This window comes from Ostrinia nubilalis, chromosome 16 (assembly GCF_963855985.1).
Source record: "Ostrinia nubilalis chromosome 16, ilOstNubi1.1, whole genome shotgun sequence".
NCBI lineage: Eukaryota > Metazoa > Arthropoda > Insecta > Lepidoptera > Crambidae > Ostrinia > Ostrinia nubilalis.
This window is the reverse complement of record NC_087103.1, coordinates 13,387,358-13,488,424: the sequence shown is the minus strand read 5'-3', so window position 1 is coordinate 13,488,424 and position 101,067 is coordinate 13,387,358. Positions and strand designations below refer to the sequence as shown.

At 37.9% G+C, this 101,067-nt stretch overlaps 5 protein-coding genes, 1 long non-coding RNA gene and 1 other non-coding gene across 7 annotated transcripts in view; 2 read left to right on the top strand and 5 right to left on the bottom strand.

The window, feature by feature from the left end:
- The first annotated feature begins 18,730 nt into the window (after window positions 1-18,730).
- LOC135079177 (coatomer subunit epsilon) lies at window positions 18,731-25,618 on the top strand. The gene is made up of 7 exons (XM_063973766.1): window positions 18,731-18,861; window positions 19,063-19,254; window positions 19,340-19,431; window positions 22,783-22,948; window positions 23,462-23,573; window positions 24,191-24,306; window positions 25,413-25,618. The coding sequence occupies exons 1-7, from the start codon at window positions 18,760-18,762 to the stop codon at window positions 25,539-25,541; spliced, it is 909 nt and encodes a 302-aa protein (XP_063829836.1). The 5' UTR covers window positions 18,731-18,759; the 3' UTR covers window positions 25,542-25,618.
- Window positions 25,619-26,030: 412 nt separating this feature from the next.
- Window positions 26,031-26,608, bottom strand: LOC135079452 (uncharacterized). The gene is made up of 2 exons (XR_010258802.1): window positions 26,515-26,608; window positions 26,031-26,177 (listed from the first exon to the last, which is right to left on the bottom strand). It is a non-coding gene; the product is annotated as an uncharacterized LOC135079452 (long non-coding RNA).
- Window positions 26,609-29,651: 3,043 nt separating this feature from the next.
- On the bottom strand, window positions 29,652-39,912 carry LOC135079564 (collagen and calcium-binding EGF domain-containing protein 1-like). Its single transcript, XM_063974215.1, has 9 exons — window positions 39,761-39,912; window positions 36,642-36,770; window positions 33,818-33,966; window positions 32,591-32,736; window positions 31,672-31,825; window positions 31,120-31,199; window positions 30,504-30,673; window positions 30,012-30,160; window positions 29,652-29,662 (listed from the first exon to the last, which is right to left on the bottom strand). Exons 1-9 carry the CDS (start codon window positions 39,910-39,912, stop codon window positions 29,652-29,654), a joined length of 1,140 nt encoding a protein of 379 aa, XP_063830285.1.
- A 4,567-nt stretch (window positions 39,913-44,479) lies between these two features.
- On the top strand, window positions 44,480-76,974 carry LOC135079176 (neuroendocrine convertase 1-like). Its single transcript, XM_063973765.1, has 14 exons — window positions 44,480-44,798; window positions 62,997-63,098; window positions 64,579-64,767; window positions 65,250-65,396; window positions 70,760-70,861; window positions 70,948-71,065; window positions 72,660-72,778; window positions 73,003-73,082; window positions 73,340-73,472; window positions 74,177-74,277; window positions 74,689-74,781; window positions 74,893-75,015; window positions 75,882-76,042; window positions 76,303-76,974. Exons 1-14 carry the CDS (start codon window positions 44,577-44,579, stop codon window positions 76,746-76,748), a joined length of 2,136 nt encoding a protein of 711 aa, XP_063829835.1. The 5' UTR covers window positions 44,480-44,576; the 3' UTR covers window positions 76,749-76,974.
- LOC135079587 (U5 spliceosomal RNA) lies at window positions 55,980-56,097 on the bottom strand. Its single transcript, XR_010258828.1, has one exon. It is a non-coding gene; the product is annotated as a U5 spliceosomal RNA (small nuclear RNA).
- Window positions 76,975-77,955: 981 nt separating the features above from the next.
- On the bottom strand, window positions 77,956-92,883 carry LOC135079442 (clavesin-1-like). The gene is made up of 6 exons (XM_063974106.1): window positions 92,604-92,883; window positions 85,586-85,728; window positions 82,779-82,873; window positions 82,137-82,278; window positions 79,564-79,757; window positions 77,956-79,036 (listed from the first exon to the last, which is right to left on the bottom strand). The coding sequence occupies exons 1-6, from the start codon at window positions 92,618-92,620 to the stop codon at window positions 78,740-78,742; spliced, it is 888 nt and encodes a 295-aa protein (XP_063830176.1). The 5' UTR covers window positions 92,621-92,883; the 3' UTR covers window positions 77,956-78,739.
- Window positions 92,884-96,192: 3,309 nt separating this feature from the next.
- The window catches only part of LOC135079450 (clavesin-1-like), a 24,479-nt gene continuing 19,604 nt past the window's right edge, over window positions 96,193-101,067 (bottom strand). The window contains exons 3-7 of the mRNA XM_063974114.1: window positions 100,529-100,623; window positions 99,864-100,008; window positions 98,974-99,167; window positions 97,946-98,097; window positions 96,193-97,080 (exon numbers count right to left, since the gene is read on the bottom strand). Of these exons, the coding sequence (XP_063830184.1) occupies window positions 96,936-97,080; window positions 97,946-98,097; window positions 98,974-99,167; window positions 99,864-100,008; window positions 100,529-100,623 (731 nt within the window). The 3' untranslated portion in view covers window positions 96,193-96,935. The remainder of the gene's footprint in view (window positions 97,081-97,945; window positions 98,098-98,973; window positions 99,168-99,863; window positions 100,009-100,528; window positions 100,624-101,067) is intronic.

Here is a 101,067-nt window from a genome sequence, read left to right as displayed (position 1 = left end):
AATATAATAAAATATAATAAGCATGGAATGGAGGCATACCTATAATTGATATATTACAGATTTTAAATTATAGGTACAGTCGCGGAATGAAAAGGTTCGTCACCTTAGTGTCGGTTTTCGCTTGCACTAGGTACTGTAAGAGTCAAACCTGCCAACATAACAGTGCAAGAAAACAATGCTGCTAACATTTAAATAAATATGACGTTGGCTAACGAATAAGGTTTTGCTTGTTTATTTTTCTATCCCATCAGTGCAATGCAATGATGACATTAACCAATTGACAATAGTTTTTTTTATTCAATAGAAATAATAATGGCAGGTTGAACCAACAAGAAGGTTTTAGTTTATCAATCATAATAATCTTCTTGACAAGATAAATCGTCAAACAACTTTGATCTGAATAATTTTGAACTTTACTGACGAACAGTTAAGGATTATTTTTTCTAACTCGAGATTATTCTGTAAATTTCTGTAACATAGTTTCAAAAGGTAATTGGCTCCGTGCACGATTACAGCGCCAACTAGCGTCCACAACTTTGTGGGTTCTGTCACATTGACATTTAGGTCGTATATTTGTGAAAAAATATCGAAATGAAAAAATAACAAATATTTTCAACGAATAAATTGTTGTGATACCACGATTTGGGTGGAAAAAAGGTTTTGAAATCATTTTGGTCATTCAAATCAAATGAGGTAAGTCCAAAAAGTGTGTTTAATTTTGATTGTGTCAGGGTTTGTTTACTTCATTTATAGTTGTAGTTTTACAGTAAAACAAAAAGAAAAAGCTACTTTAACGGTTTCATTATATAACAGTAAATATATTTAAATGTTTCTGTATCGCTAGTAATAAATTAAATATCGTTTTCAGATCGAAATGAGTATCGTTTTGAAGACCGGGTTTGTGAGAGTTACAATATCAAATTCCAACCACAAACCGTATTTAAAGGAAAGTTGTTGGTATTGGCTGGACAAGTCCGAGATGTAGAAGAATTAAGAACAAAACAAGGGCAGAGTTCAATAATTCACGCTCTCATCATAAGGCAAACATCTGTGCACAACAACTACTGTGACTCATTTTTGTACTACCACGTTGTATAGTTTAGTTATTTCCAAATTGTAAACGGCTATTAAAACAGCCCTATCGAAATACAGTCCACTCTTTTATTTAAGTTCCCAGTAGGACCCTTTTCATGCGATTAATTAATGATATTAAAATGTATTATGTAGAACATTGAGTTATAATGTACTACGTACTAGAGAAGACATGTCAACTAGACTGTTTCTGGCACGCAAATAGGTCCATGGACCGAAATTCAATTAGTATGTGCTCAGCGGTTGCTGTGACAACACGCTTGAGTGCAGTTTTGTTTTTTGAAATATGCCATCCTATAGACGAAAATACTGTTCAAATAACTCCAGATACATATTAAGTAAAAATCAAGGAATGACTTTTTACCATTAAGTTGTACATTTATGCACTTTAAAACACTAATTTAATTTTAATTTGTTATTACAAGGCGTCACCGCGGCGGCAGCCATTTTACGAAAATTTCAAAGAATAAAAATCGCAGACTTGACACTGACGCATAAATTAGTATACGAAAGGAAGGTTAAATACAGCAATAAAAAGATTTTTTTAAAGATTATAAGCACTTTGTATTGCACAAATTACTAATAGTCCCGTCCAGCCCCTTGTGTTAAGCTAAATAAGCTTGGGTTACGGGTCGGGTGGGCTCACACAATAGTCGTGTGGCATCATGGATCAAACTTGTTTGAATCTCACTGCTATTGTTCGTATGCGACTGGTTAGTTAGTAAATCACCCTAATTATTGACACCTAGCTCACGAGATAGGCTAAAATTATAATAACTGTACAGTGTACAGTGTGTCTGGTCACCAGTGTCCGACCCGTTAGGGCGCAGTAATATGATCAATTTAATCGACAAATCCAGTATTAAAAAATTACAGCTATTTTAATTTTTTTAGTTTCTGAATGCGGATGGATTCATTTATTTACCAAATCTACCGATGTACAGGACCTATGAGTATAAAAGTGATTCGTTCGACAGCTGAAAAAGTAAGCAATACGTTGTCATCAAAAGCTTCCATTTAAATTTCTTAGAAACACTTGGTAAAAAAAATTATGCTTCTTTTTAGATTTTTCAATGTTACAAAAAACTAGAAAGTTTTACATTTTTAGATGCACTAAGTCATTACCTAAAAACTGATATACCTTGGCTTTAAATCAACTAGTCTAGGTGCTAGCTACACAGGAGATGCAGCGGTGAAAAGGAGAGGTGGGAATAGTCCCGTAACTTCTACCTCACAGCTATTATACGTGTACTCAACCACTGAGATAGTTAACAATAGAGACAATAAAATAACTGAAAGTTTCTGACTTTCAGTTATTTTATTGGTTCTGGAGTGAAGGCGTGGGTCATCCCTAGCTTTGTTCCTACCATGACGAGTGGGAATTTTTCTAAAATCTCAAGATGGACTGACTGAAGATAGCAGGAAGACGCTGGGTGCAGGCCACTATCAACTGGGCGATGTGGAAATCATTAGAGGAGGCCTTTGTTCAGCAGTGGACGTCCAGTAGCTAAAATGATGATGACGATGTTTCCTTACAGTATCCAATTCAATAGGCAGAAACTAAACGTAAACGAAGTGTCGCCTCTGTAATGGTATCATTATCTATAACTCATAATATTTCGTGCGCTGTTGGATGACAGTTTTAAACTAGAGATGGGTAATTTTTTTATCGAATTAGAAAATACCAGTTAACGATTCTCAAGGCGATTATCGATTACATTAGATTTTAATCGGGGTAAAAAATAATTAATGGCTTAAGCATCAGTATGAAGCCCATACGCACTTGTAGCACAAGTAACACGATTAGCCTCAGTCCCCTCAGTTGTGAATTCGGAATCGCCAGTTGTAACTTTAAAATCGCATCACAGAGTGAAGTAACTAACACCAAAAAACGGCAGAGCGAAGTGATTTCGAATGTTTCAACTGCTACGTTTTGTCACTTGTCTAGGAGGGCTAATTTTAGTCTAAGGGAGGGGAGCTTAGATTACATTACAGGAAACGCACAATATAATAAAAGAAAATAATGTAAGTAGCTGAACCTTTTTGCTATTGAACACCATGAAAATTTAACACAATTTAGCCGATTTGTTTATTTTCACAATCGTTTCACAATGTCTATGACGAGGCGACCGCAGGAACGTCACTATTCGTGCAATCCTATCAATGAAGTACGACATTTTCTGGTGCAGATTTTATCGCCATAAATTATGAAACTTGATAGTCATGGATTTGACTGACAGCTGTCCGTCAAATTCCCGCCCCGCACCCCGCACTGTACATATTTTGTTCGCGATGTCTGTTCTATACGTAGTAATATTACTTCAATGATGTAGAATCGCTTTGCCATTGACAGATACATCTGATGACAGAGCTTACATTATTTCTACTTTTGACCACCATGAGCGCTGCGATAGATTATGTCCCCCCCACCTAGTACTTCGCACCCAGCGAATATGTGCTCGCGATTCGTTGAAGGAATCAATTTGACAACTGACGAACCTTTTCATTCCGTGACTGTACTTACGAATTAAAAACCGTTTTGGTTTAATTGCTGGCTGCGAATGCGACTTCTTTCTCTTTAGGACTTCAGTATTCACGATTATATTACATATCTACTTGAAAACCAAGATCAATTAAGCAAGACCTGTCATTTGTATGAGACTACGTCGAGTAGAGGGTTCAAGCTACATCTCATCGTATACATACGTTGAACGAAGGACTCATTCCTAAATCTATGGCATCTTATTCCGGTGTCATAGGTGCGCTTTTGCAATGAAAACATACTCATCTAAGTAGGGTACTAATGACTGTACATTCTTATAGGATATCGTATTCAATCAATCAAGTTAGGCAACGTTTAAGTAACACAAATAAATCTTTACCCAACTTTTCGTGGGAATTACTTTTTGTTGACTGTTTATTTCTTCAAAATTATTAACTGTTTAAAGCTTCTCTAAAAGGTAGTCTAGATATTATCATCTTTTAAATTCGAAACACTCAATTAAACAATTAAATATTTATTTATTGAAATTCGTTTTTGCATTTTTTTACTTTACAATTGGCGGATTTAATGCCTAGAGAATTCTTTCCCAAAACAATAGTGAGCGAACATCTTTGGTTTTTTTGCCCAATATTAATTTACTAACATAACTTACTAACTTAATTATCAATATCGGATATCCAGACCGGAAGTGAGGTCATACATAAATACCTAACGCGGCAACTAAAGACAAAATATTTCTCAGTATTATAAATAGGTATTGATAACACGCACTGATAGCAGCGGCGACCTTTCAACTATAAGTAAAATTCTAACTAATCAACAAAAATTAAATTCGTAATCTAATTTAATTATAAAAGAATACAACTTTGACGCTTGCGTAACATTTCATTCAGTATCCCCCCCAATCTGGCATCCCACAAAACGTAGGTATAATTAATTGCGTAATACCATATTTAATTGATATACTTTGCATTCGCTGCCTCATCATCATTCGCTGCCTTCTCTTTTACTTAATTTCATAAACGGTTATCTCACTAGGTAGTCTGGAATAAATCGCTTCATAGCGATAAGTCTGCTTAAATTGTGCCGTTTCTTTTGTGTATTTCTTTCTTTTGTAATTTGTTTGGTATGTGTAAAAGAGCTAAAAAGCTTTCTTGCAAAATCAATAAATTGGAATTTGAATGTATTTTATTTTAAACCATTTACTACTATGAGATTTTATGTAGACATCTAGTAAGTATGTAATGTAGTAAACCTTCTAAAAGATATTATCTCCAAAATAAGAGTTAGTTATCACTGTTAATGTCAACTGTTAATAATGCGTCCAAAGTTCAGAGTTACTATTTTTTTTCATTTTAGTAACCTAACTTTTAGCCTTTGTCCAGCAGTAGACGTCATTTGGCTGAAACGAACGAACGAACGAACGAACCTAACTTTTACATACTAGTGTCAAGCTTTCCGTGCCATCCTTTTACAATTGCTAATCCAGCTGCAGACGAGTAAAAACGCGTCATTAAAAATAACCAGCAAAAATGCACCATCGAACCTACCCCATTGTTATAGGGGTGGAATAGGTATCCCGGGCGGGGTGACTGACCGGAGCGGTCCGGATATCCAGCTAGACGGAGAATAGCCTACCGGGTACCCGGTGATCCGGGTGCTTATAGTGGCCGCTGCGCTTGTGAGCTGCGTTTTTTACGCAGAATTTTAGGAGCTTTTATTGGGTAGTTGATATCTAATTTCAAAGCACATAATCACTGAAACGTACACTTGGTTCTAAAAACCAATCAAATATTTTGCAATGAACTGAAAAATTCAAATTTTAATTGCTTTGAAATCAAAACATAGAAAATTAAGCTTACGACTACAACTTAATCTTAAATCTTAGGTACCTATTCCTATTGTTAGTAAGCTTTATGTAAGTCGCAATTTACAGTCCAACAGTGTGTTATTAACCCAAAAACCTTACACCAAGAAATTATTATGACTTTAATTATATATACAGTGTGAGTCACGTTAAAGTGTACATATGAAAATAGATGAAACTAGACTTATTTTTATCGACAAAAAAGTGGTCAAAAATTTTTTTAGATTTTTTTTTAATTTTTTTGAGAATTTTTTTTCTTCCAATTACTTATTGTAAAGAAAACGTAATAACTTTTAAACTAAGCGGTATATCCTGATAAAATAAAAACAGTAATAATGCTAAATAACAGGCGATATTAAAAAAATACATACAATACACAAAAAATGCCAACAAGTAATAAAAAACGATACTTTTTGAAAAAAATCTGCTTAAAAATTAGTGTTTTTTTGGTTATTTGATAAATTTCTCCAAAAAATGCCCCTATAACAGGTGGTTTTTATTATTGTGTATTATTCTCTATCGTATTACCTTTGTAAAACCAAAAATTGCATGTCTCTATCCCTATCACAACATTTGCTATGATAGTTTGAACAAAGGCCTACCACAACATTATTCTCCTCTACAGGTAGGGACAATTTTAATTTTAACTAAAATGCTTATTTTACTTCGAAATCTTTTGTTTTTACTTGAAATCTAACTTGTCTTTATCAAAATTACAAATCTAGAGCCATTTTCAGTTTCGTTGTTAACGAAGCGTTGAATGGCGCGCCCGGAGAGGCTTAGTTCAAACGATCATAGCAAATGTTGTGATAGGGATAGAGACATGCAATTTTTGGTTTTACAAAGGTAATACAATAGAAAATAATACAAAACAATAAAAACCACCTGTTAAAGGAGCATTTTTCGGAGAAATTTATCAAATAACCAAAAAAACACGAATTTTTAAGCAGATTTTTTTCAAAAAGTATCATTTTTTATTATTTGTTGGCATTTTTTGTGTATTGTATGTATTTTTTTAGTATCGCCTGTTATTTAGCATTATTACTGTTTTTATTTTATCAGGATATACCGCTTAGTTTAAAAGTTATTACGTTTTCTTTACAATAAGTAATTGGAAGAAAAAAAATTCTATAAAAAATTAAAAAAAAATCTCAAAAATTTTTTGACCACTTTTTTGTCGATAAAAATAAGTCTAGTTTCATCTATTTTCATATGTACACTTTAACGTGACTCACACTGTATTTATGTCACACTCTTCTTCTAATTACTTTTATTAAAGTACATATTTGTATGTTAAGATATTATTAAGGGCAAAATTTTCCTGAAAAACGTAAGCTGCGCTATGCTTTTTTTTTAATTCACAACGAGGAATCTCTTGGCCTGTATCTCGCCTGATGGTAGATGACGAGCAGGCCGAAGGTGGAAGCGACTTCACCCGGAATCCTCAACCACGGAGGAACTGGCTATCTTACCTCTAACTGCCCGAACACAACAATGCTGTTAACATCTATCTATTACTCGTAGTATCTAAGCGTAGCTTTTTAGGCCTCTGTTTCAGAATGTTATGTTTTGAGTCTTTTATGAAACTTCGCATCCAAAACTTCAGTTAACTACCTTTATGTCATAACTTTTATAATAAGACCTTCAACTCGTATTACGTTATTCGCCTTCAACTTTTGTATTTAACCCTTAAAAAGACATAATTAGGGAAGAACATTTGCTTGAATATGTAAATTTATCTTTATTATTTTTTTCTATATGTTAATATGCCTTCGTTTCGTTTTTTACCAGTCGTTTCATCAGGTAGGAGCACAGGATTACATCTGGCTGAGATCTGATTGCTTGTTTTTTCTTAAAACCCTTAGTCAAGGTACTTATTTGTATAGCGCAAGTACGTCTGCCTCGTCTTTTTGGGTGAATAAGTGAATGAAAGATGCATTCGGTACTTTTCTTTTGTACTTTAGCCCAATGTCGGCGTAGGAAAGCCACATATTTTGAAATTATAGGACACGTTCTAGTGAAAATAAAATTATCTTCATCCAAGAATGGAATTCTATGTTTATACTCGTACATTTGTTCCAGTTGATGAGTATATTTTTATTTGATTTATGTAGAGTGTAGACCAATCCTCTGTTACGATTCCAAATTGCCTTTCCTTGCCATTTTTTAGATTAAATAAATCGAATAAAAATCAATGTCATGAATAAAGATTCATCAGTTTTTCAGGATTGCTGAAAACATAATTGAAAGTTGGGATTAAATGTAGAACTAAATAAATCACATTATTTGCGTCAGGTTTGACTAAATCGAGAATTGATTGAGGGGATTGATTCTGAGGTTAAGTACCACTATCCTAAAATAGTTTTTCCTTTTGAATAAAGTCATCTAATTAAGTAAACTCTAATCGAAATTTACAATCAAAGCAAAAACGCCACTGCACTTCGTAGGCATGGTATTTATTTTTAGCTTCATTTAGCCTTTCCTTTGATGTTGATTATCTATTCTTAACTGGTTTAGGTTTCAGACGCAAGTTTCTATATTTAGCTTAATATCTTATCTTCAAGTATTTCGCAGTAATCCAATTAAATCGGCCGTTTGGTGTAGTGGTTCAGAACGGACTACTATGCCGAGAGGTCCCGGGTTCGATTCCCGGCCGGGCAGAAATTGAAATGATGAATTTTAATTTCTGTGACGGGTCTGGGTGTAAATATGTATAATATGTATGTATTTAATAAAAAAAAAAAAAAAAAAGTATATAAGTAGTATATCCGTTAAGCTAGCACCCATAACACAAGCATTGAGTTGCTTACTTTGGGGCTAGCTGGCGCTGTGTGAAATTGTCCAAAGATTTATTTAATTTATTTATTTAAAAATCATATTTTCGTACATCTGCCATTACACTTCTCAGTCGGTTAAGAAATTCACACGAGCATGGGAATTCTGCTCCCTTTCTTAGCCACCCTACCGGGACGTCTTGCGTCGACAATGGGAGCAGGTACCGATTTTTTCGTGCACATCTGCCCGCGCGCAGATGCGTGCTCTATTGTCGATCCAGTTCGAGCCAGTTCAGCCGCCATCTTGAAGCGGATGCGGTTCGATTTTTGAATCTCGCGAATTTCCGGCGGCGCGCATCTCAGCGCTTCCTGCGTTGTACAATAGGTGTCTAGTTCCGATTTTTTTATTGTCATATTTAAGTAGGTTTAAGGATATGCTTTGTGGGCGGATATCGGAGCGTTTTATTTTCTTCACACTTAAAATAATTATGGGTCTTATTGCAGCATAATTTAAGCTTTGAGAGTGCGAATATCGGGAGAAGTGTATCCCGGCTTACATACTTATCTTATTGGACGTAAAAAATCTTTAAAATGGTCTATGAAATTAGATTATTATAACGCTGATCTTTCCTACAATACATATGAACCTGAATTTTATTCTAATTCTCCACACAAGTGAAATATGTATGTAGTGTAAAAAATTAAATCCAGGTTAAATAAATAATATCTTACAAACAGTGCACACGAGCAGATGGCCAAAACCGTATCAAAAATTCTATTATTCTATGAATGTACCGAAAAGTGTGTTTTCTTTAAGATTCTGATTCACCGGCGAATTCATCACCTCGACACCATTGTCGAAGTCCATTCAGAGCTTTGCTTTGATGCAGCTTCGAAGAATGGAGCTTAATAAAAGCTTTGACAACTGCACAAAAATGCAACGGCGCAGTGTCACCCGGCCACCCCATAAGAAATAAATCAATTTTAAAGAGGAACTACGAGTTTTTGATATGCTATTGTTTATTGATGTTGATAAATAGGCATCAATAGTCCAGTTTTGTATTAAATTAATTAAGGTAAATGTTGCTGAAATGATATAATAAAAGGGAAGGTATATAAAAAATTTAGGATAGGACAGTCTGGTAAGAAAAATAACAAATTACAAAGTTTGAGGAACCAAACTCAGTTTAAATAAAATGCTTTTAGGTAGAACCTTAAAAAAGATAAAAAAAATATACTTATTCTATATTTTATTTTTCTCTTATGGTTATTTTAATTTCATTAAATCCGTTTTTAGATTCATCCTTTGAAGGTCGAAAAACTGTCTGAAATGAAACTGGCACTTACGCAACTAATTAAAAATAAATAAATACACAACTCATCTCTTTTCTTTAAAAAAAAAATAAAACGTTCCATCACCAATTTCAAACGAGAACAAAATCCAAAAATAGAACTACTGTTCTAAATTCCCATGGCATCAAGGGAAAATCAATTTTTAATAACAGCCAGTATTTCCTGAAGGGTTGCGCGGGGGTCAGGCCCCGGCCCAGCTGGGGTCAGCGACCTTTGGGCTAATTTCTTGTCCACACACTTCGAAGGAATTACTGATAAGAGTTCCGTAGAATACGTAGTTATGTAACTTTTTGAATAATATTTGGAATTCTAGTCCGTAATGGAACACAATTAAGCCTGTTGTGTAGTTGGTTCGATTCCCGCGTAGGGCAACTATTTGATAGTGTTTTATGAATGAATAAAATGGTTTATTTTTGAATCTACTATTAGGTAGATATCTTTATCATCGTAATTTTTTTAAAAAAATGGTTTTTAAAATAAATTGGAACTACGATAGCTGATGTAAGCTTTGCTTTGCTGAAGAGATAAAAGTAACTTCATCATGTAACCTTTCTAAATACTTTCTAAATACTGGCTCGATATGTCACAGTCTTAAGTTAGTTAATGAATGCACTTTTAAGGCTGGGTTGCACCATCTTAGTTTAACTTTAACAAACGTCAAAAATCTGTCAAACTCCATACAAAAAGCACCGGTTATCGTTATAGTTACCGTTAAAGTTAGGTGGCGCAACTCAGCCTTATTACCTACTTTTAAAACACTCTTCCACTTGGTTACTTTACATTGAAGGTAACGGCCGGAGTCAAATCTTTAACGAATGTTTTTTTAAGGTAGGTTTTTTAAAGCTATTGCAGATGCGTTCTGAGAAAGTCTGACTTTTACGAAAGTTGTTTCATTGTCTAGAATCCGGATCAACGTTCCTAAAATACTAAGGGTGTTTTCGCATACCCATTATTCAACGTCAATCCAACCCAGGTCGAAGACCTTAATCAAATCGGTTCCCATAGCATTCAAAGTGCAGTAAATTCGCGAGCTTTCCCATGCAGTATTAAAGGAATTAAAGCAGGCCCTTTGCACAGCCCTTTCTTACGCATGCATCTGCCGCTCATACAATGGCGTCTTGAGTTCGACCGTTTTTCGAGTTCACTTTGAAATGCATTTCAATTGAGGTGACGTGATTTATACAGCACAATGGGTCACTGGATAGCCAGTAGATTAAATTGTAACGAGTGACAAATAAACAATCTACGTTCTGTGAATGTGTAAGTTTCAATTTGATTAGCATTGTTTTGTAGGAATTACAAATTCATTCTTTGCTGACCGTATAGGCCAGGGTTCGGTGCCTGGGTTGAGAACTCGTTATAATGAACACGATAGTACAAGAAGCTTTAGGCGATTATCCTGATACAAATCAAACGAACAATGCGTTAATCGCAAATGTCTTAACGTTAAATAGGTAAATTACAAACGAAATATGGGATCTTAAAATCTATAAACTATGGTCTGTTGCTGTTAGTTGATAAATAGCTACTACGTCAATGTAGTTACGTCACTACTACGCTAGCTCCGGTCGCGGGTTTGAAACCTGGAGATTCGCGGGTTCGAATTCATTACGTAAGTATTTAATGTATATTTATTCGTTATCAATATCATTAAGTATCTAGGTTTTACTACGTAATTAGTTAGCCGAAACATTTCACGGTATAATCACAGAATAATAATAAGTACTACGTACAGAAGTTTTTCTTCGCGAAGGTATTCAAAAAAATGTATGCTCAATGTCATCAACAATTATGGTGTAATTTAGCTTGTCTTAAGAGTCGAGCACCGTTTTGTTGACATACGTCAGTGATCGGTACTGTCTTGATGCCATAGGGCTGACTGCTACAAGAAGCTACTGTGTCGCCATCTAGCGCACCACACTTGCATTCACTGCTCTTCGCGGCAACGCGCAGCTACATGCGGCCGCCAGTTATATAGTGTAAGAGCTAGCACCTAAATATTTTATAACACACATAACTGTGACAATTTATTTCACGTGGGCGAAGCCAAAAAGCTAGTAAGAAATAAAAATTCAATTCAGTAGGTATTTCAAACCAAATTTTATTACATAAACAAACATTATACTAATTTCATTATGGGCCCTTAGTATGTGAAAACTGCAATTGCCGATATTTCGCACTGTTTTCAATATTATGTATTACAGAACGTATGTGTGATGGGATGATATTTTCGAAAACACGATTAGAAAAAATTTTTCTCGAAAAAAAAAACATTTACCTTTTATAAAAGTTTAATATGACCGTGTTTTACAATAAAATTCCTATAAAATCACAAAGGTATCATGTTTGCCTCTTTGATTTCCTGGCTGTTTTAGATTTCAAAAACCTAAATATATTAATTTATTAACTTTCTGATAAAAATGTGAATGGCTCTTACCATGTCCCCCCCTTAAATCAAAATGTCTTTATTTGGTCTATATGCCCATCATCACTACGTAATAATTATAAAAAAAAGTCGCTTTCCTGTCTGTCTGTCCCTATGTATGCTTAGATCTTTAAAACTATGCAACAGATTTTGATACGGTATTTAGGGTTCCGTAGCCAAATGGCAAAAACGGAACCCTTATAGATTCGTCATATAGTCTGTCTGTCCGTCCGTATGAAACAGCCATTTTTTTCCGAAACTATAAGAAAAATACTGATGAAACTTGGTATGTAGATGTATTCTGTGAACAGCATTAAGATTTTCACACAAATTAATATAGAAAAAAGCAATACATTTTGGTTTTCATTAAACCCATACGTGTGGGGTATCTATGGATAGGTCTTTAAAAATGATATTAAGGTTTCTAAAACATCATTTTATATGTATGTACATACATTGTACATCATGAAACTTCCAACGAAAATTGGTTTGAACGAGATCTTGTAAGCAGATTTTTTAAAATATTTTTGAAAAAAATTTAAAGTTGCTACTTATTTCCTCATGTACGCGTAGAGGTATTAAATTGAAATTCATATTAAATACTCAGGTCTATAGTACCTTTAAGCTGTAACAAAATCAAAGTTATATACCAACTGGCTTGTACGGAACCCTAGCGAGTCCGACTCGCACTTGGCCGGTTTTTTTAAAATAGAGTGATTCAAGAGGAAGGTATAATAAATAATACATTGTACATTGTGGAGCAGTGGCGGGTCACTAGTACTATGATAAATCTAACTTCATAAATTGATTCTTATAAAATCTCAAAAAATGCTCATAAGGAGCCTTTAAAATGTCTCATTATTTTTTTGCCCTATCAGTGCTTTGTGAGACAAACATATTTTGGCAAGTGCTGAGAAGAAACGAAATACTCAGTCACGACTACGCTTCTTTGTCACTTTGTTTACCCAAAATTATGCAAGCATCTATAATAAAAACTAGCGGCCGCCCGCGACTTCGTACGCGTGAATCCCGTTTTTCCCGCTAATTCCCGTTCCCGTGGGAATTCCGGAAATTCCTTTCTTAGTGCACCTCTACGGTACCTAAGCTACGTCCCTTCCAAATTTCAAGTGCCTACGTTTAGCCGTTTAGGCTGTGCGTTGATCTGTCAGTCAGTCAGTCAGTTTCTCCTTTTATATATTTAGATTATAGATGCCTAATTTTTAGATATTTTTTTATTTCTTTTTTAGAATCTTTAAAACATCTGTTATTGAATTTTATTGTTGCGTATATGCGTAGCCTGGTAAACAATTTTAACAAATATTGTACCGGAAAACAAGAGCACGGAGTTTGTGGAGGTAAGGTTTTAAATAAATTATATATTTGTCTTCCTGGATTAAATTGAAGGAATTTTTCAAAGTTATGTGTAAAACTTGCTTCTAAACTCCGTATATATTCTATAAATTCTCTGGGAGGCATTTTCAAACTGGCTATTAGACTTGCACACGTCCGTCCGTTTTTTGTAGGATTAATATAATTAAGTAACATTTATTTTTTGCATTCGGCTCTTGGTCTAACCCATACGAAACACGAACAACTAATGAACTAACAATGAACAAAGTTGATAAATTAGTAATAATATGTAAATAATGAATTTGTTTTACGAGCTGTCCCGGCGTACTTCGTACCGCAAATTAATATAAAGTTGTTTAAGTGATTTATAAAATCGCAATATTAATTTTTGAAAGTAGGGTCATTGTGCTGGTTTTCTAACTTCGGTTTTCGTCCATTTCACTGAGCTGCCATAAACACATGCGTAAAATTTGAATACAAAGTATTGTGTTCACACAAGGCAGTAGCCATCCCGCGCTAGTTTTGTTGCAATCTATAATGCCTAAGCAACAGTTCTACCTAAATGAAAATGTAATTTAAAAAGTAGTGTGTTCCAAAAAAGTAAATGCGCGGCCATACACCGGTCACCGGTACATTGCAGAAATCATCGCGCTAGAAAAAAAACGTGCTGACAGGAAAAGTTTTTGGCACGTATGTCTAATTGATAGCATTATAAACACAATTTTAAGTGTTTATTAAACTTCTTCATACAAAAATAAATCTTAGATGACTAAGGGTCATTTTTTTAAAGCATAGCTCAGGTCATATAGCAGGCAAATCAACTCGGAAAGGAATCAACAACGTATCGCCTTTTGTGACATGGAGGTAATAGTGGAGAGGAAATATAGATCTATACAAAAATTCGACAAATTAATGACAAACAGCTGTTTATCTCTTTCTAACTTACCCCTGGTGATGTATAAAAAAAAGAAATAGAAAATGTTTGGTCAGTACTCATTCTGGCAACATTTTCATGTGACGTCACTAACTACCTGACTTGTGCCGAGTAGGTGCCTACATACAAGATTTAAGAAAACAACATATTTATAGGCAATCAGCTGACAACTACACGCACACACACACACACAAATACCTGTCAGCTGATTGCCTATATTGCGGCCATGTTGTTTTCTTAAATCGTGTATGTATTTATAATGCGTGTAAGTGTGTGCGTAATGTACCTACCGAGTACGTTTATTTTAAAGTTACGCCAAGTCCATGAGACATTGATATACGTCAGTGTTTTGCGAGCTGTCATTGCCCTTCGCGCGCTGTCATCGGCGAGGCAAGGCGTTTACGTTACGGTGCGGATTGTGTGTGCGTTGCAGTATGGACTTTAGTTGACTGCCTTTATGAGCACTCGAACGACATAAAATAATATGATACATTTATGTAAGGGTATTTTAAGATCACAAAGTTGGCAACTCCGATAGTTGGACGAAAACCAGCGCAAAGACCCTATCCTGTTTGACACCTATAATAATTGACAATAGCTGGCTCGGCGAACTTCGGCAAACTAATGTGTGACGTGAAGTGCCAAATCGCGGAAAATGTCGGAAGAAATATACATGAATTTGCATGAATTATCATGAATAATAATAACCACTTTTCAGTGTCTTCAGGCAACTTAAAAAAAGTACATTGTGTGTTTTTATTATTATTTAGGCAGTTAAATACTGCACAGTATTTTTTACACAGTATTTTTTTATTTTTTTCCATAATACAAGAGTACGCGTGCGTGTGTCAATGCTCGCTCGTATCTCGTATGTGACGCCTTGTCGAATCGCCTCCTGTAGGTGGGCTATCGTGCGTGTTTTGTTTTCGATGTGAACTCGCGGAGATGAACAGGCCTGGTATAATTTGTTTGTTTATTTGATGAGCAATATTTCACCGCTATGTACCTACCACAAAGCTCTAAAAAGCTGGAATTTCAAACATGAAAAATAAGGATAACAACTTGACACGTCATTGTAATGCGAAAAGCTCGAGTTTCCAGGTACGACCATAAATAATGGCGTAAAAGACTTGCAAAACAGTAGAGTTACTCAAGCTTCCAAAGCTTTTTCAAGCTTTGTTGTAAAATATCGATTTACTCACGTGTGACTAAGTACGGGACTATTAAAACCTCTTGTCCTCACCGCTGCAAGTCCTGTGTAGCCAGGATATATAGCTTGACCGCCAATAAAAACCCAACCAGGGAAGGTCAAGTTTGTCCCGGGGGAAAGCCACGTGTATGTATAGCGGATAACCAGAATTACATAGACCTAAACGTAACGTACATATTTTATTGCACACTAAAAAGGTGTACAAATGCGGACATAGTGCCAAAAAGCATCATCTGCTATCCAACCATTGGTCATCGTGTGTTTTAGTCAAATAACGTCCATCCGTAGACGTAGCGTGGGCAGGCCTCCTACTAGGTGGACCGACGATCGGTACGACGGTAAAGGTAATTACCGTCCATCGTAAGTAATACATTTATTGCAAGAGCCTGGATGCGGGCAGCGCAGGACCGTTCATTGTGGAAAACCTTGGGGGAGGCCTTTGTCCAGCAGTGGACGTCATTTGGCTGAAACGAACGTCCATCCACAGCTGGACAAATGGATTTCCACAACTGGTTTATACAGAAAAAAAAGTAAGTCAGTAGTAGTTTCAGTAAAGCTACTGTGTAACTCTATCTTAGGTAGTTGGTCTCTTGTTATACTGCAGATTACATTTTTGTTGGTATTTCCGCTGTAAGTCCCACAGTATTTGGAGTCATTGATAATAAATTAATCACTCGACAAGGTTTCATACCGCAATATAAATAAATAATAAGAAGGAATGCGTAACTTTGTAATAAAATGTGCCCTTGACCAGTTTTGAATCACTGGAATTAGGATAATTACTGTTTAGGTGATTTATTAAAATAATCGAATTTTAAAAAGAATTATAGCTTTTTATAATGACTACATTTTTATGCCGGTCCCTCCATTTGTGGTTTGACCGACCTAGTACTAATTATTTTAGTTACAGACGTACAACTCTCAACGCATTATAAATTGCTAGTTTTTTGCATAATACGATAATAAGTCTAGCATGATGTGACTAGATTAAAACTCTCGCCTTTTGGCATTTTGTCTCCGAAGAACCTCCTTTTGTTGAAGTCGGTAAAAAATTCGTTTAAATGACAGAATCACACCTATTTTAACTGCATGAAGTGAACTGAAGTGTAAAGCTTTATTATGTTTATTTATTTATTTATCTTTAATAAAGAAAAAACAGCCTTATTTGAATACATGTAGCTTAAAACTACCATTACTGTCGTCTTTATTTCGGCTGCAATCTGCAACCCTTATGCAATAAGCTTTCCATCTTGGCTTTTTCTCGCCCTTTCCCTTGGGTATCATCATGTCTTTTTTGCTCTATCTATTTGTCTTTTGTACAGTCAACATACATCAGACTGCACATTTTTGTTGCAAAATGCGTGTACTTACTGACTACAACAATGGTCAATGCGGGCAAAATCAGATCGCGCTGCAGGTTTGTTTCTTACACCTACTGCATTGCTAATTTGTCTCTGGGTTTTATTCCCAGCATACTTTTTCTGCATTGCCCGTGGACATTCAATTACTTATTGATTTTTAAAAGCTCCCATTTACTTGCTAGCTATAGCATTCCTGAAAAATTTACTAGTTTAGGATTCAATTCGACGGTTCTAACAGTAGTCAATATAAATGTAATAAATTAATTTCATTTATGTATTCACGAGGTTTGTATTTATTATATTACGTGTTATTATTTAAGATACCACTGAGTGCAGAAATGGAAAAAAAATCCGTAAAAATAACACGGAAAAATTAATTGCCAATTCCCATTTATGGGCAAAGGGCAAGTCTATCTGTCTTAACACTCAGCGCAATATTTCACCTAGGTCCTTTAGTCCTTTATTACCTTATCGACATAAATCCGAAAAAACACAACAATGAATACAATATAAACAACATTTTTAAGGAACACAAAAGAAAATTGCAGAAAAAAATCTGCATTGTTGTGTTATCATCATTCCTCGTTCATGTACAATCGCAGTAACACCTTTTTGGCTATTTTTTTAAGTAAAATGGTGATAGATTTTACAGCTTTTTCAATACGGTGTTTATTGTTTTTCGGATTTTTTTAGTGTTTAACTGTTTTAATAAAGTAATTAGGTAACAGACCCCATAATGTGTCTATAAAGTTTTAGAGGAATTCAGTTACAAAGCTCGAAGAACTGACCGGCCATTCAAACTACACTCAATGAAGTGTGATTTTGTCGCATCACTAGTAGGTAGATCAACTGACATAGACTAAAAAAATCGTCAATATATCAGTTGGCCATATTTGTTTACATCTATGGAAATTTCTAAAAAATCAGACTGTATGACAAAACACAATAACCGCCTCTGTGGTTCAGTGGTAAGACCACTGCCCCAGACCCAGGGGTCCCGGGTTCTAAAAATTATGTAGAATCACCACGTGTGTTCCGAGCCACGAGGTTTAATTTCGTGTTGATACAGGTACCTAGGTACTTAGGCTTATTTTTATCGTCCCATCCATCCGTGCATTTATACAAAATACTTTGCTTAACTTGGGTACTTACAGCACAAAGAAATACCTTTTGTTATTACTGCAGGAGTAAACATCTACCTGAATCTTAAAGCCAGCTTCAAAGGATGCTCCGCGAACTTATTTCCTTTCAATTCACAATTTCTTTTGTGTTGCACTGTTCGGCATAAAATTACGTTATTGTCGCAATGAAGGGAAATAGGTATCATATTCTCTGTACAGATAGGTATCAACACAAAAACTGGGATTTTTATAAAAACTCATGGATGATAATAACCACCGTTTGGATAGGTATGTTATTTACTTATGTGTTCCTATACTTAGTAGGCATGGGGGTATTAGTTATCATCTGTAAGTAAGTAATCAGAGATAAGAACTTACCTATTCTCCAAAAAGTATGACTGCCGAGGAACCTTCTGTACTGTGACTCTACTGTGAGTAAGCCAATAACAAGGGTTGCACTGCCATCTAGTTAAGCAAAAGTCAAGCCTGAGTTTTCTTACAATAGACCGTGGTTGCAACGAGAGTCAGTCTTCGTTGTGTCATACAGATAATAGTCACTAGATGGCGCTATCTGGCTTTATTATCTAAATTGATCATTATGAATTTAATTAATTTATTATGAGGTAGTTAATGATGGTTTACGGTTACCATGATGTCAATTTTGCTATAATAATTATTACTTGTACTTATAATATTGTGGTGAATAAATTGTCTGTTCTCAATTTATAAAGTGGCAACACCATCAAAAACTGTCAAACAATCTGTCAAAATGGCACGTCAGCAACAAGATGTTGATGAACTTTTCGATGTTAAAAATGCGTTTTACGTTGGAAATTACCAGCAAGCTATCAACGAGGCACTCAGTATTAATGTAAGTAACCTTTCTGCTATTAAATTTTGGCTTTCATTTGTTTCTTTATTGCGTATTTGCAGTTTGTTGTGGACAGTGATTCATGCTTCGTTTCGGTTCATGTTTTCTGCTATTTAGTCTCATTTGTACTACTTTTAGACACTAATTAGCCCAAATTTACGTTTTAAACAACATATTTTACATACTTTCAACCTTTTCCAGGGCTCCACACCTCTGATAGCACTGCAGAAAGATGCGTTCCTATACCGCTCTTATATCGCCCAAGGCAACCACAGAATCGTGCTGCAAGAGCTTAAGTCTGCTGACCCTATGCTTCAGCCTTTGAAGAGCTTGGTGGATTATTTGTCTCCTGGAGCCAACAAGCCCGTTATTGTAGCTGATATTGATGCTAGAGTAAGTTGATGACTGATGCAATCTTACTGAAATTCTTATTGGAATTCTAAGCGTTAAATAATGACTTACTTTTGTAATTTTCCAGGTGGCTAAAGGCACAGAACTTGCTAATGAGATATTTTTGCTGGTAGCGGCTACAATTTACTACCATGAGGAGAACTATGAAGCTGCATTGAAGTATGTTATTAGTTTTACAAATCTATTTTATAATCTGTGTTTTAGTATTTATTGCCTCAGATTTGCCTAAGATTTTATTTATTTATTTATTTACAACGATGTAATTTAGATATTAAGCTACTAGGCTTTTTGATTACCAGATTTGATAAAACATGGATTGCACACACCTACACATTCTGTTATAAATCATATTTCATTAATAACAAATGGAATTCACTGCCTGCTGCTGTCTTTCCCGAAGACTATAATCCGGGCCTTTTCATGGTGAGAGTGAATAGGCACTTACAGGGCAGATATGTCGCACCCTTAATAATGACTGGGCACAACTCCAAAATTCAGTTTTTTGGGAAAAGCCAAAAAACCAATCGGCGGATCGCGGTTTTTTACATAATTGGCTCTAAAATCTTTATTTTATCAGCTACAACTTTCAAATTAAGCATACTTCATCACTGGTATCTGTTATATAATTTGACATAAGACATTTTTGAAAATATTGATTATGAGTATTTAAAAAAATTGTTTAAAAAAATATTTCAAAGTTAGGCCTTTATTTTACTATTTCTGTTGTTGTGATTTTGGGTATTACTTGTACTTGTGCCCATCTAATCCTTAGGCTGAATTGTTTTATATGGCATATTCCCTAATATTGCTCTCTAATATTAAAAATAAGTGTATTATTCAATTTTTATATTGATTTACGCCCAATAACATTGGGGACAGTTATTGTGTGGTATAGTAGCTTATAGCCAATTCAGTATAAGAGTAGGGTGCTGAATACTAGAAAATTATTAGATATGTCGAATTAGATTAAAATAAAGACTATTAGCTATTTCTCTGAGAAAACCGTCATGAAAATACTAATTTTATGCATTCAAAATATTTGTACTTAGATAGATAGGGACTCTTACCCTATAAAAAATATGCTTCTCATCAAATAAAGAAAAAACCTACAAAAACTTTTTTTGTAAGGTTTTCTGTTATGGATTTGTTCAGGATAATCACTTATTAAAGTCCAACAGCCAGTACCTTGGTATCTTTTTTCCACTATCCTGCTGTCCTGGTGGAAGGAACCGTTCTCCTTGTCCCTTACTATAATCACCCACATTATGTGGGAATCAGTTCAAATGGCTATTGTAAAAAATACAATTTAATACTCAAATTGGCGTGTGTAATTTTTGAAGGATTTTAGCAACCAATTTTGAACACAAGAATATCCATTCTGGTGTTCTAACATTCCCCAAAAAATATTTTACTACTAAAGCACCTTAGCCATGCTTCAGATTCAATTTGTGTTATATGGTTTACAAATACAGTGTTTTATAAGAGCACGGATTTGCAGTCCATCGAAGATAGCTGCTTTTAATTTTTCCGTACTCATCATCATTTTGCTTTTGATCATTTTAGTGATTAGAAAGTAGAGATGGGTTATACTAGGTAAATTTGATACTAGGTGCACCTATTCCAAGTATTTATTAATACTCGATCCAAATACCTGTTCCACCTAGTACGTAGTAATTTAGCATACTTGACGCGACTAGTGCGGACTAATCCAAGTAATATGGCTTTAAAATACAATTTTCTTTGAAAAGATACAACCGTAGTAAGTATGAATAATGCAATTTGAAATTGAATAATATTTAATATAATTCCTCCCTTCATACTTCAACAGGCTTTGGACTGTCAACTTAAAAGTTGGCGTATTTAAAAGATATCAATTTCATAAAAATATTTACATACTTTTTTCTTATTTACATGAATATGGTTTGACTACGTTTGTGTGCGTTTGCTTCGTCGCGCTCAAATTTGTTTGGTCAGACAGAGACGGAGTGAATCTCTACGTTCGCACATAAGCTTAGCGAGAAATACTAGGTGCGCGTAATACACGACTACGGATTACGCAATAATAACCTCTATTACTTTCAGGGTAGGGTCGGAAATCGTGTAATTTATAAAATACTAGGTGGATCAAGTATTTTTTAAAATGGAATAGGTGCCGCCTAGTACTGTAAAATACCTAGTGTGTGGATCTGTTCTAGTAAATACGTCTCATCTCTATTAGAAAGCTCAATACATATCTTTGGCCCTCTAAATAGAAGCCCTTTACGTCCTGCTTGACTTCAGTATTGCAAAGAGTCTAGGTACACAAGGTTTACGACGATATCGGACACCCAATATTTATTATTTTGTACAATTTTTATCCCAAAGTATGCTTGGTTTGTTATCACAAACTCCGTGATCTTTTTTCTTTGCTTTTGTGTACAATATTTGCCACATTAATAAAAACTGTTAGTGGTGTTAACACAAGATTTCATAAAAGAAAAAGCACTTTAGAACTTAAATTTAGACAAACTGAAAATTTCAAGGTCTAATAGCTGATCAGTAAAATTGTAGTAACTTAATACGTGAAAAGATAATTTTAAAATAAATTCGATGTATCCTCAGTCCTCAGAATCTGAGTGATTAATTAGCATCAATTTATGTGACCGTAATAAATTAATGAATAATATAATTGAAAATTATAACACTATCATATTAAAGTAATTCACCTTTTGGCTGACTAGTGCGTTTATTGATAAAATAAACAAAGAAAAAAGCCAATCAGAGCCCCGAGTGAACGTTAATTCTAAATTTAAGCCTTAACACGTAGGTATGTCTCTTATTTTATTAATCATTAGTTTATTTGTCGGGAAGTATTTCATAACCACAACTTTATTTCTTAGCATAGCGATAAAACATTATATAGGCTCCTAATCAACCAATAGGTATGAAAATTAATACCAAGAAGCAAATTACTTTTATAGGAGAGTTGTAAATTTAACTACAAACACCCATCCATGGTCCGCCTAACTAAAGTTAAAGTTATATTTTATAATTTTCTATGATTAACGGGACTTTATCAATGTAATAAAAAAGAAAATGTAACATATTATTAGAAATATATGAAATTAATTAGTCTTAGCTCACTAACACTTACTTAAAAGTTTGTCACACAAAGGTACAACTCCAAATTGGACCACTGTCGCGCGGGCCGGATTCGACAAATATCGGCATGTCTCTGATTCAGCCCTTCTAGCGGGAAGATAGACGAAAGTATGGAAGGGGCACAAAATGTAGAACTCTTTTATCTGATCATTGTTTTCGATTTCTGTGAAAGCCATCTCGTAGAACTGACGAAAATGTGCCTCTCTAGTACAAAAAGTAAAAAACCAAAAATTTTGAGTTGTGCCCCTATATTATTAAGGGTGCGATGTGCCATCCTAGACTGCATCCCACTTAACATCAGGTGCGATTGTGGTCAAATACCTGCCTTGTTATGCATAAAAAATAAAAACTTGTAATTTTTCGTTACAGGATACTACATGGAGCTGAATCACTGGAGCTTCGAGCATTCACCCTACAATGCCTGCTAGCTATGAACCGGCCTGACTTGGCGAAGAAACAGCTCAAGTTGCTACAGGATATTGAAGACGATGGCACTTTGACACAGCTCGCTCAGGCTTGGCTTAATTTGGCTCAGGTTAGTAAGGAGAAGGCAAAGAGTAAGATAGTTTGCTTGATAAATGTGGAAGATGGTTTTTTTAATAATTTTTTTTAGTTGTTTATTTAAAATTTAGTTTGAGAAGTGACTATTGCTAAGAAATTTTAATAAGATGATTTTTGTTGCACTCCTAATGCCTTACTGGCTGACTTCTAGCAGTGAAATGACAAATGATATTCCTGAGAAATATGTTCATATTTTTTATGGTTTTCAATTTATGTTGTCACTATTCATATGTTTTCCCTAAAGCAAGTCTTTGCTTAACTGTCTTCATAAACTCTTATTACTAGCTGTCCTAGTCCACAAACCACTTAGGTACTTGATACTTATTTAAAAGTGGAGAGAGAATAATAGTCTTGATCCATTTGTCAGATTCTGTAATTATTCCATTTTTGAGACCAGATAGTTGTTGTAACTTCCTTTAGTTTGTTTGTTGTTCCTTTGTTGTAGGTACTTGTTCTTATTTTTGGTTACAAGTGACATGTTTTGCAGGGCGGTCCAGGAGTGCAAGACGCTCACTACAGCGTGATGGAACTGGCCGAGCGCTTGGGAGCGTTGGGTGCGGGACCGGCCGCTGTTGGCGCCGCCGCCGCTGCTTCTAGAGGTAATGTTACGGATAATGAACTAGAAGATTTTTAATTTTCATGTCCCATTGAAACACCTACTGGTGACTACGGATTTTTCTTAAATTTGGATAGCAAAGACAAGCTGTAATATCACTTTTCCATTTTGGTCATATTTTACGGGCAATTTTGTTTTCAGGGCAAAGATTTTGAGCCGCATTTAAGCGGTACAAAACGTTAAAATGATGTTTTAATACATTTGCTTTAGAAAGAAGAATATTTATTTTTATTTCATCCTCACAAAATAATATAACATCTAAAACCAATCAACTTCGAATCGTATTAGAACGATCGTGTCGCTACATAGTAAGTGCCGCGCAGCGTCGTGCCGCTCAAAAGCAGTCTGACCTTTAGCCTAGGCGCTGACCATTGACTTTTAGTTGGCCGATAGTTGAGTCGCGCTGTTAATCAGTATGGAGATGCATGAAAGTGCGCAGTGCGCACATTACTCTGATTTGTTATCGGCCGATTCTTCATACAATTTGAAATCGGGCCCAACTATCGGCCAACTAAAAGTCAGTGGTCTGCGCCTAGGCGTAGAGAACTTGTGCCTAGTAAGGTAATGATGTCATCCAACAAACCATGGTTGCTATTGCAGGCATGTGGGAAGAAGCTGAACAGCTGGTGGTAGAAGCACAAGCGCGCGCGCCGCAGCAGCCCGACTTGTTGCTGGCGCAGGCCGTGGCCGCCGCGCACGCTGGGAAGCCTGCTGAGGTATGTGTGCTTTATGTAGTTGTAATAGAGACTATATTGGTATACATTGTCTGGTGTACAGTCGAAGGTTGAAGAATTTGAGCCGCGAAGTTTATAATGTAGACAGTTTTATTCTTAATTCTTAAAAACCTCATCCTTTAGCAGTCCACTGCTGAACAGGCCAGTACACGTATTTTTGGAGATGCCGCCGGGTAGTACTACTATCGATAATTTTGATACTATCGATATTATCCTAAGCGAAGTTCAACTAACAACAAAAATCATCTCTAATAATTTTACAAGCTTGGATGGGCCATGTCACTTCACCTAGCTGGACGGCGTCCTGCACTACACTTACCAAGTCCCAGGCTTTCTTGAAACTTCGACCAAACCATATCGCGTCGGCGATGGCGATTACTGTGCGTTCATAGATCTCCGCGACCAATGACAGGACGCGTTGATGTGAACTCATCGCTACAAAAGACAATGCCGGAAATTGGCGTCTTTTTTTTTTCGCGCGGCCATCGACCAAACCTTGTTTTTTTATTACAAAATAGTGTAATAAACCAAACTTACTATGACATATTATATACCTCTAAACTCAGTCTGAACTGAGTTACGAGCAGTAGAAGTTTAATGATTTTACATTTTAACTAGATTTGCTTTTCGCGCAAGTTTTGTAAGATATTGCAACAAAATAGTGACATTGTATGTGTAAACAAACAATACCATCCATTAAAGGCTCCAGACATAAGTCTGGAGCAGAATCAGCGCAATAAAAAATAGCGCAATATTTTGTTGCAATATCTTACAAAACTTGCGCGCAAAACGCAAATCTAGTATCATCAAACTTCTAACGCTCGTAACTCAGTTCAGACTGAGTTTAGAGGTATACATGTCATAGTAAGTTTGGTTTATTACACTATTTTGTAATCAAAAAACAAAGTTTGGTCGATGGCCGCGCGAAAAAAAAAGACGCCACCTTCCATACAAAATCTGGCATTGCCATTTATACACGGCGTCTGGTCGCCATCGCGCACGCAGGCTGCACGCGTTGGTTTGGCCGAACCTTAACAACTTCGTTTACTTTAGACTTAAGAATCTAAGATTTTCCTCTAAAATTTCAGGTCTCCAGCCGCTACCTAGCACAGCTCCTCGACAGTCACCCAGACCACCCATTCACAAAGGAATACAACGCCAAGAGCAACGAGTTCAAGCGGCTCGCCGCCCAGTATCAGCCCTCTGTAGCAAGTTGAACCTTGACGCAAGGCAAGAGAGTTTATTATTCTGTATCACTTATATCATGAGTTAAAGTTTTATGTACTATGGTAAATGGTATTTTATTTAGGATCCTTATCAAAGTTGACCTTACCTTGGACTGTATAATTTAATGGGACAGAGAGCATGTTATATTTTGTAGTCCTCTATCGTTTTGGCCAGGACGTAGAACTCGCGTAGCTTCTCTTCCCGTGGTTATAATGTCCTACAATTATTTTATATCACCAGTTGGCGCCACTTTAGGATGTCACTGTCACTTGCTAGTGGTGAAGACAGTGGCGCCAACTGGTGAGCGCTGAAGCGGTAGGACTCGCATTTGCACTCAGCAAGATGGCGTCACTGTAGGATGTCTGTCACTACTTGCTAGTGGTGAAGACAGTGTTGCCAACTGTTAAGTATACACCATAGCCCTCATTGACTACCTTTAATGACTGTTGGTGTAATAGTGTTTAAATGAAAAACAACATTGTCTGTGTGGTTTATTGTCAGTAGAAGTTGTAGTCCTCCGAGTCGTCAGTCCCTTGCTCCTCGGGCTCGTCGTCCGCGTCGCCGGGCCTCGTGGTATTTGCCAAGATATAGAATTCGCGAAGCTTCTCGTCCATTGCGGTCATGTCCTGGAATCATTTGATATCGTCAGTTGGCGCCTCTGTAATGTCACTGTCACTTGCTAGTAGTGCCAACTGGTGAGCGCTGAAGCGGTAGAAGTACGCATTTGCACTCACCACGATGGGCGTATAGCTTCTGGCCTAGAGGGAGGTGCAAATCGAGCTTTTAGGTCAGATAGTTTGATTTAGTTCCTTCAAAGCGACTTCCGGCAGCTGCCCAATGAAGAGAATTGCATGTTTTCCCAACATTGGTGTCTTATCACACAAGTTTAAGATAAAAAATATTAAAAAACTGACGTCAATTGCTAGATAAACAATACATAAAATTATACAACAATTATATCACCTGTGTCAGTCCTAGTGGCAGTTCCGGTGGTTCAGTCTCTCCCTTCACAAGGGACCAGTCGGTGGTGCCGTCAGTGCGGAAGAGGTCACCCGTTTGACCTGCAAAATCAAAAAGATGACAATTTGTAGTAATAGTCCAGTAGAATTAGCTTTTAAATCGGAAATAATTCCTACAAAAGATTTTATTGTTTTAATGGCTTCATTGGTTGCCCATTAAGACTCTCCTAAGTTTTCGACTTCGACGGAGTTGTGCTTAAGTGGCGGGGGCCCCCGAAAGAGGCATTTTTTCGGTTTTCCGGTTATACCGCGTAAAGGACTTACCCTATCAAAAAGTGGTCTTCATGACGGTTGAAGGGCACTTAATCCTGCATTGAATAAGACCAAATTCATATGTTTTGGACAAACCGTTCTCGCGCTAAAGTTCGGCAAAGTAGAAAATATACGTATAATTAATGACCCTCTCCACGTCCAATGGTTTGTTACCCACAGGCTTCCAAGTCTTGAAAAGGGCCACCTCAACCAGTGTAACCCTATCAAGGCTTACGAGCTTGATGCGCCTATCCTTGTTCGTCCCAGCCGTTCCTTAACTGCGGTTGCTGCACCTCTTCCTGGCACTCACCTGAACGACTCTGTGTTACCTACTGTGGCTGCCCCTCTTCCTTGTATCCTCCTGCATGACTACGTTGCCTAGCCGTATGCCTGGTCTAAGGTTCGACACCAAAAATCAACAACAACAAGTTCATATTAAAACGCTGAAGAGTTTTTTGTTTGTTTGTTTGAACGCGCTAATCTTAAGAATTACTAGTTTGATTGAAATCATTATTTTTGTGTTGAATAGCTCATACATTGAGGAAGGCTATAGGATATATACAATCACTCTACGACTAATAGAGGCGAAGCAGTAAAGAAAAATGTTGCAAGCACGGAAAATAGTATTTAAACTATTTTCACGCATACAAAGTTGATTTTGTGGCGTCGAACCTTGGACCAGGCATATAGCTAAGCAATGCAATCGTACAGGAGGGTACAAGGAAGAGAGGCAGCCACATTAGGTAACACAGAGTCGTTCAGGAGAGTGTCAGGAAGAGGTGCAGCAACCGCAGTTAAGGAACGGCTGGGACGAACAAGGATAAGCGAATCAAACTCGTGAGCCTTGTTAGGGTTACACTGGTTAAGGCGACCCTTTACAAGGCTTGGAAGCATGTGGGTAACAAGGGGTGCGTGACAGTTTATATAAGTTTATATGATATAAATTCATTTCAATAACGTTCATATTGTATAATAAACGTATGTTATAATAACACTTGATATAATTTTTTAACATATAATGTTTACTTCATATAATAAATCATTTCTAATAATGTCATTTCATATACCAATCATAACGCATAAAGACAATTGGTATAAACCTTACTTAATCTAAGACTCATTTGATGTAATTTTGTTTAATATAAATAATATTTCATATAACCATTACATAAAATAAATATTATTTGTTATAACGACTATTTGGTATACTCTTTAATTGATATAATTTCTGATAGATATAACTTTTAGTGTTCTTCTTTAGCTTGACTTATAAATGACTTTAGTGACAAAAACGAATCGCCGTGAAACCGACTCCACGTAGTCTTGTCGGCCCTACCCCTAGAGTGTAATTTAGAAGCGCGTAGGCACGGAGGGGCGAGGCGGCCCGCGGGCTGAGGAGCAGGTGGCTGGAAGCGAGGCGCCGCGGCTGAGGCTGGCCGGCGAAGCCGGCCAGCAAGCCGAAGACTCGGTGTCGAGCGAAAGCCATCTGCGACGATTAGCACGCGAGGGACCGCCAGAGCCCCGCAGTGCCGGAGCCGTGACAGAAGTCTCAAGTTTTTAGTCAAATTTGCATGCTGCATGCCTGCATGCCTGCTTGCTTGCTTGCTTGTTTGCTTGCTTGCTTGCTTGCTTGCTTGCCTGCTTGCTTGCTTGCTTGCCTGCTTGCTTGCCTGCTTGCTTGCCTGCTTGCTTGCCTGCTTGCTAGCTTGCTTGCTAGCTTGCTTGCTAGCTTGCTTGCTAGCTTGCTTGCCTGCTTGCTTGCCAGGTTGCTTGCTTGCTCGCTTGCTTGCTTGCTCGTTTGCTAGCTTGCTTGCTTGTTGGCTTGCTTGCTTGCTGCATGCAATACTTATTATAACAATTGAACTTTATATAAAATTAATGTTATATGATTTAAGTTTTATAGGAAAAGAATTTTATCTCATTTGATTGTTCGACATTTTATTTTTATATGATTTGAATGTTATTTGTTTTAAATAGTATACGTTGTAAGTTTTATAGAAAATATTCATTATATCAAACCATTTTATATCAGTTGTAAGTTATTTGTCTAAAAATTATTCGTTTTAAAATTATATTATTCGTTTATTATAGTAAATGATTATTATATTAAATGATTTTATATAATTTGATGTTATATCCTCTAAGTATTATATGATATGTAGTTATATCATACATTACACACCCGGTAACAAGCCATTGGACGTGGAGAGGGTCATTAATTATACGTATATTTTCTACTTTGCCGAACTTTAGCGCGAGAACGGTTTGTCCAAAACATATGAATTTGGTCTTATTCAATGCAGGATTAAGTGCCCTTTAACCGTCATGAAGACCACTTTTCGATAGGGTAAGTCCTTTACGCGGTATAACCGGAAGACCGAAAAAACGCCGCTTTCGGGGGCCCCCACCACTTAAGCACAACTCCGTCGAAGTCGAAAACTTAGGAGAGTCTTAATGGGCAACCAATGAAGCCATTAAAGCAAAAAAATCTTTTGTAGGAATTATTTCCGATTTAATCAATTTTTGTGTTTAATTCTACTGGCCTATAAGTCTATGTCAAGCTAGCTAGCACATCGACGGCGAGTTAGTATGTCTACGTCAATCGAGCTAGTATGTCTACGTCAATCGAGCTAGTATGTCTACGTCAAATAAACTAATACGTGAAGCGAGCTACTTGACTCGTGACGTAACTTCACATGCACACGCAGCATTTCATACTAGAAGTATAGGCGCGTGTAATATAACGTCACGCTCAGCTAATTCCATAGAAATCTTGAAGCCTATAGGAAGCTACTGGTCAGTCTGGATAACATTATTGGGGGAGGTAGTTCAGAAGTGTGCTGCGGACGAATGTCAAAGTACAATAACTCGCGACTCCGTTTCATTGAGCTCCGGTGAACACCGCCGGGTTTTAGTGGATAGGCCCCCCTCCCCCCGCCTTCGGCCTTTAGTAAGTAGAATCTGGCCGCCAGAGTCCTACATAACCCACTGGTCGTCCTCATAGGCCAGTGAATATGCACAAAGAACTTCCCGACGGAAAAAAGGCGCATATAAAATGATATCACGCTCAGCTAAGTCCATACAAATCTTAAGGCTGTCTACTGGCCAATCTCAAAATCATTGGGGTAGGCAGTTCAGCAGTGGAGGACGGACGTCCTGTGGTTGAAATAATGATAAAGTGAAAAGTACCTTGCGGTGTGATGACCACGGTCGCTACCTCCTTGACGAGTGGCGGCGCTGTGTAGGCCTCCAGGTCTTGTTCAGTACTTTTCTCGCGCTCCAAGCGTTCCTGCTTGCGCTGGTGCCGCCAAGCTTTCTGCAGGTTGAAGCGTTCTGGCCTGGAATGATATACAATGTCATGACCATGAGGCTATTTCATATGAACACAAGATGTGAAACTTCAGATCGTGGAAACGATCATCAAAAGCCTCTGCAGGGCTACGATGTGCACCATGATATAATCGACACAGACATTTTTTCTCCAACTGATGCCTCGATAAAATATGTTATCATGGCGTAAATCCTAGTTCGCCTAGTTTAGTATGAATTGCTACCTATAGAAGGTCAATTCCTTAACTCTTTCTATAACTAGTAATCAGGATAAAATTACACAGAAACGGCATTAGACGTTACAGTACATATTTTCAAATCTGAAGTACTTTGTAGATAAATCATACTTACTGTTCTCCATCCTTGTAAACCTTCGCCTCTAAGTTCCTAATGTCATGCCGTACATCAGCTAGCAGTAGCAGCATCAGATCCAGGGAACCTTGAGGGCCCCGAGCCCCTCGTGGGCCCCGGGGCCCGGCGTCGCCTTTGGGGCCCTCCATGCCTGGCGCTCCAGCGGGACCCTGAAACGGTTACACATATTCTTGATTTAGTACATAAAACGAGCCGTATTGACAGCAATAAATGGTTTTTTCCATTGACTAAATGTTAGGTTTCTTTTCTTCTGGTACTTATCAGTACCAGTCGGGACCTGTGTTATTCCGTAATATAGCTTACCCTAAGAAAAAAAGTACTATCCCACATGATTCTTCGGGATAACATCATAAGGTGACTTAGTTTCTTCCGCCACTTCTCAGCACCAGCCCATATGTTGTCCCGAAGTGGTGGTAGGGCAAGCTATATTTGGGACATGTATAAGTGCCATTTGCCAGTACAATTTAAAGTTGAATTTTAATCACTATAGGTACATTGGATATCTATTCATTTTGTAACAAGTTTCCTTTTTCTTCATATAAAAAATCAATGGTATTGGAATACGTTTTCGTCTTTCTTATTCATATTTACCAACCCTCGGACCTCTTTCACATCGGCAGTATCCTCCTTCAAGCGGCGCAGTGGCGTCCAGCACTCTGTACGTCATTGTACCCTCTGCAAATCTATCGCCGTCTGAAAAGTGCATTTCACATTCATCTTCATTTCAGCTACAGGACGTCCACAGCCGAACACAGACCTCCCCCCCAATTTCATATCTAATATTCAGTAATGATAAAAAATATGCTGTATATACCAGTTATTTTACGAACCGCGAGCTAAAATACAAACAACACCATCTGTTGGTGGCGTTTGTAACTGTTTGCTCGTTCAACAAGAAAGAGCAATGTTACAAGAGTATGGTTTTCATAGTATCAGATGATTAGCATGTTATCAAATGATTAGCCACTCTTGCAGCAAAATTTTGGGCTGACACTGTATAGGTTTGTTGCCGACACGACCAGAAGAAGGTTTTCCAGTGTCATCATTCTGAAAATTAGTAGGTGCCTATTACTAGAACTCGTTTTTTCTCGTAGAGTGCAAATCCTTTTTAATGATGAAATATGCATCGTGCAGCTGAATTACCCACCTTCCTTCAACATAGGGTGTTCCATAATCTTCTTCAAGGCCTCCTCGGTTGTGCGGAGCTGGTCGCTTAGCTGCTTCACCCTCCTGGAGAGCCAGGATACCGTGTCACAAGGGGCGTAGCACCTGGATGAGGCCCGGATCAGTGGCAGTGGTTCCTGAGAAAGTGGAAGCAAAAGAAGTTACAACAAATGATGAGTAGAAATAGTTTTGCTGCCAAATTGTGATGAACAATCCAGATGGAGTGCTCTGCTGCTAGAAGTTAATGGAAAAGGATATGATATGTCCTACACGTGGTGAGTTTCAAAGAAAATAAAATAAAACTATTATTTTTTCAGGACTTTTTTTCAGAATTGTTGTCTTCTCATCTCAGAATATAGGGATCAATTCTGCTAGTGTCGACCACTGGTCGAAAGACGTAGTGTAGACAGGCCTCCCACTAGGTGCACCGAAGATCTTGTGAAGGTCGCGGGAAGTACCAGGATGCGGCTAGCGCAGGACCGGTAGTTGTGGAAATCCTTGGGGGGAGGCCTTTATCTAGCTTTGGACGTCATTCTGAGGCTAGTTGAAGGCTTGCCCACGTCTTCCGGGCCGTTTTCTGCCCCAACGTCCATCACCTTTACGAACCACTGTCTAAGGCATCAGTGTAAGAGTAGACCTCAGATCATAGAAGGGAATAGATATGAAACGAGGGCGTGGTGCGTGACTCCGCTATATGCCCAGAAACGAACATCGCCCGCAAAGCCAGTAGGCCTAAGATGCGCACCGTGATAGGCGGTTATCACGCCATTTTATCGATTTTGCCCATACAAATTGACGTCGATAAAAGTTATCACGGCGTGCATCTTAGGCCTACTGGTTAGTCGCGATTCAGTCGTACTGAGGACATGTTGTCCCTTCTATGGTCTGAGGGGTAGACTCACTGGTATAACGATAGGCACGGGCCGCTCGCAGGCGCGTCCGTCCCGCGCGAGCGTGAGCGGAACGGCGCACGCGCAGTGATGGCCGCCGATGTCGTTAACGCAGCGCTGCTCGCAGCCGCCGTTGTCTGTGGCGCACTCGTCTACGTCTGTGCAATGTTGTTTTTTTCAATATTGCAAGCTTTTATAAAGACTGGTCATTAAAAAAAAGAAACATTGAGTTAAGTCCAAAACTCCAAACATGTCAGAATGTGGGGTGTTAGGTTTCGGTCCTTGGTAGTAGCTGATGTTTTATCAAAACTGAAAACTATTGCATATTTATTCACTTAAAACAGCAGGCAATTGCCTAGACTTGTACCCACAAGAAAGCTGTAGCTTTGCCTGCCTGATAAAAATGTTTCAAAGTCCCCTATATTGTATTTGATTCCATTTTGTTCAGTGACAATAGTATTATGAGTAATCAATACCGAAAATCGTGAATGTAAAACTAAATCTACCCCCTACTAGGAGTTAGTTAATAAACCAACAGATTTGATTTATCTGGAGCTAATTCCAAGGATCGTAGCTTTAGATAAACATTTCAAGCTCAGCTTAAAGCTGTTTATTTTAGGCGAATGCACGAATCGCGGAAGTTTACATAAGGGCGTGCTTAGTGTAGACATGTTGTTTGAAAACATTTCTGGCTACCAAGTAAATTAAAGTAAGTCTTTGAACTTAAGTTCATTTCTTTAGATCAGTAGCAATAAAAATAAAAGACTAGTATGATTGCTAACTCTTCTGTTCAATTGTTTGAGTTAAAACAACTGAGGTCACACATAATCCTGACACTGTGAGCCGCAAAACGCGTCTGTCGCTGCCTAAACACGTCTTTTGTATCATCATCATTTCAGCCATAGGACGTCCACTGCTAAACATAGGCCTCCCCCAATGCTTTCCATGTTGCCCGGTTGGTAGCGGTCTTTTGTATGGGGGTCTCGAAAGACGACGGCTAGCTAATAAACAGCGCAAGATTTCATTAATATCCCTATTAAATCCTCCGCTTTCCTTTGATACCTTTTGGACACGGTGCGACGTCCACCCACAAGGTGGACCCACGACCTGATAAAAGCAGGAATGCAGGCCGCTACCAACCGTGCGATGTGGAAGTCATTGGGGGAGGCCTATGTTCAGCAGTGGACGTCCTGTGGCTGAAATGATGGACACGGTGCCTGAAAAAGACCAGTAACATACCAACGCAGTAAGGCTGCTGCTTCTTCAAGTAGTTGGCCTCGTGGAATTGGAAGCCTTTGTGGCAGGAGCACCAGAGCCGCTCGCCGCGCACCTCGCACGCCTGCTCGCACAGGCGGAGACTGCATGGGTCCATCGAGTTCGGGATGCATCTGAAATATGGCAACACCACCATGATCAGCCCTGCTCGCATAGGCGCTGGCTGCAAGGATCCATCGAATTGGGGATGCATCTGAAATATGGCAACACCAACATAATCAGCCTTGCTTGCACAGGCGGAGGCTGCAATGATCCATCGAGTTGGGGATGCATCTGGAATATAGCAACACCTTCATCATCATAATCAGCCCTGCTCGCATAGACGGAGGCTGCATGGATCCATCGAATTGGGGATGCATCTGTAATATGGCAACACCAGCACCACCATAATCAGCCCTGTTCGCACAGGCGGAGACTGCATGGATCCATCGAGTTGGGGATACCTCTGAAATATGGTAACACCATCATCATCGTAATCAGCCCTACTCGCACAGGCGAAGGCTGCATGGATCCATCGAGTTGGGATGCATCTGGAATATGGCAACACCATAAACAGCCCTGCTTACACAAATGGAGGCTGCAAGAATCCATCATCCATCGACTTGGGGACAGGTACATCTGGGATATACGGCAACACCGTCATCATCATCGTAATCAACCTCGCACAGTTGCTCAAGCTTCAATCAACGGACTTGGGGATCAGAGGAAATTGGAAAAGACAATGCCGGAAATTGGCGTCTTTTTTTTTTCGCGCGGCCATCGACCATACCATGTTTTTTGGATACAAAATAGTAAAATAAACCAAACTTACTATGACATGTAGGTATACCTCTAAACTCAGTCTGAACTGAGTTACGAGCGTTAGAAGTTTGATGATTTACATACTAGATTTGCTTTTTGCGCGCAAGTTTTGTAAGAAATTGCAACAAAATAGTGACATTGTATGTATAAACAAACAATACCATCCATTAAAGGCTCCAGACATCAGTGTGGAGTAGAATCAGCGCAATAAAAAAATAGCAAATACAAATACAAATACAAAATCATTTATTGTGAATCATAGGTAAAATGGTGACATGTTACATTAGGTAGTAGGGGAGAGGGGGGCAGCTTTGGACAGGGGCAGCTTAGAACAAATGAATTTAAAAATCACTGGTTTAGGCTACAATGGTATAAATCATAATTTATATTGCCAGCACTGATGCGCATAGCCGTCACATCTCATTTTTAATATCTAACTGTAGGTTAACCGGCAAAAGTGGTTTTTTGTTTTTGACTGCCAATTTCGCACTTTTTTATTTTGGTTCTAAGGATTTTGTGGACGTAGTTTTATAAAATAGTGAGTGGTTTGTTTACTATATGGAAGTTTAAATAGTTTCAATGAAGATTTGATAAGAAATTGCGATATAAAAGTATGTTCCGTTATTAAATTTATGTTTTTTTCTGGAAATATACCCATGGGGCAGCTTTGAACGAAATGGTTGGGGCACCTTTGAACTTTATAAATTTTCTTTTTTAAGTAGTATTATGAAACCTTAAGTTTTCTAATACTTCGTAGAAGGTTTTTACATAAAAAATAAGCAGATTGCTTTACTGTGACAGATAAAATTTCAAGCTGGGTGAAGTCCGGGCAAAAGCTAGTTTTAGTAGTTGATTGATATTTTTTAAATTATGCAGTTTTGTCTTTGATGTGTCATTAAATAGAAAGTTTATTAGTATTTAGTTAATTGATATATCTTATATTTACTTTTTTTTAATAATATCCCTAAGTTTTGTGTTACTTTGTACAGAGTGATGTAATATAAAATAAACATGTTAAATTGATCCCAAATGACACTGATCATTTAAAATTTTGTTTATTAATTATTTTAAAAATACACATTCATAAATATTCAGTTTTATTTCATTGAAAAAAATACTAATTCAAAACTGCCCCAGGCGTGTTCAAGGCTGCCCCGACTACGGGGCAGTTTTGAACGTTTACAGGTCTGTGCAAAAATCTAAATATCTTAATAAGCGTTCATGAATAATTAAGAAGAACATCATTATTTTGTTGTGTGATAACCATGACCTCTAACTAGGAAGAAAAAAATAATGAAATCGTTCAAATTTGGAAGATATTTAATAAAGTATGAAAATTGTTCAAAGCTGCCCCCCTCTCCCCTATCACTATGTTTGGTCAATGGCCGCGCGAAAAAAAAAAGACGCCACCTTCCATACAAAATCTGGCATTGCCATTTGGCCTACACTCCCGAGTTCCCACGCTGGCGGGTTCGGGAGAGGTAATACCAGGTGGGTGTCACTCTGGAAAATTGGAATTTCCCGTTTTCAGGAGGTGTATGACTAGGTATAAGTTGTCGCTCGACTCGTGAGATTGGTGACCCTACTTTCCATATATTTATTCTGTGACCCCGCCGTATCTTAAGAAGCCGATCTAGGTACGCGATAGAAAGATACGGCACGTTGTAACTTGTAGGTGAATCACATCGTTACGCCTTTTGTTCATTATTGTAGTCTATTATTTAGCAATTATATCAAAATTGCTGAGGCAGATGTGAACATTGGATTTTGATTCAAATCCAAAGACAAATAAGCTGAATTCATTCAAAGGAATCGCTAAATACGCAGCATACAGCCATCTTCGGCTGAATTATAGGCGTCTATAAAAGTATTATCGCCTTATTCAAAGGAGCATTTTAATTCACGTGTATTAAGTAGAGTCTGTTCCACTACGATTAGATAGGAGACACACAAATGATAAATGTCTGGAACTATTAACCACACTTACCTCCCAGAAACATATCTGTGTGTGTCACAGCACCGTAGTCTGATGCAGGGGACTTCGGCCCCGTTCAGTTGACAGGTGTCCCTCGTGCGCAGGACCTGGTCTGTAGGGCACACGGTCCGGTAGTCCAGCCTGCAATGTAATAAGCATGTTATAGATAGGGCTCTAAGGCTTATAGTTGCATATTCAAATGTTCGCTTTTGTCCGTAACTTCGCCCGCTGTTAGTTACAGAAAGTATTGCTGTGAAGTTCTGACAAAATATGCGAATATCGGAATTCCTTAACCCGTCTGATTAGTGGTGAATGCAGGCCAAATCCTCCATTTGCCTAATAAATTAGAAAAGTCGTTCTCCTGCAGTGGAGAATAATCAAATACCCGACGATGCTGATAATAATTTAATAGACATTGAGGTGTCACTTTCACATTTATTATAGGTATGTAATATGTATTTGTAACCTACCACTTCATGTTTTTATTGTCCAATTACTTTAAGGTATCAATATTGATTGTTAGCGTACCTATGAGTACGTACTTACTACCTTTCGTTCGTTCGTTCGTTTCAGCCAAATGACGTCCACTGCTGGACAAAGGCCTCTTCCAAGGTTTCCCACAATGCACGGTCCTGCGCTGCCCGCATCCAGGCTCTTCCCGCGACCTTTACCAGATCGTCGGTCCACCTAGTAGGAGGCCTGCCCACGCTACGTCTTCCAGCCAGTGGTCGCCACTCGAGAACTTTTCTGCCCCAACTACTACCTTTATTGACATAGGAATCTAGGAAATTTCCACGAGTTATTTGAGCATGTCTTCTCATTTTCTATATTTACGATACCTCGTAAATTAAAATAAATTATAGTCGTCTCTTTTAATTAGCTAGGCGTAATTAAGTTTACGCAATCTTATACTCCGCAAACTTCAGGGAACTTTTATGTTATCAGACGCCACATCGTACTATATTTTGATAAGTGACATCAGACCTACTTAATTATAACATGTAGTAGGTAGCATATTATCATGGTTTCAAAATAAAGAAGTGACATCAATGAGGTTCAAGATCATCAATTTAGGTTCTGCACGCCTATACTTGGCCTGCTTGGCCATTTAGTTAGTAAAACTAGCGGCCGCCCGCGACTTTGTACGCGTGGACCCCGTTTTACCTCCTTAGGGGTTAAATTTTGCAAATCTCGCCGTAAAAACCATCCTTGGACTTCAACGAACATTAAAAAAAAAAGAATGGTAGGTAAATTGGTCCAGGCGTTGCTGAGTTATGCGCTTACCAACACATTTTGGAATTGAATCTCCGAGAATAAGCATCGTCGTACAAGCTTAATTTTTCAGGGAGGGCCTGGCTCCTGACATATCACGATTCCCCATTGCTTGGTATCATAGCCCAAAATCCTTGGCGGGCACCAGACCATTCTGGGGTAACTTAACCCCGGCGATGACTTAGAAATTCGCTCTATCCTACTCCATCATCGCTTACTCATACAGAGCTTCGCTTGACTGATATATTTTCTAAGATAGTTTTTCCAACTTGTGCTTTCAGCAGAAAGAACAACGATTACATTATGAACACTGGAGCATATCTTGAAAGAGATCGACTGTCCGCGTGCGATATTTCACACAAGCACCCGCGATTGTACGGTATGAATGCATTTTGTTCTCGGTAATCGAGCTGTCATTGACCTTTGCACTTATTTTTGTGTCGTTCGATAAAGTTGATAGGAAGTTCTTGTTTGGTTGTAGAAATCGTAATTTAATGAATGAGCCTGACCCTGTGCCTCAAAGGCTAAAAAGCCGAAGCAATTTCGTAAAAAGTGTGTCCCCTCTCCTTCATGACGATCGGTCAAAAGAGAGATGCAGGTTATGGCGCGAGAGAGCTGATCTCCCCTGTCCTTTTGTCCCTATGTCTGAGAGTCCTCCACCTGGACATGAGCTCCCCTGGCTTACCTGGAAGTCTTTAAATGCACTTCGGACGCAGGTTGGCCGTAGTAAGGACAATTTGGTCAGGTGGGGATTCTTGGACAACACGGAGTGCAGGTGCGGTTTTGTTCCCCAGCCGATGAAGCACCTGATGTCGTACCCTGAGTGCCCAAGCAACTGCACTAAGGAGGATTTGATGAGTGCTGCTGACTACTTATTCTTTAAATCGAAAAGCTTTATCTAGAGCCAGCAAGAACAAGTCAACACTACGAAGGAAACATTTATTATTATTGATATTGTTTATTTTACCGTACCCTTGTAAATATAGTAAACGTCTTGGATTAATTAAGATGCACATTAATTTTGTAATAATTTAGTGTAATTTTACTGCTTGGCATATGCACGGGACAGGATACAGCTTTCTGGACCAAAATATCCGCGTTGCTAAGCTTTTGATGTATTTGATTAGCTACAGGCAAGATTGCTCATCTTACTATAGAGATGATCAAATTAAAATTAATGTTGAATTAAAATTGCTATCGATTTGTCTTTCATTCATCCTACATCAGTCATCTATAGAACTTGAATTTACAAAAACGCATAACGAATTCCTGTTCAACGTTCAACTGCTTTAAAAAAGTTGTGGGATCTTAGGAAGAAACCGATTGATAGTGATTCATCGTCCTTGGCCACATTTCTACGAAGTCAGAGTTGAGTGATAGCCGATAAACTAACATTTGATCGCCACTATACCAACTATACTGACCTATATAGTAACATATCGTTTACTATGGAAATAGCATATCGTTTGCTATGAAAACAGCAGCGATAGATAGTGAACTAAGTTTTTTATTTTCAAATTATCGATCGAGTTTAATTCATTAACCAAGATCCCGTTTGAAATGTAATAACATTTGCATTATTTATGACTCAAACAAAAGCCTGTGTTTTCATCATGCGGGACTCAAAGGAGCGATGTAGGACGTAAATGGTACTGTATAACTTCTAATCTTCCTTAAAGTTTTTCCAAATTCTTCCTATTTGGTATTGACTAATACTAAAATGTATCTTCCACCATTATTGCAAATAATTACGATACCCACAGTAATTATCCCATGGAATATGCACACTTTTATTGATCTTCAACATAAAAAAAATATCACGAACATAAAATATTAAAAAACACTGCACACCCACTCACACATCAATCGCCTCTTCGTACGAAGTCGTAGCCACGTCCTCGGGGTGGTACCCTGGGGCGGCTAGTGTGCCTAGGGCGGCGTGCCCTAGGGCGGCGTGCGCTAGGACGGCGCCCACCAACAGGCAGGCCACGGGGCCGGGCGGCGCACGCATCGCGACTGAGCGCTGCGCCCGCGCAACTGTGCTTTGACAGCGTATTGTAATACAGGATGTGTTCCTTTACCAATACAACAGAGTTCATGTTCATATTGTTCATGCCTGCATAGTTTAAATTTGAGATTTTTATTACTTTAGAAAAAGATGGCTGTTGCACGTTAAATAAACACCACAAATGTGTTGTTTTATGGCGATTCTTTCAGCAAAGGTTTACTTTTGAAAGTCAAATTACTTATTAATCTTTACGTTCCAGTATCTCAAATCAAAATGCCGTTCTTTGCATGAGATTAATTTGAAATAGAATACTCGTAGTACCCCTCGTGGGTAACTACTAACTTCAATCTCACATAGTGGAAAGACTATGAAATTCACCGATTCAGCAGATTTATTTAACGCGATTTAAAAACACCATGGAGTGAGAAAAGAGAGGTGAGAAGAAATTTCGATTCCTATGAATTTCGAATAGGCAAAGAAGTCAAAGTAAATAATTGCATTAAAGGTTCCTTCAAGAAATCACAAAGTAAACCATAACGAAATTTTCGAATCCATAGCGAAAACTGCTGCCAAAAACTTGGTATCCTCTTGAAGGCAAGGCAGTACTTCTCCAAGAAACAACCACCATATCATCCTAGACTCACTTAACACCAGGTGCAATTGCGATTAAATACCTGCCTTGTCTTACACAAAAAAACCACAGTGTTTAAACGAAACATAATTATTCGGACACCCTGTATATCGTCGAACGAATCCGCTGCCCAGCTGCATCGTAATCAGTGCGTAATGCAGCTAGTATTAATTAAGTAGCCAGTGCAAGTGCACAAACGCATCTGATTCAACAGGCGTACTGGTGGTGCCTCGTTAATATTTATTAGTAAGGAATGCCTTTGTCTGTTAGTGTAGGTTTATTGTGTAGATAAATAGATAACGGCCATTTAAAAGCTCTGGGTCATAGGAGACTTTATTTTATTACAAACCAGCAGATTGTCTTGTGGAAAAAGGGAAATAATTACGTACTTAATGTGTTTGATCCATAACAAAATTTTTTGTTTGTGCATTATTTGCAGGAAGATCTTAGACTTTTACATACAAATTAAGTACGTTTATGTAAGTTGTTTCTTCCGCCACTTCTTCTTAGCACCAGCCCATATGTTGTCCCGAAGTGGTGGTAGGGTAAGCTATATTTGGGACGTGTATTATATGCGCCCTGGAAAAGGCCTAAGTCCTAGATAAAAACTTTGACTTTGAAAATCTTCGTATCATCTTACTTTAACAGACGTCAAAAATCTGTCAAACTCATACGAAAAGCACCGGTTATCGTTATAGTTACGGTTAAAGTTAGGTGGTGCAACTCAGCCTAAGTCGCAATCGCTATCCTTATCAACAAGGGATATTTATGCTTTTGTTTATAACGGAAGTAAAAGGCTGTGATAACAATGATAAGTTTACATATTAGGAAAAGATACAGATATAATATAACACAATATAACAAATAATATAATACAGGTATAACGTCATGTGCCTTTTTAAATATGATTGAAAAAGAGACTGATAAAGGTGACTGAGTTTCTTCCACCACTTCTTTTCAGCACCAGCCTATATGTTGTCCCGAAGTGGTGGTAGGGCAAGCTATTTGGGACGTGTAGGCTTAAGAAAGTACCTAAGTAGGTACTGAATAAAATATCATTGTATTTGTATTTAATATCCCTTTTTGTGGTTTGGTTTAGTACGAGTACTTCATACATTACTCACACACACGATATTCCCAGTAGACTTGTGGATTCTTATGAATGTTACTCATACTTCAGTAGTGCAGAAAATAGATATCGATGGAGTGTAAATTACCAATGCTAAAATAAAAATAGCCTTCGTCCAGTATTGCGTAGGGTAGTCGATAATTTTGGACTTCAGGGACGATTCGTTTAATGCACGAGGTGTCCAACTTTTCATAATGTACAGAGACTTCTTTTATACTTCGGTTTATACTTATTTCTTTTAACCACAACCAAACTCTTGGCCATCTTCTCACCTGATGAATAATTATCAGGCCGAAGGTGGAAATGAGCTTCACCTTGAATCTTCAACCACAGAGGAACTACCTAAATTACCTCTAAGATTTACCTCTAAGGTACCAGTAAATAATTTTAACTAATATCTTTAAACCCCGTTTCCACTTGCTCCTACTCTGTTCTCCTACTGGTAGGAGTACGAGGACCAATATTATGTCCTTATGCTCCTATCGGAACCTTATATGAAGATAAGTAACATTTCTTTGGACTTCTTTGTTCAGAGCTGATACTTGACCGTTCATTAGTAGGAGCACGAGGATATACATATCCTTATGGTCCTACTGGAAGGAGCATAAGGACATATTGGTCCTCGTGCTCCTACGAGTAGGTGAACAGAGTAGGAGCAAGTGGAAACGGGGTCTTTAAATGCGTCTTGATGGGCTTCAAGAATATTACAAGTAGAGTAAAACAAAGAGCAGTAGAGGTTTAGAAAATGTCAGAGTTTAGTTATTTTTAGAAGTGTTTTCAATGATTGCTCGTTCTTCCCCAATCCCTAATTTATGAGTGTTGTGAATGCGTTTTTTTTAATTGCTAATATTATTTTCTTTTTCCTTTTTTTATCAAACTTCATTAATCGTGTGGCCCCCGCCCGCTATAACGTCTGTTTACGACTGCGCCCGCGCCGGCACACTAACACACTCTTGTGCAATGGCGCCTAAAAATAATGGCGGAAGCGCTTGTAGTTTTTACGAGTATGTAGTTGCAGTTTAGAGGTGGTGGCTGTCAGAACTGTCAAATAGATTATCTGGTAATTTAAGTACACTGTCCATTATGTTTTCCCTGAGGTAGCATAGCAATCTAGCTTTATTGGGACATACTAGAGCCCTGAAAAGGATTTACGATTATGTACTATTATATTATGTAGACTTTAAGTTTATGACGATTTGGCCAGAAGAAGCTTTTCTCCTGCACTTCATGATCAAATTATTGAATTAGTCTCTCGATCCAGACAGAAGAAATACTGGATTCTAGGTCTTTTCCTTGTTTCAGTTCAACCATTTATATTATTGAGTTACAGTATTGCTTGACTTTACCGATTTCGATCGTGTAAATGGTAAAATTGAGCAGAACGTCAGGCTGAGTATTTTTTCTATTACAAGATCCTAGTGTTTACCTTTATGCTATTGTCCGTATTTACCAATTTAACAAAAAAGTGTTAAAATCAGAGAAAATTTATGAGTTTAATTAAACAGAAAGTGAAGTAGGCCGCAGTGTTGCAAGTTCATTGATTAATAATATTAATATACTCCACTTTATCATATTACAGTTTCCGTTAGATAATGAAAATATTTCTCCTCGAATTTGAACCATGTCCCCTTGATAAAAGATTCGATTTCGAATACGGCTCTAGTTCAGAAAGTTTTGTACTGGATGACGTCAAAGCTCGCAATAATTCGTATGCGATAATTATTCTTTGAAATCAAAGTACATAAAATAATACAAGAGAGAAAGCAAAGTTCTATATTTCTCTTTAGCTTATTAGAGAGGATCTTCCTCAAATTCAATTTTAAATTTATTTATTTGTTAAAACCTCCTGCAGTTGCGACTGACCTGAAGATGACGATGATTACAGGACAGAACTTATGACTGACGAGGTATTTATTGGGCTCTGTTCAGATTATGCGCATATAACTCAAAGACTTTACATAACTACCCTACTGCGTCACAAAATACCAAAACTGTGCCTTGTTTCAAAGTAACTAACCAATCGATATCTAACAAGGTAAAATAAATACCTAATTTATTCATCGGTTTGAACCAAGCTCGAAACAGCTCCAAAAATAAAATGTTTCTCACATTTACACCAATGGAAGTCTCTACAAAGGCACAAAAACTTAATATTAAGGTAGGTATTACTTTCCGTTTATTCTTTTCAAATTAGTACGAGCAGTGATCGACTGAGTGAACATGAAAAACAGATTTTATTTTTCAAATAAGCATGGGTCGTTGACCTATTCTACTGTCGCATCAATTATAATAGTCGAGAGAGTAACTAAATTAGTTTTTTGTTAATTTTATTATTATACTTTTACAAATGCAACATTTTGCTCAAAGTGTCACCGAAATATCAAAAGTTTACATGTAGGTATATGAATGTACATAAATATTTGCGTGTAAGAGCCACACTCGTCAAATAAATGTTCTACGGATCAAATTCTGAAAATTCTGTCTCTCATATGAATAAAGCTCTTCTTTTCCCCACTGGGTATTATTCCAGAATCATAATGTAATTAAAATTCGCCGAAGTCAAAGTTTTTGCAGTTTACCTACTTTAACGTAAACCAGACAGGTGACATGATTACTAACGCTATTTAAATATTCCATTATTTAATGTTTTTACATTTGCGAAGGTCGAATTTAATTTGAAAATAACTCGAATTGCTTACGCTAATTTAGGTACAGAGCCGTTTAAGTCCAATGTAACTGAAAATTAATCTTGTTCCGATAGAAAATTGGAAATGAATGAAAATGGCGCGCGAACGTAGCGGCATCTTCAGTTGGGTGACACGCCGGCTGTGAAAAACACGTCCCCTAGACTGGAGGAAAGTCTAGATGAAAAGTTAGACCGAAAACAATTCAGATTTTTTTACAAACATGTTGTTTTACCTAATTTGTCTAGTTAATTTAAATGCCGCGCTAACATTTTCTTCATACGAATCTAACGCTTGGGTACCAGGAGAGCATAAGTACCACGGAGTGCACGATGGGATGGAACACACCAAGCAGTTCGTCAACGAGTGGACGGTGGTCGTGGATGGGGACGAGGATGTGGCTCAGCTGGTTGCTTTGGAACTAGGATACATTTATGGTGGCCGGGTAAGTAATTTTCTTTTGCACCTAATTAATATGAATAGGGGATGCAGGGGATTGAGCGTTGGGGTTGCTGCAGGACCTAGATTCTAGTATTATTTTTAGTCCTTTAGAAGCAGTTGTTGATCTTTGCTTTGTTCCAAATGATTATTTATGGAATCAGACTTTGATAGATTACCTATTTTTTGCTAGGTACTAAACTCCCAAAAAGTATAATAATTAATTTATAAATGTCCAAATAATATCCTCCTGAGACCCCCGGTGTCACTCGTGACACTTGAGTATATATTTTTTTTACAGCGCCATTTATTGGTATTTATGAAAATTAATAAAAGTGTGTGAAACGTTGGAATATGTCACATATCCAAAAAATTGCTATGCCTCGCACGAAAGGGTTTTTGATTTTGTAAACATTAATTGAAATTTTGAATTCGCACGACCGCCGACATGACACATTCCAAGAAAAGAAAATATTATTCAAAACAAGTTTTTTGGTATTGTTTTGTGTTTTCTGTGTGCTACGGTAATATATCTCTCAGATTTTGCGATAAAGCTATTAAAATGTTTCTATTGTAATAAGTATTTACGTCAATTAATTCGAGTGTCACTGGTGACACTTTGGGCACTCGTGACTTGAAATATGGTCCTTTTTAGGATTGTCTGATGGTAACGTCAAGTCAATGTTATGCAACTATGATGAGACAGATGATGAAAAAATTGATGCTCCATCCTCAGATCAGACCCTGGATATCATCCAAGACCAGAGTACTTGTCAATACCAATCAAATGAGTCAAAACTCGACAGAGTTACATCGTTTAGTCACAGAGTTTCTATGGCTACCTTCCGTCTCCATCATCAGATCAGCTCCATGACCTCATTATATTGAAGTTTCATCTGAGTTACATGTGTATGCAAAATTTCAGCTCAATCGGTTGGCAGGAAGTAGCTCTAATTCAGCTTCCAAGATTTTACTCAAACATACATTCACATTTATTGCAAGTTAAATTAAAGTTTGTAATAACAAGTTCAATAAAAGCTGTTAAAAAGTAAATCTTATATGATTCTAAACAATTGCAGATCAATTTGAAACTAAAAACACCTATTTTACCATACCTGAAGTATTTAAAATATTAATTAATTCAAGCCCGTTTTAATGTCTTTGAAACCCGTAGTGTCACTGGTGACACCCCCCATTTTGGCGTATGTAGGGGGGCTAGATTTTTTTTCGCATTTTTTGTTAGTTGTACATATGAAACTTAGCCTGCCTTCCAAAATTCAAGACAATCCGACAATTTTTAGGGGTCTGGGTCTCAGGAGGATATTTAAACCCGCATAGTGAAAAGACATTTGATAGATAAATAAAGTTTTTAGTTATTTCAAATAACAGATTCCGGTACATTCTTTATAATAAAGGTTCATAATTAAATTTAAGAATGTATAAGTATTGTTAGTAGGTAGGTACTTAACTATTTATAGCCTTAGGGATTTACATAAACCAGTCAAGAATTTTTCAAGATCTCAACACAACAAACTGAAGCGCGACCGCTACAGCCTATTGCTAAGTATGAATGACCTGATTGACCTTTTATTATTAACTGATAATTATGTAAATTCCCCTCAAATACAAGTCTGTATATTTTGATTCAACTTAAGATGACTATTAGCATATTTACTGAAGCATTCGGCATTTTCAGCCGAGTCATTATCATTCATTGAAGACTACGTGTTGTAAAAAGAATAATTAACATAGTATTTTGCATACACACATGAGTGTTGGTCAAAGACATGTAAATTCATTACCTAACAACAAATTGTGTTTTTACAACATTTTAAATCCTCTACCTACACAGTTCACTAATATACTTTCAATAGACCATGTTCAAATATTCATACGAGAGTAATAAATAAATTAAAATGTGTATTAAATACTTTGTATCGATTGTCTCTAATAAAACTTTAGTTATTTACGAGTATTGTTAGGGTTATAGTCGTATTAATACCTACTGGAAAATAGAGAAAAGAGCTTTTTAAAAGCCTGCTTGGAAAATAAATGAATGTTTGTCAAAAATTGTATTTCGGCTGAAAATTACAACACTATTCTGTCCATTAAGGGAACTTCCATTATTGTCTCTTAATACAGGTGGGCTTTGGCACAGTCTCTTAAAATATCCTCATTAAATATTTCCTTTCGTCTGTGAAGACTTCTTAACTTACAAAATACATATTAAATGGTTTTGACAGGCTAGTAACAGAGCCCAAATTGGTTGTCTCTTTCGTCCTTAGGGACGTTATACTTAGTCAACAAAAAACTTTGACTCAGAGTGTCTGCACTTCTTGCGCTGTTTCTTATCTGCTGAAGGAATGGTAAAGGGTCAAAGTTTCAGAAGTGTTGGGTTATGTAAAAAGTGCTCTTTGAAATCCAACTTACTGATTAACTATCAGTTACACAAAAGTCATGATTTTTTGTAAACCACAAAAGCCTCTCGATAGAAGAGTGACTGGAAAAAACAGTGTTTGGTCATGGTCCACCTGCTTAGTTCACCTGGGTGGACCATGGGCACTTATTCTTGCCGGTTTTTTTTAGAAATACAGGCTGTGTAGGTATGTTGTACTATCTACTAACATTATCATAGATATATCATAGTTAGGCGATAAGGCTCAATAATAAATCATGGAGTGCCCAAAAACCTAAATTAAGTTCAGGTGTAGGAATGCGTGCTTCAGATAACGGCAAATCAAAGCTCTGACGCCGCCGGGCACCTCGAGTGGACTGATAAAAATACAGGGCCGGACTTTACACAGTCTACTTGTGTCTCCCACTTACCATGGGGCACACAGGCACACTAAAAGCATCGTGGCCACCCTCACCGTGGGCCACGGCATATGAAGAGTGGGGTACTATTGCGATGGGCATCGCTGTTGCGACAGGGTGGGACTGCTAGTTCACTTTTGATGATGTTCATCGTAATAAATGTTTCTTTCTGTCTTTCTAAGTAGAAATTACATGTAGTAGAGATTAAATGGGGGCCTTTCAGGGCATTTATAGGAATTATGAATGAATGATTTTATTTAAGGACAGAAATTAGAGAGGCTTGTCGAAATTTAAATCTATGGTGAAGTTTGATTCAAGTTTTCGGTTTAATTAATAAATAACAGCTTTACAACCACTGGAAAACGTTAGACGTCTCTATCTGGTTGGCTATTTTCTGTTTATTTCAATGCACCTGCGCTGGTCTATTAGTACTTTAATTCAATTGATTCCAAATGTTATGTATTGTAATTTGACGAACGAACATCAATTAATATTTCTTTTAAATCACAACTCCAGACCCAAAGTCCCTCTGCCCTTGATCCGGCTCTGTCGAAACAAATGCGTATTGCCCATATTGTGACTGCATATTGACTTATCATCCTAATCTATCTGTCTGATTTCACATTCCCGCATAAAAAGCTGTTTGTAGAGTTCTGCGATTCATTTGCACTATCTAAATTAAATAAAACTAGTTTGTAGTGCATTGTACGTCAACTTTTGATTAATAAAATAAATAATATGCAATTTTTTTTTTTGTAAAACCGCAAAAATGCACGATTAGGCACATAAAGCTATAAATTGCTGCTTAATCGTCATATTCAAACTTATGATGTACTTATGTGTGCAACTGTGCATAATGCCGTCATCGGTAAAACGAGATCTTTTAGGTAATTTATGGATGGACTAAAAATATGAATCGATCCATGTAGACCATTGGTTCCCAAAGTGGGGGGCGCGCCCCCCCAGGGTAGGCGCAAAGACCTATAGAGGGGGGCGCGGGCCATCTGTGTACTTAAGTATAAAAGCGACCGCTGAGATAATGCATTTCAGACTGCTCGTTACGACCAATAAATAATCGGAACTTTTTGTATGGTCGAAAGGGGGCGCGTCTCAAATAAGTTTGGGAACCAATGATGTATTGTAGATAATGTAGACCCTTACATACTTACATCGTCATCATCATTGTCGTCAGGTCATTTGGTATACACTGCAGAAGAACGACCTTGTCTAATATACCAGAGGCAATAGGAAGGATTTTGCCTGCACTTACCACGCTGGCCAGACTAGATGGGAATGGGAAGGCTACTTTGGTTTTTTCCATAACGATATAGAGAGATGCCAACTAATGCGCTGAGTTCGAAACTCAGTATCGCATTAGAAAAACACACACAAAGTAATCAAAATATGTGTTCATTATCCACTGCGGTATCAGTACTCAACGTTCGAATAATCTTTAGTACTACCACAGAATAAGTAATAGTACAGGGTACTACGCAAGCAATGTGAACTGTTTACATTATGACGTCTGCAGCAATGTGTTCTGTTTTTGGGCATATTGCTGCGAAACCGTTCCCGCCCCCTTGTCACATCTCCCTTTAGTTTCTGTGACCTATGGTTTTTGCTTTGGTACCTATTTCGTTGTAGTTTGCTCACATGCCAATATCTTGAATATATTTAAACCATAGTAACGATGAGTGTACATCCACAAAATAAGTCAAAACAATAATAACTACAATACAAAGTATTTCCAGTTAAAAAGCAAGTGAGTGATTCAGTCGGTAATGGTGACAAATGAGTTGGATTAGTGTTCAGTCCGAATCCATTTGTCACAGTTTACGCTGTCAATCAGGGACTTAGCATGGTGTGGGATGTGACATTAGAAAACAAGGTTTCAGTAATTAGAACTTTATTATTGAGAAATCACGTAACTGGAAAGCGCAGCGTAGGACGTCCACCCACAAGGTGGACCGACGACCTCATAAAGGTAGCAGGAAGGCGCTGGATGCAGGCCGCTACCAACCGGCCATTATGGAAATAATTGAGGGAGGCCTATGTTCAGCAGTGGACGCGTATGGCTGAAATGATGATGATGATGATTAGAATTGTTAAGAGTAGTAAATCAAAATCTGTGTAGCACAGTAGGTAGAGTCAGGAAAGCTAAATATCACGGGTTCCAGCACACTTGAGGTAGAAGTTTTATTAAAGTGATATATCTTGTTTAATTTCTACCTTTCGCCCTCAGTATCAGGTAATAATCAATTTAATCAAATAACGTCCCATAGTATATTCGTGAATGGTTATATTCATATCCTTGTCATCTTCATAAACTTTTGCTTTTAATGAGAACCTGAAAATCTTAAAATTCAAGAGAGATTTCTGAGAAAGATTCTGGTAGAGAAAGCTCGAAGGTTTTGAGTCCGTCAATTTCACTATAGTTTTGTATGTTTACATTCCTTTTAGTTTACATCTGAGTGAAGCAGCGAGTATCTAATATCACTGAAAAAGGAAAATCATTTTCAGCCCAAAAGTCTTTACCGAAAAAAAAGTTGCATTAAAGTTTATTCGTCTTCATTAAATTGGATGAGCAGGAAGACCTTGGATGACTTAACACGTTGAGTGCGAAACCAGGTCTATAGACCTTGTGTACGTCTCGCTTACCGTGCGGCTAAGAAAATTATAGTCTTCCTTGTCGTGCGAAAGGCATAACTTCAATTGGGTCCGGTGTAGGAAAGTGATGAATATACAGTGTGAGTCACGTTAAAGTGTACATATGAAAATAGATGAAACTAGACCTATTTTTATCGACAAAAAAGAGGTCAAAAATTTTTTGAGATTTTTTTTTAATTTTTTATAGAATTTTTTTTCTTCCAATTACTTATTGTAAAGAAAACGTAATAACTTTTAAACTAAGCGGTATATCCTGATAAAATAAAAACAGTAATAATGCTAAATAACAGGCGATACTAAAAAAATACATAAAATACACAAAAAGGCCAACAATTAATAAAAAAATGATACTTTTTGAAAAAAATCTGCTTTTAAATTCGTGTTTTTTTGGTTATTTGATAAATTTCTCCAAAAAATGCCCCTATTACCTGTGGTTTTTATTACTTTTTATTATTCTCTATCGTATTACCTTCGTAAAACCAAAAATTGCATGTCTCTATCCCTATCACAACGTTTACAATGATCGTTTGAACTATGCCTCTCCGGGCGCGCCATTCAACGCTTCGTTAATAACGAAACTGAAAATGGCTCTAGATTTGTAATTTTAATAAAGACAAGTTAGATTTCAAATAAAAACAAAAGATTTCGAAGTAAAATAAGCATTTTAGTTAAAATTAAAATTGTCTCTACCTGTAGCGGAGAATAATGTTGTGGCAGGCCTTTGTTCAAACGATCATAGCAAATGTTGTGATAGGGATAGAGACATGCGATTTTTGGTTTTACAAAGATAATACGGTAGAGAATAATACAAAGTAATAAAAACCACCTGTTATAGGGGCATTTTTTGGAGAAATTTATCAAATAACCAAAAAAACACGAATTTAAAAGCAGATTTTTTTCAAAAAGTATATTTTTTTATTATTTGTTGGCATTTTTTGTGTATTTTATGTATTTTTTTAGTATCGCCTGTTATTTAGCATTATTACTGTTTTTATTTTATCAGGATATACCGCTTAGTTTAAAAGTTATTACGTTTTCTTTACAATAAGTAATTGGAAGAAAAAAAATTCTATAAAAAAATAAAAAAAAATCTCAAAAAATTTTTGACCTCTTTTTTGTCGATAAAAATAGGTCTAGTTTCATGTATTTTCATATGTACACTTTAACGTGACTCACACTGTATATCTATGATGTATTCTTAATATAAAATCCCATGATGTACCTACCTTAATACCAGGTTTTTAGACCTGGTACCGCACGGAAGTAATAAAATGTCTTCACAATGCGAAACCAGGTCGAAGCACCTTGTACCCTGCGCACCTGGTACCGCACCCCACGCTAGCTTCGTGCAGCCAGTGTTGCGTCGCATTCGTAAAAAACGCACATGTCGACATGGCGTCAAGAGAAATAAACAAAATCAAAACTGCAAATTGATTATAATTTAATTTGCTACACGATTTATTGCTAATTTAAATAGTTTTTCGTGACAAACATTTGAAGTTGTAACTAAATGTTATTAAATTATATGTTTTCTGTAAATATAGCTAATTTAAGTATTTATGCACGTATGTCTTATTTGTAAAATATTTAGACTAAATTATTAAAACATCTTTGTTTGTAACTTTTTTAAATTTTTATTAAAACTTAATTAAAACTATCGATATTTGTATTTCACATCCCTAGAATACCCACCAGACTTCCCTACTTCAGTGCGGCACAGGGTGCATAAGCCTTGTATTTTGAATATAGCTATAATTTTTATACTAAACAAGTTATTCACGAACGCCTTCAGGTGTATGTCAATAAATGCATTATTATTAATATTCAAAGAAAAAAAACACAATATCTATTAACATGAAGCCAAAAATAAAATTAATATATCTTAAATATTACAAGGTCTTTAAGCCTTGTGCCGCCACAATGTAAGTTTTAATACCAGGTTTACTGACCTTGTACCGAAGGAATGGAAAGTATTAGAAAGTTACTGCCGCAGCAAAGGTGTTAATTATTCAAAGAAAAAAAGAACAGAATGATTGTTCTTAGAACCAGGAAAGTGCTTATTTATATTGGACATGTGTTTCTTAATTAGTTTTTTAATGGTCATATGCAAGTGTTAAAATAGACACTAATGACATACGAAGATCATTGGACATTGTATATGACTTCAGTTCCGCTGTTTTCAAAGATTTAGGAAAAAATCATGTAAAGATGTCTGATTCATAAAAATTTGCATTTTGTATTCATTCACGAAGGATCTACATTGGTATGAAACGATGAGACATATCTATTGTATTTTCAAGGTTTGTTTGACATTTGGCGATTAGTTTTAAGTATTGTATGACTAGCTGTGCCTGCAAATTTTAGGCGTGCTAATCGTTTTCCAATCAGTCGTCTAGCTAGCCGAAACCTCTCATAAACAGACAAGTCCGTCAGAGGACTACAGACTTTTCAAAAATTGGGATAACTATCTCAATGGTTTTCCCTCGGTCCTAAAATTATCTCAGTCATAAGTAGAGCAACTGTTTTGAAACGTAAACAGACAGAGAGAGTGTATTTTATCCTGGATGTTACTACACTGGTAGTGAAGATATTTTTACCAATAATTATACCTGTAGAACCTAATATAGGTTCAAAAAATGCTAACTGAATTTCAGGACTTTCAAGTCCTAAGATACGAGTAACATACAAATAAAACATTTACTGATACGACTTTTGGTAGAGCCCACAGTGGAAAAATAATAGATCACTTGAGTAGTTCTACGAGTGATAACTACAAGCTAGTGGTTTGTTGTTCTTTATTTCCCACTTGCAGAGTGCAGTGGGTAGGCATCTTGCTCCTAATTCGTGTAGACAGCTGTTGGGTGCCTACTCTAATATAACAAGACATAATTCTTAGGAATCTAGGAGATTGTTTCTAAAAATATCCTGTGGATTCTTTTGTACTTTATTGTAAAAAAAAAATGAACTGTGCAGTTTTATCCCTTATGTAGTATAAAAAGTTTTAAGATTCAAATCCGCAATATCTCCAGTTACTTAGTTAATCTGAGACACACAAATACATTTTGTTTCTGTTTGTACCCAAAGGTTGCCAGATTCGTGGTGCAAAAAAGATAATATGAAAGAAACAGGAAAAAAAACAAAAACATTCTATGAATAGGTATAGCTTCAGTACTTACAAGAAAATAGTTTATGCCGTTTTCGAAAAGACAATATTTAAGTAGAGAAGGTATAGAATTTAGGTAGAAGAATAAAGTAGGTACATGGTGATTTAATTTTCAAGGCAAGAGTGAATAAGCACTTACAGGGCAGATATGTAGGTATACAATACCATCCTAGACAGCATCTCACATAACAACCGGTGCGATTGCGTTCAAATACGTGTACCTGCCTTGTTGTTCTGCATAAAAAAGGTACCTTTTGTATGAAAATCGGCCAGTTTTTTTTAATATTTCCACATTTACAACTCCATTTGTATTAGTAGACGTCCCAGCTTGGCCGGGTAACACCGATGGTGTGGGCGGTGTAAAAATATACAGATGAGATGCAAATTGCCCAGATTGATCGACGGGAGGATGTATCGAATCTTTATGAGTATTAGTACTTATTATTATTCTGTGGTATTATTGCTGTCTGTCTGTATCTCTCAGTACAACAAGCAACAATAAGCAAACATAATAAAGAAAATAAAATAAATGTATTATCAAAATAAATGTGAAAAGAATACATATTTTTCAGACTGTTCTAACCATCCCATCCCAATCCCAACTAATATTATAAATGCGAAAGTAACTCTGTCTGTCTGTCTGTCTGTCTGTCTGTCTGTCTGTCTGTCTGTCTGTCTGTCTGTTACGCTTTCCCGCTTAAACCTCGCAACCGATTTTGATGAAATTTGGCATAGAGATAGTTTGAGTCCCGGGAAAGAACATAGGATAGTTTTTATCCCGGTTTTTGAAACAGGGACGCGCGCGATAAAGTTTTTCTGTGACAGACAAAATTCCACGCGGGCGAAGCCGCGGGCGGAAAGCTAGTAGTATAATAATGAGTTTGTTCTAACTGTGCCTTGAGCATGAATGACTCTCAAAAACGTATACCTTTTTACAACCGCAGCGTTTTTCATACAAAATAAATGTTTACCATAGGTAGGATACAGTCGTGTCCCGGCCTTTCTATGATAGAAAGTTCAATATAAAAGAAACAGTTTAAAAATATATTTCTGGCTATTAAATTACAGGTGTTTTTACAATGCCTGTAACTAAATTATTTACCTAAATAAATCATTGTTGTGTAGAGCAAGTCGGTGGCTCTCGCAAAGTTAAATACAGTGCTGCCCTCCTCGTACTTTGTTAGAAACTTCAGTATTGTAGAATGATTGTAGGTTCGTAGTTCGTAGTCCGCATTCGTAGCTCAGTCTCGCGTTTCATATCTTCACACTCAGATGGCGCTTTTACGCTATAATTTTAGTTTCAGGTGAAAAATAAGATTTATATGGAAGAGAACACGTAGGTAGTAAATACAATAATTGCTTTTCAAAGTTTTCAGAATATTATTTAACTATTGAAGTCTTGAAATTCTGAATAAATGTTTTAACAACAGTACAAACAATCCATTACGAATATACATATTAAAGCAGTGAACAAAAGAACACGATTTTGTGGTTGTTATGAAAATATTGAAAATCTAATTTAGGGCTAGAATCCTTGTCTCTTCTTTCGTGAAAGTTTTTCAGGCGGCGCTAACTGTAGATTTGGCGTCGCTTGTACCAGGCGCCCAGAGTCACGTAGGAATTAATTTTCAGGCGTTTACGTGACGTTTCAGCGCGTTCAGGGGGCGGGGCGTGCGAGAGGGATGTCTGACATACTGTTTCAGTCAGCGCGCCTGAAGTTTCATGAATGATGTTGTAACGTTGTAACGCTCTGCGTTCTATAAATACCGGCAGCTGAAGTACACGTCATGATGTATGACTATGAGTATTGTATAGTACTACGAATTTACAATAATTTCATTATGTTTTGGAATATGCAGTATTTTTTACATTAAACCGAACAGTTTGTTTTTTCAGCTATCAATTTTATACATACAACTATGAGCACTATCACGAAAAAATTTTTTTGTAATAATGTTCAATTTTCAAACCAAAAGAATCCTAAAAATAAGGAAATAATAATGGAAGAAAGGTTCTTTTCGTTTTTACATATTTTACAAGAAAATCCTATCCCGGGAACAGGGGAGCATGAGTGTGTAGGAGGTCGTCGTTTCCCCGAGTTTGACCGAATTTACGAAACCGAGGAATGTGGAGAACGCGAACGTCTATTCGGGAAAGTTCAATAAACTTTCATGAGGGCGTTCCTCAATGTATGTCTGTAATATTCCATTTTACTCTGTGCTTCCCACTACATGTTTCAATTAATTTTCGTATTGTCAACTAAATGTCTATTTTTTCGTTATAACAAAGGTTAAAGTTTTACTTTCAAGTTCTTTATCGAGCAGTTAGGTAATCATTATTTTTATTTTACTATGATCTGACGACTATACATACGAGTACACAGATAGATTTTTCATAGTGGTGTAATTAATAAACGACGGCTATCGTTAGGGCTAAGTGCCTTACAGAATTCATTATACATTACATACCTACCAATGCATAAATTAATCTTTTCAGTTTTCAGGCATCATAGTAACATGCCAAGCACCGCATTTTCAGTTTCTGTACCCTGCCGAAGCAGGGTTTTTCAAAAATAGAGATAGACTCATTTGAGTGTTCCCCTCCACGGAAATCTTTAGTAAAAGGCGAAAGATTTATACGTATTGAAGGGAAACCAGAGTAACGAAATTGGCGGTCGCCGGACTACTTAAGTTCTGGAAAAAATCAAATGATACCGCGAGTCAACTCAGCACAGTTCCATCTAGCGGCGCTGATGAGAATTACAACTCGTGTCTGTTATCTGCTTGTATTGAATGAATCTCGTAGTCGTAGAACCCGATTGGCACTAACTTGCTGTTGATTCGTTATGTTATTCTTGCATTATCACCTTGCTTAAAAATTGGATATAAATACAATATTGTAGGTAGATAATTATTTTTAATAAAAGCAATTTGAAATAAAATTATTAATTATAGTCACGCTGAAATAAATACCTCACTAGCCTACAAAAAGGATATTTTAAAATTAAAAACAAACTCATAAAACTCATTTATTTATGCAAGTAGGCTTCTAAAAAGCACTTTTACAGGTCCCAGTTTAACCCTACCACTGCTTTAGAACAATAAATGGGCCAGTGCTGAGAAGAAGCAGCGCAAGAAACTCAGTCATTATTGTCAGCCTCTTTTTCAATTTATTTGTTTTGTCCTCTTAAATTAATTGCTATGTATGTAGGAAATACACAGGTGTTAGGCTGGAAATAGCCATTATGTATGATGGATTTGAAAAATTATTTTGTATAACCGCTATACAAAATAATTTTTCAAATCCATCATAATGGCATAGTTTTTTTAATTTTTACAATATTTAGTAAGGCAGAAATAAAAAAAAATTATAGGTATTATCCATTTATAAAATCTTTTAGAATACGAATACATGACTTTTTGTCACTGACGTAGCTTTTGTACAAAACGCCAACCTAACTGCTCATGTTAACCGATTTGTTTTAACACACATCGCATCAGGACACACACCATGCTTCCATACAAATCGTTATCGCATGTATTATCTTATTCGCCATCTGTTCCACAAGTAGGAGAAGCGTATTCCTCCTCACCCCATGTAGACAGAAGGGGTTGCACGTACTCACACAGAGAACCACCCCACGAGTGCCACGCACACATACGGCACATGTGCGGTCGACCTCCTCGGTGACTCTGCTCGCCTGGTACATATGTGACTCCGACGACTCACATGACTCCACTGATATGACACATACGAGCGTTTGACATCACCACATGTAGTTTAGTCAACATGTGTGGACATGTTAGCACGTTTTAATTATTTGTATGTAGGATGTTGTTGATACTACATCCACATGTTTACACATACGTGAGTACGCAATAGGTGAATAGGTGATGATGTTTGCCTACGGATGAGTGCGTGGAATGCGGTGGTGATGGTGTACCGGTTCAAAATTGAACGGGGCAAACAATAAGGAAAAATAAATCTAGTTAGTAACTGTTTCATGCCGAATGATGGTTTAACCTCATTAAGCTCACATTGCAATTTTATGAGATAACTTAAAGAAAACGAATTGTTGAAAGTACAGACATGATTTTTATCGAAAGCACTTTTATTAGCTGTAATTTCTTTATCCACCAACCGGTATTTGAAATTATCGTCAATGAAATACGCGCTCCATACGAGGCTCGGTTTTTCATGTATAGTAGTCGAACGAAATGGTGACATTGTTCACACCTCTATGCCACGCCACACATGGTTCACTCATCGCATGCACACTTGCTACGTGCTACGATAAGGGCCGATGTGTGCGAGCGATTAGAAAGCAAAAATATCGGCTGTCTGCAGCTGCGCCAGCCACGCCCCGTAAACATTGCGTTCATGTGTGCTAATCGCTAGTGATGAGCCTGAAAATTTTGGGAGATTAGGGAATTATACCGATTTACCGGTAATACCAGTTTGTAGTTGCTTTGCGCTTAACAACAGACAAATTACTAGTCCAGTAGAATTAGCTTTTAAATCGGAAATAATTCCTACAAAAGATTTTATTGCTTTAATGGCTTCATTGGTTGCCCATTAAGACTCTCCTAAGTTTTCGACTTCGACGGAGTTGTGCTTAAGTGGTGGGGGCCCCCGAAAGGGGCGCTTTTTCGGTTTTCCAGTTATACCGCGTAAAGGACTTACCCTATCGAAAAGTGGTTTTCCTGATGGTTGAAGGGCATTTAATTCTGCATTAAATAAGACCAAATTCATATGTTTTGAACAAACCGTTCTCGTGCAAATGTTCGGCAAAGTAGAAAATATGTGTATAATTAATGACCATCTCCACGTCCAATGGCTCGTTACCCGCAGGCTTCCAAGTCTTGAAAAGGAGCGCCTCAACCAGTGTAACCCTATCAAGGCATACGAGCTGGATTCGCCGATCCTTGTTCGTCCCAGCCGTTACTTAACTGCGGTTGCTGCACCTCTTCCTGGCACTCACCTGAACGACTCTGTGTTACCTACTGTGGCTGCCCCTCTTCCTTGTATCCTCCTGCATGACTACGTTGCCTAGCCGTCTGCCTGGTCTAAGGTTTGACGCCAAAAATCAACAACAACAAGTTCATATTAAAACGCTGAAGAGTTTTTTGATTGTTTGTTTGAACGCGCTAATCTCAAGAATTACTAGTTTGATTGAAATAATAATTTTTGTGTTAAATAGCTCATAAATTGAGGAAGGCTATAGGATATATACAATCACTCTACGACTAATAGAGCCGAAGCAGTAAAGAAAAATGTTGCAAGCACGGAATGCGGTATTTAAACTATTTTCACGCGTGCGAAGTTGATTTTGTGGCGTCGAACCTTGGACCAGGCATACGGCTAGGCAACGTAGTCGTGCAGGAGGCTCCAAGGAAGAGGGACAGCCACAGTAGGTAACACAGGGTCATTCAGGAGAGTGCAAGGAAGAGGTGCACCAACCGCAGTTAAGGAACGGCTGGGACGCACAAGGATAGGCGCATCAAGCTCGTAAGCCTTGATAGGGTTACACTGGTTGAGGTGGCCCTTTTCAAGACTTGGAAGCCTGTGGGTAATAAGCCATTGGACGTGGAGAGGGTCATTAATTATACGTATATTTTCTACTTTTCCGAACTTTAGCGCGGGAACGGTTTGCCCAAAACATTTGAATTTGGTCTTATTCAATGCAGGATTAAGTGCCCTTCAACCGTCATGAAGACCACTTTTCGATAGGGTAAGTCCTTTACGCGGTATAACCGGAAAACCGAAAAAACGCCCCTTTCGGGGGCCCCCACCACTTAAGCACAACTCCGTCGAAGTCGAAAACTTAGGAGAGTCTTAATGGGCAACCAATGAAGCCATTAAAGCAAAAAAATCTTTTGTAGGAATTATTTCCGATTTAATCAATTTTTGTGTTTAATTCTACTGGCCTATACCACAGAATACAAAATAGTAGCAACAGAAATTGCACTCCTTTGTGTAGGATCAGATGCCGGCATTTTAACGATAATAATAATAATGCAAAATATCCAACGCACATGGTGCATTCGAAATCGCACCTTACTACTACGCTCACAAGAGCGCAATTTTTTTGTGTTCAGAATTGATCTACCTCACAGCTCAAGCGTCAGGGTTGTTTAAGCAAAGTAAAATAAATAAAAACTTAATTATAAGAAGCATTTATTGTATTTACGATTGGTAAACTTTAATCTAGTGGTGTTTGTATAATCGTACCTTCTCTAAAGTACCTATTAAATAAACTTCAGTGTTGCGATAATTCGAAATTGGACAAACAGTTTTAAAAGGTGTAGTGTCGGAAAATAGACACGGTGAAGTAAAGTTAATGTTTTATTAGCTAAAATATTTTTTTTGCTAGAGTTTTTTGTCATAAGTATTTCAAAATTATTTAAAAAGTGTAGTTTTTTAAATTATTTAAATCACTACAGTTAATTATTATTCCTAAATATTACGATTTTCCATTAAAGAAGAATAACAGTGCTGTTGGAACAATAAACCTTGATTGCGACGATGATCGACCGAGCGTGTATAGAAGAAATACGCGTGTGCTCACAAGCGCGTGGCGGCCCTGACTGATTTGCAACTTGAAGTTGTCGGGCGCTGTAGGTAATTATCTCGGCCGGCATAGGCGAGTGACGGAGGCCTGCCTATACAGCCTTGCTGCATATAAATATGTCCGAGAATAACGCATTGGATTAATAATTTCTGGAAATTAAAAAAGCTTTCCTCTCTGTTCTGTAAACTTTTTGTGAAAATCCGGATTTTATGTGTTGGGAATGGAAAAGTAGTAAGTAGTTTGTATGTTTATCAGGAGAACCGAATATTTTTTCAATAGAAAGTTTCCACCCCAAGTTACACGTTGATTAGTTTATAGATTTTATTAATATTAACCATGCACAAATATTCCAGTAATATTTGACGTTAGATTATCCATAATTCATAAAAGGCAAAATCGTCCCATCTTGTTATTGGGCCATCTAAACCGGTATTGAAAATTACCGATTTGATGGGTACATCACTACGTGTGTGTGCCCCATGTGTGAGTCTACTAGCTGCCGTTTATGCGCTCCTGGTACTTAGGAGCGCCCGGGACATCACATGACGGCATCCATTTCATGACATGAATGTCAGCAATGTCACTAAAGGTCGAAAGAAAAAACTCTTCGTTAAAGGCTGAATTTGATTTTTTTTTTTTAATTAAAAAGCTTAAAATTAAAAAAATCTTGGGCTAGTTACCCCCAGTCCCAGTAGTCTATTGCTTTATTCTTTTCACATTCATAATTAGTGGTTACCACTGAAAACCTTATTAAACATGACAAGAGTTTGATTTACCCTACGCTACGAATGCTACGATTTCAAACTTGAATTACGAGGAGCATCATTGATTTGTAAATAAGTCTTTATCAAAATTTGCATTAAAACAAAAGTTAAGTTACTATATTGTTTTAATATAATATAACTAGTTAATAGAGAAAATAAGGTTTTCTATTTTATTTTGTTTGGTTAAGAACGCCTATCATAATATTTAGGCAAGTATCTACAAACGAGCATTTTAAGTATTGGTTCGAACAAGGCGTTTCCATTTGTGAAAACAAAGTTTATAAGGTCCTCCAGGCCCCAAGCGTTTTATTATGGCAAAACAATGAAAGTAACAGTTCCAAAATTAATTAAGAAGAAGTATAAAACACCATTAAAAGCCAGATAAGGATTTAAACAGTTTCTTCTAATGAAACTCTTATTACTTGTTGTTGTGGGCTCCTGCTCTAAGTATCTACCTCCACCTTCTAATTCCTTAATCCGCCCAAAGCAGCACTGTCTTAGGGCGCCGCCTACATCCCATTGTTTTGGACGCTGGTTACCAGGAACCGATGAACACGTAGGAGGGAATTCTGGACAAAACGCAATTATAGTGACAGCAGTGAGATTTGGCTGATTGGCATTTGTTTCCGGGAGTTTGGGCAGTAGGAAAATGCAAAAGAGATTTGCAGTGATCGTTTCTATTTTCAACCGACTTCAAAAAAAGGAGGAGGTTCTCAATTCGACCCGTATGTTTTTTTTTTTTTTTTTCTATGTTTGTTACGCGATAACTCCGCCAATTATGAACCGATTTAAACAAATCTTTTTTCAGCGTATAGGTAATACCTCAAGGGTGGTCCCATTTAAATTTAATAATAAAAAAACAACCCCCAAGGGTGGAAAATTGGGGATGAACTTTTTTATACGCAATATCTCCGCCGATTATAAATCAATTTGAACGATTATTTTTTTGTTGAATAGGTATTATCAAAAGAGTGGTTTCATGCGAATTTGAAGAAAATATTTCACCCCCAAGGGTGGAAAATTGGGGATGAACTTTTTTATACGCAATATTTTTAATTTTCAGTTTTTTTTTGTGTTCACGCATTTGAAGTCGGTTTTATTTTTTTTAAAAGTTATTACTATTTCGCTTCCATCGATGTTAAGTCGTCATAAATACCTTTAAAACCTTAGGAAAATAATGTGGAAAGAACAAAACTGAATGTCAAAAGCATTATCTGCCAGACAACTAGTTTGATCGTTTTTAAAATGGATAAGTCGCTTACTTTTTGTTAGACAAATGTTTTAAATGTTTCAGAAATTGTTCAAAAATATAAACGCTAGTTACCAATTCATGTTAGCAACACTGCACGCATTACCCTCCGTGGCCAGATTTGGAGTACACCCTCTATAAATAACCCACCCTCCCTTCATACTAACATGTACAGAAATATCACTCCGTGTACATCGCCAGTTTTGTATGAACGAACTGCCCAATACTTATTTATGAAGCAGCAATGTATGGAACAGTATTGGCTTCCTGCCAAAGCAGAACGTAGAATGCTTTCGTTTATCCGTGTATGTATTTATTTATTTATTAATAAGGCACAGCTACAGAGAACGAACTATTAAAAAAAACCATCATAACATCATTAATTTATACTTCTCAACGTGAAGGTGAAGTGCCATGTTAGGTACCTACCTAGTTCTTTTTTATTTTAAAATTAATTATTTTTAGCCAAATATTTATGTGAAAACTAGCTTTCCGCCCGCGGCTTCGCCCGCGTGGAATTTGTGTCTGTCACAGAAAAACTTTATCGCGCGCGTCCCTGTTTCAAAAACCGGGATAAAAACTATCCTATGTTCTTTCCCGGGACTCAAACTATCTCTATGCCAAATTTCATCAAAATCGGTTGCGAGGTTTAAGCGGGAAAGCGTAACAGACAGACAGACAGACAGACAGACAGACAGACAGACAGAGTTACTTTCGCATTTATAATATTAGTTGGGATGATGGTGGATCACAAACCACAATCATTAATTTTAAGAAATCTGCGAGCGTGAGGTCTACTAATAAAGTGGCAACTTTACTGAAACTCAAGAGAAACCGTCAATATTTGAATACCGTAAAAGAATAAAAAACATAAAAATAACGTTTTTTCGATAAAACACTGGCTGGCTATTAGTGCAAAACGCATGACGTCACCATAACAAAAAGAAAAAAACGCTAACATTCCTTGTTTTTTCCAGGTGGCCGCGTTCCCGAACACATACACATTTTTGAAATACGAACACGAGAAGCAGAGACGCGCCCCCAGCTCGCACACATCCACACTCGTCAAAGATAGGAGGGTGAGAACCTGCGTGTGTAGTGTCTAATGTTGCCCCACACACCTCTGTAGGCCCATGCTCTCCTGGTAGCTTCTAGCTGGGATACACGTGGTCTTCTTTCCGTGACTCATTATCGTTGCTTAGCAACGGACGAATGGGGAAAACAGCCTTGAATTCGGTCATTCCGTTTTTTGTATGAGATGATTATAGTGTTTGCGTTTGTGTGATGTAGTAAACATACGATACAGGAAATTATTATTAGACTAACATTTTTCCCGTGCATCCACTCACGGTTAGCATGTACAGTCGCGGAATGAAAAGGTTCGTCACCTTAGTGTCGGTTTTCGCTTGCACTGTAAGAGTCAAACCTGCCAACATAACAGTGCAAGAAACAGTGCTGCTAACATTTAAATAAATATGACGAATAAGGTTTTGCTTGTTTATTTTTCTATCCCATCAGTGCAATGCAATGATGACATTGACCAATTGACAATAGTTTTTTTTATTTAAAAGAAATAATAATGGCAGGTTGAACCAACAAGAAGGTTTTAGTATATCAATCATAATAATCTTCTTGACAAGATAAATCGTCAAACAACTTTGATCTGAATAATTTTGAACTTTACTGATGAACAGTTAAAGATTATTTTCTCTAACTCGAGATTATTCTGTAACATAGTTTCAAAAGGTAATATGTGCTCGCGATTCGTTGAAGGAATCAATTTGAAAACTGACGAACCTTTTCATTCCTTGACTGTACCTCGTAAACAGTATAAAAAATAATAAAATAACAGTAAAGAAAGAAAGAATTATAAGACAGGCTTACTGAGGACTGACTCTCAAACAAATTCTAAAACATATAACAATTATTTTCGGGCTCTACTTTACATAAAAAATCTTAGAAATTAAATAGGAATATGTATTTACTTCTTCTATTCAATGTGTAAAATCGTAGGTCTAATTTTATTATACCTGTATGCATTTAAACTATAATTTATATTTATTTTCCTCTTCCTAATCGTGCCGCGGTTACACAAAAAACTCTATTATAATAAATTGTTGACCAACGGTTCAAGTAATTTATTCTGTGGTTTAACATCTGTCCATTTTACACTATGGCGAAACAAGTATCGTAGGTCGTTTTGACTCGTTCAATTTTATGTAGCCCTGGTATAATTTCGCGTACATTTGTGGACAACTTTGGCCCGCTTGGGGCGTGCCGCGCGCCGGCTGCCGGCCATCGAAGCTCCTATAATGTTATGTTCTCCTGGTAGTTTGGTCGAGAATGGTTTCAATTTTCGTGGAACAACGACACATCTTGCACTCGTCGAACAACTCGCTCTCGTCCCTACCAAATAGGTAAAGTGTTATGAAAAGTTTTTAGACCATGAATGGAATTTTATTATTTTATCGGACGTAGGTACTCGTATTAATAATAATTAAATAATTTCGTTGTTATTTTATTACCATTTATTATTTTTTACACAATTTTGCATCACAGATCAGATGGGCCGAACAACTTTTCCTCAAGTCTCGCGTGAAGCGGTACCCAACGCCAGACCCGGATGAACCAGTCCACCGGGTCAAGAGGTTGGAACTGGAGAACGGTACCGCTGTCAGAACTAGAAGATCAGAGGGTAGCAGGAGGCCACTCTTTAATGATGAGCTATGGGGCCAGGAATGGTATCTGGTAAGTGAGCAAGGCTTACCTGCATTAGGCTGCGTTTCCACCAGAGATGTGCGAGGATGCGTAGCTATCAATGGTTTTGTTTGTGAAGAACTAATAATAAAATCGATTCATTTATCACGCCTCAGTTAGCTCAATCACAGCTTCGCTACTGTATATCCTCGCTCACCTCATCTTCATGGCACATCTTTGGTGGAAACTCAGCCTGAATCTTATTTTTTAGGAACTGAAGAATAGCTTTACAAGAATTTCACCAAAACTATGCCCATCCTTCCTTTTCCAACATATTAAATCGAGACATGAGTTAACATGACGTCATGTAGTCGTGTTCTTGATGCAAATACTGTTCAACCAACGCACTCACGTCAGCTATTTATGTTCTTCTCAACCCAAAGGTTAACTGACAGACAATTCCTTATAGCATTAAGAGTTCACCTTAAATACTATTCAAACTAAATAAATAAATAATCTCCATCTACCCACAGCAAGACACCCGCACCGACCGCTCCCTGCCCCGACTGGACTTGAACGTGCTACCGGTCTACGCCCTCGGCATCAACGGTGCCGGCGTCCGCGTCTCCGTGCTAGACGACGGCATCGAGCACAACCACACCGACCTCCGCGCTAACTACGTGAGTTTATGATACCCTGGTGGAGGTGGAAGGGACGCTAGTATGTTTTGATATAAAAAATTACTAAAAAAAGCTGTTGGCTTACTACTCTTACCTACCTACTTGCCAAGAAGTGGGTGAGAAAATGAGTGGTGACGATTACAAGAACATTACATAAAATTAAGAAGATAAACAAAAGGCTATTTGCATCTGCAGCAGAACCCCAGAAAAGGCACGCAAAAAAAGGTCATGGTGATTAATGAGATGCATGTAGCGTAGCTTTGTTGCTAAATAATACTCGATTAGCTATTTTTTGCTACTACAACCAACTTATTATTATTCTGTGCTACAACTGTTACTCGTAATGGGAACAGCCCTACTTAAATTTTTTCCTCCTTTGAGTCAAAAAAACGCGTTCTACTTCTTGCATAGCCAAATAATAAATTGTCATGCATTTTATGTAGCCCTAGTAAATGTTGCGTACATAGATCGACAACTTTAGCCCACCTTTTGGGGGCGTGACTTGCTCTCCCATTGAAGCTTCAACTGTAAACTCTTTAAACTTTATGTTCTCCTGGTTGTTTCGTAGAGAACCTTTTAAATTTTCGTGGAACAACGACACATCTTTCTCGATGCGTTCTCGAATTATCGAAGCTTCAACGACAAACTCTTTAACTCGATGTTCTCCTGGTTGTTTGGTAGAGAACGTTTGAAATTTTCGTGGAACAATGACGGATCTTTCTCGATGCAGTCTCGCCAGTCTCGCTCGTATTATTATCAAAGCTTCGCCGATAAACTCTTTGAATTCATGTTCTCCTGGTTGTTTCGTATAGAACGGTTTAAATTTCCGTGCAACAACGGCGCATCTTGCTCGACTGACTCGGTTTAGTAGTGTGGAAGGAGAAAAACATAAATATTATGATACACCAAAATTATAGGAATGAAGTTAATAATTTTATACATAATTTGTTTTAATGCTAAATCATGAAAACTAGTTTATAATTACATATACCTATTCATTTTTAGTACTAGATTTGACCCAAATAAATTTAATAAATAAAACCCAAGATAAAACCGTAAAGAAATGGTTTATTGTTAACGTTTATTTGTTTTGTTGGTTTATTGTAAAAAAAAGTCAGGCATTATCGCTAATCTCCTAGTAGGATATCACATAATATTGACAAAGTTATTTTTTATATGTCTGTGAAGCTCTCGGTACTTGTAATTAATTTGTTTGTGAATATTAGTCGGTTACTTTGGCCTCTTTCGAGTTGTGTACATTTAAGCTCTTTACATTCATGCGATCCTAGTCCCTTCGTAGAATATGGTTTCAATTTTTGTGCTAAAACGACACATCTTGTTTACTACGGGCTAATTTTTCAATCGGCGAATACGTAACTTTTAACTGAAGAATAACTTTGACACATTGATAGTTCAATATGGGAAATATTATATTGCAAAATGACAAGTTTTATTCTTCAGTCAGTTAAATAAAATCTAAGTTAAAAGATATCTGACGATTGAAAAATCAGCCCTACGAGAGACATTAATTACAACTGAGAGTAAAATAGAAAAAAGTTTAGATGAACATGTAGTTAGTTTGTGCAAAATAAGTATTTATTGTAATTTTTACAGTTTCGATTAAATAATGCTTTATTTTTTCTTCATCCATACCTACTCATAATAAATTACTTTTTTTTACAATAGTAGATATTGCATGAATGAAAACGTCTAGGATCGGCAATGTGAACTAAACGATGTTTCCCATCCCAAGGGAGTAAATTCGAACATTTCGAACAACCTCTGTCGCGCTTATGTCGTGCTGGTACTTTTCGCGGAGAACGGTCGATACGTCTGACGGAGGGCGCTACTCCGAAACGAACGAGCTTCGTATTTCGGCCGAAGTTTCGGATGTTTCTTTTGTTTTGGATTGACGGAATCACGCAAAAGTCTTATAAAGTAATAATAAATGAACTTACTGTAATAATGATCGAAAAAAAAGGGTTTCAGACATAGGATTCAGGGATTTACCACAAAAACATTGAACAGTTTTCCATATATGTTCCATATTTTTGTGGTAAGGCCCAAACTTGATTTTAAACCCCCTTTAAACTTGAGTCTTACAAATTGCTTTAATACCAAAATAGATCCTTCGATCAGTTTAATTACTTTAATTGTGATGTCATTAAACCAGTTCGCGCAATTTTCCTGTTCGAACTCCGCAGCTCCGCCCGGAATGAGCCGTAAAGCTCTTCAAACTTATGACGTCCTGGTACATTCGGTGGTATTTTGTGTTAAAAGGATCCAACTGTGCGGATAACACGCAAAGCGTGTTTTGTGGAGGCAGGCGGCCGCGACCGGGAAGCGAGATTTGTTTTGTGAATAAAAACTATAATAATATTGATTTGTGTTGCGTTCCTTTTTAATATTTACATAGTTTTATGGGTTCAAAATCTTGTAAAAATGTCCGGATTAATAACATTAGTGATTTATTGTTTTTTGAACGACTTCCTCGTAGTGCTACTAGGTAATTCTGTGGTACTGCAGCTGCTGCTGGTCTAAATTCCAAAAAAAATCACACTAAAATTATGTTGACGACACTACTCATCAAGCTTATCACTGAGGTTATTTTCTATGAGGTCTGATGTGCTTGACTCACTTTTGAAATGGAAAGTTTGGCTTATGCATCTCGTCGCCTGCGGCTTTACGCTGCTCAATTCCACATTTGTACCATTTTGCCTTCTGCCTTGTCATAGGTTACCTTTGCCGCTACAAATTAGTATTTAGACTCATTAATCACATAGAACTAGCTAAGGAATCGAATAAAAAATGCCATATTATTAATTTTATAGTGTAGCCACTGGTGTAGCTGCGTATAACCACAGATAATATAATACGTATGATAATGACGTCATGCTACATAAATTGGTTCGGATGAACGAAATAGCTTCTTGAAAACTTCTTATATCCTGGTATTTTTCGCGATATTTTGTGCCAAAACGACTCAAGACTCAACTGTGCGCCAGAGAATCAAACAGACGACGACTTGACTGAATTAATCCAATCTTATGAATAATAAATAAATAATAAAAATGCTAACAAAAGTATTCAAAAAAAACATTTTATTATTCGATTCAATGCTCCATAAAATTAAATACGCTTGCTTATAATTTCTGCACAAAATAATAAAAAATAAAAGTTATATTATGATTTTATGATGTTTTTTCTAAAACCATAATAAAAATTATATTAATGTGATTTATGGTTTTAGAAAATATATTATTTTAGACCACATGAGAGAAACAACATCATTGATAACAATCAACAATACAAAAAAGTTTATGTGACCGACCTTCGTGATGCATGTGTGCGTTTGTTATTCATGTTGTGATTCGTCATTCACCGTCACGAATACAGAGTACACACGCGGGGAGTATTGAAGCTCTTTGGAACTCATGCCGTCCTGGTAGTTTTCGTGGTATTTTGTATTAAAACGTTCCAACTGCGCGGACAACACGCAAAGCGTGTGTGGTGGAGTGACAGAAGTGGTACTGTGGTAGAGGTGGTATGCAGTGCACTATCCAAGGAAGTTGGAATGCACGTACAAGCAAGAGCCAGTAGAGAGGATCGAAAGATCGTTCGTGGGTTTTTATTTCGTCATATTTTTTGCAAGCGGTTTAAAAAACACCACCTACCAATGGTAAATTCATCCGAGTAGTGATGTCGCCTCCATTAATCTCCTTCATACCCATGCGATCCTGGTATTTCTCGTGTTATTTTGTGCTAAAATGACTCGCCAGTGCTGACAACACGTTAAGCGTGTTTTTTGCAATCGGCTCTCATTGCAGACTTGTGGCACATCTTGTGGCCTCTTGGGAGGTATGCTAATTTTATTGAGCTCTTGCTCGACTGAATTCGCAATAAAAATGTTGTTGAATATTCATTTGTTCGATGGAATATTTTTTCGTAGTTATAAAGTAGTCGTAATTTTTATCACGTCATTACTACTACTCGTATTCGCTAAAGATACCTAAAACAATAAAATAAAATAACTTATCTGCGCAATTTGTCGAAATACGTCTTGTATAAGCAGTATAAGTAGTAAGTACCTACTCTGCTGTGTGCAGCATAATGAATGAGACTGGTTTTACTGGATTACTTACAGATTTACCGCTGTTGCCGCTGTTAATTTACTGCTAAGAAATCTACTTCTGTATGCTTATGTTATCCTGGTAGAGACCTGTGAAGGATAACTGAAATCTTTGTCACTGAGTTCCATTACGTTACCACGGACGTTACGCTAACATGTTACTTTTTATCGACTGGTAAATCTTAATTTTATTTTGTTTGATATTTCTTCCGCAGAATGACTGAACTTTTGACAATCTTTAGTTGACCTGATTAATAAGATGCAAGTAATCGATATTTAAATAATTTATTTCATTGTACTTGTAATGTCCGTTGAAAAGTGTTTTTGTCTTTGTCTAGTATGTAACAGGTATTTGTAACAACACGACTACAGCAACGCTTCTAAGCCTTTCTAAGCTGAATGTATTGCTGCTAGAGCAAAACTGGCTGCATTGTATAAATAACAGACAGACGCGTAGACGTGACTCCTTACGTTCATATAACCCTAGTACTTTCGCGGAGCAAGGTTGAAATTTTCGTGGTAAAACGACTCATCTGCACGTTGTTGTTGAATTTTATTATTTTGAATTTGTGTGGATAAATGGAGCTTGGGTGGGGGTGACTTGATTTTTGGCAAGCCCCAAGCAGCAAGATAACGGTAATTAATAAAAATATTTATTAATAATCAGATGTGCCATAAAAAATAAAAATTTCTAATTCTATTAACGTTAAGTTAGTTCGTGTAAACAAATCTGTTGGACGGTAAGAAATCTCATTCTAAACAGTTCTACAATTAATTGAATAATATAAAATGTAATAAAATATGAAATAAATTATTTTATTTAAAAGTATTTTTTTAGTAAAAAGTAATGTAATAGGAAATTACTGGCATATTGTACGAGTATTTTTTTAATTCCCAAGACCACTTCGTACGTGCCACACTACACAAATCACTCGCTGCTTCAAAATCGTAGTCTCACTGGCCTGTGGCCTCACTGCACTGAGGATTCCGAGATATGCCGAGCTCGAAAATTTCAACCATTCTCCACGAGAGTACTGGGAGTGCACGAGTTTTGAGGAGTGATTTAAACATCGCAATCATCTTATCATATTTTTAACTTCCACACAGCCACAGTTACCTTAATTCCATAGCAATAGGGATAACTTTGATCTGTTTGAAATAATACCAAATAGGCAAATACACATAATCATGCGAAATAGGTAATATTACTGTAATGTTAATTTCTCATTTATAGGATCCAGAAATAAGTTGGGATTGCAACGATAACGACTCTGATCCGTTGCCTAGGTATGAAAAACTGAACAGGAATTCTCATGGCACCAGGTGCGCTGGCGAGGTAATCAATATTTATTTTTATTAACTGATGGAATTTTTTAAAATCTTTTCTCGTTTTGCCTCGATAAAAGTTGTACAATTTTACAGATAGCGATGACCGCGAATAACAGGAAATGTGGGGTGGGTGTGGCCTGGGGCGCTCGAGTGGGTGGAGTCCGGATGCTCGATGGCCGAATAACCGACAGAGTGGAGGGCGAAGCGATCGGTAAGGGCTCCTTGCAACCGCTACACGCCTGGTACATTTGATCGCCATGTTGAGCTCAAAATGTCGTTGAATAGAATGACAATTTCTTCTTCAACTGGCCATTGGGTCACATCAGCTCATCGGTGACTTTTTGCACGAAATCTTTTATTTTCAAAATTACACAGGCATCAGACTTTCGTTGTGTTCAGTACGGTTCACTAGAATTTCTCAGAAAGCGTGAAAATATGGCATTTAAAGTCGCAGAGTGCTAGAATCAATGTCTTCCAAGTGCTGACATCATCATCATCTCAGCCATAGGACGTCCACTGCTAAACATGGGCCTCCACCAATGCTTTCCATGTTACCCGGTGCTGACATACGTGGTGTTTAAGATTTACCGTCTGCAATCAATGAGATGAGATACAAAAAACATCCAAGAAGTGTATTTGTTTCTTCAAATAAAATTATTCCAATACAACAATAAAGAAGACAAATCACTGTATAAATGTTCCTGACCATTGGCCATGTCCATGACCACGGTCAAACTTGCCGAAACCATAATGCGGGTCAATGCCGTTGATTCGATTTCCCCTCCCTACGCATCAAGTACAATGACCATGCTATGCTCAGCATCTTTGCGTTTATGGTGCCCTGGTACTCTCGGAGAAATGTGACGTAACAGCTAACCGAACGCGTTCGACAAAAACCGGCCTTGTTCCATTATGCATGAAGCGCCATACAACAAAACTGTTATTATCATGAGAATATAATTAGGGATTGCAATCCGGTATCATTTTCAATCCGGCCGGATTTCACCGGATTGACGCTAATCCGGCCGGATCCGTCCGGATCCGGCCGGATTGCAAAGTTACTTGGTCTAGTATTTAGTGATTTTTAGTTTTGATAATAGTACATAAAAAGAAAAATAAAAAACGTATTTATGGAAAATAAAGTCACTTTTATTTATATTTTTCGGTATTAATTGTAATTTTGGTAAGTACCATTTGTACTAATAAAATTATGAAAATTCTAAATAATAAAGTTAGTAATCAGTCTGACTCTCACTTATTGCTGTATGTAAGGTAAAATGTAAAGTATCTGAAAGTACTTAAGTAATAATACTATTAAACTCTTATTAATAAAATCTACACAGACTTAAATCAACAAAACAGTCTTTTTGTACTTATAAATTCAACTTCAGTTCTTTTTAAGAAACAATCTGACTCCTAAGAAACAATAAAACAAGAAGCATTAATTTTTTGCAAAGGAAAATGCAATGTAGTGTTGCGACACGTCTAGCGATCTGGCAAATGCGCGCGCGCTCGACTTTCCCAGTTCACGTTCGCGTATTTTTTGCTTTACCGGATCCGCCACCGGATCCGGCGCCGACTTACCGGATCCGGTAGGTCCAAAAACACACCGGATCCGCCGGATTACCGGATCCGCCGGACCGGATTGCAATCCCTAAATATAATGTCTGTCTATGTTTTTGGGCTTGTAAATGTTATTTTTCCATATCAGTTAAATTACAATAACTAAATTTTGTATACTATTCAATTTTGTATTTTTCTAACCTTGTGATGTTTTCTTATTGTTTAATCTCATCGGTTGCTAGGTTACGCATGGGACAAAGTGGACATCTACAGCGCTTCATGGGGCCCTAGTGACGACGGTCGCACGGTCGAGGGACCCGGCCGCCTAGCCAACGAGGCGTTTGAACGAGGCGTCACCAAGGTAATCGCCCCGTCTTGTTTGGATGCACATTGCTGACCACCAACTGCAGTTTCTGGTATCCTGGTAGAGATAGTTACACTGTTGAGGAGGGACACGCTCGCTAAAACCTTACTCAAATGAGAATAAGTTTGAGATTACTTGAACGTGATTAATTTCGTAACACAGATGATCCGTTTTCTAGTAATTGTAATCCTACTTGTATTAATCAGCTACTTTTTCTTCAGGGTCGTGGTGGTAAAGGCATAATTTACGTGTGGGCCAACGGTAACGGTGGCGGTAATAAAGACAACTGCAACTGTGATGGGTGAGTCCTTTTAAACATCATTACTGATTGACTGACTGACTGACATAGTGATCTATCAAAGCACTGCCCAAACCACTGGACGGATCGGGCTGAAAGGCATACAGATAGATGTTATGACGTAGGCATCCGCTAAGAAAGGATTTTACGAAGCGCGGGCGGCCGCTAGTCCATTACAAATTCTTGTCCTTCTCACCCAGAAAGTGCTGCAAGTATGAAAGAATTTTCCGCTACAATAATTTTGTTTTTGTATCTGGCAGATATTCGTCCAGCATTTACACGGTTTCCATCGGGAGCGCTTCCCAGCACGGGCTGTTCCCTTGGTACGGAGAGATCTGCCCCTCAACCCTCGCCACTGCCTACTCCTCAGGCGCTTATAAGGACCAGAAAATTGTAAGGATTGTTTTTTTTTTACTTTCCAACATAAACATAGTAGTAGATTTTAGAAAGTAATCCCAACTAATATTATAAATGCGAAAGTAACTCTGTCTGTCTGTCTGTCTGTTACGCTTTCCCGCTTAAACCTCGCAACCGATTTTGATGAAATTTGGCATAGAGATAGTTTGAGTCCCGGGAAAGAACATAGGATAGTTTTTATCCCGGTTTTTGAAACAGGGACGCGCGCGATAAAGTTTTTCTGTGACAGACAAAATTCCACGCGGGCGAAGCCGCGGGCGGAAAGCTAGTTAAAGTCTAAAAACTGAAGTTCATAATAAACAACAATCGAAAATGTTGATGAATGAATGAATAATTTTCTTGATGATATTTCACAAACTTATTTTATTCGTCCATGAGATCCAAGCAAGTACAGAATAAAATTATACTATGACGTAAGCTCGCAAGCGCGAGTAGGAGGTATCCAATGCGTCGTTCTGTGCTTCTGGTACTTCACACAAGCACAACAATTTAAAACGGAACATACACACACTAGAAAATCTTAGAAGGTGACAGCAACATATTTCTGTCTCAGAATAATTTAGAGTAGGAGGAGTCCAATGCGACGTTCTGTGCTTCTGGTACTTCACACAAGCGCAACTATTTAAACGCACACACTGGAAAGTATGTTAGAGGGTGATGGCATTATGTTTCTGTCTCAGGCTACTACAGACACGGGGGACTCGTGCACACTAGGGCACACAGGCACGTCGGCGGCCGCCCCCCTCGCCGCCGGTATCATTGCCCTCGCGCTACACGCGAAGTAAGCTCCTTCGATCTCTGCACGCCTAGTACTTTGTTCGGTACGCTCTGTTTGTCTCAGAGGTGCGATTGTGTAAAGCAATCGTATTCATTTGACATATTAAAACGTACGATTTGAACTGTCAAATGAATACGATACCTCTGGCGCTGGCATGGTGGTGGTGGCGCTTGTTTGCTTTTTGTTTTTAGATGTAACTTTTTTTCTGTTTTGCTTACTTTGGCCACCCTTTGGCCTTGAGATTTTTTTAAAAATTAAGTAGCTTCTTTAATAAAAAATAGTTGCACTGTGCGTGGGTAAGCCAGATTTTATTGCAAATTGTGTACTCGATATTGGAATAGTTTCCGAAAAAGGACAGTTACTGCATTCATGGTTATGCTAGTAAAAATTAATAGAGCACTTACGATATTTCAGTCCAAATCTAACATGGAGAGATGTTCAACATCTAATAGTGTGGACATCAGAGTATGCCCCGTTATCTGCAAACCCAGGATGGCAAGAAAATGGGTAGGTGAATTACTACATTTTCTCGGTGTACTTAATTATTTGTTGTAATAGATTATTCTAAAAAGATGAATAAAAACTTATTGCAAATTTTTTTATAACGATAATTTTCAGGGTCGGGCTCCGATTTGATGTCCGATTCGGCTTCGGTTTAATGAATGCTGCGGCCCTTGTGTTGACAGCACTGAACTGGACGACTGTTCCTGAGAAATCCGTGTGCCGGATCGAAGCTTCTCCGTAAGTATGCGCCCCTGGTGACTCGAACGTCTGTCATCTATGTAACGTGATAGAAAAAGGTCAAACAAAAAAACAAAAACGTTTGCGTTGTGTGGTTGCTATTAGAAACGCAGGTACCAATTCTTAATAGCTCGTGTGCTCCTAGTATTTTACTCCGTTCTGCCTGGTATGCTGGACTCGAGGCATTCTATTAACCACACCAGTCACCACCATCATAGTTGTCAGATTATTCTCTTGAGTTCCTGCTAGCCTAGGATGCGTGCCATTATATTCGTTTTATCGTGGCATTTTATCGATTTCACACGATAAGCGACGATAAGATTTTAATCTTGGTTCATAGGCCAGCTGTCCAAAAATCTAACAACACCAATCCCAAGTTCCGACTAATTTGGATGTTATTTACTCGCGTTTTAATCTAGTGTCTAGAAAAACATGTTAAATACTTAACGTTTTTAGTTTTTTCTAGTAGTAACGTAATAAATATCATTTATTTATTTACTGAGGAGTGAGGACCGACAGTTTTACTCAAAACGTCCCTCAAATTACATACCTATTTCCTCGTCCTTAAAATAATATTACTGTTGTTATTTACTCGCACTACTGGTATCATCTAGTACAAATAATAAATTACTATGTAGTCAATTAAGGATTATGCAAAGAAGTTTATTTTACATACAGTGTTGTTGACTGTTGTACGAAATTATATCCAAGAGTTTATGGTTGCCTAGTAATTGTACGTTCAGTTTCGACCGAAACATCGGAGTGGATCACGGTCACGGTCATTATTGATTTGCCAGTATAGATGTTTAAAATACTGTTTTGTTTCTACTACAGAATTATGAATTCAATATACGTATTTCTTTTAGGTTGCAACAAGGCGAGGGCCGTATAAGTTCAGGGGAAATTGTAGAGATACCAATAAATATCAACAGTTGTGAAGTAAATTACATCGAGCACGTCGAGTTGATAGTAAACGTTCGCTACAATCGACGAGGGGCGTTACAGATTTACATCACTTCGCCTCAAGGTAACCTCTCGCTTGATATGTTATCCTAGTACTTTTGCTAAGTTGGTTACGTCTGGAAGACGGCTTTTAGCCGAAAAAAATATTGTTATCGGCTACTACGGCCGACCGCCACAGACGCACTGACTGACAGACACAGACATTTCAACTTTTTCATTTGTTACTATTTTTGGTAACACAATACATAGGTTTACAGTAAACGCCTCACGCGCTTGTGTGGCATTAACGGTTATATTACAAAAGTGTTGTTCTTTTATTCACAGGAACCAGAGTACAGCTTTTGAGCTCGCGAGCTAAAGACACGTCCACCAACGGGTTTGTCAACTGGCCGCTTACTTCGGTCGCTACGTGGGGTGAGAATTCTAATGGCGTATGGAAAGTGCATATCCAAGACGAAACTGATGAGCAAAATAGTGGAGAAATTGGACCGATTAGTCTTGTCGTTCATGGAACTCATGATATGCCGGAGCACATGAAATACGGGCCAAGAAAATACTCGCACAGCAACTACCAAGAGGTGTCCGACTACTTCGACGACGTATTTGAAAACTCGAATTCCGATGATAACAGCGTGGTCAATGTACCAGAACAGCATAACACCGAGGAAGTGAACATGAATGATATAGATCCCACAATACTAGCAGAGGTTGAACAGGAACTGCAGAGAATCCACCACGGCATGGTGTACAATAGATCTCCAGGATTGTAAATTATGTAACATAATAATGTATTTAGGTTTATTTATGTGACATTGTGATCTCTATTTAATAAGTGTGATAAGATTATTAGTGAAATGCTTCTGAAACTTATTTAATTAAAACATATCAGTATTAACTACAGTCAGTCATCATGCCCTGTAAATCCTGTAATCAAAATTATTATCTTGTGTGCAACATTGTGATATAAATAAAATTCAGCAAAGATTATTCATAGAACGCCCATTTCATTTTTAGATGAACTTTACTTATCTGAGACTCGATTTTGATGACTAAAAACGCCATCAAACAGTTTTTATTACATTAATATGGTTTAGTTTAGTTAGCTGCCGCTCCCGAATGGCTGAACAAGAATAAGTACTATACTGTGACTATACTATGCTAACTGACATTGCAGCATTGTATTGAATGAATTACGTAGGCCGCCAGCCGCGCGTACTACGTAATCACTCAGACAAGAAAACATCAAGGTACCTGTGATCTATGTTGCCCTGGTAGAAGAGACTCATATTTACGTCATAGTTCGACTGCATGACCGACCAGTCACCCAACACAGCTGTTGACCAATCCTTCCTATAATTTCAGTAGAACCTCTTCTTCGCTTATGTGTTCCTAGTCTTCTCAGATATATTGCAAATGAAAGTCGGAGCATTTGATCCACATTGTTTAGTTCCGGAAGCTTGGCAAATAGATGTCGCTGCATTCTTCGCAGATCTACAAAATATTCGGTTGATAGTGGATGAAATCTCATTTTATTACAAAATTATTATATCACAATTTATTCTACAATTTATTAATATTATTTTTAAGTAAATTATGTATTTTGTTCTTATTAACACAGTGACTCAGAAAATTATTTATCTGTGGTTCCAAGCACAGATTAAAGAGTACGGCACCAAGCAAAACATTTGAAGCGATCGCCTTTGGATTCATGGGCGCCTGGTAAAATTGGTTCCGAGTTTCGATTGGCCGCAATGCCCGTAGCGTTTCATCTTCGTGTTTGCGCCCATGCCACAGATTTGGATGCCCGCATTGTTTTTTTTTATGTGACAGGAGGCAAACGAGCAGACGTTGTTGCCTAGCGCCATCTACAAATCTTTACTAAACTTTTACGTTAGGTGTATGATGCTTTGAATCATCAATAGAGGGCAGGTATGGTTCGTTGTAAACTAAATTGGACTGAAAAATTAAACTGCAAGGTTTATTTACAAAATATATTTATTCAGGTTTTTCAAATAGGCATCATTGTCATTCTTTTAATTACTTATTATTTTAACAATATATTATTATGTTTCTATTTCACTGAGCCCGTATAATTAATTGAGCCATCGACCATGAGGAGAGACATTGTTAACGTCATTTATTTATTTATTTATTGAGGTATACCAACAACATTACATACAAAGTAATTACATGAAAATTGTTAATATTAATTTACTATCAGTCATCAATATAATTCTAAATTTTCTTTCTTTCTACATAACTTATATTAACTTAAGTACATATTCCAATTAAATTAGCGAGAATATAAATGCTAACATAGGTAGTTCTTTTGTGGTAACCTAAAAGAATAATCTGAACACCAAGAAATCTACGCCAAATCACAGTCTAGAGCTTTATTCAACGAATGAAAATTGATCATCATCATCATTTCAGCCATAGGACGTCCACTGCTGAACATAGGCCTCCCCCAATGATTTCCACAATGGCCGATTGGTGGCGGCCTGCATCCATGGAATGAAAATTGTCTGCTTACTATTGCAATAGTGACACTGAGGTACGCTGCATGATTAATTACTAGTCACATACTTAATTGTAAGTCTTCAAGTCAAACAGCCATCGTCACATCAAAACACATTCGTCAATTCCTTTTATTTCGAGGATTTTTCTCACATGAAGGTCCCCAAAATAAAGCTAAAGTGGGGTAACACACTATACAACATATAAATAGAATGCAGGAACTCCAACTTCATTAAAATTAGTCCTAACTACTAACAGTAAAACCTAAATCCCTTAGTTCTTTCACCAGGAAATCATCTTTGTACTTGTCGATCTTCGATATCCACTGTTCCGTAGTGATGACATGCCTGCTATACCCTCCGTATTCAGGAGGGAGGTACTCAGGGTCGATGTGACTGTGGAGGGAAGCCATGTCCGCGTGGAAGAAGAGATGGCTCCAGACTGCTTTAGGGATGAACTGCTTGAACAGGTAGAAGAACTTGTTCATGAACCAGCTGTAGTTGATGATGTGGAGACCGTGCATCGTCAAGGGGAAGGACACCTGGAAATCGTAACGACAAATAAAACAATTGTAATGTATAATTTACACATTATTTGTGTTTAATTGAAGAACATTCTGATCACATTAATTGTACATTGGGTCGTTGGGGAAACATTTGGGTAAACTCCATGGTTTGGGTAAACTCGCACCTATTTCATTTTCTCTTTAGGTTAGAACAGGGGTTCCCAAACTTATTTTGTTTACTGCCCATTTTGAGAATAAATTATTTTTAGCGCACCAATTTGTAGTCGAGAGTCGAGTGCTCAGTCGGTGTCTAAGAGTCCTCCTAGTAGATGAAATTACAAATTGCCTCCCAAGCCTGTAAATAATTTTTTTCTGGGTCTCTTACCTTGAGGCCTGCGCGCCCACTTTGGGAAAGGGTGGGCTAGAAGTTAATCAGTATAATACAGTGCCCATAGCAACAATGTTAGCCACTGCCACCATGTGGACGCCTAGACATAACCACTGCTTTCTCTACCAGGAGCGAAATGTCGTCGAAATTCCAAGAAATTAATTATTCAACTTACCCCCATAAGACTGACAATCTGATGAGCGATGGTCGGCGTGAGGTGCCTCAAATGCCTCAACCCCAGTCCCTCAACATCCACGATGATGGTCACGCCGAGGATCTGCAGCTTCGGCTGCATCACCGCTACCTCGTCCATCAGGAGAGCGCAACGGACCACGTCTATGATAGGAACTGCTTCTGGGTCCCATTTCCCTGAGAAAAAAGATAGGTATGAGTTAAGGCAACGCAACGTGTGACGTCCACTCACAAAGTGGACAGATGACCTCATAAAGATTGAAGGCGCTGGATGCAAGCCGCTGCCAACCAGCCAATCTGGAAATCATTGGGAGAGGACTATGTTCGCCAGTGGAGTGGCTGAGGTGATGATGATGATCAGTTATGGTTATAGGCAATTGATTAGATCTGCATGAACTGCATCCGATCCGAATCCTAGAATGTATATTTGTGTTTTTTATCTGATTAAGTTTTTCGTTGCCGTCTTGATGGATACAAATTGTGCACGTTTGGAGTAAACATAGCTTAGTTATAGAAAGCACTCTTTCATAACAAAGCTGTATTTGCTCCAAGGAATTTCATTTATATCTTTTAGGTTATGGATGCATGCCATGCATACTACACTTAGTATGCATGGCTCCTTATCCTAAAAGATTTATATGAAATTCCTCAACACTCTTTAAACATTTTTATCTCTTTAATTAACTTTATCTTTAAAATTATTCTACTCTACTTTGTAAAGTCGCAAAACGAATGGCAGACCCATTATAAAAGTCATAAACCTCCTCTTCATTAGTCAGTTATTAAAGCATAAACACATTTACCGGTCTAGAGTCAGCCAAAGTCATCAATGACTCGTCAAGTTACATTGCAGACGACGCGAAAATTAAGAAACAAGACATTCTTGACTCGGTTAAAATTACAAGTAATTTTTCCACTACAACCACCGTGAAATGGTGCAACGTGCAACTGCTATGTTGTCAGTATTGATAGAAGGTAAACGCTCTCTTTTAAGGCCGATTTACACGTATTAAGTAGTTAAGTAGGTAACTAAATTGTAACTTAATTTTAAGTGATTTAATTGCATGTAAACAGTTATTAACTAAATTTTAATTTGCAACTTTCTACTAAATTCTGTGTCTACATGCTATTAATCTCTTAAAATTAAGTTACAATTTAGTTAGCTACTTATTACCTACGTGTAAATCAGCCTTTAGAATGGTGCAACGATATTGGGATATTGGCTTGAGACATTCTGTTCTTTAAATAGACTTAAATGTACTTTCTCATACAGTCTATTTTTAGCTTCGTCTGATGCTCTTGATCTATAAAACGATTGCTGTCACTAGAGCATATTATTACGTTCGCGCTCTCTTGATTTCGACTATACGATAATTTTGTGGCACAGTCAGCGTCAATAGATCGTGACACACAAAGTAGCCAAAAAGTTCGAAGCACGCCTCTAAAATTGAAATAAGGTTGTGTTGTCTCCTTTTTGGCCATTTTGGGTGTCAAGAAGTAAGTATTTGATACTGACTGTACTTACGCGCAAGAAGATTTAACACAATCTATACTAATATTATAAATGCGAAAGTAACTCTGTCTGTCTGTCTCTTTTTCACGCCTAAACCACTGAACCGATTTTGATTAAATTTGGCATAAAGATACTTTGAGTCCTGGAAAGGACATAGGATAGTTTTTATCCCGGTTTTTGAAACAAGGACGCGCGCGATAAAGTTTTTCTGTGACAGACAAAATTCCACGCGGGCGAAGCCGCAGGCGGAAAGCTAGTATTATATATGCGAAAGTAACTCTGTCTGTCTGTGTGTATTTATATAACACTAGCTTTTCGCCCGCGGCTTCGCCCGCGTGGAATTTTGTCTGTTACAGAAAAACGATCCTATGTCCTTTCCCGGGACCCAAACTATCTCTATCAAAATCGGTTCTGTGGTTTAGGCGTGAAAGCAAGACAGACAGACGGACACAGTTACTTTCGCATTTATAATATTAGTTTTTTGCACTTTATTGTGAACGTATCACATTATAATTTATATTTTTTGCAACAGACAATAATTATCAAGCAGTCTCTAAAATGTCGTGATTTTTATTTATTATCATTATCAGATCGCACTTTTTTACGATTGGGTCCAATCAAGGTTATATTAAGAAACTGTTCTAACGATTACCAAACTTTTTCTTCCTACTTTAATTTTGTCTTTTCCTTTGGAAGTTGGGTTCAGCCTCTTTAATGTATTATTGTGACACAACGTTTTTGCATACTTCGGTAATTTGCGGTTATTTGACATGTGATGTTATGAGACCGCTAATCTGTAGCCGTGTCTTATTATTACCCCAATAAATCATGTTTTTACATAATGTGGTGTGTTTACATAAACATAAGTGTGATTAAATATCTAGACTTAATTCAATCATACGGATTCTTCTGTATAGTCATAGTCTTAGCCTTAGGTCTTAGCATGGATTCTACCAGAATCATTTTGCGCACTGCTGACTAAACGCGCGTAATTCCGCATCAACTTCTTTCGGCTTCATACTATCCTGGTAGCTGTAACTCACCAAATCTCATAAGTATGATGCGTCCGTTCCGAGGGCTCTCTGGCAAGGTGCCTCCGTAAACTCTCTTGACCTTCTGCAGGCCGAAGGCATCACAGTCGTACAAATACCCGTAGTCGCGCCGAAACTGCTCGTAGCGCACCATCTGAAACATCCTGCGGCGTTATGGGAGCCTGGTACCGTGATATTTAAGGAGGATCATTGTGGATCACAGTGAACCACTTATCATTACTTATCTAGGCGTCTTTGTTAATTTAAAACTAATACAACAATCTGATTGAGAGTAAAAAGTAATAAATAAATACTGTAAAAATTCAATTTATCTATTGTTCTGACTGCGTAGAATATTCAGGCTTATAAACCTGATTTTCCATTCATTGGTCATGTAATTAAATAACTTTTGTACGATCAGTATTAAAGTTACCTTGCCTATGTCACAAAGGTTCTTACATTATATTGCTTGTTTTTGAAGCTCATTATAGGTACGGTTAATTCCAGGGTTTGCTTAGTAGCTTACTCAGCACGAGTAATTCGCGAATCAAAGACTTCCTTGATTCGCAAAATTACCGCATCGAAGCTTCCAATATTATTATGGTTATTAGTTATACTATAGGGATATACACTGTTGTTTGTGAAATGACTCACCAATTTGTGCGCGAGCGCAGGTATAAACCGCCTGCATCGCAGGAACCTGAGCAGATACGCGTCATCGATGCGCCGCGGATTGCATTCTTCTCGTTCTGCAAAAAGTAAATAATACAGGGTGATTTTTCAAACAGTGTCCAAATGTTTAGGAGCGACTCAGAATTACTAACTTAATTGATTTTCGTAAAGACATCTTTTTTTTTTCATTTTTAATTATTTTTATCCGCTGCGTGCGGTCTCAAAATTGGCTCACGTGGATAATTTGTTTCGTTCATAGAAAAATACACGCACACACTGTAAACTGCAAAGCTTAATAATAATAGACATAATGGTGAGCGAAAATAAGCAATAACCTTTAAAACTTAAGATAATGGGCACCTGCGAATTTTTCGAAAAGGGATTTTTTTTCTGCGGTATATACCACGATTAAAAATAATTAAAATAAAGAAAATTTTTGGATACTGATTACAATGTCACCCTGTATAATTTGTGGATGTGACTTTGGTTTGATCTTGACTTAGAAAAAAAAATTCAACAGCACAGTAACAATACGAGGTGACACCTTTCCATACAAATCATAGCCCTACTGTCTGGTCCTACCAGCAATGCCAATCGTGCACGCACATCTGGGGGCACGGCAGTGCCCCCACCAAGTCGAGCAAAAAAGCGGCACGGCCGTACCATCCTTTTCTCGAAGCAATTCAGGCCATTTTCGACCGCCTGTAACTTCGTTGTGGATAAAACTAGAAGGCTGAATTTTCATTAGCTATGCAGGCATTGTAAAGACACGGTATATTTAAAATTTCATTCAATTTGAACCAGTAGTTTAAGAATTATAACGGGTCAAAGTTACTTAATTTTGTCACTCACTGACTGACTCACTGACTCACTGACTCACTGACTCACCGATCATCAAAACTCTAAGGCACTTCTAGCAGACCTAGAAGCTTCAAATTTGGAATATAAGTAGTGTTTGGTGTATGAATCAAGGAAAAACTAAAATATTTGGGGGCACGGTAGTGCAACCGCCAAGTCGAGTAAAATTTTTCAATTTCGGTCCAGTTTTCTAGATACATAACTGCTGTCTACAAAATACAAAAAGAAATGATATTTGGGGGCACGGTAGTGCAACCGCCAAGTCGAGTAAAATTTTTCAATTTCGGTCCAGTTTTCTAGATACATAACTGCTGTCTACAAAATACAAAAAGAAATGAGATCCCATCAAAAACAATACTTGTCAAAAAAACCAAGTCTCGCAACTCAGTTGTTCTACGGTAAAAAGTTGTGAGATCCATGTAATACCAAGTCCAGGCCAGGAAATCTTTAACGTTTTACATAAATATATTGACTTGGCCATCGCATGAAAACACGTGTAAATTAAATTATTTAGTGCGATGGCCAAGTCAATAATTTATGTAAAACGTTAAAGATTTCCTGGCCTGGACATGGATCTCACAACTTTTTACCGTAGAACAACTGAGTTGCGAGACTTGGTTTTTTTGACAAGTATTGTTTTTGATGGGATTTCCATTTACTACTTAGTATTGTTCGCTGCCACTGTGCAGGTTACTGATTACAATCATTATTAACCACGCCGTGGCATGCTGATTTCTTATTGTAATGACTATGATTCGCTTTGTTTTGAACCTTCTCAGTCAGGTCAGAACCAATTCTTTGTGGTTTTTATTTACTCACAGTTCTTGACAACTATACTTTTCAGTCCATTAGCATAATAAATCAGCATTGAACCATGCCCATTTTTCCAATATACTCGTAAATGTCTATACGTGTAGCAGCTCTGTGTGTTATCTTTTTATGCCTATGTAATGTATTATACCTATTTAGACGAAAATTGGCATAATAATAGATAAAAGGTTCAGACTCAGTGAAAAACATAGGATAGTTTTTGTCTCGGTTTTTGACAAGGACACGAAATTGGAAAAGTCTTTCTGTGACAGACCGAAATTTATGTGGGTGAAGCCTTGGACAAAATTAAATAAAAATATAGGAAAATGTCAATATTCGCTTCCACCTTTGGCCTGATCATTAATCTCCTTCAGGTGAGATGCAAGCCAAGAGCTTCTTCGTTGTGGATAAAAATGTATCATTTTGAATGTAGTTTAATGCACCTATTAAGGACACAGTCTAGTCTATGCATCTAAAAATATGCTTTGATGGCAAAACCAATCTCAAGGCAGTGCATTCGAGACGTCCCGCTCACTGCAACTATGCGCGCGCCGGTAGTAACTGACTTACGAAATACATAATCTACACTTGCTATTAGCTAAAACCAGTACAAAAACATGTCAATTTACACCTTGTTACTTTGGGATAAGAACTTAAAGGTGATGGAATATTTATGCACAGCTATGCAGGTATGACGAGAGATATGCTATAATTTTAAGTTTGATCACAGTTATTGCTAAGGCTGAGTTGCACCAACTAACTTTAACCGTGACTATAACGATAACCGGTGTATTTAGTGTGGAGTTTGACAGATTTTTGACGTTTGTTAGAGTCAAAGTAAGATGGCATAACCCAGCCTTAAGAGTAGTAAATCTTGCAGATACTTCTGTCTTATGTAGTTCTTAGAACCTACATATTTAGAAGTTTGGAACCTACGAGTAGGTAAAGTTATATTAGGTAAAGTTATACGTGTTTTCAGCTGTTACTATTTGCCAATTACTTTACACCACAAAATAAAAGTTTTATTAAACGAAGAAAGCTCAATAAATGGTAATGTTTAGAAAACCAGTTATAAACAAACAAGTGCACGGGCTTCTACGTGTTATGTTTTATTTTATTACCATAAATCAAAGACCGAAGCTCCTCAATCCTCTTGCTCCTCGTGCCAGGGTCCTCATTGCAGTTCCTTCTGGCCAGCTCCTCAAAATCCTGGTCTTCGAACCGGCTCACTTCGGCCTGGAATGCGATCTCGATGAACGACATCCTGAAAGTAAATTTAGTCTAATAAACACCTTAATACAGTTATAGCATTTTTATTTTACATTTTAAATTAATTTATGAAATCTAGGCGCAGACCATCGATTTTTTGTCGGCCGATAGTTTAATCGGGCAGTTGATCAGTATGGGCATGTATGGAAGTGCGCACATTAAAACCGGCCCCAACTATCGGCCAACTAAAAATCGGTGGTCTGCGCCTAGTCGAAAACTTTAAAAAAATTGCCTTAGATGGGAATTGAATCCCAGACTGCTCTAACGCTGAGCTACGACGTTAGGTACCTAAACAGATCGACTTTTTCAAGTTTTAAAATAACCTCTTATGTATTAAAAACAAGAGTTACACGTTCGATTTTCCTGTTTGAATTGTATTACCAACTTATTTGGGTCAATTTTCTCGCTCGATATCTTTTAATGCTTTATCTCTAATCTGTATCCATTGGTCTCCATTAACAAATTAAAGTTATTACTTTGTACTCAAGCAAATCAAAACCTTACAGTAGATTAGGAGATAAAAGTAGTATGGTGGCAGTAGTAACAACTAGTTCACCGTAAAATTGGTTTCTTGCGGTTGCCCTGCTTTAAACAACCGTTCTTTTACCATCGTAAATGTTAAAAGATATAATCTTTTGTAATCCAAGGGATAGTAAAAGATTGTTTGATCATAGCTCTAGATGAGCATGCTTGTGCATTGTGCATGTCTATAGTTAATAGAAACTGGCCATCTTAAAATTAAATAAGGTCGTATAACTTCGCTTTCAATGTAGACAATGTTGACTCTACATCTATAGTGATTTGCGTAAACCTGTCTTAGTAGATTACTAATATTTACTAATACACTTTATGTAAAAAATCGCTAATTGCTGGCGTCTATTGACGTAGACTAATTCCACGTTTTTGTAACAAACTAGGTATCTTACGCGCACTGTCACTATCACTAAAGACATTGTTTTCCTCACAACCATGAGAAATACGTGAGAATTTAGTTCAATCTACTCTACAATCAATTCCTCTGTGGTTGAGAATTCCGGGTATAGCTTGTTTCCACCTACGGAAAAATTATCACTTTCCATGAAGTGAAATACAGGCCAAAAGCTTCTTTGTACAACAAAACGAAATTTTCATTTAATTTCGATCGATCGATCTGGATATTAATGGAAAGATACTTTTTATTCTCTCTAGGTTTGCAAATTTTGATGTATCTATTACAAATGCTATCTATTATAAACTAGGGACTATTCCCACCTCTCATTCCCACCCCTGCAACTCCTGTGTAGCGATCTACAGCTTGACCGCCATAAATACTTACCCAACCAATGAAGGTAAAGTTTGTCCCGGGGGAAAGTTAAACTGTCATTGGACCCGCAATGAAATTAATCAGAAGAACATAGGAGGAGTTCGAAATTAAGGTTATGCATTTATATGCTAGTGTACAGTGTGTAGGTTGATGTGCTGACGTCTGTCAGTAACTCGCAGCGTCCAAAGTTTAACGTTGACAGTTTGGAGTTAACGGTCCGGATCTCAAGATTGTTGTCATGAATAGTAATGAATGACATAGCATTGTTTTGCTACTGGTTTATGAGAATTATGAGGCACAGACTACAAGTCGTATACGTATGATGTTTTGTCTTTTACTCATAGTGACTAGTCCAGTCAATAAAGCATTATAGATGGAAAACTGTAGAACACAATTTCTGACTTCAGGACTTTATTTAGACTAGTTAGGAGGTGAACATAGCAAAAGTCCCCGCCCTTAGCCCTTGAGCCGGCGGGGAGAGGGGGGTTTAAAGGTGCCACTTTTCGGTTTTTCGCTTAATCCTCGAAAACTATGAGTCCTAGTGACATGACTACTATGAACCAAAAAAAGCATATTCAATTTGCTACAGGTGAGATAGTCAAGTTTTTCTATAAATTGTATAGTTTTCGCGGCATCTGCTCTAGAAGGTCTGTAATATTGGAAATTTTATTTTTGTCTTACATGTTCCCATCTGGAGAAAATCGACTAAATCAACATTGAGCAATCATTCAAGACATGCAGGAGCATGTTAAGCTTAGTTCCAGGGACGGGACTGCACCGTGCGTATATTTAGACAAACCACTTTGAGCCACTTTTGACTGCTCATCACTCAAAAACTATCATGCATTAACACTTCAAATTTGGCTCATGTGTTGAGACTTGCAAGATATACATAAGCTTCAAATTTCATAAATATGCCTCAAACGGTTCTTTAGGTATTGACGTCCAAAAATCTACATGTCTGACCTATAGACCAAATTCTAACCACTTCCAGATGACCTCGAAGGTTCAAAGGACAATGGGCAAAATGGTACCCGGCTCCAATAGATATGAGTCTAGTATCGTTTGAAAGGTCTTACCAAGATGAACAACTTTTGCTATGACCACCAGCCTCAGATCTGGTTGTGTACGAATATATTCATACTTTTTTGCAGAATGGTACCCGGCTCCAATAGTTAAGTTTGTAGTGTCATTTGAAAGGTCTTACCAAGACGAACAACATTTACTATGGCCACCAGCCTCAGATCTGGTTGCGTTCGAAGATAAAGATACTTTTTGTGTAACCTAAGTGTCATACAGTATAAAGGGGGACGCGCTCGGGGCAGGGCACCGACGAGATGGTCGGACGCGGTGAGGAAGACGGTGGGCGGGAGTTTGCATCGTGCGGTCCACACAGCTTATGACCGCAGTCTGTGGAGGAACACTATCTGTGGTCGCGATCCTCATCAGTGAGGGACCGAGGAAGAAGAAGAAGAAGTATCATACGTGTCCATCGTATGGTACTTAGGTTATGCGAGGCAGGAAGGGTTTACTGCTCCAACATCCTTCCTTAACTCTATAATTATTGATGGGGATAGTTGTGAAATAAATATTTTTATTTAAAGAAGTACTACCCCCATTAATAAAAAGTTACACCTAGGAAGAACCTTGGATTCAAATGACATTTCCATACCAAATGACAATTTAAGCCAGAGTTCAACTAGGGTGTAACTTTTATTAATAAAGGGGTTAAAGTTTTATTACTTCTTAAGGGTTTTATGATGGGTTGCTAAAGCGAATAAACCCACAAGACCCAATAAGTCCAGCCACAAGATGGACCGACGACCTCATAAAGGTAGCGGGAAGGCGCTGGATGCAGGCCGCCACCAACCGGCCATTGTGGAAATCATTGGGGGAGGCCTATGTTCAACTGGACGTCCTATGGCTAAAATGATCATGATGATGATGATGAAAGCGAATAAAGGGCTAATAGCTTGGGTAGTTCATCGTAGGTATAATCCTTTCCTTTTCAATGCTTCTTTTAGTTATATTAATAGATTGTAGTCATAATACATACTCGTATACATGGATGATTGTGTTATACTTTCATTATAATACTTAGTGGAATTACTGCTTTCAAAACGTGAATTAGAACTGGCCCCATAGCAGACATTTTCCTACATCTAAAGGCCTTTTAAAATATATATTGGTTATGGCTATTGGAGCGGGTACCACTTTCCATACATTTGTGCCCATCATCCTTTGGCATCCAGAAAGGTAGTTATGTAAATACAAAGGAACAAATAAAAAACCAGTAAATTTTAACATTTCATAGGTGATAGATAGATTTTAGTGTTCTAAATGTCGATTTTTGAACGTCAATACCTAAATAACCGTTTGAGGTATATTTATGAAATTTGAAGCTGATGTTTATCTTGCAAGTCTCATTACATGAGCCAAATTAGAAGTGTTAATGCACAGTAGTTTTTTAATGATGAGAAGTCAAAAGTGGCTCCAATTGGTTCGTCTAAATATACGCACGGTTCAGTCCCCTCCCTGGAACTAGGCTTAACATGCTCCTGCATGTCCATAGTGTTTGCTCAATGTTGATTTATTCGATTTTCTCCTGATAAGAACATGTAAGACAAAAATAAAATTTCCCATTTTACAGACCTTCTAGAGCAGATGCCGCAAAAACTATACAAGATATAGAAAAACTTGACGGTCTCGCCTGTAGCAAATTGAATAAGCTTTGTTTGGTTCATAGTAGTCATGTCACTAGGACGCATAGTTTCCGAGGATTAAGCGAAAAACCGAAAAGTGGTACCTTTAAACCCCCCTCTCCCCGCCGGCTCAAGGGCTAAGGGCGGGGACTTTTGCTATGTTCACCACCTAACCAGGCTAAATAAAGTCCCGAGGTCAGAAATTGTGTACCACGGATTTCTCTCTACACCGTCGTTAAGGCATTCATTGACTGGACTAGACGTCAATGGCGGGTTAGTTTAATATTAGGTAGTAAGTTAGCATTATTTTGAACCTATTCTATAAGTTTTCTCAATAAAACACTGTTTATAGGGAGGCTGCTCTTTGATTATACCACAGAATAATAATAAGATTATACCTACTACACGCATTCAATAGATTTTCTTTAACTGTGTTTTTCTTAAATTTCTGCCCACTGTCCAGATAATAGGCTAAACATTATCTTTATTGCTAGAATGTAGATCTAATTATGAAATTACTGTTACGCAATTTAACATCATTATAACCAAGGACATCTAATTTAAACTGTATGTAGAGTCATTAATCTTTTAGCAAAGATTTTCAACACACATTTAATTACCTACGATGCGATTATGTTGTAATCGTGAACGTTAATTAATATACTTGTATACTATCATTTATAGTCCAGTTTCCAGTCTGTGGAAAGGACAAAAGCTGAGAAGAGATTTATAATTTAACTAGCTTTCCGCCCGCGGCTTCGCCCGCGTGGAATTTTGTCTGTCACAGAAAAACTTTATCGCGCGCGTCCCTGTTTCAAAAACCGGGATAAAAACTATCCTATGTTCTTTCCCGGGACTCAAACTATCTCTATGCCAAATTTCATCAAAATCGGTTGCGAGGTTTAAGCGGGAAAGCGTAACAGACAGACAGACAGACAGAGTTACTTTCGCATTTATAATATTAGTTGGGAAGTTGGGATAAATCAATTATGAATCGACAAAATTCCATTCCCGAAATCCTGTTTAAAGTCAAGTTTCATCTTCAATAATCGGCGAAAGCTGTTCCAAAAATGCCAAGTGAAAAAAGATTCATCGATTTATCGGAGAAATTGCAGTACCGTTGGTTGATGCAACCTTCGTTTAAGATTCACTTGAAAACCAATTATGGTTGGTCCGAAAATTACCGACGAAGGGTTTCGGCTTTCGAATTTTAATCAATCTGGTACCTTGACCCTGAGTTAAATGAAGAGTTATGGAAATAACGCCTTTGATTATATTATCATACGTAGGTTAGTATACCTTTCTTACGTTCGTTCGTCCGTAAAGACGTCCACTGCTGGACAAAGGCCTCCCCCAAGGTGTTCCACAATAACCGGTCCTGCGCCGCCCGTCCTTCCCTATGTAAGTTAAAGGATTTGCCACAGGATAAGTTCCAACTGGACTGGTTCCAAGTTCCACTAGGTGGACCGACGATCTGGTGAAGGTCGCGGGATGTCCCTGGATGCGAGCGGCGCAGGACCGGTCTTCGTGGAAATCCTTGGGAGAGGCCTTTGTCCAGCAGTGGACGTCTTTCGGCTGAAACGAACGAAGTTCCAACTGATGCGGGCTGCGTTCGCTTTGACCTGACCGCAGAACACATCCAGTGTGGCAAATCCTTCATAGTACTTAATTATTAAGGCGGTGCATAATTAAGAGTATATTGTCTCTGCTTGACACTGGTCAATGTAATGACTGATAGACAATTTCGACTGGCATTAAGGTCGCCATTTGTGTTTTTACGTGCTAAAAAACCCCACTCGTCTGACCAGAGTGTGGGGAGTATTGGGCACAAATTCGTACATTATTCATGCTGTTTGTTTCCTTAATAAAGAAAAATAAAATTATTATCTATAGGCCAAATCCTTCATTCGCCCTTGTAGTGGAGACTAATGACCTGCTGGATAATGATCACGATGTTGCAAGAATGAGTAGAATGTAAATAAATATGTTCTGTTGTCAACACAGTACAAACTTTGGACTATGTTGACAGCAAATTGTTGTCGACGTTTTCCGCAGGAAGAAGCTAGTTAAAAAGACAAGCACCGTAGAATTCGGATATGTCGTCATACGATGGTATAATGACATACCTACCGATTATTCAAATTGTATACTATACAATACACATGTAGGTCTTTGCCAAAAAGTTTGTAATAAGTGCCTAATTCCGTGATTGCTTGAGGAAAATTATTAAATGCATCTGCTACATTATTTTTATTTGCAATTCATAATCAGTGTGATATCATTGATTTTGTTTGCACACGTCTTTATTTTACTAGAGGCAGTTTCCTAAATTCGATTCTTTGTCAGATTATTTCCATATTGGCTCGTTTTGTTACGTCAGGCAAAAATATACCTTCACATTCTTCACAACCATTTACTTCGTTACTATGTATTTTACTTGATTTCCCAATTTATTATTTCTGTAAAACGTTTTATGTATTATCTGCCAAAGGTCGACAGTATTGTGTTATTTGTTTATCTTATCAAATTTATGTTAGGTTTACTGTGCGTCGCACTAAATGTTTATCTCTTTGTGTAGGCTACCTACTGTTTATACCAATAAATAAATATTGCAATAACACATCATATAAGCCACGAACACAACAATTGTAAGCTGTGTACTTACTTAAGTAAATAATGATTACCACACAAAAATTGATCATTAAGAAATACAAAAGTTAGGCAAGGAATAAAGGTAAGTTTTTGATTTAATATTGAAAAAATATTGAAATCGCTGAAATAATCCATACTTTTCAAGACTCATGTTTCTATTTCAAAATGTATTAGCTACCTACTTAATTATTTTATTTTATTTTAGGTACAAACCTTAATGCTCCAAACATTCAGTCCAAACACACACCAACACTTGATACAATTTGACTCCATTAATTTGAAATCGATATCAATTCATCACTATTATACTAATCTTGATTTATTGTCACTTTTTTCACATCCATTATTTTTATATTTACACAAGCTACATTATTGATAGTTTTTGTAATATTAGATCTAAGGTAAATAAGAGCTATTTTGTTTATAAATAAAGTGAATTTTAACGTGCGTGCGCGCAGCGTGGACAGCGCAATGACAGTGGGAGCCAAGATAACCGCAGCGAAGTAGATTTTAATACGGTGCAGTAACTTTTTTGTTGTTTTTGTTGAACGCGTAACCGTTCGCTTTTCCCAAATTTTCTATCGTTTTTTGTTTATTGGCAAGTATTTTGTTCGGATAGAGAGTGATGCAAGATATCATTGAGTTACAGAAAGAAAGTTTATCAATGAGAGAATAGGTCAATGAAGAGAAGTGATACATGATGCTTTTTTTCATAGATTGAACATTTAGTTCACTTTTAATCAAGGTGAAAAATCTGTCTCAGAGCTGATTTAATTTAGAGTAACTTTTTCAAGTGGAACCTACAGATATGAACTTATGATTAAGTGAATGAACAATTTGCCTCTCTGCATGATGAACCGTTTCAGCCAAATGACGTCCACTGCTGGACAAAGGCCTCCCCCAAGTTTTCCACAATGAACGGTCCTGCGCTGCCCGCATCCAGGCTCTTCCCGCGACCTTTACCAGATCGTCGGTCCACCTAGTAGGAGGCCTGGCCACGCTACGTCTTCCAGCCCGTGGTCGCCACTCGAGAACTTTCCTGCCCCAACGATGAAACGGCTGAAACGATGATGAACCGATGACCTCAAATACACAATAGGCTGCGTCTGATTTTATGTAAGCTAAGGGCTGGAGAGCTTACCTTTTCCAGCAGTGGACTATAATTTCCTGATCTGATGATTGATCATCAACATTGTTTGGATAGTAAGTAACACTAAAGGTAACAATCCTTGGTCATGTGTGAGACTTGATGAGCCGTCTGTCGTGGCTCAATTAGACTGTAAAGATTTATTTGTTCGAAAAGACACTCATATTTTTATTTTACACTAGCAGTGCCCGCGACTTCGTACGCGTGAAAGTCATTTTTGCTCTGCACCTATTACTCGTAGCGTGATGGTATATAGCGTATATACCTCGATAAATGGGCTACCGAACACTGAAAGAATTTTTCAAATCGGACCGGTAGTTCCTGAGATTAGCGCGTTCAAGTAAACAAACAAACAAACTCTTCAGCTTTAGATGGGAAATAGGATAATGAAAAACATGAATGAAAGTTATAAAAGATCTTATTTTCATCACTTACACTATTGACTAAAATACATTGGAGCAAATATTTATATTATAGACATTATACAAACATTTAAGGCACATGTGTTAGTATGAATGAACCACAATTTTGTTGTTTATTTTTAAGTCAAATGCTAACGGTCCAAAAGAACAATAGCTTATCTACTATAATTTGTATACTATACTTAATTAAATAAAGTTTTAGCAGGTTTATTCATATTCTCGAAATGGTCCCATTTGTTATCCTAATCGTATAATAGTTTGTTTATATCAAAAATAACGGAGTGGTTTTAGAAAAATACATAACCCTCCTTCAGGAGCAGTCGGGTAAAAATTGGGGTGAGTTAGGAACTCTTGTAATAACCTGCATTCTATATTAAATAATTGGAACTACCCTGGCACCCCGGCTTTATAACTTACAAATTATTATTATAATGATTTGAAAAGCTTTAATTAATATTATCAGAGCACAGGAACCGCTTAAAATGAAACGGTACCTACGATTAGTCTAAAAATATCTATACAAATATAACTTATAGTTATTATTATAGGTAGGTATCACATGAATTTCCACCATATTATTGTACCTATTCACTAGCCTGTTTAATGTTACTATTATTATCCTACTAATCCTACTAATATAATAATATATGTAAGTATGTACATTTTTGAAGATGGATGTGGGATTTTCATGAAACTTTAGAGCAGATAGGTATTGTTGTTTAAACAATTTATTAAAAAAGGTAAGTTAGTAGGAGGTACAACACTCCCAAGGTAGATCGATGTCCTCATAAAAGTAGGAACACAGAACATAGAATTTTTGTCCATGTTCTGTGAGCAGGAAGGCGCTGGTTGCAGGTTGCTACCAACCGGTCATTATGGAAATTATTGGAGGCCTATGTTCAGCAGTGGACGTCCTGTGGCTGAAATGATGATGAGTGATGAAAGGATAACAAGTAGATCCGAGGCTCCTCATGTCGCTGTCGAACTCCTTGTTCTTGTACTTCCTGATCTTCGTCAGCCACTGCTCCAGCGATATTTCGTCTCGGTGTCCTCCGTACCTCTTGGACAGGGACTCATAATAGTTAATTTGATGTATAAATTAAACATTACTTTAACGTTTCATCGAAATCCGGAAAGAGTAAGGCCCAGAACAGACGGTGAAACTCAACTGCAACGAAACTGCAACTTTCTGAAGATTCTGATGAATCAAACTGAAAGTGAAAGTTTCAAACTGGTCGCGTCATGTGTGGTCTCTCAACGGATGCTATGGCAGAAACTTAGATGCAACTCAAAGGCAACTAGCAGTTGCAGTTTCGTTGCAGTTGCGTTTCACCGTCTGTTCTGGGCTTAAGAAATCAACATTCATCCATCCATCCTCACTAGGTTAGTTTAGTTTCATGGAGCTGTTTGGCAGTTAGCCTTCCGATTGGGCTATGATGCAGTTTCACTATGCGCGAAATTGATCGAATCGCCCATTCTTCTGCGCGGTTTCGCGCTTCAGTTCGATCAATTTCGCGCATAGTGTAACTGCGCCAGTGGCGCATATAGTTTCGTCATCCACACAAACTTTACATATCGTCATTTATGATATTAGTAGCACGGTTTACTGAAGTAGATTCTAATCAGCATAATATCCGAGGCTCCTCATGTCGCTGTCGAACTCCTTGTTCTTGTACTTCCTGATCTTCGTCAGCCACTGCTCCAGCGACACCTCGTCTCGGTTTGAGCAGGCACTCATAATAATAGTTAATTTGATGTATAAATTAAACATTTCTTTAACGTTTCATCAAAATCCGGTAAGAGTGACCAACATTCATCCATCCATCCTCACTAAGTTAGTTTAGTCCACGGTTTTGTCTCACGAAGCTGTTTCGCAATAAGCCATCTGATTGGGCTATGGTGCAGTTACACTTTGCGCGAAACTGATCGAATAAGATAATGTAAACAATCAGTTTCAGTCCGTTTCGCAGTGAGTCGCCCATAGGCTTCTGTGCGTTTTCGCGCTTCTGTTCGTTCAATTTCGCGCATAGTGTACGCCAATGGCAATATGTCGTCATCCTCATAAACTTTATTAAATTAGTAGCACGATTTACTGAAGTAGTTCCTAATCAGCGTAATATCCGAGGCTCCTCATGTCGCTGTCGAACTCCTTGTTCTTGTACTTCCTGATCTTCGTCAGCCACTGCTCCAGCGACACCTCGTCTCGGTGCCCTCCGTACCTCTTGGGCAGGCACTCATAAAGGCCAATTCACACATATCAGTGAAGTCACAGTTCAGGCTCAGTACCGGCACAGTGCGAAATATTCTTTCATACAGTTTCTATGAACGCATCCCCACTTGTCAGTGTCAGTGACGACACAGTGCTCTCAGTGTCAGTGACGACACAGTGCTCTCAATGTCAGTGCCGACACCGGCAATCAAGGACGTATTCGTTGACGACGATATTTTTTGTCGGATCACGGACGCCGCCGCGGCATCAAAAACAAAATAACTTACTTCATAGTTTCTGAACAAGAATATTGAAACAGCTCTCTGACATTTTAAAATATTCAAAATATTTTACTGACGCAACACTGTAGCACTGAAACTGAACTGAGCGGACACTGTGACGGAACTGTGGCTTCACTGATATGTGTGAATCGAGCTTTATAGTTAATTTGATGTATAAATTAAACATTACTTTAACGTTTCATCGAAATCCGGAAAGTGTAAGAAATCAACATCCATCCATCCTCACTAGGTTAGATTAGTCTCGTGGAGCTGTTTGCCAGTTAGCCTTCCGATTGGGCTACGACGCAGTTTCACTATGCGAGAAATTGATCGAATCGCCCATTCTTCTGCGCGGTTTCGCGCTTCAGTTCGATCAATTTCGCGCATAGTGTAAACTGCGCCAGTGGCGCATATAGTTTCGTCATCCACACAAACTTTACATATCGTCATTTATGATATTAGTAGCACGGTTTACTGAAGTAGATTTTAATCAGCATAATATCCGAGGCTCCTCATGTCGCTGTCGAACTCCTTGTTCTTGTACTTCCTGATCTTCGTCAGCCACTGCTTCAGAGATACTTCGTCTCGGTGCCCTCCGTACCTCTTAGGCAGGCATTCGGGGGCGATGTGTCTGGAAGGGTAAAATAGGTGAGAAAGGGTCAAAAAGCGAATTTACATGTTAATACACATGTCCTAATATAATATTCTGCTACGGTAGCAGCCTAGGCGAAGAAAATCAGCAAGACTTGGAGCGAGATCAAACGCGAAGCTCAAGACCGAATGCGATGGAGGACTGTTGTGGACGCCCTCTGCCCCATCTAGGGGACATAGGACCTTAAAAGTCAAGTCAATTGAATTTTAAACCTACTAATAAGGGATAATAAGGTAGGCCACTGTTGAAAGTAGGAAAAGAAAGGCAGTCATTTTATTGTCAGAAAAAAACATTGTGTGAGGGTTCTTTCTTCGGAACCCTCATATTTTTGGTACGAAGAAGTTTTCTGAAATTCTGACATCTATGGGTACAATAGGTCAACATTATTACACCGAAAGCGCCAGTTGCGTTGCAAGCTGAGTTGTGTATTCTAACATATTCGCTAGATGGCATTAGCTGTGGCGCCTTTGTATTATGCAAAGTTTCGAACATTGTGTGAGAAAGAGCATTTTTACGGGAAAGTGATTTTCGAGCTTCCGGTCTCCGTCCAATAGTTTTAGTTGGCCGATAGTTGGGCCTTGGGCCCGATTTTAATTTATATGAAGAATCGGCCGATATCAAATTGGTGTAATGTGCGCATTTTCATACATGTCCGTCCCAACTATCGGCCAACTAAAAGTCGGTGGTTTGCGCCTAGGCTAAAACAGTATAATTGATTACTTCTTTTATCACAACGTATCCAACAACCGGCGCGAACCGGCGGAAGACGTGGAGCTATAAAGCTTATTAACAAAATTGGACACTATTTACAAAGTCAACCTGTAAGTATTTATGAACAACTCACCTCTGCAGCGAGCTCAAGTCGTACCCGTGGAAGTGGACGCGTTTCCACAGGTCATCAGCCGGCGCAAATCGGCGGAACACATGGAACAGCGTCTCGAAGATGCGCGAACAGTTGATGACGTGCACCCCGCGCTGGTGAAGCGGGAACGCGAACTGCGGACCAAATGTTCATCACGGGACTATTCCCACCTCTCGTTCCCACCGCTGCAACTCCTGTGTAGCTAGGATCTACAGCTTGACCACCAATAAAAACCCAACCAGTGAAGTTCAAGTTAAATGGAGGAAAGTTAAACTGTCATTAGACCCGCAACGAAATTAATCAGAAGAATTAAGGTTCGACTTTTCTCCATTGCAAAGCGGATGACAGGTGACAAACAAAGGTTAATAATCTTTTTTGTCGAAATGTTCATCAGCGTCATTTCAGCCACAAGACGCCCGCTGCTGAACATAGTCCTCCCCCAATGATTTCCATATTGACCGGTTGGTAGCGGCATGCAACCAGCGCCTTTCTGCTACCTTTATGAGGTCGTTGCTCCACCTTGTGGGTGTTATTTTTCGGTACGTGGTCTCCACCGGCTGTCAATTTTGCGTACTAATTTGAAGTAATGTGCCCTCCTGCCTGCTCATTGCCACTTCATCTGATGAAATGTTATGAGGTAAAATCAAAGACTAGAATAAAGCCTATTTCGTCGACATAGCCGTCAGAATTGCCAAACTGAAGTACTGAAGTGGCACTTAGTACTTCAGTTTGGCAATTCTGAGGGCTATGGGGGTGGAAAAGTTTTCAATAGGCGATCATGGACCAGAAAATGCGGTTTAACAGGTGGATCGACGACCTGGTGAGGGTCGCGGGAAGCGCCTAGATGCGGGCAGCACTGGACCGTTTTTTGTGGAAACCCTGGGCTAACCCAACATTTGTGGACATCCTTTGGTTGAGATTGTTCATCTCTAAAATATTTTTTATACAGTATTACTTTTAGCAGTAGCAAGCAGCCGTGGATTAGGTAGCCTACAAGACACAGAACTTACTCCCATAACGTTCATGGCCTGCAGAGCGATGGCGGGCGAGAGTTGCCTGAAGTGTTTCATGGTGATGCCCTCGCAGTCAATCAGCGCCGTTCCTCCCAGCACTTGCAGCTTCGGCTGCATGATGCCTACTTCCAGCAGTAGTAAGCAGCCGCGAATTAGGTCGTCTACTGGGACCTTGTCGGGGTCCCATTGGCCTGGAATACAAGCAGGAGATTTCAGAAGGGTCTATCCAAAAACAAAAACAGCAAAGCTTTTAAAAACGTGCGGACTCTTTCTTCTTATAATAACAACAGTTACAATCTTTGCCAAACTTAGAGTGTCTACAGGAATATTTCTTTTCTGACAGCCAGGTTTGAGCCTAGGCGCAGACCACCGAATTTTAGTTGGCCGAGAGTTGAGTCGGGCCGTTAATCATTATGTAGATGTATGAGAGTGCGCACATTACATATGTAGTATCGGTCGATTCCTCATACAAATTAAAATCGAGCCCAACTGAAAGTCGGTGGTCTGCGCCTAGGCTACAGCGGTAGTATCCTCCAGCCGAATTTTTGAAAAATCCACTTGATAACAAAGTTTGCTAACTAACTTATAGTTAGCATAGACCTGTATGTACGAGGGGTGTCGAGGCAGTGTCCTTTTTAGGCCTTTTTGGAGAGTTAAGAATATCATCCGACTGGTTGTGGTCAGGTGAATGTAATTCTTAAACGCAATGGTGAACTTAAATGAAATTTTTAGCAGTTTTTAGTGAAGCATTAAGCTACCTGCCCAATTTTTTGCAGATTTTTGTGATGGCTAGAAATATCCCATTCTCATTACTTTCTGAACACCCCTCGTAAGTATCAGAAGATTAACCATCACCAAATAAACAGCGGCGAATGCCAGCTTCTCACCTAGCCTGCAGATGATGAGTCTGCCAACATCAGGTCTGTCAAAGAGCACTCCCTCGAAGACGCAGCCCAGCCGCGTCAGGCTGAACCAGTCCACCTCGCGCCATAAGTGCGGATGCTGTTCCCGGAAGGTGCAGTAGCGGACCAGCTGTTGGAAAAGTAAGAATTTGAATTGCTTCTTTATAATGCTTCAACCACACCAACGCGTGCTGATCGTCATCGCCGGCGCGATCATAGGTCAATGACAGGTCGCGCGGATAGTCATAGGTCGCGCAACCTGTCATTGGCCTTTGATCGCGCCAGCACGCGTTGGTGTGGTTGAAGCTTAAGATTCTTCCATACTAGTAACCAAATGCGAAGCAAGAGCGATGGAGCGTGCTATGCTCTGAGTTTTCTTAAGAATATCAGAATCAGAATTGAGGATATCTGCAGGGAAACCAAAGTAACGTAAATAGCCTGCAAAATTACCAAAATTATTAGGCAGTGTGTGAGGCATAAAGTTTTCGAGTGGTGACTCCATCGGTGGGTCGACAATCTGGTGAAGGGAAGCTCCTGGATAAGGGCAGTGAGGGCCAGTCGTTGTGGAAATAATTGTGGAGGCCTAGGCTTTTTCCAGCAGGGAATGTTCTTTGACTGAGAATATTAATATGGTGTCACGTGTCACTAACCAGCCTGTGCGCCCGCGCGGGCACAGAGCGTCGCGCGCGCAGGAATCGCAACAGAAACGCGTCGTCCATGCGCGGTGGTTGGCATTCTCCTCTTGCTAGAACATGAGAGAATAGTCTGATTGAAAAACAACATCATTATAAACGAGTATAAAATCGTAAATACAAAAGTTCGGTCGTTCAACCAAATGACGGCCGCTGCTGACGAAAGCCTCAAGGATTTGTACAACGACCGATCTTGCGCTGGTTAGTATACTAAGCTGGACTTTTTCTTGATTCCAATATAACCCAAAGGGTGTAGAATAATTTTAATAAATCATATAAAATTGAAATACCAGCATAGGTACTTAGGTGTTAATTTTAATTTAATTTCTTAAATTCCATTAAAAAATAATTTCTAAAAGTTATTACCAAGGCATTCTGCACAATAATTACGTTCAGTTGCCGTGTCCTGGATATTGCATAAGAATTGTATCTTTTAATTTATTTCTTCGAAGTTAAAAGTAGTGCAAACCCATTCCTTTGAAATTGGCATCGTAAGT

What these genes read in the sequence shown, in the direction of transcription:
- LOC135079177 (XM_063973766.1), top strand. Translation starts at nt 18,760, where the DNA reads ATGGCACGTCAGCAACAAGATGTTGATGAACTTTTCGATGTTAAAAAT. An exon ending in TAGCTGATATTGATGCTAGA is followed by an intron (nt 19,255 to 19,339) that starts GTAAGTTGATGA and finishes GTAATTTTCCAG; the next exon opens with GTGGCTAAAGGCACAGAACT. An exon ending in AACTATGAAGCTGCATTGAA is followed by an intron (nt 19,432 to 22,782) that starts GTATGTTATTAG and finishes TTTTCGTTACAG; the next exon opens with GATACTACATGGAGCTGAAT.
- LOC135079564 (XM_063974215.1), bottom strand. Translation starts at nt 39,912, where the DNA reads ATGCGTGCGCCGCCCGGCCCCGTGGCCTGCCTGTTGGTGGGCGCCGTC. An exon ending in TACGAAGAGGCGATTGATGT is followed by an intron (nt 36,771 to 39,760) that starts GTGAGTGGGTGT and finishes ATTACATTGCAG; the next exon opens with GCTGGACTACCGGACCGTGT. An exon ending in CACAGATATGTTTCTGGGAG is followed by an intron (nt 33,967 to 36,641) that starts GTAAGTGTGGTT and finishes GCCATATTTCAG; the next exon opens with ATGCATCCCGAACTCGATGG.
- LOC135079176 (XM_063973765.1), top strand. Translation starts at nt 44,577, where the DNA reads ATGTTGTTTTACCTAATTTGTCTAGTTAATTTAAATGCCGCGCTAACA. An exon ending in AGTGGAGGGCGAAGCGATCG is followed by an intron (nt 71,066 to 72,659) that starts GTAAGGGCTCCT and finishes ATCGGTTGCTAG; the next exon opens with GTTACGCATGGGACAAAGTG. An exon ending in TTGAACGAGGCGTCACCAAG is followed by an intron (nt 72,779 to 73,002) that starts GTAATCGCCCCG and finishes CTTTTTCTTCAG; the next exon opens with GGTCGTGGTGGTAAAGGCAT.
- LOC135079442 (XM_063974106.1), bottom strand. An exon ending in CTGCGCTCGCGCACAAATTG is followed by an intron (nt 82,279 to 82,778) that starts GTGAGTCATTTC and finishes AGGATGTTTCAG; the next exon opens with ATGGTGCGCTACGAGCAGTT. An exon ending in CATCATACTTATGAGATTTG is followed by an intron (nt 79,758 to 82,136) that starts GTGAGTTACAGC and finishes CTTTTTTCTCAG; the next exon opens with GGAAATGGGACCCAGAAGCA.